Below are 144,179 nucleotides of genomic sequence, written 5' to 3' on the forward strand. Positions count from 1 at the left end.
GTGAAGTCTGCTTGAAGCAGGGGAATCTCCGACTGCTAAAGTAAGAGGTTAAAGATTTCAGAGAAAACTCCAGCCAGTTGTTCAGCACAGGTACTGGCCAGGTACCCCGTCTGGGCCCATTGCTTTCCATGGGTTCACGTTCCTGAAGGCTGCTTGCGCATCAGCCTCAGAGACTGAAATCACAGGATCTTCAAAGGCTGCGAGAGTTCATGATGTTACCTTCATATTTTGGTTATTAAAGTGAGCATAGATGGTACTGAGCTCATCTGGAAGCAAAATCCTGTTGTCGCTTACGTCACTTGATTTTACTTTATAAGAGGTCATAGCATTCAAGCCCTGGCACAACTGTGTTCATTCAAATTTAGTCCAGAATTGACATTTCAACCATGAGATAGCTTTCTGGAGAGCATACCTGAACCTCTCGTAACTTTCTTGGTCACCAGACTTGAATGCCTCTGAACTGGCCCTCAGCAAATTGTGGATCTCATGGATTATCCAGGGCTTCTGGTTGGGAAAGACTAATTGATTTTGTGAGGACATACTCAGCTACAACTGTTTTAGTGAGGTCTGTGACAACCATAGTGTATTAATTCAGATCCACAGATGTGAATGTCACTAGAACATACCAATGTTCCCTCTAATTTGTAATGACCAGTGTGCGCAAAAATTTTGTGCTGTGCAATTTTTTGCCCAGTGACAAGAACATGTATGCACTGAATTCTATATATAGAGGTATTCATTTTAACAGCTAGCAAAACACTGTAAATAAGAACTTCGATTGCCTCTGGGTTTGATAATTTCTGCTCTCATCCATTTGCACCCTTACAAAACATATGTAGTAGGCCTGTAGGGTAATGAAGGACTTCCTTGCCAGAGCTTTTGCACACCATCCATATGTGATTTGCTTGCTAAATGATGCTTTACAAAGTCACGTTTCTAAATATCACTCCACTTCTTCCAACTTGCAAATTCACCAGCAACTTTTGCATCACAACAATATAAGCAGGTAACACAAATTTCTGTATTGTACATAAATATTTCTCGTAGCTGCATATTCCTGACCTCATGAGCTTTCGGTGCAGCAGTTTCTACTATTTCATTAAGCCATTCTGCTTTAAATGAACTAGCTGTTCTTTTGTGCTTCACTCCCTTTGACATAATGACTCCATAACTTCTTCAATAAAAGTAGTATAAATAAGCCAGTTCTAAATTCTGCAGACAAATCATCACAAACTCCATGCTGTCAACACTGTCCACATCAGAAACTGGAAAAGGAAATATTGTGTACGATCACGAAATATACTTAACATGCCAGCTAGAAGGTGACAAGCTTTTGTGCGCAGTTTAAATTTCTTTTGCGCTGGTAGCAAAGGGTGTGTATGTTCACACAAGTGCACACTTTAGAGAGAACATTGGAACACACACCAGTCCTCATCAAAGGATCAGAAGTGGGAAAGGTGAGCAGTTTCAAGTTCCGGTTGTCAACGTTGCTGAAGATCTATCTTCATTTACAAAGGAGACATGACAGTGGCTATGTTTCATTAGGAGTTTGAGGAGAATTGGAATGTGACCAGACACTCCCAAATTTCTACAGATATACTGTGCAGAGCATTCTAACTGATTGCATCACTGTCTGGTATGGAAGGGCCACTGCACAGGATTAGGAAAAGCTGCAGAAAGTTGTCATAGGCAAAAGCTTCCCCACTATTGGGGAAATCCACCATCAGATTTCTGAATGGACAATAAATCCATGAAAACTTCCTCAGTACTTCTTCTCCCTCTCTTTTAGCAATACTTATTTATTTTTATATATACAGGTACCCCTTATTGTAATTTATAGTTTTCATTACTATGTATTGCAATGTACTACTGCCGCAACACAACAAATTTCAGAATATTTGCCAGAGATATTAAACCTAATTCTGATTCTGATCTCATCAGTTCCTTTTCCTTTTTTCCTCCTGAAAACTATTCTCACACAACTACTCGTTTAATTCTTTTTGTTTTCTAATCAAGACAGATGTTAGACTTCAACCAACTTGATTAATGCTGGATGATGTTATGAAATGGGTGAGTGCTTTCAATACAACAAAGACTCTGGAACCTGATAAATCCTGACCCTAGTAATGTAAATCTGCTCTCCAGAAGCAGCTGAACCTTTATCCATGCTTTCCAGTACAGTTATAACATGGACAGCTACATGAAATTGTGAAGAATTACAGGTGTGTCTCGTTCACAAAAACAGGACAAATCCAATCCAGCTAATTATGTCCATTCACTTTACTCACAGTGATCGACAGTGCTATCAAACACCAGTTATTTACTAATAACCTATTTACCAATACCCAGTTTGTTTGTTTTTTGCCAGGATCTTTTGGTTCCAGACCTCATAATGGACCAAAGAGCTGAACTTCAAAGATGAAATGAAAGGGACTACATTCAACATTAAGGCAGTACTTAACCAAATCTGACATCAATAAGCCCTGTTAAAACTGAAGTCAACAGGCATTGAGGTGAAAACCATTTTAATGATTGAAGTCACACCTTATAAAAGGTGGTTGAACTTGTAGATGCCAATCATTTCAGCTCCATGGCATTACCATAAGAGTTCCATAGAGCAGTGTCCTGAGACTATCCATCTTCTGCTACTTCATTATTGATCTTCCATCCATCAAAAGGTTAAAAGCAGAGGCATTTGTAGATTGTTCCATTCACAATTCCTCAGCAAATGAAGCAGCCTATGATAACATTCAGGTATAAGTTAATAAGTGGCAAGGAATATTCATGGCACCTTGAGTATTGTGAACAGTTCAGGGTTCCTCATCTAAGAGAAGATGTGCTAGCATTGGAGAGGGTTCAGAGGAGATTCAAAAGGATGATTCTGGGAATGAAAGGGTTATCATATGAGAAATGTTTAATAGCTCTGAGTCTGTACTCGCTGGAATTTAGAAGGATGAGGGGTGATCTCATTGAAACCTTTCAAATGTTGAAAGGCCTAGAATAGAGTCGATATGGAAAGGAGGCTTCCCATGGTGCGGAGTCTAGGACAAGAGGGAACAGCCTCAGAATAGACAAGCATCAATTTAAAACAGAGAGGCAGAGAAATTTCTTTAGCCAGAGGGTGGTGAATTGTGGAATTTATTACCACAGGCAGCTGTGGAGGTCAGGTCGTTGAGTGTATTTAAGACAGAGGTTCATAGGTTCTTGATTGGACACAGCATCAAAGATTATGGGGAGAAGGCTGGGGAGGGGGCTGAGGAGGGAAAACAAAAGTATCAGCCATGATTAAATGGCAGAGCAGACTGAATGGGCCAAATGGCCTAATTCTACTCCCATGTCTTATGGTCTTATAAAACTGTAAAAAAAATCCAACTACCATTGACATTCAATCTATTTGTAATTATCATGCTCCCCCAACATCAACATCCTGGGAAACACAATAGACCAGAAACTCAGCTGGATCAGCTACATAAATATTATGTCTACAAGAGCAGGTCAGAGGCAGGATATTCTACAGCAATTGACTTAACTATTGACACCTACCTACAGGCACAATTCAGGAGTGTAAATGGAATACTCTCCATTTGCCTGGTTGAGTTCAGATCTATTAACTCACACAAAAGTTGAAATCATCCTGAACGCAGCACACCGTCAATCCCCTAAGTATTTATTCTCTCTTACACAGTGGCTGCCAAGTGCTCAACTATAGTGTGCCCTGCAACTGACTTCCTCAAGAATTCTTCCAGCACCTTCTAAACACAAGATTTATATGACCAAAATGGACAAGAGTACTGTTCCCAATTTGGAAATAAATCACTAGTCCCTCATTATCAGTAGGTCTAAATCCACAGAACTCCTTCCCCAACATCATTTGTGATACCTTCACCTGCTGTTCCAGAAGGTACTGCTTCCTCAAGGGCAATTTGAGATGGACAGTAAATGCTGACCTTGCTAATAATTTCCAATTCCAAAAAAAGGACAGATAAAAATATTTCTTTCAAATTGTGCAAATAATTCTGATATTTCACAATTACACAAACATATTTCGAGTTACCATCTTAACTTCTCAAGTTAAATTGACAAGGTTTTAACATCTCCTGGCTGCCTCTCCCATATAGATTCTTGGTGGCCTTATTCCATTAAAACCTGACTATACATTTTTTTGTGTCCTCTCAAATCCAAACCAAAAGTAACATTCATAATTAGTGTGCAATTAGCCTAGTTCATACTAACTTGCTCATCTCCCCGTTAGTTTCAACATTACCCCAACCCATAAGAGAACTGAGTTACCAATATTCATGTTAAATGCTGAACTTATAAAAATCTCTCAGTTGCTGCCAAATTTGACAGATGGTAGTTTTGCCATTGTTCAGAAGTAATGAAAACACTTTTATACCAGGGATATTGAAAGCAACATATCTTTTAACACCAGCTCCATTTGATTGCAAGAGCAGCAACTGTTGATACCTAATGGATCTCCAAAACCCAATTCCAAACAAGCTGCTTCCCTAGTTCTCGTATCCTTGGCATACAGATACTACCTCAATAGCTAGGTAACACAAACCTCTTAACCTAATTACTAATGTACACCAACAGCTGGGCTGAACAACAGCAACCAAGACAGGAATTCTACAGCTGCTAAAACCATTGTAACTTTCACATTATATCCATTATCACATTATATCTATCACCACATTCTCCTCCTCAACTGAAGAGCATGTTTTCCTTAGCCTCTGTGCCCAGTCCTTACTGCTATGCACAGCAGGCCTTTCTTGAAACCTTTCTGCTTAAGTAATACCTCAGATCTAAGGATGGCTTGTTTCCCTTACGGTATGAGGTAACTAATGCAGGATCCACATAATTTGCTACTGGAAGGATAGGTAGGATTTTAAAGGTGAGTATACTTTCTAGATTTCTACATAATCCTTCATGTTTCATGCTCTGTCTCCTCACACTCCTGCTTAATTATTCTAAATGCTTGATACCTCTCCATCACTTTGAGCAGTATCAGACCACGGGTCTGTGAGAAAGTTACATTTAATCAATTTGTTCTAGAAAGGTTTTCTCTGTCCTCTGGAAATCAATTGATGCAATAGCGCTTTATTCAAGAGTCTGTCAAGTAACACGAACTGCCCATCAAATTTGGATTAGTGTGACCAAACATTGATGGACATGAAGCTGGCCAGGAGCCAGATGTGATTGTTGTGCTGTATTCAGAGAATCTTGCAGAGAAGCATGGATGATAATTCTGCAGTGCTTTCACCTTAGTTCTCTAAGTTACCCATTTCTCTGAAACACACAGGGTAGAGATCATTGTTATTACTCTGGTCCTACAATATTGCTGGAAGATCAGCACCCCTCTTCAATTGGAAATGAAGACTTGTTGAATCTAGTATGAAAGTAGATAGATCCAACAGTGTATAACTGAACAAAAAGTTTAGTATTAATCCTCTCAAAGTCTTTTTTCTAATCTTTGTCAAGAAAATAACAAAAAGAACAACTGTGAAGAAAAATTTGATCCTGTGTATTGGAGCCCACATATGGGACAGTGATGCAACCAGTCAGAATGCTCTCCAACGGAATATAAGTAGAAGTTTGCTAGAATCATTGGTGACATACCAAATTTTCTCAAACTCCTCTTGAAGCACAGCTGCTGGAATGCCTTATTCGTGACTCCATCAATGTCCTGGGCCTAGAATAGATCCTCTGAGATGTTGATACCCAGGACCTTGAAGCTGCTCACTCTTTCCACTGCTGACCCCTCAAAGAAGACTAGTATGTGCTCTCCAAACTTCACCTTTCTGAAGTCCACAATCAACTCCTTGGTCTTGCTGATGGTAAGTGCAAAGTTGCTGTAACATCACTCAACCAGCTGATCTATCTCGCTCATGTCTCCTCCTCACCATACAAGATTCTGCCAACAGAATGCTGCTCTTAAGAAGCAAATAACAAAACTAAATTGTCAAATGACATCTCCTACAGCAGATTTCTAGTCCATGCCTTGACATCAGAATTAAACCCATGCATTGATAGGCTTAGATTTAGGTTTACAAATTCCTAAACTGCCTATTGTTTCAGTAGATTTATTTCTCTCCCTGCCCTCGGGGTTAAAATACTTATTTTTCCAAAATTCATTTAGGTTTGTTTGTACTCAGACCAATCTTATATTATGTGTATAGAAATGTGTTTTCCATGTCTGATGTTAAACAGTTGTGGGGCTCTTCGCCGTATTTTATTTCCAAGCGTAGGTAATATTAAATTCAGTGGAATAATGCACGTGTCTAATGCTTGATATCTCAGTTTACTACGCTAAAATGCATTTTAATTACCTTTTTAACATAGTATAATGTCCCAAGGTATTTTACAATAGAGTTATCAATGTAAATTTAATACCAACCTACATAAAAAATGCATTAAAATGGGTGATTAAAAATGCTTGCTATTGGGGTTAAGTCTGTCTTACAGGGCAGAGATGTTTAGTGCCAAAATTCCAAAGCAAAAAGCAAAGCTATTTGAAAGCCTGTTCACCAATAGCATATCGGTGAAAGTCAGGTTTAAAGAAGAGACCGGGGTTATGGAATCAAAGAAATTTTGGAAGATTTTGATATGAACTATTACTAATTAACATGAGAGGGAGGAAATTCAAAGGAGATGTGCAGGCAGGGTTTTTTTTTATATACAGAGTGATGGGTGTGTGGAATATGCTGCCGGGGCGGTGGTAGAGCAAATAGAATTGAGACATTCAGAATCAGGTTTAATATCACTGGCATATGTCATGAAATTTGTTGTTTCACGACACCAGTACATTACAATACCTAAAAAAAATTATAAATTACAATAAGAAATATTTTTTAAAATTAAATTAAATAAGTAACGCAAAAATAGAGCAAAAATAGTGCGGTATTGTACATGGGTCCTTTGTCTATTCAGAAATCTTATGGTGGAGATGAAGAACATAGAACATAGAATAGTACAGCAGAGTACAGGCCCTTCGGCCCACAATGTTGAGCCGACCCTCAAACCCTGCCTCCCATATAAGCCCCCACCTTAAATTCCTCCATATACCTGTCTAGTAGTCGCTTAAACTTCACTAGTGTATCTGCCTCCACCACTGACTCAGGCAGTGCATTCCACGCACCAACCACTCTCTGAGTGAAAAACCTTCCTCTAATATCCCCCTTGAACTTCCCACCCCTTACCTTAAAGCCATGTCCTCTTGTATTGAACAGTGGTGCCCTGGGGAAGAGGTGCTGGCTATCCACTCTATCTATTCCTCTTATTATCTTGTACACCTCTATCATGTCTCTTCTCATCCTCCTTCTCTCCAAAGAGTAAAGCCCTAGCTCCCTTAATCTCTGATCATAATGCATACTCTCTAAACCAGGCAGCATCCTGGTAAATCTCCTCTGTACCCTTTCCAATGCTTCCACATCCTTCCTATAGTGAGGCGACCAGAACTGGACACAGTACTCCAAGTGTGGCCTAACCAGAGTTTTATAGAGCTGCATCATTACATCGCGACTCTTAAACTCTATCCTCGACTTATGAAAGCTAACACCCCATAAGCTTTCTTAACTACCCTATCCACCTGTGAGGCAACTTTCAGGGATCTGTGGACATGTACCCCCAGATCCCTCTGCTCCTCCACACTACCAAGTATCCTGCCATTTACTTTGTACTCTGCCTTGGAGTTTGTCCTTCCAAAGTGTACCACCTCACACTTTTCCGGGTTGAACTCCATCTGCCACTTCTCAGCCCACTTCTGCATCCTATCAATGTCTCTCTGCAATCTTTGACAATCCTCTACACTATCTACAACACCACCAACCTTTGTGTCATCTGCAAACTTGCCAACCCACCCTTCTACCCCCACATCCAGGTTATTAATAAAAATCACAAAAAGTAGAGGTCCCAGAACAGATCCTTGTGGGACACCACTAGTCACAATCCTCCAATCTGAATGTACTCCCTCCACCACCACCCTCTGCCTTCTGCAGGCAAGCCAATTCTGAATCCACCTGGCCAAACTTCCCTGGATCCCATGCCTTCTGACTTTCTGAATAAGCCTACCGTGTGGAACCTTGTCAAATGCCTTACTAAAATCCATATAGATCACATCCACTGCACTACCCTCATCTATATGCCTGGTCACCTCCTCAAAGAACTCTATCAGGCTTGTTAGACACGATCTGCCCTTCACAAAGCCATGCTGACTGTCCCTGATCAGACCATGATTCTCTAAATGCCCAGAGATCCTGTCTCTAAGGATCTTTTCCAACTAACAAGAAGTTCCTAAAATATTCAATGTATTTCTTCTGGTTCCTGTATCTCCTCTTGGATGATAGCAATGAAAAGGGGGCATGTCTTGGGTGATGGGGAACTGTAATGATGGATGCCACCTTCTTGAGGCATTGCCATTTGAAGATGACCTCGATGCTGGGGAGGCTAGTGTCCATGAAGGAACTGGCTGAGCTTGCACTTTGTGCAGCTCTTTCCAATCCGCTTTAAGATTTAAAAGACTCTTGATACGCACAGAAAATAAAGGGCTATGGACTTGTGAGGACAGAAGGGATTAGTTTAGTTAGGCTTCTGAGCACCGGTTCAATTAGTTTGGTACAACCTCTTGGACCAAACAGCATGTTCCTGTGCTGTACCGTTCTCTTCTAGTTGCTTATAGAATGAAAATGACCAATTTGGCTAAAAGGATTATACCATTATAACTCATCTAACCTAACCAACTTATCCTTCTATTTCTTTATCACCCATGATCTCATTGAGTTTCCACAAATACACTTATGTTATTCACTTCAGTTATTCCTCGTGAAAAAACATTTCAAATTCAAGTTTTTCTTTGGGTACAGAAATTGAATTTATCAGTGAATATTTTATACTTATGGCCCAAGCAAACCATTGCATAATCCTAAAGGCATCTGTCAGAACACCCATCAGTTGCTTTTCTGGTGGAGTGCTGCAGCTTACTCAATTTTTTCTCAAGGATATAAGCTCCTTTATCTGGTACTCTGCAGCGCTTCATATCCCATTCTACGGATATCAGAGTTGTTCATAGTACTCTAAGTCTTGTGTAGCCAAAACTTTACACAAGTTTTACATAAATTCTGTTTTCCAGTTGTGCCCTTGTAAATATGTTTTCTTTGTGATCTTATTTGCATATCTAAACCTCCAAATCTCTCTGTTCCTACGCGCTGTTTAGACACTTAATTCTAAGTGTTCCGTCGACCAAATTATATATTTTTTGCTTATGTTGAAGTTTTTGTCAGTTGTACACACAATCTACAAGATTTTTAATATTTTCATCTGTTTTGTCACAGCTCTTTGGATCCATAAATTTGAAATTGTACCTCCAAATGCAATTTATTTACTTATTGAACATCAGTACTGTGGAATACCACTTACTGCTATTTGCCTTTAATCTTTTATTGCTCTTTTGTATCCGCTTATGTTATTTATTAAAAGAACATTAATAAAGGTATGTTTGCATTTACTACCTTTTTAATTTCAATATGTTTACCTACTAAATCTTTAAAGCACTCATTCATACAACTGCTCTATAATTTCTATTGCTTGGATTACACTTACTTCTATGGCTGTAGTTCACTTCCCATTACTAAACTCAGCAGTGATCTCCTTAAGTGTGGACATTTACACATTGAATTAAGAAAAAAATATTAATGTTTGATATGCTCATTTTACTCCTGCTTGTCAGTGTATTTACGGCTTCTTATTCTATGTTACTTACTCATCTTACATTAGTCTATGGTGGTGACAAAGGTCATCGATATAGGGAGGCTAGACCATATTGAGTATTGACGACAAGGGTAGATTTCAAAATCTGAGGCATAACTGAATATAAGATCAATTTAATCAACAAACTTGGGGTTGCTGGTAAATTGAGCTTCTGTTAAAATAAACAGCAGATTTATGAATTAGCTCCAATATACTGGGATTGCAAGGTGGAGAGTTTTGGTATAAAATCCTGGGTGCAGGCTTTGACAGAAAATAAGTTCCCTTGTTGATAAACAATAAATGAAGTTGGAAGCTCAATGCAACAGTTAGAATGTCAAGATTGAAAACAGTTACAGTTTCACAATGGCCATTAAAAGAGATGATGAATCACAAGGGTATAGAGTTTATAGTGGCCACTGAAGATTTTGCACATCCCCATCATTTAACAAAATTACATTTCAACTCATCCACTACTTAATTAACAACATGACAAACCAGAACCTCAAATGACTGAGCCGACTGTCAAGTGTTCCTGCTTGCACATGGAAATTTACGTCCAGTTATGATGCTGTTGTCAGGGTCTACAAGCATAGAAACAGCTACTTTCCTACAGCCATCATGTTTTTGAACTGACCTGGACAACCACAACCCATACACAACAGTGGAACACTACAGACCACTTCAAACTCTCACTTTCAGCAGTTGGAAGTACCCAACTGCATCAAGCAGGCTTCAATCATGCCAGAGCCAAAGAAGAACAAGGTGACCTGCCTCAATGACTATTGTCCAGTAGCACTTACATCCACTGTGATGAAGTGCTTTCAGAGGTTGGTCTTGAAGCACATCAACTTCTGACTGAGGAGTGACCTGGATCCGCTCCAGTTTGCCTGTTGCAACAGGAAAACAGCAGATGCCATTCATTGGCCCTTCACTCAGTATTGGAATATCTAGACAATGAAGAAGCATACATCAGGTACTGGTGTATGCTCAGTATTCGACATTATCATCCCCTCAAAACTAATCACTAAGCTCCAAGACATAGGATACCTCCCTGTGCAACTGGATCCTTGATTTCCTCACTTAAAGACCCCAAACAGTTCAGATTGGCAACATCTCCTCCACAATCACCATCAGCACAGGTGTACCACAAAGCTATGTGCTTAGCCCCCTGTTCTAATTGCTTTATACCATGATTGTGTACCTAAGTACAGTTTCAATACCATATTTAAGTTTGTGGATGACATTACTGTTGTTGGCCAAATCAAAGATGGTGATGAATCAGCACATAGGAGGAAGATTGAAAATCTGGTTGAATGGAACCTTATTAACTTCTCACTCAAAATCATCAAACCCAGATAACTGATTATTGACTACAGGTGGAAGAAACCAGAGGTCAATGAGGGGATTGGAGGTGGAGAGGGTCAGTAACTTTAAATTCCTTTACATTATTTGAGAAAATTTGTTCTGGGACTACACGTGCCATCACAAAGAAGGCACAGCAGCACCTTTACTTTCTTAGAAGTTTGCATAGGTTCAACATGTCACCTAAAGCTTTGACAAACTTCTATAGATGCACAGTGGGGAGTATCATAACTGGTTGCATCACGGCCAGGTATGGAAACACCAATAACCAGGAACGGAGAAGTTAACAGAAGGTGGTGGATATAGCCCAATCCATCACAAATCCCTCCCCACCAGTGAATAAATTTATGTGAGGCACTGCCACAAGAAAGCAGCTTCCATCGTCAAAGAGCCCCACCATCCAGGCCAAAGGCACTGAAACCTTGGGGCAGCATGGTGGCATAGTAGTTACAACAATGCTTTACAGTACCAGCAACCCAGGTTCAATTCCTGCCACTTCTTTGTACGTTTTCCTCTTGACCATGTGAGTTTCCTCCAGGTGCTCCAGTTTCCTTCCACATTCCAAAGACATACTGGTTGGTAGGTTAATTGGTCACTGTAAGCTTTAGGACCTATACCACCAGTTCAGGAAGAGTTATTACCCTATGATCATCAGGCTCCTGACCCAGTGTGGATAACTTCACTCACCACAACTCTGAACTGATCCCACAACCCTGAACAGATCCCATAACCTACACTCACTTCCAAGGACTCTACAACTCACGAATCTACAATATATGTTCCCAGTATTATTCATTTTTGGTTTGCACATTTGTTGTCTTTTATACATAGGTTGTTTCAGTCTTAGTTTATATATAGTTTTTCATAAATTCTACTGAAATTCGTTTTTTTCTTGAAAATGTCTGCAAGAAAATAAATCTCAAGGTAGTATATGGTAACATACACATACTTTGACAAGAAATTTACTTTTACTTTGATTCTACAACTCAATTTTCAGTATTATTTATTTTAACTTTGCACAATTTGCATTGGTTGCTTATCAGTCTTTTTATCTGTAGACTTCTTTTCATAAATTCTATTGTATTTCTTTATTTTTCCTATAAATGCCTGTAAGAAAATGAAGTATGCGGTAGTTTGCGGTGACATATAGGTACTTTATAAATAAATTTACTTTGGCTTTTGACATCTTGCACTAACATAAACTTGTCTTGATAGGTCTTTTTGTGCATTAAGGTCTTGTTTTTGCAAAGTATTTTTCACGTATAATTTCGAATCTGTATGTACTTGTGTGCCAGTGATGCTGCTGCAGCAAGTTTTTCACAGTACCTTACTTGTGCACTTGACAATACCAACTGAGGGAGAAATAGATAGATAGTTCAGCGATGACTTTTCATTCAAATCTCAAATATCTGAAATACACAGAAGCAGAAAATAATATAAATAGCGTATGTGGAGAGAGTCGCTGTTTCTGGATGAAGACCCCACTGTCTGATACAAACCTCCACTTTTCTTCCCACAGAGCTGCTGAGTATATGCAGTATTTTCTGTTGCGCAAATAAAGTGCTGTAACTTTGGAAAGATATATTAATTTCGAATAGCTGTGACCCAGAAGGTGGCCGTTCAGCCCATTGAGTTGATGCCAGCGTGCGCTCGCGCCTAGTTGCTAAGAGCACCTCGGCACACCGCCTCCTTCCCTGCTTCGATTGGCTGCCGTTTTGCCGCGTGCGCCACAACTGCCATTTTGAATCGAGCAGCTGGTGGCGCGCTCTTTCGCTGCCTGCTACCCCGGAGGGAAAGCGTTTGGTTGGTGCGGGTCCGCTTCGGCCCTGCGGAGCGCAGGTAAGGCCCACTCCCTCTTGTGTGTGTTATATGGCTCCCGTTCTTCGCCATGCTGTGGAAGGTGGCGCGAAGGGGGCGGGGGGAAGTTCTACTGAGAGCGAGAAGGAGTATGAGCGCCGCGGCCTTCTGCAGCCGGAACAGGCCGTTGTGAGCAGATCTCCTCCCGCTCTGGCAACGGGACCGGGCCGGCCCCTTTCTGAGGACGGATTCGTAGTGTGGACGCCGAGGTCGGAAAAGGGGATGATTCGTACTCCCTCGCAGGGAGGCGGATCAAGTATGTTTTTTATAGTCGTGGCTTGCCGCGCCATTCGCCGGGTTGTGTTCACAGTTACTTCCTCCTGCATCACTTGAGTACAGGACATCTTTCAAGGCCGTCGTGAATTGTTATAACACTGATTAAAAACGCAGCGATTCAGCCCTCCGAGACTGTGTCTCCATGCGTCAGGATCACGGCTGATCTAGCTTTGCTCCAATTTCGTGCATTATCCTTCTCTTAATAGCCCATAGTGTGTTGCCTTTATTTTGAATGGACTCCGTGACTGGTCCTCCGCAGACTACCGGAGATGAGGATTCCAACGATCCTTCGTGGTTTAAGGACGGGTGATGCTACCGCCGAAGTCCAGTACGTCCCTTTTCCGTTCTGATACTGTCTTAAAACATCTTTGCTAGGCGAAGTGGCGACCGTGCGATTACCTTACTTTCCAAACTTTGGAATGCAGCCTCGTCAAAATCCAGTTTATTATCACTGACATATGTCGTGAAATTTGTTGTTTTGCAGTACAGTGCAATACATAATAAGTTGCTATCAGAAATAGAAAAATAACAGATGGTGAGGTGGTGGCCATGGGTTCATGCACAGTTCTGGGATCTGATTGAGGGGAAGAAACTGTTCCTGAAATGTTGAATGTGTGTCTCCAGGGTCATGTATCTCCTTCCTGATGGTAAGAAGGTGTGCCCTGGATGCTGAGGTTCATTAATGATGAATGCCACCTTCTTGGAGACGATGTATTTTGAAGATGTCTTTGGTGGGGAGGCTAATACACGTAATGGAACTGAGTGTTCCCTGTGCTGCTTTTGCTGTGCATTAGTGCCTCCGTACTAGATGGTGATACAACCTGTCAGAATGTTCTTCATGATACATTTGTAGAAATTTGCTCAGAGTTTTTGGTAACATACCAAATCTGCTCAAGCTCTTAATGAAATATAGCTACTGGCATGCCTTCAATATGTAGTTGCATCAATATGTTGAGCCCAAGATAGATCTTCAGAGATGTTAACATCCAGCAACGTAGTCCACAATCAATTCCTTGGTCTTACTGACATTAAGTGCAAGGTTGTTGTTGCAACACCACTCAACCATCTAATCATTCTCACTCTTGTATGTCTCCTTGTCACCAGCTGCAAGTTTGCCAACAGCAGTTGTGCATTGGCAAATTCATAGTTGTTGTTTGAATTGTGCCTAGCCACAAAGGCTTGAGTTTAGAGAGAGTAGGCTAAGCACATGTCCTTGAGGTTGGCCTATGTTCATTGTCAGTTTGGAGGAAATCTCTCTTTCAAGCTGCTGCTGTTTCTCTGTGCAAAGTAGTCCATTTTTTTCTTGCTGTTCTGTTTCCTGCCATTATAAGTTTCTTGTGGAATGATGTCTTTGAGTCTGGTACTGCATTACAAGAAGCACCAGATATAAGATTAAAGCTTATTCCTGAAGGAAGAGTGGAAATTTAAATATTTACAAAATGTAGTTCATCTTATCCTATCAATGTTCTGATTGTTGCTGATTTTTAAAATAGTAATTGGCATTCTGTGATCATGCCAGCATTTGAAAATAAAAATTCCAGAACTGTCATGATTGAACTATCGTATAGTATCTTAAGCTCCTTGATAGCACAGTAAGTGGGAGCATATTTATTTTCATTCAGAAAAAGAAACATGTAAATCTTGACAGTTAGAATGAATATTGAGATTTTTTCAGTCTCCTTTGGGCAAATGGTTGTTTTTTATGATCATTGTTCCATTCAGTAATGCTTGCTTCCACTTCATGTGAATTTTCATTTTATGAATGTTATTCAAGCAAAGAAACTTAATGCTGTGAGGAGTATGTGAGGAAAGTGTTATCTGACAAGGCCACAAAGATTTGTAAATTCAGTTTCAGAAGTTCTATAATTTTGCCACAATATCACATGCTAGTTTTAAATTGGTGAGTGGGGCTGTTGAAATATTTGGCAGTTTCTGGTCCATCTGAGATATTATTAATCATGTTCTTGGCAAGGTTGTTTTTAAATAGAGAGCTGATAATGTTAACATTTCTGGCTGAGTGTAGGTAATATGTGTGTTCTTTAGCTTAGCCTGTAAGATTAGGTGGAACACACTGCTGGTAACAGGAGTGCAAAGCAACAAAGGATCCATAGTGTGTTGTACAGCAGCACTAACCACTTGTTCCATTATGTCATTAATGTAGACTGATGATTTGAAGTAAATCATTATGATAGTATCTTCTGTAATGGAATATGTTCTGAAGAACTTGAATTCATTAAGTTTGAACTGTAGCTACTGCTATAGGACCTTGGCAGACAACGCGTGTAGGTGCAAAGTTCCACAAGCAGCAATGAAGCGTTTACTAATTTTTTCCTGGAGGCATAACTAGTGAGCAAAGTGCAGGAGAACTCTCCAGCTTTGCTGTTTTGTTTTTTGCATCCATGTGCAAAGCAGACTGAAATGTAGTTTTAATGGTCAAAGGCCACATTTCAGCATCATTCCTTCTGTTAATAATCTGGAGCCATTGCCTGTGGTTTGTCCTTAGTCCTTGAGTGGGCTTTAAACCCACAACTTTGAATGCTAAAGTGTTGCCACTGGTTATACTCAGCAGCCTTGCCTCCAATTTGGGTTTATTGATAAATACCAGGTGATTAGACTGGATGCTAACAAAGTAGCAACGCGAATCAGTAGGACAGTTGCCTGGCAAGCTTTGAAAATGTACATGATTAGAATAAATCTTTACTGAATGTATGTTCTGCCTGACTTTGGTAGTTAATTAGTAAATGTTCATTTCTCAAAGGCAAATGAAATAAACAGCATCTGATGAGAACAAAACTGGATTAACATGAGAACAAAACTTAAAATGTTTTATTTCTAAATTGTAGAAATGGCTGAGGGTAGAGAGAGGAAATAGAATATCAGTGGTAGCAATCAGGAGAGGCTGAATACAAGTTGTGGAGTGCAGGCTGAGAGTATATGGTGAATGTGAAATAATCCCATATTGATTTGCCTGGAAGAGATGTAAATAAGAAAATGTAAAATTTAAATAGTGCATTAATGAAAACAAAGGTGAGTGAAAACTACTGCAACTGAGATCCAAAACTTTTCTGTTCTGTTGTTTCTCTGGCTCTGTCATGTTTCCCTGATGACACCAGTTCTTCATAATTACCTCCTTTAACCGTATTTGCCTTCTAATGTATTTAATAGGGCTGTCACCACAACTACCATTTACTACATTGGAATGCTAATGGGACAGGAGAATCAGAATGTTTTAATATCACCGGCATATGTTGTGAAATAACATGTGCATTAATTTTAATAATTGTGCAAAAAGAGCAAAAGGGGGGAAACAATGATGGCTCATTGTCCATTCAGAAATCTGATGGTGGACAGGAACAAGCTGTACCTTAAAATGTTGAGTGTGTGTCTTTAGGCTCTGATAGCATTGAGAAGAGGGTATGTCCTGGGTGATGGATGCTGTCTCTTTTTGAAGATGTTCTCAATGTTGGGGAGGTTAGTGCCCATGATGGAGCTGGCTGAGTTTGAAACTTTCTGCAGCTTTTTTTTCGAACCAAAGCAGTGGCCCCTACATACCAGACAATAATGCAACCAGTTAGAATGTTCTGCACTGTACTGGTGTCATACAATTCTCCTCAAAATCCTAATGAAAAATGCTCGCATTCTTTGTAATTGCATATGTTGGGCCCAGGATAGACCTTAAGGGGTGTTAACACCCAAGAACTTGAAACTCCTTGTCCTTTTCACTACTGATCCCTTGATGATTGGTGTTCTGTTCCTTTGATTTTCCCCTTCCTGAATTCCTCTGTCAGTCCCTTGGTCTTACTATCTTTGAGTGCAGGGTTGTTGTTGCAATATCACTCAACGAGCTGATCTAACTCAAGCCTCCTCATCACTATCTGAAATTCTGCCGGCAATAGTTGTGTCATTAGCAAACTTGTACATTGTATTTGAGCTATGCCTATTTGTATAGCCGTGTGTAGACAGAGTAGATGAGTGGGTTAAGCACACATCCTTGAAGTGCACCAGTGAGGAGGAGATGTTATTTCCAATCTGCACTGACTGTGGTTTCCCAGTGAGGAAGTCAAGGATTCCATTGCAGAGAGACGTACAGAGCCCCAGGTTTTGCAGCTTGTTGATTAGTACTCGAGGGTATGATGGTATTGAATGCTGAGCTGTAATCAATAAACAGCAGCCTGGCATGAGTATTGCTATTGTCTAGGTGATCCAAGGCTGAGTGGAAAGCAAGTGAAATTGCATCTGCTGTAAACTTATTGTGGCATTTAGGCATGTTACAGTACGTCCAGGTTCTTGCTTAGTCAGGATTGACTTTGGCCATGACAACTTTTCAAAGCACTTCACAGATTGTGAGTGCAGCTGGGCAATAGTCATTGAGGCAACTCACCCTGTTCTTCTTGGGCACTGGTATAATTGTCACTCTTTTGAAACAGATGGAAACCTCTGATTACAGTAGTGAGTTAGTGAAGATGTCCTTGAACACTCCTGGCAGTTGGTTGGCACAGGTTTTCGGAGCAGTACCAGGTACCCCATCAGGGCTTGACACCTTGTGAGTGTTCGCCCTCTTGAAAGATGTTCTGACATCGGCCTCCAAGACAGCACAGTGTCACCAGATGCTGCAGGGATTTGCACAGGTGTAATTACACCCTATCCTCGTTATATGCGTCTTCAGACTGTGCAGATTCACAGTTATGCGAGGAGCACTGCCTTCCCGCCAATACAAGTCACGTGCGCACACCTCACAGTCTCACTGTTGGGATGAGAAGCACCACTTTCCCGCCAATACATGTCGGGTGCGCGCACCTCTCAATCTCTCTCCCCCCCACTCTAGCATTGGTTTTGGCAAGGTGTGGATGCACGAGGGTCTTGGCCTGAAACGTCGACTGCATCTCTTCCTACAGATGCTGCCTGGCCTGCTGCGTTCACCAGCAACTTTGATGTGTGTATCTTAAACTTCTGTTGGTTTTACCTATGGTGCAGTGATTTTGCGTTTGAAATATTTAACTATGCCTCCTAAGCGTCCGATGTCATGTCCTGGGCCGTCAGCCAAACGACAGAGAACCACTTTAACACTTGGAAATAAGTTGGAAATTATAAACAGCGCGGCATCAGCTGAAGGTAATACAGCTCTGGGACGCTACTGTCGGGAACAGAATCTTGCCTTTAAAGTTCTTTTGTTGCTTGACAATGCACCAGCCCATCCTAAACATTTGGACAGCATTCATCCTGACATAACAGTGCGTTTCCCGCCGCCTAACACAACATCACTGATTCAACCACTCGACCAAGGTGTAATCCACATTCAAGGCATACGTATTTTTTTACGGTGAACTATCTCTCAGATGTGCAAGCAACAGATGATTTTGAAAATCCCGGGAGTTTACCAACGGTGAGGGAATGGTGGAAGTCGGAACACTTGGCACAAATGGCAATGGACATGGACCCAAGTTTAGAACGGAGTCAGCATTTCAGTCGTTTCCTGCCGTCAACCCTTCCCTGCAAGCAAATTAAACAAAATGCTGCCAAGCAAACAATCCTCACCATTTTATGCAAATCGCTGTAATCTTCTGCTGGCAGTTCTAAGAGTTCTGTGAGTCTTCCTTCACCCCTTGCTGTGCTTGATATTATCCTGACGACCACAACCATCCACCTTATCCGTGTAAAGCTGCCCGACACCACAAGAACCACTCATCTCCCGGTGCGAACACACCTGTCACTGTTGGTGAGTACTGTACACTAGAGGATGTTAACTTTCTATGATTTATTACATTGAATATTACCTTAAATTGATTAAATATAATGTAAATGTTGTCTTGTAGTGCTGCTTTTGTGTTGTATTGGTATAAAAATGTGAATAATTTACAGATAAAACACATTTAGAAAGCCCTCTGGAATCAACGTTCCCTCTAATTTTTAGTAGTCGGTGTGCGCAAAAATCTTATGTTGTGCACATTTTTTTTTCTGTGACAAAAGTATGTGCGCACTGAATGCTCACATGGCACAGTTTATGTAGGTTTACCAAATATTTGACATGAAACTGCACAGAATAACAACAAAATACATACATATTTAAGTCACTCAGTTATTTTTTCTCTCTCCTGTCTTTGGCATTTACCCATTCTTTGTAAACTCTATCTAGACTAATGGAACTTCAATCCAATTGATAGCTTTTGATTCTTATTAACATATCCAAATGACGTTCACTTAAATGGTTTCTCAGCTTATTTTTGAGTTGATCCATTAGGCTAAAACCTCGCTCACAGTCCGCACTAGACGCAAGAAAGGTTCCCCCAATGTCCATCAACTGTGCAAGGTCACAAAACTGTTCATTTGAAGTACAAATGGCACCATTTGAGCAAAGTTTGAAATCAGTTTGGATTGAATTTTTTCTTGCACAGAGAATTTGAAATCATTAAACTAACTATTACAGTATTTTTGGCTAGAAAATCATGATATTTTAGACATAAGGCATTAACTTGTTCATTGCCATATGTGAAGTTGCAATCTTCAATTGCAGAGAAATCAAAAGCTGACTGTTCTTGTACCTCATCTTCAGGAAACCTTTCTTCTAAATGAACACAAAGACTACAGGTTTCCCCCGCCATCCGAAGATAGAGCGTTCCTATGAAACGGTTCATAAGCCGAAATGTCGTAAAGCGAAGAAGCAATTACCATTTATTTATATGGGAAAATTTTGTGAGCGTTCGCAGACCCAAAAATAACCTACCAAATCATGCCAAACAACACATAAAACCTAAAATAACAGTAACGTATAGTAAAAGCAGGAATGATATGATAAATACACAGCCTATATAAAGTAGAAATACTTTTCCGCAATCATTACTGCACTGCTCTCCGTAGCGAAAATCACACGCAAGCGCTCTCCAGTAACCTTTAAGCCATGAAGCTGCCAAATCATACCAAATAACACGTAAAAATACACAGCCTATATAAAGTAGAAATAATGTATGTACAGTGTAGTATCACTTACCGGAATCGGGAAGACAGCGCCGAGCACACTGATGGTGTGTTAGGCTGAGTGGTCGGAGTTTGGGTGGTGCAGTGGCCCCCCACCTTCCAGGCTGCTGAGCGAAAATCGGTATCTGTCTGTGGCCTGGGGGTTGGGGTGGTGGGACACTAGGTTGTCATCTCGTCACCTGTTTCCATTACAGCGGGCAACTCTTCTTCTATCTCTGCCCGCCTCGATGTCGAAGGTCGAGGTTCGTCGTCTGATGTGGAAGGCTTGCTTGACTGCTGAGCCTCGCGCATTTTCCTATCATACAGTTCTTTAATAAGGACTCAAACCACCCTGCAAATATCCCCTAAACCGACGTACCCTTTCAAAATTAAAGTCGTTCTTTATCATTACTCATTCAGTTTCGATTGTTATCCTTTTTTCTTCCTGTTGCATCAGCTCTTCATCTGTTAGTTCTTGGTGATGGGATGCCAAAACCTCTTCAACATCATCTTCGTCAGCTTCCACAAGCCAAACTCATGTTGTCCTTACTTCATTCACCACAATCAGAACGCTTAATTATGTCTAGTTTTACCGTAAGTGAACACCCTTACGAGCTCTTTCAGGCTTTTCTGATACCATAGAACTCATCTTGCAAACGGCTGCTCACAGGCACGTGTTAAAGCAAAGCAGTTCCGAATCCGGGGGAGAGCGGCTGCTCGGGGCACGCTGCCTTTTATCGCGCACTGATTTTTTTTTATTGCGCGCTGAATTTTTTTTTCATATCAGTGAAAACACCTTCTGAAAGCGAAAACGGTGTACTAATGTAGGTCTTTCATAACAGTGAGGTTTCATAAAGCGAACGTTGGGAAAGCGGGGGACACTTGTATTTATAGAAGTCAACAGCAAACTTGTACCTACTTTGACATTTTCTTCACGTTGTTGGCTCAGCAAAACTTTAACTTTGTCATTGCACAAAACATTGTCTTCCAGATACTGCTTTCTTGTTAATTTTGCCTCGCACAAAATGAAGTGAATCAATCGGTGTCGGGCCACTCTTTTGCAGAATCTTGCACAGTGCAGCTAGTTCATCAAAGGCATCACTTAAAACCTGTAAAGCTACTTTGTCTGTGATGTTTATCAATTTCTTGTGACAGTATTTAGCCACAAGGTCATTTGACTGATGATCTTTTTCAATAAAAACTTAGTAAGCTATCTACAGGATTTGAAACAGATCTTTGTAAACTTTACGATATGAACACTGTCCGCCAAAGATGTCTGCTGCCGTGATGCACCTGTACAAACCGGAACAGGGAAGGTGAGATGACGTAAATTAGTGACGTGCATTGTGGTATTTGAAAAACCGACTAACTAGTTAACAGAAACATTTAGCTAAAAGATTATGTTCAGTAAGTATAATTATTAATTACTACATTATTTTAGGTAACTAACCTTTTGTTACATTAATTTCCTTTGTGCGCTGGTTGAAAAACGTGTGTGCGCACGCACACAGTTTAGCGGAACAGTCTGGAATGCATCCATATTTTCTCCATTTAAATAATTATTCACATTATGCGTCAACTTTGAGGAATGTATCCCTCGCATATAACGAGGATAGGGTGTATATTCTCCCTTTCAAAGCGTACGTAAAAAGTGCTCACTCATCTGGGGATGAACCATAACAGCCATTCATGATATTAGGTTTTGCTTTGTAGGAAGAAATGACCTGCAAATCCTGCCAGAGCTGACATGCATCCGATTCTGTCTCTAGCTTCAATTGGAATTTTTTCTCACTCTTAAAATGTGTTCCATTAGTTGTATCTGGAATTCTTGTATAGTTGTGGTTCACTGTCTTGAATGCCACAGATGTATTCCTCAGCACACTACGAATCTCTTGGTTTATCCATGGCTTTTGGTTTGGGTGCGCCCAGTATGTTCTCAAAGGCACACACTCATCCACGCAGGTTTTGATGGAGTTGGTTACACCTGTTGCATTTTCATTTAGAGTCAAAGATTAATCTCTGAATATTCTGCAGCTTACCTACTCAAACCAGTCCTGTAAGAGTTCCTTTGCCTCCCTTGACCAAACCCTCTTGGTCCTCACCACTGATGCTGTAGTCCAGGGGTCTCCAACCTTTTTTTGCACCGCGGACCGGTTTAATATTGACAATATTCTTGCGGACCGGCCGACGGGGCAGGGGGGAGGTAATTACGACCGGAATATTGGTGATAAGTCAACTGTAAGTCACTTATAAGTGGCTAATAAACTCAATTTCTTTTCTAAAAGGGTTTATCTAACGAATTTAATTTTAAACACACCGCATATTTTCCTTGTAACACTTGCTTTGCCAAGTGGCATGATCTCGGGGTGATAACCCCCCCTGCCCGGCCAAACCTTAGCACTGTGGTTTGGGTGGATGCTGCATGTTGTGTCCCGTCTGTAACATCAGTACCCTGAAATAACATTCAGTCCACAATGTGCAGTTAAGCGATTAAGATTTTATATTTAAATATGGGTTTAGTAGAGAAATAAAAGAAAAGGAAAACAAATAAAAGGCACCAATAATCTCATTAAAAAAATGTCCAGTGCACAACGTTGGAGCTCACGGATTTCCTTTCACTGATCCTCTTTCTCTCATCATCGACCCCTGGGCTCCCGCCCCAAGCCCAGGCCCAGCAGGTCCAGCAACCGTCTCCTCAAGCCACCTCTTCTCTCTTCATCCTCTTCACGCCTTCTCCCTGAAGCCCAGACAACTAACAGCTTTCACACAGACAGAAAGAATAACATCTATCCCAATTGGTTAACAAATGAATACAAGTCCCGTTATCACTGACTGCTATAGAGAACCACTATCTCAGCAGTTAACAGTACAGAAAAGCCTTTTTATTCCCCTTAGCAGTAACCCTTACATCCTCATATTAGTATATAAAATCATTGCAACACACCAATATCGCTGAATCAGTGGAAGCTCTGGGCTTGTTTCCCTGCAACAAGACAGTCCCATTGAGGGGTGATGGGAGACAACGATACTCGAAGGGGGATCCTTATGTCCGGTCTATTCCGCTTCGCGGAGATATGACGTTGGAAATGGAAGCAACGTTTTCAGTGCTTTCGTGGCTATCTCAGGATATTCAGCCTTGACTTTGATGCAGAATGCGGGCAGAGATGTTATGTCAAACATACTTTTCGCCAGCCGTCATTTGCAAGCTCAAGGAGTTGGTTGTCTTCCTGTGCTGACATGGATGACACATGCGTAATGACCTCATGTGCGTTCAACTTCAACAGTGGGTGTGACCGTGAATGAGGAAAGGTGTAGCTGACTCATACAGGGTTACCAGATTGGCTTTCCAATTCCAGAAATTTGTTTTTTTTCCCCAATGTGGCCGGCGGCAGAAAATTCATTTGGCTTTTTCCTGGCTTTTTATGTGCTAAAATTATCTGCACGAAAATTACATACCATCCTTTTCGTAAAACATTTTCCTTTAAGAAAAATGTTTTCTCGTCAGTTACATTTGGCAATATTTCGCCGCCAAGAGTCTGGGCAAGAAGGTGCCAACTGGTAAGTCGACAACACGGTCATGTCGCCAAATCGTATCGTTTCCTCGCGGCCTGGTGGTTGGGGACCACTGCTGTAGTCCTTAGTTTCCGTTTGCTGGGAGTACAGCTAGGTGAAAGGACATAACAAATTGCAAGCATGAGATGGCACATTAGGTGTTCTTATGGTGGTGCAACAGTGGTCGAGTATGTTGGCTCCTGGGGTTCCAAAGGTGATAGATTTGTGGTAGTTGGACGGAGACTTCTTTAAGCTGGCCTGGTTGAAATCTCTTGCAATGATAGTGCATCAGGGTGCACTGTTTCGTGATTGCTGATCACTGTGCTCAGCTCCTCCAGTGCCTGCTTGACATTTGGCAGGGATGGAATGTACAGTGCCTTCAGGATGGTGGTGGTATACTGTTTCAGCAGATAAAATGGATGACACTTGATCGCTAGATGTTCCAGGTCAGATGAGCAGGATTGAGATAGGACTGCCATGTTTGTGCATCATGATGAGTTAATCATGTAGCATACTCTGCCTCCACTACCTTTCAGAAACTCAGCTGTCCTATCAATGTGGTGGATAGTGAAGCCCTCGGGCTGTAGCGCTGCATCCAAAATGGTGGGGATGAGCCATGTTTCTTTCCATGAAGCAGATTACACAGCAGTCCTGATGTCCCTCAGGTACTGCAATCTTGCTCTGAGGTCTTCAATTTTGTTTTCCAGAGACTACATTTGTCAGCAAGATAGAGATGGGGGGGGGGGTGGGGGAAGTATCTAAGGGCTTTGCATTTCAATCTTACTTTAAAGGAGAACTTCACTCACAACCTAAGTCTGCAGTCCAGGGTCTCCCAATTTTGAGAATTGATAGATTTTGTTTTAAACGCCTTTAAACATACTTGCTTGCTGAAGTACCCGTGGCTGTGGCTGGATTTCAGCTGTAGACTGTAATATCATAAGCAGGAATATTTGATGATTCCTTTTGGAACTACACATGGAGTTGCCACTGATCCACACCATCTTAAAAAAGTCAAAAGATTCTGCAGATATTGTAAATCTTTAGCTACACACACTGGAAGTGAAAAAATGTCCAGTGGAAGCAGTTTTGTGGGATAGTCAATTGAACGTGGAGATAGGAAGATGAAGGAAAGAGGAAGGCTTTCCTTTATCTGGATGAGAGATGAGAGAAGTTGAGACTGAAGTGTGGAAAATAGAACAGATGTCATTGATGTCCTTAACTGGTGAGGAAGAAACTCCACTGTTAAGAACAAAAGAAGACATTTTGAAGCTTTGGTAGAGAAGATGTTATCAGAATGGGTATAATAGAAGTAAACAGTAGAACAAAATCTTGTATCTTAGTGATCCAGCATTCTGCTTTTCAATGTAAGGAAAGTGTTTGCCATTTTCCATAGTCTCCATGTTCAACAGGTAGGTCATTTTGGAAATTCTACTGTCTTCAATGTATTGTCACCATGGTCATGTCTCTCCACTTTTCAGCTTCCAAAGGGGTCAGTCTTCTAACCATCTAATATTCTTCCATCTTCAATGACCACTCTTCTGGTGTCTTCACTAGGTTCAAATCCTTTGTTCACTGAAGTGTTAATGATTTTTTTAAATTTCTCTGTTCCCATGCTGTGTGACCTAAGTTTTCCAGCATTTGATTTCCAGGATTTTTGATTTTCTTTTGATGTTCAATTGCTTGAAATAAAGTGTTACGTACCCGGTAACTGGGTTGCCAAACCAGCAGAAATGGAACGCTCGTTGGAGTCTGCGATTACTAGGAACTAATAATGTTTTATTAAAGAAATAAGTAATACAGTACTCTAATCGTAAGGATATAAATGTAGCGGGTGAGCAATGATAATACACACATATACACAGAAATAGGGTAATAGGAATCAACCAAGCTCTGTCGCAGTCTAGGGATAAAATGATCAGTCTTAAGTGAAGCAGAGTTCAGTTCAGTTTAGTGTAGTTCGAAGTAATCGCTGCTGTTGTACCGTTGGGGGGAGAGAGAGATGCAATTTGGTTTCAGGCAGAACTTTTGGATGTCTTTGCAGTTGGTTTCGGGCAGACCCTTTGATGTCTTCTATCCTGCTGTGGTCACCGACTGTGACTCCTCCGTTCCGGATACGATGGTTCTTCCGCAGTGAACCCGGCACCCAGGCAAGGGCGGACACACACCCCAGGTTCCCACCGATCGTACCTTTACGCCCTGTGAGCCTCTGGTTGGTTCCCGCGAACCGGTCCTCCAAACTCCTACCAACTTGTGGGGGCACACTGCTCTTCCCAGGGTCTCGTGGTGTGTCTCATGTCTTAGCAAACCTGCTCTTTTATCCCCCTGCTGGGGTATCGCCTGTCCATCAAACTTCAAACGGTTCAAGTTCAAAGCAACCAGTCTGTCAATATCTGAATTGTGTTTCTTTCCCGTTAATCCCTCTCTTCTCTCTTATTAGCATTTTGAATGTTTCTTCATTGTCTTTCGTTATCTCTCTCATTAGCATCATCTGTCCGGGAGCTCTACTTGGCGTCACACATGACAAAAGTTGAACTGTGTACTAAACACTAAATATAAATAATGCAAATCAATGAGCACAAGAAGGAACAAGAAAGCACAAGTTTTCCCAAATGCTTATTGGTATTATGTAAGACTATTCTTGTGCTTGTGTGAATTCAACTATTTAAATCCTCCACTCCAAGGGTAACAGCAAAAGGCCTGCAAAAATCTCTCAAATTTACTAAAGTCTCTTCCTGTGTCTAGTACAGGTTTCCCCTGCTATCCGAAGGTAGAGCGTTCCTATGAAACTGTTCGTAAGCCGAAATGGCGTAAAGCAAAGAAGCAATTACCGTTAATTTATATAGGAAAATTTTTTGAGCATTCCCAGACCCAAAAAATAACCTACCAAATCATACCAAATAGCACATAAAACCTAAAATAAAACTTAACATATAGTAAAAGCAGAAATGATATGATAAATACACAGCCTGTATAAAGTGGAAATAATATATGTACAGTGTAGTTTCACTTAACAGAATCGGGAAGTTTGACCCAAAATCAATTTGTCGAAAAAAAATCGGCACGTACATGCATGTGCACATCACGCATTCGTGCGTCACGCATGCACGCATACATGCATTTGCACATCACGCATGCGCACACACCTGCCCGCGCAAGTCTTCATAGTCATGGTAGTTTTTCTCAGGGTAAACACAAGTTTAAAGTGAGCGTCTTTTTTCATAAAAGCGAAAAATCCTCTTTCGGTTAACGAAAACGGGTGCTAATGTTGGTCTTTCGTAAAAGTGAAATGTCATAAAGAGGATGTTCGGAAAGCTATGTTTAGAGAAAGGGGGGCACTGCACAGCAACACCAAAACCTCATCTCAACTGTGAAGCATGGCGGAAGGAGCATCATGGTTTGGGGCTGTTTTATTGCCTCAGGACCTGAGCAGCTTGCAATTGTTGGGAGAATAATGAATTCAAAATTGTATCCAGACATTTTAAAGGAGTGTGTCAGGGTAGCAGTTCACCTGAAGCTTAATAGAAATTGGATGATGCAGTAAGACAATAATCTGAAATGCGAATAAAAGAATGGTTTAAAAAGAAAGTTTGTGTTTTGAAATGGCCAAGTCAGAGTCCAGATCTTAACCCAATTGAGATGCTGTGGCATGCAAGGTAACCCAGAAATATTGATGAACTGAAACAGTTTTGTATGGAAGAATGGTCTAAAATCCTCCTTATTGTTGTGCAAGTCTGATCAGCAGCTACAGAAAACGTTTGATGGAGGTTATTGCTGCTAAAGTAGGTTCTACCAGTTATTAAATACAAGGGTTCACATACTATTTCCATGCTGGACTGTAAATAATTAAATAATCTGTTCAATAAAGACATGAGAAGTACAATTGTTTATGTATTACTAGTTTAGGCATATTGTGTTTGTCTATTATTGTGATTAAGATGAAAGTCAGACCACATTTTAAGTAATTAATGCAGAAAACCAGGTAAATGCAAAGGGTTCACAAACTTTTTCTTGCAATTGCTCAAAAGAATGGAATTATCCTGCACCACCTTATCACTTACATCACAGTTTAGGCCTCTTCAGCTTACAAACCCTTACAGAACGCTATGATCAAGCTTAGGTGGTGGAAAGCACAAAAGCATGTTGTGCAATTTCACACCAGCTTGATATAGACAATAGGTGCAGGGGTAGGACATTTGGCCCTTCAGGCCAGCACCGCCATTTACTGTGATCATGGCTGATCATCCACAATCAGTATCCAGTTCCTGCCTTATCCCCATAACCTTTGATTCCGCTATCTTTAAGAGCTCTATCCATCTCTTTCTTGAAAGCATCCAGAGACTTGGCCTCCACAGCCTTCTGGGGCAGAGCATTCCATATATCCACCACTCTCTGGGTGAAAAAGATTTTCCTCAACTCTGTTCTAAATGGCCTACCCCTTATTCTTAAACAATGGCCTCTGGTTCGGGACTCACCCATCAGCGGGAACATGCTTCCTGCCTCCAGGTTGTCCAATCCCTTAATAATCTTATATGTTCCAGTAAGATCCCCTCTCAGCCTTCTAAATTCCAGAGTATACAAGCCCAGTCGCTCCAATCTTTCGACATACGACAGTCCCGCCATCCCGGGAATTAACCTTGTGAACCTACGTTGCACTCCCTCAATAGCAAGAATGTCCTTCCTCAAATTTGGAGACCAAAACTGCACACAGTACTCCAGGTGTGGTCTCACCAGGGCCCTGTACAGCTGCAGAAGGACCTCTTTGCTCTTATACTCTTGTTATGAAGGCCAGCATGCCATTAGCTTTCTTCACTGCCTGCTGTACTTGCATGCTTGTTTTCAGTGACTGATGTACAAGAACACCTAGATCTCGTTGTGCTTCCCCTTTTCCTAATTTGACTCCATTTAGATAATAATCTGCCTTCCCGTTCTTACCACCAAAGTGGATAACTTCACATTTATCCACATTAAACTGTACCTGCCATGCATCCGCCCACTCACCCAGCCTGTCCAAGTCACCCTGCATTCTCATAACATCCTCCTCACATTTCACACTGCCACCCAGCTTTGTGTCATCGGCAAATTTGCTAATGTTACTTTTAATTCCCTCATCTAAATCATTAATATATATTGTAAACAGCTGCGGTCCCAGCACTGAACCCTGCGGTACCCCACTGGTCACCGCCTGCCATTCCGAAAGGGACCCGTTAATCGCTACTCTTTGTTTTCTGTCAGCCAGCCAATTTTCAATCCATGTCAGTACTCTGCCCCCAATACCATGTGCCCTAATTTTGCCCACTAATCTCCTATGTGGGACTTTATCAAAGGCTTTCTGAAAGTCCAGGTATACTACATCCACTGGCTCTCCCTTGTCCATTTTCATAGTTACATCCTCAAAAAATTCCAGAAGATTAGTCAAGCACGATTCCTCCTTCGTAAATGCATGCTGACTCGGACCAATCCTGTTACGATTCCTCCTTCGTAAATGCATGCTGACTCGGACCAATCCTGTTACTGCTATCCAGATGTGTGGTAATTTCATCTTTTATAATTGACTCCAGCATCTTTCCTGCCACTGACGTCATTGACCTAGTGCCAACAATTCTGGAATTCTGGAATGCAATAAATGCTGAGTCATGAATAACTGGGTATTGGGCAGGGCATTGAATTGGTCGTGTGGCCTACTATTGCTCTTGCTTACCTTTTTTAATTGTTCTTTTTAAATCAATACTTGATGGTGAGCTTGGGTTGCATCATTTTAAGTACCATGTTATAATGATGATATATTTTTAATAATGCTAATATCAACTATGTAATTGCTAATGTGCATTTTCTTTGTAATTGACAGATATTCTGTCACAGAAGTAGTTGTAAAGATGTCTACACCCGAGAAAGGAGGAAAGGCTGAAGGAGCAAAGAAGAAAAATAAGCCTGATAAATCTTCCACAAAAACAGAGGAAGAAAAAATGGAAAGTGAAGAGGAAGAAGAAGAAGAAAGAGGTAGAGTACAAATCAGTCCCTTTTTAATTTAAAGAGCTATAAGTCAAAAATCGTTTTAAAGGTACATGTTATGTCAGAGAAATGTATACAGTATACATCCTGAAATGCTAATTTAACCAATTTAATGTTGCAGTTGGATTACTGGAAAGATGTCCTATTGTAGAGGGGAAAAGGGAAAAGAAAAAAGTGGAAAGATTGACTTTACAAGTGACACCATCTGCAAAAGAGACGTTTAGTATTCCTGAAGGTAAACATTCCAGTTTTGTGGTCCTAATTCTAGGTTTTAATGTTATTGCTTTTTGTTTTGAGTGGGGGATGGGACCAGAAAGTGTTTGGATAGATCTTGGAGTTCGTGATGCTGTATGGTCTGTGAAAGGAATGGGGATGATTTGATTTTTTTAAGTTTTGTCTTGTGGCAGTCTATGTTCTTGGGTAAATTGTGTTCCTTGGAAGGAGAAGAGGACCATATTCCATTGTATGTGTAATGTAACAGTTGAATTTTAAGGGTAAAATAAGTTCGTACGCAATTAGTAACGAATTGAAATACCTAAAGATTGAATGTATCGTGAAAGCCATTGATTAGTTAGTCTTGGATGATTTGAAATTATTTTGATCAGGGTCTTAAATAAATGTCCATTTAAAAAATAGAAAATTAATTGTTGAATTTATAATTTTGTATTTGCACAGTTCAGCTGGATGTGTTCAAGATGTATTAAACGTGTAAGATTTCTGTTGCCTTAAAATTTTTGAATACATTAGATTCTTGTTAATTGGGGCAAGTACAGCAGCTCTCCTAATTAGCTGAAGTTTCATGGAAATAGTTTAAAAGGTACAGAAAAGACAAATTATGGTTTAACTGAGTAACAAACTAGGTATATAAATGAAATACAGAACAAATTAGAACACTACTGGTGTTATGACAGTGCTATGAAACACTATAGTTTCTAATCGTTATTGACAAAGAACTTCATCCAGAATACGCTTCCAAGTTCTTTTGATAGACTGTAAATGAACAAAATCAGCGCAGGCACCTAGTGCAGATAATGAACTACCTACATACAATGCTGGCAACAATTGCATCCTCCAAATCTTCATTTTCATTGTAACATTCAAGATAATTGTTGATGTTTTAATTCTTCATAGTTCCTAACTTGTTTCATCCTAGCCATTTCTGGCATCTCCAAGCCCGAATGTTCAAAATTGCAGTGAGCAAATCTGTTCTGGATTGTCTGACTGTTTACTTCTCGCCAACTATCAATGGCAAAAATCACTTTTTTTTAAACACATGCACAGCTGAAGCTATTTTAAAACTTCACTGTAAGTACAGTGTAGTGTCACTGATGGCCATACAAGTTCGTGCAACTGATGCTAGTTAGAAACTATTTGGCAGCAGTGTCCTGTCCCAATTAAACGTCATGGTGTTCAATATAAGTAGCTGCCCTGATTAACTGATTGGACTAATTAACTGGAATCCACTTTACTTTACTGGGGAACAGAACTGAAAGCAAATTGCCCACTCGTGTCTCTCATTCAGATGTCAGTTGTAGTCAAGCACAGATATACAGCATGGAACAAGATACTTTCGCCCACTGGTCTGCATTAGCTATCATCCGTCCATTTATGTTAATCTCACATTGATCCTGTTGTTTTTTAAATTCTCCCCTTATCAACTCCACCCAGATGTTACCACTCACTTGTGCACCTTGCACTGTCCAATTGATCGGTCAACCCACATGTCCATGGGATGTGGGAGAAATCCAGAGTGCCTGGAAGTGGTTCTTGTTAATTATGAAGATGAGTATGTTGGATAAGCACCTCATCCATTATTCACAGGATGTGTTCAGGTTTGGAAGTTTTAAGTTGTGGAAGATAAAGGTGTATTGGACTTGGATTCTCTTTAACTTAACTAGTTAAAGTATTTTTTTTTGAAAACCTGATGGAGCAACCGTGTGCATTGTTAAAATAATGTGCAAGATATTAATAATTTATGAGTTTGTTTTGACTAGGTAGAGGCACAAGGCTGGGAGAAATTGAGAGAATACAGTATTTCATGAGCAAAACAAAGGCTGAAGATCTCAAAATACTGCACAAAATCTTATACAATAGGCCAGGTTCGGTAAGATGACTGAAAACTTGTTTGTTATTGTTCATTTTAAGTAATTTGACAAACTGTTTTAAAGTTGTATGATTCCAGGACTTTCTAAATGAAATAACATTTTATAGCTTAATTTTATAAGGAGTCCCTTGCTGAGTGGCTTATCTTGAAAACTCAATTGCAATGCAGCCTTTGCACTAGACCAAAACTAGGATTTTTTTTTATTTTGCTTGAGAAATTTTCTGAACACCTTTAAGGAGGCAGTCCTTTACACAACAATTCGTGGGAGCTGGTGACATTTATGTATAACACTGAAGTAGCAATGGTCATAGCTGACAATGGCATTAGTCAACATTTTCTGTTCCTTACATAAACTGACACTTCCAACAGGGATTTTAAGTTAATCCTCTCCTGATTGCAATAGATCCTTTTTTATGCCATGGACCAACACTATTAAGCAAGGTTGGGAACCCCTGCAATAGAGTTAAGTTCAGTGTTAATGAAGTACAGACCAAGGATTTAAATCTGTATATTCTGTGGCATGGCTGTGCTACTCACTAAATGCAAATACCTAATCCCACTTCTGCCTGTAAGGTGTTTGTACATTTTCTCCATGACTCTGTGGATTCCCTTTGGTGTTTCAGTTTCATTCCACCGTCGAAAGACATACCATTTGGTAGGTTAATTGGTCATTGTAAATTGTCCCATGATTAGGCTAGGGTTAAATCGGGGGTTGCTGGGAAGTGTGGTTCGAAGGACCGGAAGGGCCTACTCTGCGATATAGCTCAATAATAAATAGAAATTCTACTTACAATGGGAAGGTATGATGCCTTTGTTTTTAATACTCTAATCCAGTCAGTATATGTGACATTTACTCTGAACACCCTTTATTAATGAGGTTTTTTTTTGTCTTTGATGCTTTTCAGCTTCCCACATTGAAGAAAAACATTCGTCTGTTCACTGGATTCTCCTTTGAAAGTGGCAGTGACCAGCACAAGAAAAAAGAAGAGATACTGAAAAAGTGAGTGACCAAATATTCAATTTTCGTATTGCATGCTATTAAGAGTAGATGTTCCAAAATGGAATATTATGGATAAGAACATTTAAAATGCTTTTACCTTGATGTCATTAATTGGGTTTAAAGTAACTGTACATGTATTTAGTGTGAATTAAATTTGTCATTTGAGTCCAAGTAGTATCGAAATATAATTCTGCTATAACACATGTATCCATAACACAGTTGGATACAATGCAATTAATAGTGATAGGAACACTATTTACATTACACGGTCTGAATTGGTGATAACATGATGTAGTTTGGGAACCAGAGAACCACTTAAGGGTCAATTCTGAAATAGACAACCAGGACAAAAAGCTGCCTGGTTGGAGGGAGGGTAGGAAGAGTCATAGCTGTTGCCATTGTCTCTCAAAAACACAGGCTGCTAGTTTCACCATGGGAGGACATTGGAAATTGAGAAGTAAATGTCACTATTAGAAATTGTGCAACCATACTTGTATGCAGTTTGTAATGTAACTTGTATAATTTAGTATTTTAGCTTGCACTAACAAACAAATTTAATAGTTATTTAAAACCTTTATTTTTGAAAATCCTCCTGGAAAATTTACTTATTATGAATCTGAAACTTTACCCCCAGTTCACTTTCCTATTGACACAATTTTTTAAATATGATTTTCTATAATGCAGAGTTTCTTTGGAACACAGCTTACTAGGATGGTTAATACATTATCAGGATCCTAATGAAGTGTCTTTGGCCCAAAGCATCAACTGTTCGCTCTTTTCCTTGGACGCTGCCTGACCCTGCTGAGTTCGTCCAGCATTTTGTGTGTGTGTTTCTTGGATTTCCAGCATCTGGATTTTCTCGAGTTTGCGATTGATACATTGGCTTCAATTTTCAAAAAATGGAGATTCAGGAATTATTTCATTGGATTAGAAAATAGCAAATCCATTACTCAGAAAAAGTCCTAGGAAAATTTGGTTATCATTAAAACTGTTGTAGCAGGGCACAATTAAAAAAGAAGTCACGGTAAACTAATAATCACCAAGTCTTGCTTTTCTGAAAGGGAAATCCTGTTTGATCAATTTATTGGAGTTCTTTACAGAATGATGTGGGTTGTGAAAAAAGGAGGAACTGGTGGTTGCACTAGAATTTCCAGTAGGCATTTGATTAGGTGTTACATCATTGGTCTTTTGCAAATCAAACCTCCGACTCCAGGAGATAACATATGGTGTTGATAGAAAGCTATTGATCAAGCAGAAAATGGAGCAGGCCTAAACAGTGTTAGGAAAGAAAGTTGTGAAGTGAACTTGAAGAGACAAATGTTAAATGAATGGGCAAAGGATTTGGCTAATGCAGTGTAATGGGGTAAATGTGAAGTTGATTATTTTGTCTAAAATTGAAACTACAATATAGTGAGAGACCTTTAAGATGCATAAAGGTATGAGTGCACTTTTGCATGATTTGCAAATGGCTAGTTGCAGGTAGCAGAAAGGTAGGAAAACAAGGAAGTAGTTTTGTTTATTGAACACAAAATTAGGGAGCCTATTCAATTTTATGGGCAATTATTGAGACTACATCGAGCTGTTGCACATAGTATTGATCTCTTTAAGGAAAGATGTTAAATTAGAAGCAGCGAGGAAAGTACTTGTATTCAGTTAAGTTTAGAAAAGAGAAAGGGAACTTGATTGAAATGTAAGGTTCTAAGGGGAATTTACATGATGAATGCTTCCTCCAGTGGGAGGCAGTTCATTGTTTGAAAATGAGACAAAGTAGAAAAGAGAAAGAATTAATAGTTCTCAGCTCTGGGGTCATGTTAATGCCCTATTTTGATAATGACAGAGAGAGCATGGAAATGGGTCTCAGCCTTGCAAGACCATGTTGACCAACAGCTGGCTGTTTGCACTAATGCTGTGTTAATCACATTTTTTTATTTTTACAGCTTTAGCTTCACTCCACCTCCCCCCCCCCCACTTCTTTCCTCCTTCCTCCCAATTTATATCACTTTATTTGAAGCCTATGTGAATAGTAAAATAATAATCCCTGTAAGGGGGTAAAGAATGCATTAGCTCAGTCATACTGATATTTGCATTTGAAATGTATATTAGATTAAAAATTGATTATCAGGCATCTGATTAGTTGGAAATTGTGTTTGTCTGGCATCTGGTTTACTCACTAGTCTGGAATGTGAATTGAAAGTCCACAGTGCAAATAGAGAGTGTAGCTACTGTCAGAGGTCAGGAGTGTTGCTGGGGCCTTGATTTGTGCAGCCAAGGCTATGGCTTTCAACACCAAGTATCAGAAATGTGCATAAAGTTTACAACTGAAACTGTGGTCTGGAGAGCTTGCATCTTTCCTGCTCCATTCAACTCATTGAATTCACCAGAAAAAGTATTATACCACTGTATGACATGAAAGAAAAACAAGTATGTTTCAGTATTAGTTTTTTTTTAAAAAACCTGATAATCCATAAAATGTGCTAATTGAGCATCAACTAAGTTCTAAATGGATTATGTTGGAGTTCTACTTTTCGAAAGAGCAAAATCAATTTTTTTTCTTGATTTACTATACTGTTTGTAGGGCTTTACACTTTTATTTCATATGCCTTGTCAACCTATTCCAAGAACAACTTTATAAAAATATGAACCCAGAATTAGTTAATATTAAATGTCTTCATCAGAGGCAGTTGCTGCTTGAAGCCAGCTTTGTCTTACAGGACCTTGTTGAACTTGGAAGGTCAGCTCAACTGGCCCTTCACATCCAGGTGAAGTTTGGGTAAGCAGCATGCAGGTTCCAAAGACCAATGATTGCCTTTGATAATTCACTGACAAAGACTTGGCCTTTGACAAATGGACAAAATGCTACAGGAAGGCACTTGAAGACACTTCATTTTTTTTAATGAAAATGAGTGTGCTTTCTATTGTTTGTACTGATCGATGGATTCATTTTTTTTTTGGTCTACCATCTTTCTCTCCCCCCCTCCCCCCCCCCCCTTTATAATTTTAGGAATCCAATATCAGTATTGAAGGTGATCTGTACTGTCCTGGATCTGGAAAGAAAGGGTACTAAAGATGAACTTGTATCAAAAATTTTGAACTTCTTGATGAGACCCAAAGCATCTGGGAAGGTAGATGTTCTGAAATCTGAGTTGCTTATTTGAAAAGAGGAAAAACTCTATGCAATTTACACTCATTTTAATATTTTAATTGCAGCAACTAAAGTATAAGGACAGCAGGGATTATCTGTGTAATACCACTCTAAAATGTGTAAAAGGCAGGTTATTAGGAAAAGGATAGGATTAATCTCCATTTGGAAAACGGGATTAATTAAAAATGGTCAGCATGATTTTGGCAGGACAATCCTATCTGACCAATTTGGATTTTTTTTGAAGAGAACTAAATGTATTAATGAGGGCATGATTCCATGGTGTACTTTTACTAAAGCCTTCAATGAAGTCACACGTGAAATGGGTCGGTGGTTAGAGCCCATGGAAGCCAACGCAAGTTGGCAAATTAGATCTAGGTTGGCTTGGTAATGGAAGCACAGGGTGACACTGGTTTTAATGATTGGAACCATGTGACCATTGGTGTTCTGCATGGACTGATGCTAGGCCCTTATTTTAGATGTTAATAGTTCAGATATAATGTAATAGGTAGGGTTAGTAAATTTGTAGATTACATTAAAATTGGTGTTCGTAGGATAGTTCAAGGCTTCAGGTTAATATTGATCAATTGTTAAGATGGGCAGAGTAATGGCACATGGAATTTAATCCTGATAGGTGATCAGTAAGACATTATAAATGATTAGGCTTTGGGGAGTATTTTGGGACTTTGGTGTAAAAAGTCCATGAGTCCTGTAAGGTAACTAAGGTGGTGAAGAAATATGAAATGGTTGGCTTCATTAACCAGGACAGAGAATACAAGAGCAGAGAAATTGTGATGCAACCTTATAAAATACAAGTTGGATGACAGCTTGAGTTCTATGTACATTCCTGCTTACTAGAGTATAAGAAGATGTGTTTGCACTGGAGGAGCTGCAGAGGAGATTCTTGGGATGTTGCCTAGAATGGAGTGTTTCATTTAGGAGAGGGTGGATAGCATGAAGTGAAGGAAGATATGATAGAATTGTGCAGAACTAAAAGGCATAGATGGTAGAAATATTTCCTCATAGAGGGGTCAAGAATTAGAGGGCTTGAGATTTGAGTAAGAAATTAGGAAGTAACCTGAGGAGGTTTCTTCTTGAAATCTGGAATGCACTGTAAGTAAGTGATGTGGCAGGTACATTTAGATTTTATGAAGGACCTAGACAAGCATTTGAATCATAGAGACATAGAAGGCTATGGACCAAGGGTTGGTAAATGGGATAAACGTAGATGGGTCCTTGATGGGCAGGTTGGACATGATGTGCCTTTCCTTACTATGTGACTCTGACCTTGGTAACGTGTGCTTGTTTTTTCTTATAACTATCATCAGAAAGAAGTTTATAATTAGGTTTGTTTCCATTATCTGCTAAAATTAATTTATAATCACAACCAAAATCTGTGAACCAGAATAAAATTATTACTTTTGATATTAGAATGTATTAATGTACAATAATTTTATTCATTCTCATGTACAAAAAAATGCAACATCGTCAAAAATACTGCAAAGAAAAATTTAGGACCATGCTTATTATCTTTAAATAAAAATATTACAGATCTTAACCATATAGTCTCATTACTTTGTAGGTTCTAGGTATGATACTTAAATAAATCTAACAAAATTATTTTGCTTTTAATTATATATGTAGTCACTACCAAAGCCCAAGAAAAAGCGTCAAAAGGGTGGAAAGAAGGAAAGTTCAGGGTCCAAGAAGAAATCAAAGGCTTTAGAAGAGATTCTTACAGATGAATCCAGCAGTGAGGAAGAAAAGAAAGAACAGGAAAAATCTTCACATGAAAGCGATGTGGAAGAAACAGTGGAGGTTTGTAATTATCATTCCTGAAAATGTAGAGTTTTTTGCCCCCTTTGCAGGGATTAACTAGTTATTTTTAACATTTGTACTGATCTATAATTATAAGAGTGAGCAAGGCCTCCCCAAAACATTTGACAGGTGCCAAAGGCAGTATAGGAGAGAGCAGAGGCCTCTGGGCATGCTGGAGTCCATGCTAGCTAGGTTGAGGGCTGGCTGCTCCTGTCGGTGCTGCACTGGTGCGTGATGAAGACTGCTGGTTGCAGAAACGTGATTCCAGGACGAAGTCCCATGTACCATCAATCTGACCACGATGCTCAGGCACTACATTTTTTTATGACTCTGTTTTTCTGCTGTTTTAACTGCATCTTGGCCCTGGAGGAATGCTGTTTCGTTTGGATGTATTCATGAGTATGGTTGAATGTCAATTGAGCTTGAGAGGGCATTTCCTTCACTAGAGAATCTAGAACTAGGGTTTACTATTTAAGAGTAAGAAGCTGCATAATAAAAACACATATGAACAAAGTTTCCTTCTGTCAGGGTCCTGAGCCTTTTTGTATTTTTGTCAAAGGATGGTGTTTGCTGATTCTAGCTACAGTTTCATGGGAATTTTGAACTATGAAGTCATGAACTGTCTTGGGTGCTTTTGCAAATTTGACTGAAGAATGCAAACAGAATTCAGATGAGATTTGAAGATGTATTACCTGCTGTTTCAATTTTTGTTTGATATGCACTACATAATTCTTGGATCTCTGTCCTGGTAATTGTGATGAGCTATATAATAACTGGTTAGGTTCTTGTTGCTACCTTTGTAGCATCAAAATTATTTTAAACTCCTTGGTATTTATATCTGACAGTTAATGATTCACCAACTGAAAAGGTATCTGGGTGTACTGTTCCTCATTCATTAACCAAGGGATTTCAAATATATAGATACAAGAGAAGAAATGCTGTAAGATTTTGATTCTACAATATGGGTTAATGTTATGGTATTAGTTATGCACAGAAATGAAAATGAAGTCCAAGTAATGACATATTGATGCGATTGCATTTAATACATTTCATTGGAAAAAAAACTAAATTCTCTGCAGTTTTTATTTTCCTTTGATTAAAAGTTGAGCTTTTTTTTTACTAAATGTTGGTAATTCTTCAGTCCTTAAAGTTTTTCAATTATTGAGAACAATGGGCCATGACTAGGTAATTGAAGCAGTTAGATAAATCTAGTGCTGTATGAAAGTCATCAAAAATTTGAAGTAGAGATTAAGGTGTATAAAATAATACTGACAAACAATGTACTGAACAGGTGATAATGATAAGCAATATGGAAAGCAAATCTGGAATATTAATAAATCAAGGTCTGGGAGTGCACTTACAGATGTAAATCTTAACAAATATTCAGTATTGCAACTTTACATAAAATGATTTTTGCACAAGTTAGCAAAAAGAAAACTCAAATTGTTAAGTATATATTTGGGAATAGATTTAGTTAAACTCCTTATTTTTTTGTTGTCTTAAGCAGTTGTTCAGAGCTAAGGATGACTTCCTAACACAATATAGAAGAACCTGAAGCATGAATTATTTTAATGAAATGGCTGCAGCTTGCTAACTACCACTCAGTCAGGTTTTGCATGCTCTTGTGTATATACACATGCATAAACTTTGTATTCTATCCTCATACTGTACAAATGTAGTCAATTCGACACAAATGCCTACAAAACATGTCGTTATTTAATTTTCCACATTTTTAACCGACACATCCTCCATCCCCTTCTGGAGACCCCAACCTGCTTTCCATCCATCTCCTTCCAATCCAACCTCATTCACATGCTATTACTTATTTTTCCTGTCATTTTGATGCTTACAAAACAGCTAGAACAATTGGTGAGTGACCTAGGTTCATAACTGTCACATGAGGAATATATTTGAATTGCATTGTATTCTGCAGTCTATTGTGTTTGAAGTGTACAGCTGGTTTATTGGAGGAATGAACTACTTTCTGCAATGTTGATTATATTTATATATTTTTGCAGGTTTCTGTAATTAAATTTACTTTGAACAATGGTTGCTTGTTCTTCATCAGGATAAGATTTCCATGGCATCATGCAGTTTTTGGAAATTATTTTATCAAAACCCTAAAGCATATTGCAGAATGGCACTCAATGCTTTAAGAGTGCATTGAAAAATCTCTTTTATTTTCCAGCCACCAAAGAAAGGAACTAAAAAAGAGAAGGCCACAACAAAAGCAGCGTCCAAAGGCAAGAAGGGACAAAATACTAAAATAACAAATGTGAAAAAAGCGGACAGTAGCACTGCAAAGAAAACTGCAGCTCCTGCCAAGAAGGGTTAGTACTTCAGTAACCATTTTGTGGAAGTATCAAATGACCAAATAACAGTTATAGGATGTTTGAAAGTAAATATTGGTTGGCTGTTTTTTTGGGGGGGGAAATACCCTTATTTTATTCACATCATCAAAATAAGTATAAATTACTTGGGTAAAATCTGTAGTTTTATAAAAGTGCATTATTGATTTTTCTTTTTAACTGTCCATTTTTCATTTCTCTAAATTTTTTTTTCTAAAAAGTGATAAGACTTAATACAGGAGCATTCTTTCTTAATACATTCTTTCTCATTTGTGTTCAGTGTTACAACCAGGCTAATGGCAGTTTAGATACAGAAAAGTTCATACCAATTGTGTAATTATACTTGGGAATTTGTTTACTTAATGATAAACAGTGCTTCCACTAAGAACTGAAATGAAACTGCCCAGTATGTTTGCAGGTGACTAGTTTTTCACCTCTGAGGATTACTTATAATTTCAAAAAACAACACTGTAATTTGCTGGATCACCTAATACCAATTTAATGTAATTTAAATTCGGGAAGTGGCACTGTAAAGGTAGCTTTGACTGAGAAGCCAGGCATGAGTAAGCGAATAGTTTTCTTAAGTTGCATTTTAATAAAAACTAACATGGTAGGGGAATGAAGATTTATTCCCCTGTTTGATGTTGGATGAATTACAGCATTATTGTGGGATTATCATTTTTAAGTAAGGATTTAAGGCATTATTGTGCTCTACCCAAAGATCTAGTTTACAAAGTCGAAAACAAAAGCTGTTGAAATTAACTGCTTTGCTGATCTCATTGGTTACTTTTTTAAAATTGCATAAATTTGTATAATATTGCATTTTAGAAGCCAATTATGGTGCAAATTTTCTGGAACACCCCTTTGGTAAGAATTAGTACTATCTGGCCAGTGTTGTAATGCATGGGATCATAAACCTCTCCAGTAATCCCACTGGGTCAAGAAATGAAACATTTAGTGCACTTAGTAGAAAATATCTTCCACTGATGTAAATCCTATAATTTGTGGAATTTATTGCATCAGGCAGCTGTGGAGGCCAAGTCACTGGGTATATTTAAAACAGATTGATAGATTTTTGATTAAGTAAGGGTGTCACATCTTTCGGTGAGAATGGGGTTGAGGGGGATAATAAATCAGTCATGATTGAATTGTGGAGCTAGCTCGATGGGCCAAATGGCCTAATTCTGCTCCTATGTCTTATGGTCTTAATAAAATTCATGATCTATATTCATTAACAAATGTTTCTGACATGGAATGGAGTTAACTTAGTCCATTCCTTTCCTTTAATCTGTTGTGGAGCAATCTTTTTGGTATTGTGCTATCTGAAGTACCTTTGCATGTAGAAATTGAACACCAGGTCTGTGTACTCAACAAACTATTGTGCTGTCATAACTTCATTACCATTGGAGTCATCCGCTTAAATATACTGTATATTAGAAATTCAACTCAGGCTGCATAGTTCTTGGCATAACATTTTTATTTAGAGGAGATGGCCTGCTGAAGAATCCTTTCAACTAATCAGAGCTTTTCAGTGGTCAGTTGTACAGTTAGAATGATAAATCTGTTTGCTATTGTAATTTTTTAAAAAAGGGAGAGTTAGTAAATCTCAGCTGGTAAGTGTTGCAAATGATCTTGGTATGAAGTAAGTGATTAGAGGAGCTGTTTTGATCATTTTCACTTTGTATTTAATGTCTTTTTTTCCATTGTCCTCAAATGAATTTTTGGTTGATGTGGTGTTTACTTTCTCTCCCTTTAAGTATATTTTCCATCTGCAGTATGGTTTGTACTTAAATACTAACATGGCCTGAAGCAACGCTTTTTGGATGGAAAAAGTTCTGCTAGTTCATCAGTCATAAACTCTCCTGCATCATGTGACCTGCCCATCCCACACCTTGCTCGAAATTTTATATTGTGTTAATTTTGCCCAATGCTGAAAGATGTGAAATAACAAATGCAGATATGTATTTTTTTTAATTTATCTAAAATTTATTACTGCTTAGAGACTTGTTTGAAATTTTATATTGCATCTTGTCACTGTTTCTCAGAAAGTGAATCAGAGGATGGTTCTGATGATGAACCATTGATTAAGAAACTGAAGAAACCACCTACAGATGAAGAAATAAAGAAAACTGTCATGAACTTGTTGGCTGATGCAAACTTGGAAGAAGTCACAATGAAACAAATTTGCAAAAAGGTGGAATTTGCTTTATTAGTATGCAATTTATTTGAAATATCTGAATTTGTCAGTTTGTTATTGCAAAAATGTTTATTTGAGGATTAAGGATTGAAGTGTTCTCTGCAATTATAACAAAACAGTAGGAATTTCAGGCTAGTATCATCGGAAATTGGAAGAGAGGTGGGAGGAAATCAGGAAAAATACAGTGACCAGGACATTGGTTCTGAGCAAATTGTTGGAGAAGTGGTGTTTTTAAAGTCCTGGTGGAGTTGATTCTAGGGTAGTAAAGTAAGTGGCTAGTGAGGAAGTTAACTCTTTGGTTTTAATCTTCCAAAATTCCCTTAAGAAGAAGTCAATTTAATTGGGCAAATTCAACATATTCTATATTTATTACAACATAAAATGACCATTTTGACCTATTGAGCTTATGACAGGTTGGAGAACAATCTTGCCCACGTTTTGTTGGGTTTCATTGAGAAAACAAAAATGTCATGAATGAAAGTATGGGATATGGAGTTACTGCTGAGTGTATTAAGAATTTCTAGAGGTGCTATATTGAATGTAATTGTGCAAAATAAAAATTCTTCTTAGATAAACATTGATAGAAGACTAGCTGACCAAGAAACAGTAGGCAGAAATGAGATTTTTGTCTAGTTGGAAAGATTTAACTCACAGTATACTATAGGGTTTAGTGCTGGAGCCTCTGCTTTTTGTATTTTCTATAAATGTTTGGACTAAAATATCAAAGACAGGGTTGCTAAATTTGCTCAAGATTAACAAACGAGTTGTAAAGTTTGAGAGATCAAACTTGAAGGTGTAGAAGGATAATGACAGGATTCTGGGTGGTGTGGAGGAACAGTGGGATCTTGGGGTCTATATTCATTGATCCCTCTAAGTTGCTGCGCAAGTTGATAGGGTGATTAAGGTGTATGGTGTGCTGGCCTTCATTAGGGAATTCAGTTCAGGAGCCATGAGGTAATGATGCAGCTCTATATAAATCTCTAAGTTAGACCACATTTAGGAATGTTGTGTTCAGTTCTGATCACCTCACTATAGGAAGGATATAGAAGCTTTAGAGAGAGTTCAAAGCTACTGAATTGGAGAATTTGTCCAATGAGGAAAGGTTGATAAGTTGGGGCTTTTCTCTTTGGGCTAAAGGAGGGTGAAAGGCAACCTGATAGAGGTGTATACGATTATGTAGAGTGAATGGCCAGAACCTTTCTTCCAGGTTGGCAGTGCCAGTGCCAGAGGATATTTTGGGGGAGATGTCAGAGGTAGTTTTTTTTTTTAAACAATGATAGATATATCTAACACTGTTAGATTGGCACATGGCTGTAAGAAAAACAGGGCTTTAAGCCATGTAGGAGGGAAGGATTAGATTGTGGAGTAGATTTCTAAGTCAATTCTGCAACTGTCTGTAAAAAGTTTGTACGTCCTTCCTGTGAGCACCTCCCACAGTCCAAAGGTGTACCTGTTAGAAGGTCCAGTGATTAGGCTAGTGCTAAATGGGTAAGTTGCTGGGCGGGAAGGCCCTGTTCTATGCTGTAAATAACAAATTAGGAAAATGACTATCATTCCTAAGATATTGCGTAGAGAAGTAGGGAGGTTGTGCTTCAGTTATAAAGTGCATTGGCACGAGGCTGCTTGTTGAATCTAGTTATTTAGATAATGTACAATGTTAGGTATGAGTGTGTGCATATATACAGTGGCATGCAAAAGTTTGAGTACCCCAGTCAAAATTTCTGTTACTGTAAATAGTTAAGTGAGTAGAAGATGAACTGATCTCCAAAAGTTATAAAGTTAATGGTGAAACATTCTTTTCAACATTTTAAGCAAGATTAATGTATTTTTGTTTTGTATAATTTTAGAGTGGGGGGAAAAAAGGAAAGGAGCACCATGCAAAAGTTTGGGCATCCCAAGAGATTTGAGGTCTCAGATAACTTTTACCAAGGTCTCAGACCTTAATTAGCTTGTTAGGGCTATGGCTTGTTCACAGTCATCGTTAAGAAAGGGCAGGTGATACAAATTTCAAAGCTTTATAAATACCCTGACTCCTCAAACCTTGTCCCAACCATTAGCAGCCATGGGCTCCTCTAAGCTGCTGCCCAGCACTCTGAAAATTAAAATAAATGATGCCCACAAAGGAGGAGAAGGCTATAAGAAGATAGCAAAGCATTTTCAGGTAGCTGTTTCTTCAGTTCGTAATGTAATTAAATAGCAGTTAACAGGAATGGTGGAGGTCAGGTTGAGGTCTAGAAGACCAAGAAAACTTTGAGAGAACTGCTTGTAGGATTGCTAGACTGCAAAAGACCTTCAGGAAGATTTAGCATACTCTGGAGTGGTGGTGCACTGTTCTACTGTGCAGTGACACTTGCACAAATATGACCTAAAGAAGTTTGCAAAGGAATATCTAAACAAGTCCTGTGGACTGATGAAGTTAAAATAGAACATTTTGGCTGCAATGAGCAAAGGTATGTTTGGAGAGAAAAAAGGGTGCAGAATTTCATGAATAGAACACCTCTCCAACTGTTAAGCACGGGGGTGGATTGATCATGCTTTGGGCTTGTGTTGCAGCCAGTGGCATGGGGAACATTTCACTAGTAGAGGGAAGAATGAATTCAATTAAATACCAGCAAATTCTGGAAGCAAACATCACAGTGTGTAAAAAAAAAACAAACAAACTGAAGATGAAAACAAGATGGCTTCTATAACAGGATAATAATCCTAAACACACCTCAAAATCCACAATGGACTATCTCAAGAGGCGCAAGCTGAAGATTTTGCCATGGCCCTCAGTCCCCCAACCTAAACATCATCGAAAATCTGTGGATAGACCTCAAAAGAGCAGTGCCTGCAATACAGCACAAGAATCTCACAGAAATAGAAGCCTTTTGCAAGGAAGAATGGGTGAAAATCTCCCAAACAAAAATTGAAAGACTCCTAGATGGCTACAGAAAGCGTTTACACGCTATGATACTTGCCAAAGGGGGTGTTACCAAGTACTGACAGTGTAAGGCGCCCAAATTTTTGATTTGGGGCCCTTTTCCTTTTTTGTTATTTTGAAACTGTAAAAGATGGAAATAAAAAAGTAGTCTTGCTTAAAATATTAAAGAAATGTGTCATCTTTAACTTTATGCCTTTTGGAAATCAGGTTATCTTTTACTCACTTAGCTATTCAAAGTAACAGAAATTTTGACCGGGGTGCCCAAATTTTTGCATGCCACTGTGTGTATGTGTTCATGTGAAAGAACCTTGTTTAAAATGGGCAAGGTAAATTTTGACCCTTAAAATATTTCACAGGTTTCTTCTGCTATCCCTTAAGGCACAGTTGAGTAATTGATAATGGGATGTATAAATCAGAATGCAGTAACTCAATCATAATTTGTTTTAAGTAGCAGAGAATGTTTGAGGGGAGAGTGTTCTTGTAATATCTAGATTTAACAAGGAACTCTTCCTTGTTATTCAACTGCATTCAACTTGGTTGTTCCTTGGGTAATATGAGATCAATCTGTGCAGTTTTTTCATTTGCTATATAGCATTATATTGATTTGATCTGGACAGGCACTATGATCATGCATAAGAGACTCAGTGTTTGTAAAATGAATATCTTATGATTCTAATATTGTTTTTTTAATCATTAAATGAATTTCCACTTTACTTTAGGTATTTGCTGTCTATCCAGAATATGACCTCTCAGACAAAAAAGATTTTGTCAAGAACACTGTGAAAGCGGTAGGTATTCATTGTTCTAAGTACTTAACAAAATGAGCAGGGATGATGTGGATTCAAAATATCATTAATACTGGAAATCAAATTTTAAAAATGTTTGAGAAAACATGTCAGGTTATGACTTGTATGATAAAATAATATGTCCAGAGTCACCAGCTGATTCAGATTTTCTGACTAGTATCATATGTAAGTGCTGGCATAAGAAATGCTTAATTAATTGGCTCATTTAACTACTATAAATTAGAGCCCTCCAAAGAGATGTAATTGAATGCTTTTAATGCAATTGGAGACTTTTTTTAAGGGTCAAATAATTTGAACATTCAAAGTTTGTGAATATAGCATGGGGGGTGGTTGAGGGAGGAGAGTGGATTAATCTTATTTTGCATATAACTAAGCATTTCCTATTTGCAGACATACACACCTTTACCACTATTCGGTGATGAAATTGATGCCTTAAGTAATATTCTAAATTTTACTTTTCAGTGTATTTCATGAAGTGGTCCTGGTTCAAAGAAATCAGCCAAGTGATGTTAAGACAGCGTTGATACCATATTCCTGATCAATTGTGAGAATGAATGAACACCAGCACAAATAAGGATGCTTGAGTGGGGAGTGATGTAGATTATCTTATGCCAATTATCAATTGACTATCTTTCAAACTAGATTTGGCTTCTTTAGCTATAGTTCTGCCTTTTAAGACTTGAACTTTTATCTGTTAAATTTTCTAGTAGTATACTAGTTTTTTTAAACCTGTTTATGACCTGTAAATTTGATGAGTTGTGAATAAATTACCCAATAACTTGATTATGGTTAAGCATTTTTTCTTAGTAGCTCAAGTTCAGCTGAATAATTGGAAAAGTTGCATGTACTGCTAAAACAATTTAATTTTTATCTTTGATTTGTTCTGTATTTAAACGTTCTCAAAGCAAAGCTGCAGTTTTAATTTTGTAAGAGGGGAGGTTTTATTAGTGATGCAGAATATGTACATTCGTAATTCAGTTCTTTGTAGAACGTGTTTTGACTATTAACATGCCCCAGCTTGAAGATGAAATAAAAGTGCAAGGAGACAGTTCAGACTTTTTAAAATTCTTTATAAATTGAGAGTATGACCAGCTTACAAAAAATCTTTCTGCAAACTCATTTGATCATTATACCTGTTCAAGTTTAACTGATAAAGTGAGAAAGTAATCTTACTATCTATTTTTGATATTCATCATTTCAAACAACTTCAGAACAAAGTTATGAATTTGCATTGGAAAACAAACTTTAGGCAAGCTGTTAGCATTATGCAATGCCTGAACTAAAATAATTCTAATTTGCATACAGTATTATAGTCATACCATATAGCATGCTAACTTAAATTTTAGATCAGGCTGCTGCTGAACAAATTTGCAAGGTAATGAGAAATTACAGCCAAGTTTTTAATAAAGTAACTAATTGTGGATTAAGGAAGGCTGAAAATGCAGTACCTGAGATTGTTTAGTTTAAATTACCCCAAAGGCAAACTGGCATTATAGCTCAGCTCAAATTAATTCTAGCAGTACTTTTTTTCTATTTGCAGAAAGCAGACACAGAGGTGGCAATTCTACCAAAATGAAACATTTACATCAATATATACAGGCTTTAAAAAAATTGAAAATCTTACTATAAATAAGATCAAAAGGATTTAGGTTACTCAGGTTGATGAGAATTAAAAGGCAGTGTTATTTGCACGTTTTCAAACCAGCATTTAGTTTAACAAACTGTCAATTTGGATTGTCAACTGAAGAAAATGCAAGTATACTTTGATTTTCCTGTTCCAAAACTTGGATATTAATGATTATCCATGAACATGAGATGCTGGAAATCCAGAGTAACACACACAAAATGCTGGAGGAAGGCGAAGGGTCTGGCAACAGCAATGGAAAGGAATAAACAGTCGGCATTTTGGGGCCAGACCCTTCATCAGGGTCTTAGCTGAAAACATCAACTGTTTATTCTTCTCCATAGATGTTGACTGACAGAAGTACCTCCAGAATTTTGTGCATTGCTAATAAAAATAAATCTCTGGCAGAAAAAAACTGTCTTGTACACTTGACTGAGGTAATTATAGCTCTGGCTATAAATGCAGTGTGTTTTCCAAACAACTAACAGGATTGCTTTCAAATAACTCATTGACACTAGAAGGATAGAAATAAATTTCTTTCAAAACAAATACAATCCTTGATACAGTTCCAAATTTCTTGGTCACTACTTGCAACAACTATCAATAGGTGGTTAGAATCCAATATTAAATTTACAAATTAAAGGAACTGAATGGTTCTGCAAAATCACAGGTGGCTTTTTTGTCATGCAACCTTAATATTGTGTTGTGAAAGCTGTTCAGTATTTAACTTTAAAAAAGAGGCTTTTTCTTGCACTCTTAGAACTTGTGCTTATGTTTCACAACTTTTAATTAAAAGATTGCAAGTTATGGGTTTATTGCCTTTATTTGTAACATGAATAGTTGCTGAAAGTTCAACCAATTTTTGTGCTCTGGTATATCAAGTTTTAATCAATTTTTAAATATTTGCAAATTTTCATTCTTGAATTTGAAGCAGAGAATTACCAGAATAGAATTCAGCAGCAATTTTTTTTTTGAAAAGAGCAGTACCTTCCATATATACAGCATTTTTCATTCAGTCATATACAAGACATCATTTACAATGCAGCAATTTTACTAGCTTCTCTGACTCCACTGAGGTACGCCCCTGTAACAGTTTGTGGAAAGTGCCGATTTGTTGCCTGTTTTAAAAGAAAATTAAATTAGGATTTCAATTAGTATTCTAGTTAACTTACACAGCAAAATGGTTAAAAAAAAAATGATCAGTAAAATCTTGCATTTAGGCCCTTCATATAGCCACTGGCATATTTCTGAACATCATTTGAAATAGTCAAAAACTAATAACTAGATAAAGCAGCATCTGAAGATTGTACAAACATTAAGGATTATTGAAACTAATTTTTCCATTAAATTCTTGGTTTTGATTTGAGAATTTTTAGTGATATACTGAATCTGTTGGTTGCATCTTTATACAGTTTAAAACGTGAATACACCTTGATCTATCTTAAGGGTTATACTTTGTTTCTGCATGGCTTTAAAACAATTATTCGCTGCTCTAAATGCTGGCATTTGAAGAATAATGGTTACACAGGAAGGGGACAATCCAAATATTTTGGTTAATTATTATATCAATACAATATGCAAGTTGAAATATTTTTAAAAGTTGTTAGGTGGAATTAAATCACAGCTCTGTTGCTTAATGATTCAGCTGACTGGTTATTTGTCAATTAGATCTGTATCTTTTAATATTATTACTGAAGGCCTGTAAGAATACTTTTTAAAAGGACAATTTTATGTTATGGAATACATTAACATGGCTGATTTATAGACTCAATACAAAGTCTAATTTTCAGCATCTTTGCCTGGTTAACATATTACATAGGTTTTGTGTATTAATTATTTGAATTTTATAGTTAAGTAGCAGTTAGTAATATAGAGGTTCCTTGGGAGACACATTTTGTTAGCTTAAAACTAGTGTCTGTTATACATTTTCAAAAAAATGTCCTTGATCAACTGAACTGATCATTTTTGATATTAAGCACATGGGGTTTATTTTGACAAATAAAGCACAAGGGTCCATAAAAATGAGTCAGCTGATTTATTTAACATCTTTCATGAATCAATTTGTAATGATCAATATGCCATTGCTTTCTCAGAGAAATCTTAGATTTTTAAAAAAAATCCACGTTGAATCTACTTACCTCACCAGCAAAAAAAACTTTTCCTTGTATATCTTCAGCAATTATATCATAAGCTTCACCACTTCCTCCTGCCTTTATAAAGCTGTAAGCCATTTGTGTCCAAGGGTCCTTATTCCACTGTGTAACAAAGTATCTGATTGGATCTGGAACTTCCTATCAGAGTTGTATCAATAAATAAAATTAATACTTGTATATTCTTGCAACATTACACCTATGTGACATCTAAGGGAACAACTGAATTCATCCCATTCCCCTTGCAACTCCTTTCTTACAGACATCAATTCACTCCTATTTCATTCATTTTGCCATTAACATGTCAAGAATACCTTAGATTAGCCAATTAACCTAAGAGTAAATCATTAGGTTGTGGGAACAAACAGTGATGATAAACCTGATTCTAATATATGTCACACACATAAAAGTTGCTGGTGAACGCAGCAGGCCAGGCAGCATCTCTAGGAAGAGGTGCAGTCGACGTTTCAGGCCAAGACGTTTGCGTTCTAATATATGTCTCTATTCCGGACTAAGTGTTGAAGAGAGGAATCATGGTTGGGGGGAAAAGGGGGAGGGAGTGGGAGGCACCAGAGAGATGTTCTAAGATGATTGGTAAGCCAATTGTTTGGAATCAAATAACCTTGCCTAGTGTCCCTACACCCATATCACCGCCCACCTCACCACTCCTCTGCTACCTGTCCCATACCCCCTGCATAGAGCTCCACCCTTGCCAATCCCAACATCATTTGCTCCCACCAGATTTACAAACTCACTCTCCTGCCCCTGTGAGAAATGCATTACTTTATATCAGTGTGGACAATTACAAATACCTGGGGATACAAATTGACAATAAACTGAACTGGTCAAAGAACACTGAGGCTGTCTACAAGGGTCAGAGCCGTCTCTATTTCCTGAGGAGACTGAGCTCCTTTAACATCTGTTGGATGATGCTGAGGATGTTCTACGAGTCTGTGGTGGCCAGTGCGATCATGTTTGTTGTTGTGTGCTAGGGCAGCAGGCTGAGGGTAGCAGACATCGATAGAATCAACAAACTCATTCGTAAGGCCAGTGATGTTGTGGGGATGGAACTGGACTCTGATGGTGGTGTCTGAAAAGAGGATGCTGTCCCAAGTTGCATGCCATCTGGGACAATATCTCCCATCCACTACATTATGTACTGGTTGGGCACAGGAGTACATTCAGCCAGAGACTCATTCCACCGAGATGCAACACAGAGCATCATAGGAAGACATTCCTGGCTGTGGCCATCAAACTTTACAACTCCTCCCTTGGAGGGTCAGACACCCTGAGCCAATAGGCTGGTCCTGGACATAATTTACATATTACTATTTAACTACGGTTTTATTACTATTTAATTATTTATGGTGCAACTGTAACAAAAAACAATTTCCCCCGGGATCAATAAAGTATGAATATGACTATATTTAAACACTCAGCTCTCTTCTGATCTTTCTGCAATCAAATGCAAAATTTGTTTGCATGCGAGTATGAAACACAGGAGTTAAGACCTTAGGTGGAGCAAGTTTGGATGGACCACTCATATTTTAGACAAACAGTATTGGTAGATACAGCAGCTATAATTTGGGTGTACCATCTGAGCTCAATAACACTTAATTTATATTACCATCCAAGATACTGCTGTCCAGAATAATTTTTTCCTTTTAACACAAGACATTATAATTAGATTCAACATGTGTTTCAATAATCTGATTCAATCACAGTTGTAATAGAACCAGACAATCAACAGCTCATTTGTGTATCTTTTCCATGTTTTATTTTTAAGTGCAATTCTCATGTCTTAGTTAATGACAAGTAATTTTATGTCACATATACAACCCTGAGATTCATTTTCTTGTGGGCATTCACAGTAAAGCAGCACAATTTTTTATGTATCTTATTGGCTCTGCAACATGCAAGCTCCATTCTTGGATAAAGGTGCAAAGTTGATTTATTCACAACCCCATACTAAACTGATTAAATACTAATTTGTGCAAAGTTCTCATCATCATCGCTTATGTTTGCTAATCTATACTAGCTGAGATCTACATTATAAAATTATCAAAAGTTTTAAAATCCCTCTATCTTACCCCATTGTTAACTGCTACAAGTACTCAGATATCTAACTTTCTCTATTCACAGTTCTGATGAACAGTTCTGCCTCCATTATCCTTTCAAAACTGACTCTCCATGATTAATCTGTGCCTTTCTAAATGAGAATTTACACTGTAAAAATAGACTTCAATAATTTAGTGAGAATTAATGTCAAATTAACTGACCTGTAATTAAATGGTTTATCTTCCATTTGAAAGCAAAATGCTAGCAGTTCCCCAATACTTGAGGTCCACTATGATTGAAAAATTGTCAGTGCCTCAGATTACTTTTTTAAAAAAATATATTTCATCTCTGCTTATTTATCCACTTTCTACTTCTCTGCCTCACTGATCATATTCAATACTTCAAAATCTTAATTACAGCATCACAAACACTATTTTAACAGACATTCACAAAATATTTAGTCAAAACCTCACCGTCTTCCACCTTCATTTTTTTTTCTTGTTTATCCCTAACCGATCATACTCATGCTTTAGTTATCCTCTGTGTACCTGTGAAACTTAGAGATTTTTTGATTTTATGTACCCCCCCCCACCCCCACCCCTGCATCTAAACACAAGTCTAGGTCTAAACAGTTGTCTGCTGGCCTCTACAAACAGCAAGTGCAGACTTGATAATGGATTTGCAGAACACCAATGCTCAGTCCACAATGGCCATCCAAAGCTTCCAGTTGCAGACCATTTCAACTCCCCATTACCACATTGACCATGATGAAGCCCAATGCAAACTGGAGGAGAAATACCTAATATTCTGCCTGGGTAGCCTACAACTCAATATGAATATCAAACAAGAAAATCTAGATATTGGAAATCAAAGTAATACACACAAAATGCTGGAGGAACTCAGCAGGCCAAGCAGCACATATGCTAAAGAGTAAACAATCCTGATGAAGGGTCTTTCCCCAAAACGTTGACTGTTTTACTCTTCTCCATAGATGTGGTCTGGTCAGCAGAGTTCCAGCATTTGATGTGTATGACACAAATATCAAATTTTCCAATTTTAGGTAACCACCCCTCCTATCCTCCCCCCCCCCCACTTTTCCCCATTTCTACCCTCTCCTTCTGATTGCTTGAGCTTCCTCTCCCGCACCCCACGGACCTCTTTTACTGATCTTTACCTCCTTTTTCCTCCTGGCTCCATCCACCCACTTCAACAAAGGTTCCCCACCCCCATCTGATTCCAATTTTCATTCACCTCTTATTGTTCCCATTCTCACCCCTTATCCAAATCCAGCTCCAGTAATACTTTATATTCCTGCTCTTTCATATTCACACTCCCCCCACATTGCACCATATTTTTCTCTTCCCTCTCCATCCATCATTCACCTGCCAGTTTTACAACTCCACCCCACTAACCTCCCTTTCTAGCTCTACCTGCCTGTCATCTTTCAGCTTTCCTCAGTCTACCAATTGCCTTGGAATCCTTTGTCACTCACCTCTTGATGCTGGCCATCTCACCTCTACACTCAGTCCTGATGCAAGGTTTCAACCCAAATGGTACCAATTTATTTTCTCCCACTAAAGCTGCTCAATGCACTGAGTTCCTCCAGCAGTTTTTTTTTAATCCAACTGTACTTTGTTAATCCTTCTTTTGCACTATAATAATTTTTGTCTGCACTGTACTGCTGCCACAATTTCACAGTATATAAGCCAGTGATTATAAATCAGATTTCTGATCCTTCCATTGATCTGTGTCCCACACTTCCAATACTTATTGCAAGTGTGTACCATTAATGAACCCGTAGTTTTAATTTAATTGTCCAACTTGCTTTTAATCTCCATTACTAATTTTTGACCTTTTTCCAGTTCTGCTTTTCTCTCTTCTGAATGTATGTGCACCTTCCCACCACATCTATGCTAAATTTACCCCCTCAACCCCATCCCCAAGATCACCAGCAAACCGATCTGCAACAATATTGAACCTAGCACCAGCAAAGATTGTACCTTCCCCAGAATTGATCTTAATGCCCCAGGTACCTGAAACCCTCCTGTCAACATCACCTCCCCAGCAATTTATTCACCTTTGCAACCCTATTTCAAAACTTACTAGCATGTCATTCCAGGAGTAATCTGAAATCGATTCTGCTTCTTAAACTCTCACAAATTCTTAAACCATACTTGCAGAACCTTACCCTTTTATCTCCTATGCTGATGGTCTTAATAAAAACACTTCTGACCTCCGACTCCAGGCTATTCTGCAGGTTTGCAGATATGCTTGACACAAGCATCAAAGATACTAAAGACTTCCTTAATAACTGTTCATTGCTTGCCCCCTCCCCCCCCAACATACTTGAGGCTCTCATGCTCTTTGCTCAGCTTGCATTCTCCAGGTGAACCACCATTTGCTTGTCTAGCATGGACTCACTCCCCTGATCACACTCCCAAGGTGCAAAGTAACCATCTCACGAAATGCACTAAGTACAAAACATCCAGTGAATCAGCTGTTGCTCAAGCTCCAAAACCCAGATGTCAGGCTCCTCCAGCTGATGACATTTCCTCTACCTTTGGTTGTTCAAGTCACAGGAAAAGCTCTGCAGTCACCACGGGGGAGAAAATGGGATTTTCATCCCTTGTCGTGGCTATCCCTCGAGGTCCAGGATGATGGTCTTCGTTCTGAAGAAGTGGCCCACAGAGCGAAGACACCTGTGCGTGTATTTGTTTAACGTGTAGAAACATAGAAACATAGAAAATAGGTGCAGGAGTAGGCCATTCGGCCCTTCGAGCCTGCACCGCCATTTATTATGATCATGGCTGATCATCCAACTCAGAACCCTGCACCAGCCTTCCCTCCATACCCCCTGATCCCCGTAGCCACAAGGGCCACATCTAACTCCCTCTTAAATATAGCCAATGAACTGGCCTCAACTGTTTCCTGTGGCAGAGAATTCCACAGATTCACCACTCTCTGTGTGAAGAAGTTTTTCCTAATCTCGGTCCTAAAAGGCTTCCCTTTATCCTCAAACTGTGTACTTGATGTTGCACTCCAAGAAGCCCACGATGCTTCACAAATGGCATGGAAACCACGACGATTGGAGCTGATGGATTTGTTGCAGCCTTCATCCGCCTTCACAGCCGTTGAGTTCTAAGTAACTTCGTCCGTCTGTTCCACCGTTGAGGTCTTGGTTGGATTGTCCTTTGTCAGGGATCTCACCCTCGACCTTACCGCCATGGGGGACCCTACTAGGAGCATAGCTCCAGAAAGCATTGCTCTCGGGATCTCAGGACCACAGAAGCTTCTCCACCACAAGGTGACAATCCATGGAGAAGCTTGTCGTGGTGGAGAAGCTTTCATTCCTACTATTCTAGTTATTAGATTAACTCTTTAACCAGAAACCTCAAAAGTACCTATTTTTTCTACCGAACCAAAATTCCAAGTTTCATACATTAGTACTCCATTAAAATGGGCTCCATAGTACTTAACTTGCATTAGCAAAACAATTTTGCATTGCAGAAAGGAAGGAACCAAAGCAAGATGAGGACAAAACTTTTACGTGATATTACTAAATTCCAATTGGAACAATATATTTAAAATCCAATAAAAACAGAAAACTGGAAGCACTCAGTAGGTTAAGCAATGGGAAGAGAATCTAAATCAACATTTACCCTCAAGGATCCTTCATCAGAACTACAAAGATGAGAAGGTGAAGAGAACAGAGAGAATATCTGAAAAGATACAGCAGACTAAAGCTGACCAGGTACAATTTCCTAGAGGTGAAATAAAATGATACAGAAACAATTTGAAACAGGAAGGTACAGTTATATCTGTGGGGGGGGAATAAAAAGGATTTATCTGAAAATATTAAACTGAATATCATATTATTAAATATCAACATCATGGGCTGAATGGTATTCTAAGATTAGAATACTTTTCATCAGACAATGATGGCAACCCTGAGCTTCCAGCCTTATAACATTTTACTTCTCCATCCCATTCCCATGCTGGTATTTCTGTCTTCAGCTCCTAGCTGAGAAACAATTTATCTGAAAGAAGAACATGCAAAACAAAGCAACTATCTAGAAAATACTGCTTGAAGATTGTGGGTAGGATTTGACATGGTAAAATACAAGTGAGAAAGTGTCAATTGATCACTCTGTTTGAAGTATGGAAAAGCAGAATTTCTTTTGAGAAACACTGGAAGACACTAGAAAGGAATTCAGCCCCTCAGTCTGCTCCTCCATTCAATATAACACGGCTGATTTTCTACCTCAGGAATATTTTGCTGCAGGATCTACCATCATTTTTTTAATTTCCAGAAATTTATCAAACATCATTTTAAATACAATCACTGTCAGCGCTTCCTCAGCCCTTTGGAGAAGACATTTCCAAAGTGAGGAAATGTTGTCTCATTTTAGTCTTCTCTCTCGTTTTCAGACTATGACAACTATAACTTTGCTATATCCTACCTTCTCTAAGGTTCTCTTAAATTCTCTAAAATTATTTCAACAAAGTCATAGCTCCTTCCAAACCCCAAAGAAAGAGTAAACCTACTCAGTCTCAAATAAAAAATTGTCATTCTAGGAAACGATCAGCAAATCATTGCTGCGCTCCCTCTGTAAGAAATATATCCTTTAGGAAAGAAGATATAAGTTATACATAAAAATCCAGGTGTGGTGACATAATTATACTTTACTATTATACTCAATTCCTCTAGTAATAAAGACAAACAAATGACTTGCTTTGCTAACTGCCTGCTGCATGTTAAGTTCAGTGACTCATGTGCAAGGACACCCTGGCTCCTTTGAGCATCATTTCACACTCCTTCACATATGAATGACCTCGGTTTTCTCCCACACTGAACTTCATCTACCATGTTGCTGCTGACTCCCTCAGCTTGAAGACTGCATCCTCATCACTACGTTCATTTGTATTTAGTTTTGCATCACTGACAAACTTAGAAATAATACATTTTGACCCTGCAGCCAAATCACTGACACAGATTGTGAATAGTTATAGCCCAAACATTGATCTCTACGTAATTGCATGTCACAGTCCACAGACTAAAGGACTCATTTTACCCATCTTGTTCTCTATCTGTTAGGCAACAATCAGTCTCTGCCTCAACTGTACATAAATTCAGTCTATACTAATAATAGAAGACCCAGCTGAGATTCTCACATGCTGATATCAATCAAGTCTTTCTAAGTGGTGATTAATCTACACCATTTCTAATCAGAGTGTTTTTAGCAGGAAGTTTCTTTGAGAACACAAAACACTACGAAGTCCCCATTTCAGAAAAAGTACACCATTCTCACCATGCAGGAAGCCGTTGGCCCATTCAAATTCCTGTTACATAAGTATGCAGAGGCTGAGTGCAAGCAGAAACAGACAACATTCCACACATCGTTTAGTACACCTACCCCACCTGTGCCAGAATATGTAGAGTAATTTACAGAGCTCACAGAAATGGAATGGAAGCGAGTTATCTTTGATTAAGGGGGCTGTCGATGAGATAAAGTTCAACAATGTAAATATCTAACCCACTGCATAGGGTAACAGTGATGTAATAATGCTTTTTCCCCCATTGTGGCAAACTGGGTCCAAATGTTATTATGACATTTTCTTTCTGAATACACTGAGCTTCAGGGGATAGGTGGGCATTCCGACAGGCTGCATCACTGTCTGGTATTGGGGGGGGGGGGGGGGGGGCTACTGCACAGGACCAAAAGAAGCAGCAGAGGGTTGTAAATTTACTTGGCTCTATCTTGGGTACTAGCCTACAAAGTACCCAGGACATCTTCAAGGAACAGTATCTCAGAATGGTAGAGTCCATTATTAAGGACCTCCAGCACCCAGGGCATGCCCTTTTTTTTGCTGCTACTATCAGGCAGGAGGTACAGAAGCCTGAAGGCACACACTCAGTGATTCAGGAACAGCTTCTTCCTCTCTGCCAACTGATGGATATTGAACCCTTGAACACTACCTCACTTTTTAATATATGTTCTTTCTGTTCTTGCACAATTTTTAATCTATTTAATAAATATATTGTAATTGCTTTACTTATTTATTATTATTAATTCTTATTTTTTCTTCTTCTATATTATGTATAGCATTGAACTGCTGCTGCTATGTAAACATATTTCATGACACATGCCAGTGATAATAAGCCTGATTCTGAGAAAGGCTGAGGTACAAATGCCTCTGTCAGAACACAAGTAGATCTTTGCCTCACACACTTTATGCAATATCTAGGTATTAACATTTTACCCTAACAAGAATTCCTCTTGTACCTAGGTATATTCTAAAGAAAGTTTGTGTGCTTGGATTTTTTTTTTGAAATTTGCATTCCTTACCTGTTCTTTAAAAAGTTCTTTGAGAACATTCATACATAGATCAATCACTTCTTCCTCTTGCATATCCCGTATTACAGCCACTGCATCTCCACTGATAACAGACATCAGGACACAATGTTTGCCCTAAAAACGTTTAATTGGTATAAATACAATTAGAGCTCACAATATGCTAATAAAATAAAGTAATTCCAAAAGAATAGATTCTTAAGGAACAGAAGAATTCAATGAGCACTTAGAATTTATTCCAATTTCATGGCATCAAGGATATCTTCAAAAGACAATGCCCAAAAAGGCAGCATCCATCATTAAGGAACTCCATCACCCTGGATATGCCCTCTTCTCATTAATACATCAGAGAGGAGGTACAGGAGCTTGAATACACATGTTTTAGGAACAGCTTCTTCCCCTCCAAAATCAGATTTCTGAACATCAATGAACCAACCCATGAACACTACCTCACTAATTTTGCACTATAAACACACACACAAATAAACTTATTGTTTTGTATATACCTTATTGTAATTTACAGTCTATGCATTTCACTGTGCTGCTGCCACAAAACAATAAGTTTCATGACATACTGTATGTCAGTGATATTAAACCTGATTTTGGCCTAATTTGTTCTCTTAAAAACCCTGTTTAACAAATGCATTCAGACATTATTTTTATTATTAATTTTTTATTGGGACATTTATTGAAGTATTTTCGGATCCAGAGAGTTGAAACCAAGTGAAATTACATCACTAAAAATCATACAGACCATTTTATTTTGGACTGATACTTAACATTGAATGGGTATTTCAACATGTTATTTGCATGTAGAATAAACATGAAACCCCTAAGACGAGAATAACTGGTGAGACTGATCTAATACTTTCCTAACACTTGGGTTATAACCCAAATGTCTAGAAATCAAGGTAGAAGTTCTCTGCCACGTTAACCAGACTGCAGTATCTCACTAGTAAAAAATACAAAAGGCTTTAAAGAAAAATAACCCTTGGTTAAAGCTGTCTGGAGAACTTGCAATATTTTTGCAAGCTTCCTTGATCTTGATTTCAAAAAAGTGGAGGAGGCTTAAGTGAAATGTAGCAGAGACCTCTCCATCAGTAGTCTTGTAGACAGGAAACAGCCACTTCAGCCCACAAGCCTGCACCAAGCATCATACACCAATCCTCATAAAAGTGGCTGGTGAACACAGCAGGCCAGGCAGCATCTCTGGGAAGAGGTACAGTTGACATTTCGGGCCAAGACCCTTCGTCCTGATGAAGAATGTGATTAGGCAGTATTCTGACCCAAGAGGCGTTCAGTCATGATCCTGTGGATGGTAGCTCTGTACCACTGGTTCCTCAGCCAAGCACTTACACTCAATATCGTGATCGAATTTCAGGATTGAACCTAGGTCACTGGAGCTGAGAATTCTTTGTTACAAATCTCAGTCAATCACTTGGTGGCAAGATACAGGGATAAATTTTGGAATCAATTGCAGAAAATATATCACAAAATAACGCATTAACAGATGTTATTATGACTCATGTAACAATGATTAATTCTTACACTTATTCTTATGAATTATATCCTTCCCTGTACCAAAATGAATGCAAATGAAAAATTCCTGTGTCCATCACCTATTTGACTGTTACCCCAGCTCCAAGTACATCAATAAGATAAACAGCATCAATTCACTTAGGACTTAGTTATATTACACCATCTATATTAACATTTCTACAATATTATTTTGCCCACTAATTATGTTTGGTGGGTAAATTACATCAGATTTAGTTATTGGAATGTTCTTTCAAAAGGTTAAAATTTATGTTTGGTTTTCTTTCTCTTATTATTCGTGTTATTAATGCCATGTTTTTTTAAATTTTCTTCTTATATACAGATGTAGTTGATGAGCTAAAACATGAAACACAATTAAGCACTGAAAATAACTAATTCACTTACTTGTGGATCCATATCATAAAATACACCAAAAAGTCCACGTTTGTCAGGACTGGGAGGAATGTGACCAAAGAAGTCTGCTCCCTGTATTTTGTTCTCCCAGAATTTATATGGAAACTGTAAGGCAATCTAAATGGTCAAAAATGCCCAATTAGAGGATTAGATATTTTCAAAATAATACTAACAAACTTTTAGGAAGAGAGATGATTTAACTTTCAACAAAATATTGAGCAATCAAATGTATTTAGAAACAAAATCTAAATTGAATATTGTGTAGAAGTACACAGTTCTGCATGCCTTCATTCAGTGACTGTATTGGAATGTGGGCTGATGAGAATTATTATAAAAACATCTCACTGCATTCTTTTCAAGATGGTGATTCTCCCTTTCTTTAATCCATCTGTTAGTCTGATTAGGCAACAGATACCTGCAAGCTTCTGCCAACATGCTTACTGTGCTACATGCACTTACTTCCATTGTCCAGGTCCATCACAAACTGACTCCAATATACCCATTTTATTCCTTTCCTATTTCCTCAACCATTCCTTCACTCCAAAGAGGTTTATTTCAATAGTTCTCTCTGCACGACATTTCCTCTAATACCCTATTCTGCTTCCCATGCCCTCACAACTACTTTCCCTCTTTAGTTCACTTTCTTATGGAAACATAATTAAAGCAAGACTGTGCTACACAAGCACTTGAACTCATTCTGTTAGTCAGTAAGATCATGACTACTTACTCACCTGATTCTTATTTCCTTCCACTCCCTTAGTATGCAAAAATGTTTGGATCTCAGGTTTGAATTACTTCTTGAAGTACAGCACCCTGCCTATGTTACACCAATTAGATCATGGACAAGAGGAACAAAGAGTCTTAAATCAGATTCCTCTGGGGAAGTTTATCATACTATTCTTTTACTCATTAACCTATGGCACAATGTAATCAAGATGTTACAGGATTGCTGTGGGAGAAGTAGGTTTGAATTCATGGGAAACTGGCACCAGTACCAGGGAAGCAGAGAGCTGTTCCACTGGGACAGGCTCTACCTGAACCGTGATGGGACCTGGATCTTGGCAAATCACATAACTAGGGTTGTGGATAGGGCTTTAACCTAAATAGCAGGGGAGTGGGTTCAATAGACTGAAGAAGGATGGATAAAGTAAAAGTGAACAGTGTGGATAGAGATAAAGTAAAAGCAAAAGTAAAATAAGAGAGAAGTAAGAATGGAGTGCCAAAAAGTCAAGTGCATAAGAGACGAAGAGAACTAGATTTTAAAGGCACAGAGAGTGTAAGGGCACTTAATTTGAATGCCTGTCAGTGAACTTGTGGCACAAATCAGTATAAAACTGTATCATTTAGTGGCCATTACAGAAATATGTTTGCAGGGTGGAGAGGATTGGGAATTAAATATCCAAGGATATCAGTTAATACGGAAGGATAGGCAGGAAGGTGGGGTGGCGCTCTTAATTAAGGATGAAATCAGGGCAATAATGAGAGACGATACAAGATCTAACGAGCAGAATGTGGAATCCATCTGGGTAGAGATTAGGAATAGTAAAGGGGGGAAAAAATCACTGGTGGAATTTGTCTATTGGCCACTAAATAGTAACATTACAGTGGCAAAGGCAATAAAACGAGAAATATCGGAGCAGAGGAATGAGTCTCTGGATAACTTCCATTACTATGTGCGAATAAGGGTAACAATACTGGAATAAAGGGTATAGCAAATGAACGTGTGTCTGAAAAATTAGGATAGAGGGCAGGGATTCAGATTTTTGGACCACTGCAATCTTCTGGGGCAGAAGTACAAGAAGGACAGGTTATATCTGAATTGGAGTGGGACCAATACCTGGCAGACAGATTTGCTAGTGCTACTAGTGTGAGTTTGAAGTAGATTGGCAGAGGGATGATTTCCCAATCATCATTGAAGCAAATAACAGGCTGGAAATTGATACAGAAGTCAGTGACAGCAAGTTGAATAGGCATGACAAGCAGGAGAGTGGCAGTGACTGAGGGAAGACTATTAGATTATTTTGTATTTATTTCACTGGAAGAGGTCTGGCAGGCAAAAGGGATGAAGCTGGAGCTTGGATAGCTACATGGGAGTGGGACATTATGGAAATGTGGTTAAGGGAGGGACAAGACCGGTAACTTAAATGTTGTGGGTTAGAGGTACTAGAGACAGGAAAGACAGGTGGGGAGGGAATCTATTTTTGACTGAAGGGAATGTTGCAGCAGTAGTAGTTAAGAGATGAAATTACTGAAGGATTATCCAGTGAGGCTTTATGGGTGGAGCTGAGAAATAAGAAGGGGATAGACACATTACTGGGATTGTACAACAAGTCCTCAAATAGTCAATGGAAATTAGAAGAACAAATATACAAGTAGATTATGGAGAGCTGAAAAAATAATAGGGTGATGATAGTTGAGACTGGGACTGCTATACAATTAAAGTCTTAAATGGGGTGGGATTTGTTAAGTACATTCAGGAAACACTTTTTGGGCCAAATATAAAGGACCCTACTTGGGAGAAGTCAAAGCTTGACCTACCCTTGGATAATAGAGCAAGTGACTGAGGTGACAATGGGAGACCACTGAGACCCTTATCTATAGCTTTTAGTTTTAAAGAACTTAAGGAAAGGGATAGAACCAGTCTACAAGTTTAAGTTCTAAATGGGGACTAAGCACATCAAAGTGCATTTATTATCCAAGTATGTATACCATATACGACGTTAAGATTTGTCTTCTTGCAGGCAGCCACAAAATAAAGAAACACTATGGAATTCACGAAAAGCCCCACATCACAAAAATAGTTATTGTTCCAATGTACTATAAAGAACAAATCATGCAAAAAAATAAATAAACAATCCACAGAACATTAACTGCAGAGTCTCTGAAAGCAAGTCCATAGCCATGGAGCCAGTTCAGTGCTGCATCCAGTCCAGGAGCCTGATGGCCACAGGCTGCAGCTACAGTGTTAGTTCAGCACTGAGGCGAGTAAAGCCTCAGGAAGTTGTGAGCTGAACTGGCTTACTTTCCACCCTCGCTATCAATACCTTAATCCTTTTAATCTGGTTTGGTGCTTAAATCGGTCGAATATTGGTTTGTTAACCTCTCTCCAGCCCAGGCCCTGCCACTTCAAACTGGCCCCGAAGATTCAATCCAGCCAACGTCCACTCCAGCAATGACCACTGCAGCCATACCTGCATTCTCAAAAGTCCAGCTCACTGAATAATAAAGGATACCACAAGAACACCAGATTGTACAGGCAGTTCAAAAGCACACCTCCCAGTGGGAAATTACAGGCTGCAGATTGCAGTGACTGTAGTCCCGAAAAAGTATATTGGGGGGGGGTGCGAGGGAGACAGAAAGAAAAATAGGGTCCATGAAGACCAAAGGAAACATCTTTGTGTAGAACTGCAGGAGATAGGCAAGGTCCTTAATAAAAAAAAAAATTCCTGTTTCTACTATGAAGTCTTCGGATCTAGAAAGTAAATGAAGTAGTCTTAGAACTTACTTTACTGTAAAGCAAATCAGCATTACAGAAGGTGATAGGTGTCTTAAAAAGGGTATGAAGGTAAACATAACAGAGTCTGACAATATATATCCAAGATCACAGTGGAGGCTACAGAAGAAATTGCAGGAGCCCGGGATGAAATATTTGTATCACTGTTAGCCACATGTGAAGTGCCATTAAACTGGAGGGTAGTGAATGCTATTTAGGGTCAGCCCAATCCCCAGCTCTCAGTCCATAATTCTTCAGGCTGCAATAACCACCCAGATTACATGTTTAGATGCAGAGCTATTATTCAACTATGGCTCAAACTCCATGGACTTTCTCCCACCATCAACATTGCAATATTCAATTTCATGTTATTTTTTCTGAGGAAGTTTCCCCACTTTCTCAGAAAAAAATAACATGAAATTGAAACAGCTCAATTGACAACTTAAAAGCACAAGCCAAGCCACTCAGAGCTTCAGTGTCAGCCATGCAAAGCAGCAAGACAAATGTTGCAAAAGAAACAGATTGATAATTTCAGAATATAAGGATGTGTTTTGTGATGTCACTAATTACCCTATTAACAGTAAAGCCATTCAAAAATCACACCTCCAATTTACAAAAACAAGGAAAGAGCTTGTAATTAGTTCCAAGTTCACACTTTCATCAGGCATTTCTTATTTGAACCAATTTTGATTAAACAGTAAATTGAGTTTTTAAGTGACTGAATGAAAACACTAAGCTTAATTAAATGTCAATATTTTTCCCATTAGTTTATCTTCACAAAAGGAATCTTGTTAACTTTCCAACAAGATTAATAAGATTTAATTACCTTTTCAATTACCCCTTGTCCTAAACTGTTGATCGCTTTAATTTTCCTTTCAGGCAGGTGTGGATAAAATTGAATAGTGTTTTTCTGAAGTAATGTTAAAGGTACAGTAACCAAAACCTGCAAAAGACCAACCAACAAATATCAATGAATTGTTTGGGACACAATATGCCACTTAAGCATTTAAAACATTCTGACTGACAAAGATTCACATTACAAATATTTACTATTCCTTTTTCAACAATGAACAAAATCAGAAACTGATCTGGCTGGGGTTATTTCCTTACACTCAGAGAGATCTTTACAGCTTTTGTCAAGGTGATGTTTTTCCACTTCTGAGGAAACCAAACGTAATGCAATACAATCACAAAACAATTTAATAGGGGAATTTAAGACACTTGCATCAGAGCCTGGCTAGATTCCTCAAGTAGCTCAGAAAGGTACTGACTGGAAGGGTGTCAAAACGCATCTTGGTCTTCTGGAAAGGCATCATTACACAATACTATACCACCTTAATTATTCATTTCCAAGAATACAAGTTAGGATGATTATTTACTTGACTCTAACTTGGTAAAATAACATAAATGGACTACTGTACTTCCATAACAGATGTATTTCCCTCCGATCATTCACTGTTCAAAGGTTCTCTACTACAGTGAATAAACATTTCTGTAGTTATATTAATGCCTGCATAGAATTTCATTATAGGAAGTTTACCTTCTGCGTTGTCCATAATGTTCCATTAGCTGTTCCAATACAAATATCATCACCTGAATAGTTAATGGACACTACCTGTGAAGATAACATTATTAACAAACTTTTATAATCGACATATATTTATTTGCTTCATTTGAACTGAAAGATATTCTGAATCAACCTTGATCTTAAAATTCCAAAGCAAAAATATGAATAAAAAGTAACAATCTAAATTTATCATGTACTTATTACTTGCCCCTAAACTAGTTAGCAGCTCAGTTCTTTCAATGCTGTTGCTTTTATTCCCTCAAATGCAATCAAATAAAAGGCCAGCATTAAAATCATGAAGCTGTTTAAATCCTCCTTCTCATTAAAAGGACAGGTGAATTGAAAAATTACACCCTTTTTTTAAAGTGGATAATTTTGGCTATTACAGCTGGTTGCATTATCTTTGATGGCCAAACTTTCTGGGAGAATACCAACCAACAATTTGACAACAAAAAAAGGGAAAAACAACAATTTTTATTCGTAGTAAAGATACCAATTCAATTGAACCATGCTAATTCAATTGAAGGAACTTACTATATTGAAATATTACAAAAACTTACAGAAATTTATTAATCATGACATAAAGAGGATCCAAAGTAAAATTTCAAAGGATGAAATTGGACATTTTACTCACTCAAGTTCCAGAGATCAGCCATTAGCATTTAAAAATTACCTGCTTTTATGAATATTAATAAAATTATTTTATTATGCTTTAATGCAGCAAGGTACAAATCCGATGAAACCTACTCCAGAGATGATTAAGCAATCATGCCTTTAGAATATAATGATGTGTTATTAGCATCACTGCAACATATTGCTCTAGATTTTTCTGGCTCAATTTATTAAACACTGCTATATATGATCCTAAACTTACTGGCGTATCAAGTCGTATATCCAGACCATCACCTAGTTTATTGATGACAGATGAGTAACCTGATGTGAAGAGTGTATGATCACCTGCAAATTGGGCAAAAAACTCATTGTGGTCCCAGGAACGAGCAGACACCTGCAGGACAAAATAAAAATAATTATAAGTAGAAAGGTATTAGTATGTTTAACTGCATCTTAAAGAGAGGAAGTGAGAATGTAGCTCTAGTATCAATGCCTTCTAACCTTTGACAGGTAAGCAAATAATCTTAACTCTCTCCCTGCTTAATCCTCAATGCAAGGAGTGTCATGATCAATTAAACTGCATTAAGGTCTTCAAAAATACATGTCATAGAAACCTTAAAAGATGGCCTGTAACTTAATAAAGTCTTTCTGCAAACAGATAATTGCTCCAAGCAACTAACCAAGCAGGATGAAAAGCCTGTTTGTATGAATCACATATCTTTTTCTATTATATTTATTCAGCCAAAGACATGAAGCTCTGCTCCAAATAATGAACAAACTATCTCCTGGCATAGTGCTGGTAACTGAAATTATAGAAAGGAGATGCAGCCTGCAGCTGAAGGTGGTATACAGTTCTGTAATTCCAAATGTTACCAGACTTAGTCTTGTCCAATACCAAAAAAAAACATTGACCTTTTCTGGACTTAATGCTTCTGTTCCTCTTTTCCAACTATTGTCAGTGGTCAAATATTTTATTTTCACTTTATCCATGTGTCACGTTCAATAGTCCAAATAAGATTTAAGCACACCAGCCACCATTACTGAAGTGGATCCAACTCTCCATAATTCCAACATTCTCAAGAATGATCCACTTGCTCTCATGGTTAACATTCCTTCCTCCTAAATATATCAATATTTTCAATGATCGCTGCAAATACTAAACCCACATGCATACAACTTGTTTGCTGGTCAATGTAACAATTCTTAGCATTAATTAATCTTCCAGTTTTAAAGGCAACATGATAATGATATTAGTTTTCATGTCACATAACAAAGCAATATTTTTCACCAAGATCAATATTATCTAATACAAATCATATTTTGACAATATTTTGAATATTTTTAATAGTTTCTTACCTGTTGCAAATTACTCCCACAGGCATATTCAAGATTACCAAGATGAAACTGTAGCACTTTGGCCTCTAAATCACTGAACTGAACACCAGATTCCTGACTGAAAGTTTTGTAGATCTCTTCGATCTTTTCTGCATGCAGAAAACTTGCCGTTAGTCACAACACATCTCTTAATCTTTGAAGAGGCTAATATGGCATACAGAAATAAGCCATTTCCAGTGACCAGAGCAGTCCACTGACAACCAAAGGAATACTTGTTTCTTTTTACCCCCAGAATCTGAAAACAAGGAAGCTCAAAACTTTCCATTCAGCTTGGAGCATATGGCTTAAAAACATCAACTACTTATGCTTGGCAACAACTGACCAGGAATTCTAAGCATTATCATTGGACCAATGACATGTCGAGTAAAAAAAGAAGCAAGTGCTCAGACCATGTTTCAGTCAAGTTTCCTGTTTTGACGTGAGAGAAGGGAAATTATGTTGGTACAAACATTCATTGTTGGGGTGGGTATCACGTGTGTTTCACGAAAAAGACACTGATGGAGATATTACCCATTGTTTAAGCCTCTAATTCAGAAGGCAATAATCATCCTCCCAATATGCAGACACCTTAACATAATTAAAATTATACAGCACCATTAGAGGCAGGAGATGCAGAATGTGGTTACCTTAACAAGGCCTGTCACAAGAATTTATATTCTGGAAGACAGAGGTCAAGAAATCTGCATAGATATAGGACTTCAATGGCAAATATTCAATAAATACAAGAGGAGGGTATGTTCCCTACCCTCCTAATCTGTTGTTCTGAAGAATGTACTTATTATGCACATGCAAAAGCTTGAATAATTTTATTTTCATTGCAAAAATCTTGAGAAAACAACTATTTCTGTGTTTCTGCAAAATAGAAGTGATCATAACCATGTCTGCAGAAAATGTTAGAAATAACTTGTTTTAAGTTTTTAGTATCTGCATGATTTTGCATTTGGATTATGAAGCCAGTGAGAAAGAATTCCATCTTTAATGAAAGAAGACAGGATGTAACAGCTGAATAAGCCAACTTCTCAGGTATGCAAGTGAAAAATGTTCAGCTTTCTATAAGTATGGAGAATAATTTTATGTAAATGTATGCAACTAAGGGCTGAGATACAAATGGGTGAGCAACAAAAGATGAAGGTAAATTATTTCACCATAAAATAGGAAAATTATTCTGTACATGGGTTCTTGTAGTTATTATTTTCTGGGCTTCTCCATTTTTTATCCTTTACAGTACAAGCTAAAATCTGTCAAACTTATTAAGTGATTATGTGAATTTAGTTTATAGATAACGTCAAAACAAACAGCATGGCATAAAGGCATTCCTACTTATCTTTTCGGTAGTCCATCCAAGACCCAATATCAATAAATTCTTTCCTCATAAAAGGAAATCCTACATGATGTAACCCACCTCCAAGCGGAACATCTTGAAATTGCTTCTTGTCCTTCCTCCACTCTGCCACAACATCCAGCATGGCATTGAAATGAAAGTCAATGGACTTGTCAATGGAAGGGTCAACCACATTTCCACCTTCTTCTATCAGGTCACATCTATCTCCCAGTTTGTGCATCTTGCTTCCAAGCTGCATAAAGATAATTTCAAAAGAACTGAACAATGCTTATGCAGAATAGCTTTATTTTGCAATCCAATAATTAACATTTCTGCTCATATGATAAATGACTTAACAGTCAACTACAAAAATATAATAGCATTAGATAACTTCTATATGGAATAATGCAATTCATCACAATTGCAAAGTGCTTTGCCAACATAGCCAATTGCAGACAGTTTCTTTGTCTGCTCATGGATCGATGACAAGATAACACAGATTGGTGGGGGAAGGAAGGGCAAGGTGGGGGAGAGGAGGAGGAGGTGGAAGGCAGGGGAGTACAGGAGAAGAGAAGGAAGAGAAGAAATGAAACTATATTGCCTCCTCAAAACAGCCAACATCAACTTTGGAGGGGAAAGGTAAAGGAGGGGAAGGGGCTAAAATAATGTCTCTTGTTTGACTGTTGACTTTTATACAAGTAGTAAAAAATACTAAACTAGCACATATTTGATTACTTTCTTTTGGAAAGGGCAGAATGAGGTACCATTCTCAGAATCAGAATCAGGTTTATTATCACTGGCATGTGACGTGAAATTTGTTAACTTGGCAGCAGCAGTTCAATGCAATACAGAATCTAGCAGAGACAGAGAAAAAAATAATAAATAAAACATAATAATAAATAAACAAGTAAATCAATTACATATATTGAATAGATTATTAAAAAATATGCAAAAACAGAAATACTGTATATTAAAAAAAAGTGAGGTAGTGTCCAAAGCTTCAAAGTCCATTTAGGAATCAGATGGCAGGGGGGAAGAAGCTGTTCCTGAATTGTTGAGTGTGCGCCTTCAGGCTTCTGTATCTCCTACCTGATGGTAACAGTGAGAAAAGGACATGCCCTGGGTAACAAAATTTCTGTAACAAAAATTGTTAAAGCTACATTTCAAAATAAACAAAGTACATTAAGAACTACTAAAAACCAATATAATGGTCGTCATCGTGGCTATCCCTCAAGGTCGAGGATGATGGTCTTCGTTCTGATCTATTTATGGGCTCTCAAGTGGCTTATGAGTCCAATCTTGAAATATAATGGTAGGGAAAGGTTAACAGTAAAGGAAATCAAGAATTGTATCCTATTACAATAAACTTTCACTTTATATTGACAAAGTGAAGGCTTGTTGTAATGATACAATTTTTTTGAAATTGTATACGTTCAGCACATAAATAAATGCAGTCTCAATATGCTGTAAGTTAGAAACCCACTTGCTCACACATTAGTGCTATGGGATTGTTAATGCAGCCATTAACAATTTGTGCTCCTTTTCCCACTGTCACACCAAGAGAATGGTCATCCCACACACGTCCACCAATCCGACCTCTGGCTTCAAGCACCATCACCTGAGTAAAGTGAAAAGAAAGGAAGAAAAAAACACATATCAAAGAAATGAAAGATCATTGACCACTTGATATTTTCAAATACCAAATACTAATGGTCATTTGTCAGAAGGCTGAAAATTTCACTCAAGATCTCTTAACTCTAATTATTAGCTGGCTAATCAACTCAACTTAGCAACTATAAAATGAATGCAGACTGAACAAAACTTGTTCAAAAGTAGATGACCATAAAAATGTCATGCATCTTATTCTCAGCGGTCTGCTATGATTTTAGTACCCAATCACTAAACAATATTTCAAGAAATAGAAAAACACCTTTATTGAAACAATTGTTAAAAGGAATTAACTCTTGTTAACTCTTATTTTCTCCCAGGTAGCTACCAAACTTGAGCATGAAATTTCTACATAACTGGCTTAATAATCGAGACTGACGCCTTTGCAACATTTCTAAGGCTAGGTGTTAAAAAGAAATTTGAAAGCAATGATAAGGCAAAGTGATATTAGTTTCAACACCCAGCCTCAGAAATACAGCAAAGTTAGCAGCATAACCATCACAACACATTTTTTTAAAAAAGTAGTGCAGAAATATACTTTTTTTTCCACCAGGAGAATAGCACTCTGAATATTTCACGAGGATAAAGTATGAGTCACAGACCTACATGCATCCCCAAAGTTCTGGGTTTAAAGCCTTTACCAGCAACTGTCTCTCAGTCTCAGTAATAAATGGTTAAGCTGCACTAATATTGCAGAAGAAAATTAGCTTGAGTTCCCATTCATTGTTTTAATCAGCTTTTGTTTATGACTCTTCAGCACAAAAATAATTGATGCAGATGTACTGTTACATAGACATCCCAAACTGAAAAAGGCTTCAATCAAATAATAACAATTGTCACCTTTTGTCCACCAAAGAACCGCATCTCAGTTCTTTAGGTACAGGGGTAAATAATTATTATTAATAATAGATCTGAAACATTCTCTTCTGTTTCTCTCTCCATAAATGCTGCCTGACCTGCTGATTATTTCAAATATCTTATGTTTCTATTTCAAATTATTAACATCTATTATTTTACCTTACAGGGAAGACTTCAGAAGTTTTTAGCAAGGAGCAAATATTTCCCTATTTTTCATGAAAATACACTACATAGAGCTACTATTGATGCCATAGATGGAAAGAGATAGATGCATCCTTCCCTTCTGTTCGTTTAGTTATGATTCTTCCTTAATAGGTGAGAAAGCAATATTTCAATTCCCAATACGCAGCCTGAACAAATGCACATTGACCATTTTAGAAACTTTTGCAAAATGCTGTCAAGTAACTGGTAAATCCTAATAATACAGTAATAGACATAGTTTTCTATCAGTTGCTAGTACCCCAGCTGTTTCAAGCCTGACATATAACCCTGATCGTTGCAGCCTGACCATGCTACAGTAGTTTGACGCAGTCTTTGCCAGGCTCAGGGTTCTATGAACTCTCTTGCAGGCATTATTCTCCACCCTTTCCCTATTTCATCTCAAGTCTACCTACTACCATCTACAGCCCTACCCTTCATCTCATATGTGTCCAGCCATCTAATGCACCCAGTCGTCTATGGTCCAATCACCCTTCCAATTTCCAAGCCTTGTGGCTAGTGCTGGAGCCCTAAGATCTCAAATTTAGCTGATGATCCTGGCTCAATCTGGTACTCAACCAATAGAATCAAATTGATCAATTAGACCCTGTTCTTAGATGAGCAGTACCTAATTCACGTTTAGTCGCTTGGCATTCAGGACAAGGTAGTAAAATGTATTTGACATCGGCTTATATGGAGAAGCCAAAGAGTGGTAGTAGATGATTGCCCCTCTGACTGGAGGCCTGTGACTAGTGGTGTGCCAGAGGAAATGACGCTGGGTCCATTGTTAATTGTCATCTATATCAATGATGTGGATGACAATTTGGTAAACTGGATCAGCAAATTTGCAAATGACACCAAGACTGGGGGTGTAGTGGACAGCATGGAGGCTATCAAAGCTTGCAGTGGGATCTGGATCAGTTGGAAAACTGAACTGAAAAATGGTCAATGGAATTTAATGCAGACAAGTGTGAGATGTTGCACTTTGGGAGGACAAATCAGAATAGGGCTTGCACAGTGAGCAAAAAGGCACAGAAGTGTGGTAGAACAAATGGATCTGGGAAAACAGATTCATATTTCCTTGAAAGAGGCAACACAAGTAGATAGGGTCATAAGCAGAATTTTTGGCATATTAGCCTTCATAAATCAAAGTACTGAGTTCAGGAGCTGGCAGGTTATGTTGAAGCTGTATAAGGTGTTGGTGAGGCCTAATTTGGTGTATCTTGTGCAGTCTTGGTAATCCACTTTCAGGGAAGACATCAATAAGATTGAAAATTTACAAGGATGTTCCTGGGACTTGAGGACCTGAGTTATAGAGAAAGGTTGAATAAGTTAGGACTTAATTCCCTGGAGTGTAGGAGAATGAGGGAAGATGACAACAAACTGATAAGTGATATAGACACAGTAAAATGCAAGCAGGCTTTTGCCATTGAGGTTGGGCAGGACTAAAATTAGTCGTAGGTTAAGGGTGAAAGGCAAAATATTTAAGGGAAACCTAGGGGGAACTTCTTCAGAGGATGATGCAAGTGTGGAAATGACTGTCAGCAAAAGTACTGGAGATGGGTTTAATTGCAACATTTAAGAGAAATTTGGATAAGGACATGGATGGAGAAGGATAGGGAGGGCCATGATCCAGGTGTGGATCAAGGGCATTAAGGTAATGGTTTGGCATGGACCCGATGGTCTGCTTTATGCTGTAGTACTCTAGGATTCTACTCAGACATGACAATCACTTTCAGCTTGGTAAATCTTACCAAGATATGGAAACTTGTATCTAGTTTGAAAGACTAGCTAATCATTATTCTGCCAACCACACTCATGGAGCCAGATCTTCCAGACAACATGACAGTCCCTGACTATATCCCACCCCAACAGAAATACCAGAGTGAGGCAATGTGGTATAAAGTCAGAACAAAGCATCACTGGGAATGAATCTCAATTAAGTCCAAAAACATCACATGAACCAGTTAATTACCACCCACTAATTTACCCTTAATTGCCAAATGAAAACAGAGATTAGAAGAGCATTTTAGATGGAGATGTGAAAATTAAGTGCTAAAGGTATCAACCAACCAGATGAAGTTGTAAAGCATGTAACAGCCAAACTGAGTCTGTGGCAGGTGGTTGTGAACCAACAAGGACAGTACCAAAAGGAACAGGCATCTCAGCCTTTGTGGATATAAAGTTATCTGCACAAGGCGAACATCCTACATTATGTTGCAAGTATTATCATCATGTTAAAAGGGAAAAACAGACAAATCTGGAAGTTCAGTACTGGGCATTCATGTTTTATTCAGCATATCCCTCACTATTATACAGTCAAACTACAGGACCAATTGAGATGCACTGAAGAGTTCAAAGTGGATGTCAGGAAAAGTGTTTGTGTAGAAATGAGGTTCCAACCTGACGAATCTGCAATATGGGACATGCTTGCTAATTATTGAAAGCAACCTGCTTGCTTTGAAGTGTCTATTTTCAAGATATAGTTCAGCAGATTTTGTATGGTCCCGTAGTTTTTTCTGTATCCATTGCTCTCACGTGATTTATAAACAAATTGAACTGGCTGAGGATTGGCTTCTGCAATGGTAGGTGGCTGCAGCAAATCATCAATGCAGTAATTCTAGGTGAAGACAATTGAAAATAGCCTGCTTTTTGAAACAACTTCAATTTTCATTGTGAGTGCTGTATCCAAAACCACTGGCGATCAAAACTGGCAGGACTGCAGAATTTTATTTAGTAACTGTGAGACTACTTAGTTATGCCTGCTCCATGTTGCTTTTGTTCTTTGTATGGATGAAGTCCTGTGTTGTCATTTCATGCTTAATTGGTGTTGCTCTCAGCATCAAACTTCATTCAACTATATTTCAGTGAGGATCAATGCTTTGAACAACTATTTGAAGGAGGAAGGGTGGACTGCGTTAAAGAATGCAATTTCAAAACTTAGGATGCTGTAAGATGAAAGCAGCACTAAAGATGCAGCAATTAAATTCAGAAATAGCAAACATGCAGGAACAAGAGAAACATATCACAGAATGCTACAGAACCAGTGAAGATTTCAGAGATAAAAAAGGGACTTAAGCCAGACCTCTGAGGCAGGCAACTACAAGATTTCATACGCACTGATTTTCTTTTCAACACTACCTGGTTTAATTACCACATATTAGGTCTATTTCATTAATATGATTATGCCAGTCAGTAGATTAAGGTGTTCGTGCTCAAAATCTAGGTGAAATTTTAAAAAGCCATCTTACTTTAATTCCAAAATTCTGCAGCTGCCGTGCAGCTGCTAAGCCTGCAGCACCAGCACCAACAACAATAACATTTTTCTGCAGAAAAGAAAAACATAAACATCTTAACTGACATTCAGCTGTTTATTCTTTGTTAACTTTGAATACCTAAACAGTCAAATTAAACATATTCTCTCAGTAAGATCGCATCCAGAGTAAACCCTAACCCTAAACAGCAAATAATCCTTTGAATGGTATTTGACCTTCGTTTTCATCAGTAATAAAAAAAAACAACTCAGAATAGAACTATTTTCCTACAAACTCTAAACTTAAGTTTTTAAAAAACCTATATGAAGACCAAACAAAAGAAATAAACAGTCTAACCTTATGATAACAGCTGGGCAGGAGAGGATAGTCAGGACTAATTGTCAGGACCCCAGTATTTACTAAGCCCTTTCTTGTAACAAAATGTAAAATCTTCTCCACTTCTATTACACAGCGAATACGAACAAGTCCTCGAACAACTATGTGGTTTGCACATTTTTGAGGGGTGAGAACCTCCTGCAAATGAAAGGCAAAAGGAAAGGATTATGATTAAACAGTAGATCGGAGTAAGCTACTTGATCTATTGCTCAAATTGTTTCATTAACAGCTCTTTTGAATTCCAGTTTCTAGCCATTCATCTAGATCCTTCAATATAGTGTTATTAATCCCGTAAAGCGCTCACTACCAAAGATAAATAAGCAATGTAGAAGTGGTGCAGCAAAGGTTAAACTAATATACAATTATTTCCACAATCATTGACTGGAAATCATAAAAGGTACAGTATCCCAAAATCATTTTACATACTTAGACAGGTAACACACAAAGAATAGATCTGACACCAAAGGGAACATGATAACACAACCATATTTAAGACAAATCTGTGACTTAGACATACAAGGAGCACTACTATTCAATTTGAAGGGACATACTTAACAACGAGATGTGTTCTGAAGAATAGAGTCTCAATAAAATCAAACCCACCCCACCACCTCAATGAATATCATTTGGTCAAGAAAATTGGGGAAAATAAAAACAAGTGGCAAAATGATGATCACCATTAGTCAATGAATACTGGATATTCTTGCTGAATAACTAAATGGAGTATAAACACAGAAAAGGCTAGGGGATGGGCAGGCAGGCGATGTCTGTAGAGAGAGAAACAGAGTTAAATGTTTCAGGTTAATGAGTATTCACCAGAACTGAAAAATTGGTGAGAAAGTGCATATAGAGAACAAAGCTTGCGATAGGATGGAGCCCAATGCTGTCTTGGTGCCACCTACAAGAGGAAAATGAATACATGTTCCTTATACCTGATCTGACTGAGGCTGAATGAATAGAGGAAGAATGAGAGCAGTTAGAGAACAAAAAAGTACATGTGGAACTGTGTGATGCAGAAATTTGAGATAAAGGAGAAAGCTAGAAATACTCAGGAAATACTTAGAGTATCAAGTAGCATCTGTGGACAGCGGAAAGGAAGAGTTAATGCTGCAGGTAGATTATCTAGCAAAATAAAAACACAAAAGTGCTGGAAAACATGCCTGAAGTTGACCGGTGTCCATGCAGAGAAAAAGAGTTAACACTTTCAGGTTAAAGACTCTGTTAGCAGTTTCTGTTTAATTTATTTCTAGCATCTGCATTTGCTTTTCAAGACAACGCGATACCAATTTTAAAAAGAATGAAAAAAAAGGTTCAACTTTGCTGTTTAGCCTAACCCCAAAAAAGAGCACAGCATCATTGTCTTCATTCCTTATTCATAAATCTGCACTAACAGGATTGCTGATTACTATCAACACAAGAAATCCTCAGTTACCGGTAGAGCAGCCCTCTCAGTTAACAAAGTATCAAGTGAGGACCAAGAGCAAACAGACCTATTCAATTCCATCTGCTTCCAAATATTAGCCACACTACATATCATTACTGTATTAACCATTTCTCACATTTCTGATATCAAGCTGAGAGAACAAAGGCAAACTGTGAAAACACACCAAAATGTTTGCAATTTATACAAACAGTATTTTAACACCAAATTGAAGATTGTTCCGCAGTGGTTCTGAGGCCTTCGAAGACACTCTTAAATATAAATCATATGTTGAGTGAATCTACCAGCTACAGAACTTATTTCCTCTGTTCTAATAACACAACTTAACATCAACCAAAGAACAAAAAAAAGAACGTCAGATGCTGTGTTCTTACAGGCTTGCATATTTACTTTGAAATACATGATGCAAATTGTACACAAATACACACTAATATTCTGAGAAAATACCAACCGGTCACACATGTGCATGTATGTATAGCATATACAACCTTGAGATTCTTTTCCTTAAAGGCAGCCACAAAACAAAGAAACCCAATAGAACACATTAAAAAAATTCTGTCAAACACCTAAAGTGCAGAAGAAGAAAACAAATGAGGCAAGCAAAGAAAAGTAAGAAAATAACATTCAGAACTGAAGTTCATGCAAGTGAGTCCACAGCCATGAAGCCAGTTATCACTGCAGCCAGACCAGGAGCCCATAGTTGCAAGCCTCAGTTCAGCGCAGAGACAAGTAAACTTTGCCGAGCAGCAAACTGAACATTTGCCCCTGTCTCTTCTCCACCCCCAACACCCTGACCTGGTGCTTAAATTGGCCAAACCTTGGGTTGTTCCTCACTCTTGGACCCAGGCCCTACAGCATTCTTATGCTCTTGACCCTGGCCCCCACCGCCTCAATTCAGCCTCACCTCGGCACTGCCGGTCTGAAACGCCTTCAAGTCCGCTCCAGCAATGGCCAAACATTGGCTCATTCCCAGTTCTCAGGCCCATGCCCCAACCCCACTGCCTCGATCAGGCCATACCCACCATGCCACAACCGTCCTGCATCTTCGAGACTTCAGTTCACACCGCAAAAATACCAAGTCGTGCAGGTGATTTAAAAGCTCATCTCTGAAGGGGAAGTTACAGGCTATCGATTGAAATAATTTCCAAAAAAGGTTTGATTAATAAAGTAGCTAATCGTTTTGTTTGCTACCAGCGAGTCAGCACTGTGCCTCACCAATGCCATCTTAAACCAGACAACATAACAAGTTCAGTTAATTTCAGTTTATTTGCCTTGTGCATTTATTAATGTCATCTGTTTTTATTCAATCTAGAAAGTCTTATATGCAAGCAGCCATCTCCATCGTTAGTCAGAATCAGAGGGTAGCAATTAGCCTTAAAATCCTCATATATCGAATGAAGTGGATGTGAAGTAAAATGTCAAGTGGCACAAAATAACATCTCCAAGTGTTACAAATGTGAACAATCCTTTTCTGTTGCAAATACAAATAACATACAATATGACCTGAAGATAATGTGCCTCATATTCAATGGTTCCAAGACTCGTATACAGAATAACCTTGTGTAAAATCAAACTTGTCTGTGGGAGCATACCTCAGAACAGATAGGTAACATCAAGAATAAGGGATTGAGTGAGAAAAGCAAAGTGAAAAGAATGAAATGACGAGGTCAGTTGGTACAAAATGAAATCTAACAATGTTATCCACACAAGGCTTACTTTGCAATTAATGCTCCAAAGAGCCAATATCAGATTTCGCAATGCTAAGTACATTGTAGGATCCCGGGAATATTCAGGAAATTCATACAGCTCATCGAGTTCCATCACATCTGGCCTCACACAAAGGGCCTTTCCACACTCATTGGGTTGATAGAAAGGTTGGAAGTAAGGACTCATTCCTGCAACTGACCACAACAAATTCAGTTAGTCCAATTTATTGATCAGGTACATGGGTAATTTAAGCAATTCTATTTCCCTAACTGCTACTATAAATAAATCAGACAACAGGCAACAGACACTTTAAAATTGAATACAGTTTGGAATAGGATTTAAAATTATGAAGTTTCATAATTAAATTCAAATTAGCATTTCCACTTTAACACTGTTCTCTATTATTTGATGAATGCAGTGCATTTTAATAAGATCATTTTATCAAAAATGTACATTAACATACATTCATGCAATCAGTGTTAATTTTCAATCACATCCCTGACACAAACTTAAGGAATAACTGACCCAGATAACCTTTTCCCAATCTTACATAATCTAGCTACGTTACAACACGTGCTCGTGCTTTGTCTTTTCCCCCGGTTTATTACTGCTGCAATTTAACATCCAATGTAGTGTATTCTCTCTACATCGTGTTTTCCTGTTTGTCTTCTTTCAATCGGCGTGAAAACCAACTGTCTTAAAAAGCTGCAAGATAAAAATTCAACCCCGCTTTCATCACCGTAAGAGGACATATAACACAACAATATGAATCACAATAGCAGCTCAAAAACATCCATCTAGAATATTAGTTTATCAGCTGCGTACTTTTGTAGGAGTTATGGGATTATGGTATAACCAGCCTAAGTAGTTCTTATTTTTATGAAAATGCCCAAACACTGCACCAGAAACTAACAGAATATGGTTCGCACAAAGTCAAGATCTGTGAATAAAGATTAAGCTTATATTATCAGATTTTAATTTAATTAACTTACCAGGTGATTGAACATTGCTTTTGCTATGATCTGATGAATTCATCTTCAGACTGGAGTACTCATTGTGGTAACGGTTAGTATTGGCACAGGAGGGACTCATACCCACACAGTCTGGATAGTAAGCACCGAGAAAGGGGGCAGCTGGGCTGTCCTTCAGTAGTGGAGGCACAATGAGCATTGAGTACCACTTGCTATCTTCAACTTCACCCACTCGCTGAAAAATTATATGATTTAAGAAAGTTATCTGAAAATTTGTTTTGTGTGTAGGGCTGAATCAGTATTTAGGAAAGAAGCAATGGAGCCACAAGCATCCATTATTTGAAGTTCAAGGACAATGATCATCAATTCAATTTAAAAATATTCATCACAACCTGGGCCCCTTCCTCCTTCCCTTTCTCCTATGGTCCAGTCTCCTCTCCTATCAGATTCCTTTTTCAGTCCTTGACCTTTTCCACCCACCTGGCTTCATCTATCACCTTCCTGCTAGCCTCCTTCCCCCTTCCTGCTAGCCTCCTTCCCCTACCCCCCATCCTTTTTTTATTCTGGCATCTTCCCACTTCCTTCCCAGTCCCGAAGAAGGGTCTCAGCCCGAAATGTTGACTATTAATTCAGTTCCATAAATGCTGCCTGACCTACTGAGTTCCTCCAGCATTTTTGTGTGAGTTGCTTTGGATTTCCAGCATCTGCAGACTTTCTCATGTTCCTTTTAACTTTTCCGATATTTATAATTAGAACTTATACTGTCAAGTCTGAGCAATTTCCTACAGAAAGTGACTGGAACTTCAAAAGAAGTCAAGAAATTTGCATTACTCATGCTTTACTGACATTCACAATAATCCTTTGTTTCAATGGAATTGTAACTTTTGTCATGAGCTCTCTGCCATGCAACTTGCCAGGCAATTCACTCACATTACATTGACTTTCATACACACTACTGAAAAAAGCAAAGTTTCCCAAAGTACAGAACTACAATTTTATTTTTCAGATCAGATCAGAGAGGCACGGAGGGAAATCGTCCGCTAACCGGAGAAACTCCGGATGCGACGTGCCTTTCCTTTCCTTTAAATGCACCATTTTGGAAATTAAATCACACCTTATGTTTCAAAGTTCAAAGTACAAAGTATGTATACAGAATACAACTGAGATTCACAGGCAGCCATCAAACAAAAAGAACACTATGGAACCCTTTCAAGAAAACATTAAGCAATCAACATTCAGAAAGAGAATAAATTGCACAAATGACAAAAAGGAGTGAACAACACAGAGGATGTCAAGCATCAAACCAGGAGTTCAGCAGTATTCAGTGTTGTTCAAATCTGCACTATGCCACTAATCCACTGCTGGCTGCAGGGTCATTCTTCACCAAAGTACCCCAGTCCGAATCAACTGCTCAAAAAAAGCGAAAAAAAAGTAACCAGAATCCAGGACACATGCAACAAGAACCTCAAAGTCCCCCAAAACAAGTCCACAGCCATGCTGATCAATCCTTACAGTATGCAACCCAAGGCTTCTGCACTTCCCTCCAACAGGGAGAGAAAGACCGGTCAAACACAAGCAGACGGCACCAAACACCTGACCATCCTCTGCTCTCATCCTCGCCAACTTCAAACTTGCTGGATACCTCAGAGAGAACCAGTGGAATCCATCATGGGCTCATGTGCTCTCTACAGGCTACTAGGCCTCCAGGTTACACACTCCAGTCCAAACTTCACCAAACTCCCTCGGAGACAACAAAGCGCAGGTTGCTCAATCAGCCCCCAAAAGACACCATCAGAATGTAAATCACAGTTTCCAATCACATGCAGCTTAGTAGTACAATCACATTTGAAAGAAATAAAAGTAGTTTCATGAATTGCCTGCAAGTTGTTGTTCGTCCATCGTAGTCGTCGATGAAGACCTTGACACCATTCGGTTACATTGTTTGCTGGTGCCTTCTTACTTGTGCAAAAATCAGTTTTCCACATCAGACATGCACATAGTGATGGTATTTCAAATGCAACGTTCACTTAGAATAATCCGACGAGAAATTAGGACATGTTGATACAAAGTGAGTCCTTTGTTGGGTGCTCTACATTATGCTTTTGTTTTTAAAAAGAATGAAGGCCTTCCCAGGAAATGAACTTCAGTAGGTTTGTTTGCGCTATTTATCCACTGGCTCTCCTTCATTCAAACAAAGAACATTCAACACATAACCTCTCAAACTTGCATCTCTTATCCAAATCTCTTTTACACATTTTGTGGAAAATGGGTCAGCAAAAGGGTTAATGAATAAGTAGCTAACCCGCATATTTCTATTTCAACTTTGTAACCCAATGTCCTAAGCTAAGACCTGCAGACATAGTCTTTCATAATCCGGATGCAGCACTGAGTGCAGATGGCCAAAAAGAGGAACATGTACTCATATGATTTAGTCACTTATCTGATCTATGATTATGAATATCTTGTGCTATGGATATACTTATTTGCTTCTGGTTACGTAATCTGCTTGTGTAACAGATTAACTTGCATCCTAGTATTTGCCTGTTCATCAGTATAAATATCTGCCGAAATTGCTCTGCAACTCACAGCCTTACACATTTCTACTGGCTCTTCATTATATCATGCTGAATAAAGATATCACTGCGTGGTCTGGTCTCCAGAGTCATTTTTTCTTCAACACATTTGCATTAACTGATCCTCACCTAACAATCACATTGGGTAGGACAGCATTCCTTTACCCGAAAACATTCATCCGTCTATTCCCCCGAACAACTGAAGATCAAATATGACCTCCTCACACAAGGATCATTCCATCCATGCACCAATCCTCCCATCCAATCCTCCCTAACTAGATGTCCACATGTTTTTGTGTCAGGCTCATCAGGAATGCCCAGGAAGTAGTTGTTCAGTAGTAGCCCAGAAAAGAAAAAAATAATACAGAGAGAAACAGGGGAGCAAAATGTAAAACTTTCTGTTTTGAGCCCCACCCAGAATTTTCCAATCATGAAAGGCTGCAAGTTTAAAAAGAAGTCATTAAGTTACAAAACTAATGTCTGCATTAGCGTACAGATTTACCATCAAAGTTTCTTGAACCTAACGCATCTCCCTCCCATGGTATACAATGTGATCATCACCAATAAAGTCTATATGTAATCACCATATTCTGTTCTTAATAATTAATTCTGCTCTATGCTAGTTCATTAGTATCTAAGCATTCATATTACCAAATGACTTTAAAGTAAAAAATAAATGTGGAAGCTGGAAATATGAAATAAAAATAACAGAAAATGCTAGAAAAGCTTAGATTAGGACAGCATCCATGGAACAAGATACAATTCCCATCTCAGAACATCTGAAACATTTGAACATCAGAACTAAGAATAAGGAAGGAAATTAGTTTTGGGACAGAACACAGAACAACAGGGGCATCTGTAATAAGGTAAGACCACTGAGGGTGAACACGGCGCAAGGGACAGATGAGAATCATGCTGGAGAGCGAAGAAGTTCAAGGCTGACATTCCTAGAAGGGAGGTGTCAGTTAATTTAACAGTAAATTAAATTTTAAAAAACAGTAGATGCTGGAAATCTAAAATAAAACCACAAAATTATGCGAAAAACTCAATGGCAGAACCTCTAACAGCAATCTTAGGGTCCAAGTCCATAGCTCCCTGCAATGTAACTAGATAGAACGGCAAAGAAAGCATACAGCTTACTAGCATCAGAGTCAGGATATTGAGTGTAAAAATCAGGAAGTCAGCTGTATAAAGCTCTGGCTAGGAGTACTGTGTGCAGTTCTAGTCACTGCATTTCAAGAGACAGTGCAGAAAAGTATCAGTGCTATTTTTTCACTGCATTTGGTACACATTGCCATAATAAATCAATTTTCAATATTGCCCAGATTAGAGAGCATTAATTACAAGGAGAGGCTGGACAACCCTGGTCTGTTTTCTCTTGTGCATCAAAGGCCAAGGGTATAATCTGACAGAAACATATAAAATTGGGAGACATAGGGTAGATCATCAGAATCTTTTTCCCAGGGAGGAAATTAAGATACCAGAGGACACAGCTTTAAGGCAAGAGGGAGAAAATTTAAAGATGATTTACAAGACAAGATTCCTTAAAAACATTGGTAGGTGCCTGCCAGAAACACGCTGCCGGGGGAGTGGTAGGGAGCAAATACAAAAGCAACATTTAAAAGACATTTACATGGGAACATGAACAGGCAGGGAATGGAAGGATACAGAAGTTAGCACAGCTATCACAGGCCAAAGGACCTGTGCTGTACTGTTCTATGTGGCATGCCTCTCTTTGCAAAGATGCTCAAGATTTCTATCTGTCCCTTTTGTCTTGTTATTCTCAGCGGTTTCACCCAATTACAGACATTCCCTTTGTTCAACTACCTTCTCGCCACTTCTCAAACATTAAATGATCTTTTTTCCACAGATATGTAACTTTGTTTCTCAGTATCTTTTGATTTTAGGGAATATGTATATGCTATGTGGAGAGTCTCACATTCCCTACCCTACATAAAGTTATCCAAAATTTTGTGACCATATTGTCTCACTGAATTCCAATAACACTTCAATTATCACCACTCACCACACTTCCACTATTACCACTCAGCTAAATAAGCAGTATGTCCTGAACTAATTTTCAAAATCCTCAGTGTCCTCACCCTCCATATCACTAGAGTTTTCTTTCTCTTCAAAGTCCTTTATAATCATGCTGCTTCCCAACTCTGGTGCACATTTCCAATTTTAATCCATTATTGGCAAACCTTGCTTTCATCTGAGATCTTGAACTTCCTCCCTAAACCATTCTCACTTTCATTCTTATAAGACTATTACTTTAACAAAATGTTTGGACATAGAGTCTTTTTGTGAATCAATGACTAATTCTGTTTGTTTATGCTCTTGCAAAGCAACTTTGGCAAATTTTTTGACGCACTACATAAATGCACATGTTACATTCACTTCTTGGTGATACAAAGCTCCTGGGTTCAGTCATTAATTCTTACCATATCTTCAGACAAAGAACAGGGGTCTGCATTTTCACCCTGGATAGAAGCAAAAGAAGACTTTTTTTAAAAAAAACACACAAGGATGCAACAAAAAAAACCTGAAGTAGTATAAGTGATTTCTTAGATATTCAGTAAAATCGCATCCACATTCCCATCTGATCAGCATAGTCTCAAACTATATTTCCTCAACCTACATATCAACCTTCACCTTTGCTCAGTTCATCGATGATACAAAGATTGGTGGTGCTGTATAGTGTAGAAGATTACGAAAGGATACAGCAAGATGTAGATAAATTGCAGTTATGGGTAGAGAAATAGCAGCTGGAAGTGTTACACTTTAGGAAATCAAATGCAAAGGGATACCACACTGCAATGGTAAACCTTTGGTGTTGATGTGTAGAGGAACCTTGGGGTCCAAATCCACAGCTCTCTGTAATAACTGCACAAGTTAATAGGATGGTAAAGAAGATGTATGGTATAGTTGCCTTTGCTAGTCAAACCACTGAGATCAAGAGTCTGGAAATTATATTATAGCTTAATAAAACTCTAGTTAGGATAAATTTAGAGTATTACATTCAATTCTGGTCCCATCATATTAAAGAAGTGGAGGCTTTGGAGAGGGTGCAGAAGAGATTTACTAGGACCCTGCCTGGATTAAAGGGTATGTGCTATAAGGAGAAGTCTGACAAGCTTGAGCTCTTTTCTCTGAAGCACCAAAGGCTGAGGGGAGAACTGATAAAGATTTATGTGAGACAGAGACAGTGGGTACTTTCCTCTCAAAATGTCTAATACAAGAGGACATGCATTTCAAGTGAGAAGAGGCAAGTTCAGAGGGCGGTGTATAGGACAAGCGTTATTTTCAACACTGAGTGTGGAAGATGTCTGGAATGCATTGCTGGTGTGGTGGAAGCAAAAAATGATAGAGACATTTTAGAGGCTGTTCCATTGGCACATGAACATGCAAGGAACAGTGAGACATGATCATTGTGTAGTTAGGGAGATTAGCTTAGTTAGGCATTTAATTATTATATTAATTAGTTTTGCACAACATGTGCTGTACTGTTCTATGTTCAGTTTCTCCCCAGTTTTGACCTTTAACATGGTTAAAGAATTTAATAAAATTTCATCCTTAATCCATGAACCTACAAGTAAAACCTAATTAAACAATTATCACAAGCTTTTTGTAATCCAAGAATTATACATCCATGTTATCTACCTAAAGTTCCAAGTAAAGTTTATTGTCAGAGTACATACATGTCACCATATACAATTCTGAGATGCTTTTTCTGAGGCCATACTTAGCAAATCTATTGAACAGTAACTGTAAAATGTAAACATCAGGAAATGTAAAATAAGCAAACTCTGCAAATGCAGATATAAATAAATAGCAATAAATAACAAGCATGAAATAAGTTCAAGAGTTCTTAAATGAGTGTAGTTATCCTCTTTTGTTCAAGATCCTGCAGTTGAGAGGTAGTAACTGTTCTGGAACCTGGTGGCAAGAGTCCTGAGGCACCTGTACCTTCTACCTGATGGCAGCAGCGAGAAAAATGCATGGCCTGGGTGCTGAGGATCTTTGATGATGGATCCTGCTTTTCTACGGCAACATTTCATGTAGATGCACTCAGTAATTGGGAGGGTTTTACCTGTGATGCACTGGGCCGAATTCACTACCTTTTGTAGGATTTTCTGCTCAAAAGGCATTAGTTACCTAATTTATAATATCCTTGAAAAGTATAAGACAACCCCTTCAAGACCATATAAACTAGAACGGAAATGCATTATCTTCTGCCGAAGTGCAGTTATCATGCCCTTAAAAATGGACTAAGGCATTCTGGTGGTAACATATCAGGCCAATGTGTCTATGGTTTCCCATGTTCTCTTTCTGTTAAACAGCAATGAAAAAATTCCAAGGCAATGCAGCTTAATAGCTGTACGCATCCACCTTCTGCCTTCCCCATTGTTTACCAATCCAAATAAAATCGTAGCACAATGTTATAATGAATGTCTTCTGTGGACAAGCATCGACCTACAATCAATCTCTTCTCACAAGGTTACTTCAATAAACTAAGGTAAACAAAGTACAGCTCAATATCCTATCTAAAGATAAACACACTCAATTGTCAATTTTAAACCAAGAGATGAAATTTATACAAAGCATAACATTCTGACAAATTCAAGTTGATTACAGTGTAGGAGCCATGTTCCTATTTTCTTTCTGTATTGTATTTGTTTTGCACATTCATAATGGGAAATTTCTCATGTGGGTTGGGGCATGGTAGAAGCAAATAAGTATAGTTATGTATTCATGCTTTGTCACCTCAGTTTATTTTAGTTGGAGAGCCAACCAGGGAATGATATTTTTTGTTGACTGCCAACTTAGCTTAGTCATGCTTATTTCTAACGTCGCTATAAAATTTATTGCTTTGGTTTGTTTTCAAGTAAATCGCTATACTTTGTCAACAAGAAAAAAAATGTTATACCAAATAAACACCAGTCTATGGCAAAGGAATGCCTCAAACCTGCTGTTGAAACTGGAGCAGCTTGCCATGGAATTATCTGCGACTTTTGGTGACTCATGATGTGTATTTATGGTTTGAACACAGTTTTGAATGGTCAGCTCTGCCTGACCACTGCTCAGTTGCATGGTGTATGCATGAAGGCTTATCGCTTTGTTTTACTGAAGTATCGACATTTGAATTAAATGCTGTTTGGTCTGGTTCATGCGCTGTGGATGCCTATGCATGTTGTCTGTTTGTTGCCTACATATCATCGGTGTATTTTGTAAATGTGCTGTGGGTGAACAAAGTTAATTGCAAGTTGTGCAATAAGGAGAAAGCAACATGAGTGAATCGAAGCAACTCTGTTGTCAGCAACCCTGCAGTTTGGGGATATCAAAACAGAAATTAAACTTACTACTAAAGCTAAGGCTAATCAAATTGAAGGTCGAAAGGAGTACCAGACAAATGTGGACAAAATTAAAGGTTTAATACTATCAATTAAGGATCTTATAAAAAATAAAGAAAATTCCTTTCAAGTGCAATCTTATCTTCAGGTCGACTAATCTGTGAAGCTGTTGCTATGCATATCACACGCTAATCTCGTTAGTACCCAAGGACAAACAAGGAAAACAAAATAGATGTTTTCCAAAAATCGATAGCAATGGTAGTGCTTTCACAGAGGTTATAAAACATGTTCTATTGAAGGTAATGTTGCTTCAACGAGTGAATGCGTCAACTTCCATCGGACAATGTTTCTCAAAGTCCAAAGCATGTTTTAACTACACGTATAGCAGATGACTCACAAGATGTCAAACAGCATATCAAATGTCAATGCTCCAACTTCTGTTGCAGGAAAAAAAACCTTCTGTTTCTTCTACCTCCTTTGCACACATTAAATCAGCGGCTGATTTAGCTGCATTAATGACACATTGACAATTATTGAAGGACAAACATGCATTGGAGGAGCAAGAGGAAGGAGAAAGAAGGAACGGCTTAAGTTGGCGGAAGAAATTGCTGCATGGTTGGCCAAAGTTAATGTGCTAAGGGCTTCAAGTGTGGCCAGTGCTAAAAATGCTCCAGCAGGACAGTCTTATGCTGTGAATTCTATACTGAAAAGCCACAGAGGAAAATAAAAACACTCTATGTCAATGTTGGTTCATTTGCTCCTCAAATGTTTGAGATGTACAAAACTCCTAAGAGTTAGCTCAGGGTGGTTACTCTCACCTGCACTAATGAGGCACTCTGTACCTATGTCATATCCAATAGCTCAAAGTGCTCATTGGGTCCTTCACTTACAGCATGGAAACACTCTAGTTTCAGATGACAGATTTCAGAACAGTATTATTGATATTATGAGCAAGCAAAATGAAAAAGCAACCTTATTGGCACAATACATTTCACTTTGGCCTAAAAGGGAGATTCAAATCTTCGATGTCCATCTATTGCAGTATCATGCATTCATGAAGGCTTTTGCAACTGCCTCTATATCCTTGAACAGTACACCAGGGTCGCCCTAGAGAACTTGTCAGCAGTTGCCAGGTTAGTTAAAGGCTAAGGCTTTATTACAGGAATATTTTTGGAAATTGCATGCACCTACATGTGAAGGCTTTTCCTTGGTATCTATCAAATCTGAAGACATGTAAGCTCTTCAAAACCACAGTCCTTTTCTTCGAGGCTGTTGCAATGACATGGAAGTGGTGCAGGAAATGCCTGCCAATATGTTGATTGTTGTAAAGAAATTGCCCTATATGCTTATGGATAAATGGAGAACAGTGGTCTGTAAACTTTAGAAAGGGCAACCCATAAGATCACTGATTTTATTGAAAGGCCAGTAAGGATGGCAACAGACCCAATAGTTGGGAATATACAGGATGATCCATCACCTCAAATGCATGGGATCATGGGAAGAGTCATTAAAGACTTTCCAGACAGAAGAGGATTTGTGCAGCAGGTAAAGACAAAGACTAAGACCAGCTGTCTGGACAGGCCTATAACCAAGATGTCTTCTACAGGAGGCTGAAATTTGAGGAGCTACAGCTCTAGAAGCTTCATCTTTGACTTGATAGAGACTCTGTACTGGTCTAAGTGCTGGCAACTTCCGGCCTAGATGACTGTTACGTGAATTGACTGGAAGAAGAAAGAGGGCATTTTCATAAATGTTAAGATGTTTATCATCTTTGAAGATATCACATTTTATTTTTGTAGTATGTAATTGTAATTATTTTAGTGTAACAATTCGGGGCTGGGATGTAGGAGCCATGTATCGATTTTCCTGTCTGTGTTGCATTTTGTGTTGTGCATTTACTATGGGTAATTTCCCATGTGGGTTTGGGTGTAGTAGAAGCAAATGAGTATAGTTATGTATTTATGCTTTGTTAGTTCATTTTAGTTTTGTTGGAAAGCCAACCAGGGAATGATATTATTATGTTGACTGCTAACTTCACTTAGTTATGCTTGTTTTGCTTATTTCTAATATTGCTATAAAATCATTCATCTTTGCTGGTTTTGTAATAAATGATAGAACGTACTTTTTTCAATGAGGAACCTAGTTATTCTGGAAATACATCATACAGTATCAACTCCCATACTCAAGACTCTCTGCGGTTTTGGTTTGTTTTCAAGTAACCACTACATACAGTTTTATACATTCAATGCATCTTATTGCTTCAATATTTTAGCTATAGAAAATGTGGAAGCCAGAATGAAACTCAATCTACAATTGTATTAATACTTACGGCAATTATTCATTCACAAGTCAAGACTTTTTGAAAAGCAAACCGTGCTAAAGTGATGATCAAGATGGAAATCTTATTTACAACAGCTACAAATGTTAAAAATGAGTGAAATACCAAAAGGTAAAAATTAAGAACTACAACAGAAACATTGGAAAAACACAGCCAGTCAAATAGCATCTGTGGACGAAGAAACTAATTGACATTTTGTCTCAATAGTCTTTCCTCAGAACAGACTACGGACAATTGACTGGGTAATGGAAAAACAGAATTAGATAGGAAAACATGCATTCATTTATAAGAATGAAAAATTAGCTCCAGACAAGCAAAAAAGTGACTTTTCCTTTAATAATAAATAAAATAATGGAATTAACTAGAAGTAATATTTTGAGCACAGATACAAGTATCATTTGGAGTAAGGGTCGGATTTTTGCTAATTCACTTCAACTTCTTATGGTGAACCCTATTACATTTTTGCTTAGATTTCAGTAAGGGCTTGACAAAGATTGTTGTGAATGATATACATTATATTTAAAACAGTGAAGATTTAGGCTGAAAACATGGTTTGTAAATGTAGTTGAGCTTTTGTCAGGATTACATAAAATTAAGAAATTTCTGAATGGAATGCTCAAGGAACTGTATTGGACCACCATTGTTTTCAACTGACATGATTGGATTGAGCTCAGAATTGCAATACAGATTTAATTTTCAAGTGGAACTAAAAGAGTCTTAGCAATTTTTTTTTGTGTGCCATACTCTGCCAGAGCCTTGGCGACCACTTTTTCAAGTGGTTGTCTTGGAGGAAAGATTCTGTGAGTGGTCCCCCACGTCCTTGTCACAGCGCAGTTTTTTTTTTACGAGACCGAGTTGCGAGCTTGACACTCAACCCGGCACGGATGGAAAGCGTGCCCGGGAGCAGCCCGACTGGATTTGAACTCGGGAATCTTCGCTCCAGAGTCCGGCGCTGATCTTGCTGCACCACCAGCCGGACAATTACAGCAATTGCAGTATCAATTACAGTATCCAAAATGCTTAAGCAATTTGCAGTAATGCCAAAGCAACTAAAATGTTAAATGACCTTCGTTCCCACGATATGAGAAACAAATTATATAGTGGTTAGATCAAACCACACCTGGAGTAAGATATTGGGATCTTCCCATCTTGGCACAAGCACATTCAAACACACGAAGCAGTGTGAAGAAAATACAAAAGATCAGCAGTTTTAAGAAAAATCTTAACCAAAAAGAAAATGCAGGAAAGTGAACACATTGGTTTACCCCTACAGTGTTGCCTAGTGTCTCTCCTACGTTAATATACTTGAGGCTCATCCCTCTGTTCGTTTTTGTCATCTGTCCTAATACTTGCGTTAAACTGTATGCCATATTGCTCTTTAAGTATTTTACTACACTTTATGTACCAAATGCCTGATGATGCTGAACAGAGACTCACAAGTAATCTTATAAGAAAAACATAGAATTAAAAAGGCCAATCTGAAAATATGCATAATATGCATAAATAGCATAAGCAGAACAGCATTTTGTATGTTTGTGTAATTGCAACTAACATGGAAATCAAAATGCTAAGTACTTCAGAGATCAATAGATTAAATACATTATTGAATAGGGCACAGATATCATTTTTAAAAATATCTAAATATTTCAGTGGAAAGATTTAAAAGTTCTGACCCAAAGTGAAGCTCTGAATAAAGCTCAATATCTTAGTAGATGGTAAGGCACTTCTGTTCAGCTACAAAATGGATGAGAAATACTGTGTATCAGTAAGCTGAATGACACATATTACTCTTCACCTTAACTGCATTATGAGTTTTCAAGCCACAATGGTATGTTTTTGCTGATGCTGCAGTCATCTGGATATCCCTCGTTAATTGCCGCCATTTTGCACAATCAGGCTTTGTACATTGAACCTGTAACAATTAATTACATTGGCATCAATTGGTACAGAAACATTAGAGTTTATTTAAGAATATTAATTTGCCCAATAACATTAGAACTACAGCTCAACTGAGCATTCCAAATGTATGAAATTTTCCATTTTAGGTGATAGCAGAAAAGTCAATAGAGTGGTCACAACAGCTGGTACAGTGACAGACTTCAATCTATTTAAAATATTAAATCCAGCAATAATCCAAAGTTCTAAACATTCTAAGGATGTCCTAGAAAACTATGCCTTTGGGTTTCTTTCTCCCAATTAAGTGATGCAAATATTACAAGTTTTTTCTGCAACTCAAATTCTTAACTCCAATTGGAAGTTCAAAGTAAATTTGCTATCAAAGCACATATAAGTCACCAGATACAACCCTGAAATTCATTTTCTTGCAGCACATCCAATAAATCCATTAACAGAATAAATGAAAGACTATTTGGGTGTTCAACCAGTGTGCAAAAGACAAACTATGCAAATACAAAACAAATAAATTATTAAAAAAATTAAAAAGTCATAAATACCAAGAACATAAATGAAGAGTTCTTGAAAATGAGTCCATAGGTGTGGGAATACTTCAAAGATGAGGCAAGTGATGTTATCTCCCTTGGATCAACGGCTGCTGAATGAGGGGTATAACTGTTCCTGAACCTGGTGTTATGAGTCGTGAGGCTCCTGTACCTGCTTCCTGATGGCAGTAGCAAGAAAGCAGGTCCTGGGTGGTGGGGGATCTTGATGACGGACGCTGCTTTCCTACAACAATGTTTCGTGTAGATGTACTCAATGCTGGGGAGAGATTTACTATGATGGACTAGCCTGTATCCACTACTTTTTGTAGGATTTTCCATTCAAGGGCACTGGTGTTTCCATACCAGGCTGTGATGCAGGCAGTCAATATACTCTCCACCAAGGACCTACAGAAGCTTGTCAAAGTTTTAGACGTCATGTCGAATTTTCACAAACTCCTAAGGAAGTAGAGGCATTGCCGTGCTTCCTTTGTAATTGCACTTACGTGCTGGGCCCAGGGCAGGTCCTCCGAAAGAGGAATTTAAGCTTGCTGGTCTGCTCCACCTCTGATCCTTCAATGAGGACTGGCTCATAGATCTCTAGTTTTCTTCTCCTGAAATGAATAATCAGTCACTTCCTCTTGCTGACAATGTGCAAGAGGTTGTTGTTATGGCACCGCTCAGCCAGCTTTTCAACCTCCCTTCTATATGCTGATTCATAACCACTTTTGACACAGCCTATGACAATGGTGTCATCAACAAAATTGATGGCATTGGAGCTGTGCTTAGCCACACAGTCATAAGTGGAAAGTAACTAGAGCACAGAGCTAAGCATACAATCTTTTGGTGCACCTATGCTGATAGAGATTGTGGAGGAGATGGTGCTGCCAATCCAAATTGTCTGGGGTCCGCATGTGAGGAAATTGAAGATTCAATGAATGCGGAGCTGTAATTGATAAAGAGCATCCTGTTAAATACATCTTTGCTGTCCAGATGTTCCAGGATTGAGTGAAGAACCAATGAGATGACATCTGTTGTAGACCTTCTGCTCCAGTAGACTAATTGGAGTGGATCCAAGTCTCTTCTCAGGCAGGAATTGGTTTCGTCACCAATCTCTCAAAATACTTCACTGTGGATGCAAGAACTACTGGACGACAGTCACTGACGCTGGTTACAACATTCTTCTTAGGTGCCGGCATAACCGAAGCCTGCTTGAAGCATTTGGGTACCTCACACTGCCGAAGCCAGAGGTTAAAGATCTCACTGAACACTCCAGCCTGTTGACCACAGTTTTTTAGTACTTGGCCAGGTACCGTGTCTGGACCGGATGCTTTTCATGGGTTCACCCTCCTGAAAGCTGTGCGCACAAAGTTCAAAGTAAAATTTGTTATCAGAGTACATACATGTCACCACATACAACCCTGAGATTCTTTTTCTGCGGTACTTAGCAAATCTACAGAACAGTAGCTACAAACATCTGGAACTTAACTGTAAATAAGCTGTACAAATGCAGATGTAAATAAACAGCAATAAGTAGAGTGCATGAAATTACAATATGACAGAGTTCTTATGAGTGTAGCTATCCCCTTTTGTTCAAGAGCCTAATAGCTGATGAGTAGTAACTGTTCTTGAACCTGGTAGTGTGAATCCTGAGGCCCCTGTACCTTCTACCAGATAGCAGCAGCAAGAAATGAGCATGGTCTGGGTGGGGAGGACCTTTGATGATGGATGCTGTTTTTTTCACAGCAACATGTGCTCAATAGTTGGGAGGCTTTTACCTGTGATGTACTGGGCGGTATCCATTATATTTTCTAGGATTTTCAACTCAAAGGCATTGGTGTTCCCATACTCAGGCTGTAATGCAGTCAATCAGCATACTTTCCACCACACATCTATAGAAGTTTGCCAAGGTTTTCCATGAAATGCCAAAGCTCCACAGACTCCGAGGGAAGCACAGGTGCTGTCGTGCTTTCTTCGCAATAATACTAATATGATGGGCTCAGGACAGGTCCTCTGAGATAGTGACACCAAGAAACTTAAAGTTACTGACCCTCTGTACGTCTGATCCTCCAATGAATACTGGCTCATGGACCTCTGGTTTCCTTCTCCTGAAGTCTACAATCAGTTCCTTGGTCTGATTGGCATTGAGTAAGAGGATATTGGTATTATACCACTTAATCAAATTTACAATCTCCCTCCTGTATACTGATTCATCACCCGTTTTGATACAGTCCACAACAGTGATGTCGTTAGCAAGCTTATATACAGTGTTAGAAACATAGAAAATAGGTGCAGGAGTAGGCCATTTGGCCCTTCGAGCCTGCACCACCATTCAGTGTGATCATGGCTGATCATCCAACTCAGAACCCTGTACCAGCCTTCCCTCCATACTCCCTGATCCCTTTAGCCACAAGGGCCATATCTAACTCCCTCTTAAATATAGCCAATGAACTAGCCTCAACTGTTTCCTGTGGCAGAAAATTCCACAGATTCACCACCCTCTATGTGAAGAAGGTTTTCCTAATCTCGGTCCTAAAAGGCTTCCCCTTTATCCTCAAACTGTGACCCCTCGTTCTGGACTTCCCCAACATTGGGAGCAATCGTCCTGCATCTAGCCTGTCCAATCCCTTTAGGATTTTATACGTTTCAATAAGATCCCCCCTCAATCTTCTAAATTCCAACGAGTATAAGCCTAGTCGATCCTGTCTTTCATCAAATGAAAGTCCTGCCATCCCAGGAAACAATCTGGTGAACCCTCTTTGTACTCCCTCTATGGCAAGGATGTCTTTCCTCAGATTAGGGGACCAAAACTGCACACAATACTCCAGGTGTGGTCTCACCAAGGCCTTGTACAACTGCAGTAGTACCTCCCTGCTCCTGTACTCGAATCCCCTTGCTATGAATGCCAGCATACCATTCACCTTTTTCACCGCCTGCTGTACCTGCATGCCCACTTTCAATCACTGGTGTCTTATGACACCCAGATCTCGTTGCACCTCCCCTTTTCCTAATTGGCCACCATTCAGATAATAATCTGTTTTCCTGTTTTTGCCACCAAAGTGGATAACCTCACATTAAATTGCATCTGCCATGAATTTGCCCACTCACCTAACCTATCCAAGTCACCCTGCATCCTCTCAGCATCCTCCTCACAGCTAACACTGCCGCCCAGCTTCGTGTCATCCGCAAACTTGGAGATGCTGCATTTAATTCCCTCATCTAAGTCATTAATATATATTGTAAACAACTGGGGTCCGAGCACTGAGTCTTGTGGTACCCCACTAGTCACTGCCTGCCATTCTGAAAAGGTCCCGTTTATTCCCACTCTTTGCTTCCTGTCTGCCAACCAATTCTCTATCCACATCAATACCTTATCCCCAATACCATGTGCTTTAAGTTTGCACACTAATCTCCTGTGTGGGACCTTGTCAAAAGCCTTTTGAAAATCCAAATATACCACATCCACTGGCTCTCCCCTATCCACTCTACTGTTGGATCTGTACTTGGCTCATAGGTGTAAAACGAGTAGAGCAGGGGGCTAAGTACACATCCCTGTCGTGCTCCTGTGCTGATGGAGATAGTGGAGGAGATGTTTTTGCCAAATTGAACTGACTGGAGTCTGCAAGTGAGGAAATCCAGAATCCAATTGCACAAGGGGGCATTGAGGCCCAGGTCTTCGAGTTTACTGATTAGTTTTGAGGAGTAACATTATTAAAAGCTGAGCTGTAACATTGACCTCAGAGATTGAAATCACAGGATCATCGGGGCTGTGCGAGTTGCGTGATGGTTCCTCTATGCTTTGATGGTCAAAGCCAGCAAAGAAGAAATTGAACTCATCTGGAAGGAAACCCTGTTGTCACCCACGTTGCTTGATTTTACTTTATAAGAGGTGATAGCATTCAATCCCTGCCACAACAGTCGAACGTCGCTCGTTGAATTAAATTTAGTCCGGAATTGCCACTTTGCCCATGAAATGGTGTTCTGGAGATTGTACCTGGATCTCTTGCAACTTTCTTGGTCACCAGACGTGAATGATCTGACCCTCAGCAGATTGCAGATCTCAATAGTTCATGCAGAGCTTTTTGAACCAAAGGGGATAATTTCACTCAACATCATAATTGTTCCCACACCTATGGACTCACTTACAAGGACTCTTCATCTTATGTTCTCTTTATTGCTTATTATTTACCTTTTCCTTTTTATATTTTCAGTTTGCTGTCTTTTGCACAAGGGTTGGGAAAGACTAAATTATTTTGTAGGGATACACTCATCTACAACAGTTTTAATAAAGTCCATGACAAGCATGATATATTCATTGAGATCCCCAGATGAGTGCTTGAGCACGGCCCAATCCACTGACTTGGAGCAATTCCATAGCCGCTCCTCTGCCTCCCGTGACCATCTCTTTATTCTAATCTTTGGAGCTTTGCTCTTTAGCCTCTCCCTGTATACGCAGGACAGCCAAGTGATCCAATTTACTGAAATGGCATTCCTCAATGGTAAACTAAGTAAAACATTTCTGTACCTTCTGGTGCAATTTGAAATCAGAATATGAATTTGAATATTAGCTTCTAGTCGTGGAACTTACCCAGAAAGGAACCAATTGATCAGCCATGAATGCTTTCAGGCTTGGCTCACTTTTGCCATTGCTGGTCCAAATTCTTTTCCAGGTAGCATATTTTTCATATCCATCTTTGTGGCTGAGGAAAATTTAACAATAAACATAACAATATGCATTAGGAAAATGTCTACATTATTGTAAATATGAATAAGATTGAGAAATTCTGATAACCAATTATCAGTCGGAAATCCAAAATATTAAGCAGCCAGTTCACTGGAGTCCCATTTCCCATGCTCCCTTTAAATTCACTAGAATCATTAGAAAATTTGTCAATTGCCATCTGACATCTAAAATATTTTAAACGACATTAAGCTGTTGTATGTCACAAGCCCCCAGATAAAAACATTGCAGATTTTTCTAACAATTCATGACTTATTAAAAATCTTAAACACCACTGTGAAACAAAGCAGCATCTCAGTGGATGTTTTTGTACGCCAGACTATCAAAACATTTCATCAATAAATTTCAGCACGTTTCAAATTTTGTTGTTGCCGTGTTACCAGAAAATGACAGTAATGTGTTAATTCACAATAATGTTTGTCACCAAAATATTGGAAAAAGTTCATGAACTGTTTATGGAATTTCATACATTACGTGCAATTCATTAAATATTTTTAAGAGTAGGAAATAGAGTTTTGCTTTGCAGTAATTGAAGCACATAAAATTCTGAAGATATGTCTACATTCCACATTTCTGTAAATTCCAAATCAAGTTCTATGGCAATGAGATCACCATCTTATTGCCAATAAAATCCAGCAAATTGCACCAAGTTACTTGCACAATTGCAAGTTGCCCAGGCAGATGTCCATTTTCAAATATTTCGATCCAAGTTCTGAGAGTGCTAAAATCAATTAGCACCTTACAAGGTAGCACAAAATAGGGTACCTGTGTACTCAGCACAGAGCAAATCCCTAAAGCTCATCATTTTGAAAAAACTGACGGCAAATAAGTACGAGCACATGGAAGAAGTCCAAATAAAATATTTTATCATATCCTTCAAGATAGGTTTAAAAAGAGGATTGCCTGAAAGTTCTCAAAGGTATGATAAGCATTTTAAAAAAGATATAATTTTTTAAAAATCTCTAGAAATTTACCTGCGGTAACAATGGTCAAAGCACTCATTACAGAAATGTTCTCCACAAGATAAATGGTACCAGCGTGATGTGTAACCATTTTTTGCACATCTAAAATGAAATATATATGAATTTACATTTCAAATTTCCAACCAAATAAATCTTCAAATTTGAGAACTACCATAGGTGCCTAACAAATTGAAGGAACAGGTAACTATGTGTGATAAAGGAAACTGGGAAGCAACACATCCAAAAGTGTAGAACAAAGTTCCTAGTTGTAGGGTGGAAATGCCTATAGAGACATGGAGAGTGGAGTCTTGGAGACAGATGAAGAGCCAGTGCAAAGCAACAGGAGTACAGATGGGTGAACAAAATTTGGTGAGGTGCTGGACATGACCAGTAGGGCATAAATGTATAAAGGTTGGAAAACTGGAGGTGATCAGGAGAACGTAATCAAAGTTGAATCCTGAAGTAAAGATATGGATAAAAATGGTGAAAGTTAAAAGATAAAATAATAATTTTTAGATCAACACTAAGCCAAGGAGTTTGCCGTTATTGTTAACATGCTGATTCAGTGGAAATGATCAAGAAAACTGACTGAAGTAGACATGAGAAAATTAAGATTGTAATAGGGCTTAGGGTATTTGCATTAAAGGATGGTCAACTCTTCAGCATACATTTGAAATAAATTTTAATTACGTATTTATTTGCAAATTAAGGCAATATATTGATCTAAAACATGAAGTAGAAGAATAACATTGTTGAATGACTGAAGAACCTTACGCATGGCGCATGGTGGTGTAGCGACAAAAGCTGCTTATCTGGGTTTTATCCTAAACTCCGACGTTTATTATTTCAGTAACGCCACAAGAAACATATGCTAATTGCACACTGTAAATTTCCCTACTGTGTAGGTTTGTGGAGCAATTCAGGAGAGGGGTGGGGAAGGATGTAAGCTATAATCTATTAATATGTCATTAAATGCATTTTTTTTCCATTCATTTGGACCTGGGTAATATTGATGTGGTGATAGATTCTTTTTTTTCCAAATGGCTTCAGCTGTTCTGGCAAAAGTACCCTTAGAATACTGCTGCTAGGAGTGAGGGATTCCAGGATCTATATCCATAAACAATGAGGGAGCTGCAAGATATTTTCGAATCAAGGTGCTGTGCAATTTCAAAGTGAACTTGCACATGGTAATGTTCACTTTATCCATCTTCATGTTTGAAGTCATGACTTAGGAAGTTTGAATAGCCTGGGCAAATAAATACAGTGCCTTTTATTAATGGTACATACTGAAACCACTATTGCGAGTGAAGAAAATATATTTATTGGATCATCAATACAGCAGCAAACAAATTGATTTGATCTGGATGGTCATGATATTCTCAATGCATCTAGGCAAGTGAAAAGTATTCCATTGCACTGTACAGGCTTGGTAGCAAAGGCTTGGCCAGTGATTCAGAAACTATATTGTTTAGAATAGGCTAATAGAAAATATTCCTTTCCCCTCAATCAACAAAACAACAAGTATTGCTTACTAGTTCTCAACTTAATATTTAAAACAAAATCACAGAGAATAGAAGTTCCACATGATGCAAACAAAAAAGATATTAAGTGTTTATTTGAAAGCCTTTTCAAAATGGTTACTATTTTTAAAATTCAATTTACATTTCAGATTTTCTAAAGCAAACAAGCAGTATATATTACTTAAATGATTTTCTAAAGCAAACAAGCAGTATATAGTACTTAAAAGAACCAAAGGTCCTACTTTAACATTCAACATGGTCAGAAAATGTAAAATACTTGTAATGCTGATTATAATTTTCTCCCATTTCTGGATTTATCATCATCTGGTATGGTCATCAGATGATAGCATTTGATCTATATTAGTTTAAAATTAAAAAAAAACAATTCCACTAAAATTAATAATAAATTGTCATTTTTATCAGTTCAAAATCTGTAAATTCCTTTTCCTCAAACTTTAACTTACAGTTGCCATGCATATTATTCAAGGAGCAGCAATAAAACAGATTTTTGTTGAAACCTGAGTGTGATGTTACGGTTTCATTATTCAAAGGACCCATTCATCATTTCTGTGTGGAATTTGCATACATGAGTTTCTATTGAGTATTCTGATTTCTGCTCACATCCCAAAGACTTGCTGGTAGATTGACTTCTACTGTAATTTATCCCTTAGTGTAATTAAATGGTAAGTTAATCAAAAGCCAGTGCATATGTGGTTTAGAGGGACGAAAGAAAATAACGAAAAGAACGCGAGTACTAGGTTGGGAGCTGATATGACTGCATGGGCTGTGTCTCCTCTTTCTATGTTATAAGTAATAAAGTGTTCTTGCAATAAACATAACATTAAATTGACTTGCCTTTCTGCAGCACTTGCAAAGCAAACAGGGTGTGTTGCAGTGCAGCCAGCTTTTTCACATTTTCTGTATTTCTTTTCACAACCTTCTTCCTCTTCTTCAGTTTCAAAAGTTTTCTTTTTGACCTTTATCAAATCCCAAATAAAGGCAATATGAATCTATATTACTGAATTGGAGGACTAACACAACAATTTCACATAATCACTCTCTATGTCATTATTTTAAAAGATAAGTTTAACTATTAAAATTTCAAGTACAATGCAAAATATATTAGGGTACGCCAAATGCTACGTCTTCCACAGCCATCTTTAAAATAATATGGAATGTAAACCATATGCACCATTAGTGGCATATCACTTACTACTGCTCACATTCATCTGCAAAGCTGCAATGACATCCATCTTGCATCTTCCTAAACTGGGGATTGCAAATAGAACAATGGGAAATTGTGTCTTCAGCAAAAAAACAAAGCAAAATTCTGTGCATGTATCACGAATTCTTAAGAGGATATTTGCAGTCTTGCAAGACCACAGTGATCATTTTGCACTACAAATCAAAATATCCCAATTTAAACTAAGTTTTGTTCCCTAATTTTGCCAGAAGTTGCTTTATTCTTGAAAAATTCTATAATTTAACATTAGTTTAAGGAATAAAAACTCCTAAAAATATATAGAATTCACAAACAAGAGAAAATTTGCAGATGCTGGAAATCCAAGCAACACACACAAAATGCTGGAGGAACTTAGCAGGCCAGGCAGCATCTTTGGAAAAAGAGTAGAGTCAACGTTTTGGGCCGAGATCCTTCATCAGGACTGGAGAAAAAATAAAAGATGAGGAGTCAGGGTTAAGAGGTGGGGGAGGAAGAAACACAAGGTTATAGGTGAAACCATGGGGGGGGGGTTGGGGGAGGAGAGCAGTAAAGTAAGAGCTGGGATGTTGATTGGTGAAAGAGACTGGTTGCTGACTTGAACCATGGTAAATATAACAAGCACATGCAACTGTCAATGTTGCTCCTCCAACCCGAGTGTGGCCTCATCACGACAGTAGAGAAGGCCATAGACTGACATGTCGAAATGGGAATGGGAACTGGAATTAAAATGCGTGGCCATTGGGAGATCCCACTTTTTCTGGCAGACGGAGCATAGGTGCTCGAAGTACTCTCCCAAAGTACATCAGGTCTCAGCGATATACAGGAGGCCACACCAGCATCACTGAACACAGTATATGACCCCAACAGACTCACAGGTGAAGTGTCGCCTCACCTGGAAGGACTGTTTGGGGCCCTGAATGGTAGTGAGGGAGAAGGTGTAGGGGCAGGTGTAGCACTTGTTCCACTTGCAAGGGTAAGTGCCAGGAGGGAGATCAGTGAGGAGGGACAAATGGACAAGGGAGTCGCGTAGGAAGTGATCCCTACGGAAAACAGAAAGTGGGAGGGGAGGGAGAGAGAAGTCCTTGGTGGTGGAATCCCATTGGAGATGGCAGAAGTTATGGAAACTTATGTGTGCTGGATGTGTAGGCTGGTGGGGTGGTAGGTGAGGACAAGAGGAACCATAGCCCTGGTGGAGTGGTGGGAGGATGGGATGAGGGAAGACCTGCACGAAATGGAAGAGATACAGTTGAGAGCAGAGTTGATGGTGGAGGAAGGGAAGGTCCTTTCTTTGAAGGAGGACAACATCTTCATTCTGGAATAAAAAGCCTCATCTTGAGAGCAGATGCGGTGGAGACAAAGGAATTGAGAGAAGGGGATAGTATTTTTACAAGTAACACGGTGGGAAGAGGTATACTCCAGGTAGCTGTGAGAGTCCGTGGGTTTATAATAGACATCAGTAGATAAGCTATCTACAGAGGAAGAGACAGAGAGATCGAGGTGCCTGAAATTCACCAGGTAAATTTGAGGGCAGCGTGGAACTAGGAAGCAAAGTTGATGAAGTGGACAAGATCCGCATGGGTACAGGAAGCAGCACCAATGCAGTCATTGATGTAGCATAGGAAAAGTTGGGGATTGACAAGTGTAGGCTTGGATCTTAGTCTGTTCCATGTAGCCCACAAAAAGGCAGACATAGCTAGGACCCATGTGAGTGCCCATGGCTGCACCTCTTGTTTGAGGGAAGTGGAAGGAGCCAAAGGAAAAATTATTGAGAGTGAGGATGAGTTCTGCCAGATGGAGAAGAGTGGTGGTGGAGGGGAACTGGGTGGGTCTGGCATTCAGTGATGGCTATATAGTTGTGTGCATCACCTTTTTAAACAAAGCTTTGTAGCAAGTTGTATTAACACAAAGGGCAAAATAGCATTCTCCTTAATTCAAATATGTTGAAATCTATCAGGTAAGAGGCTATACCCATTGGAATTACATTGAAATCTGCAATAGATATTGGCTTCAATAACTCTGTACAAAACCTGTCTTCCAGATGATCTCAAAGGGGGATTATTATCCAGTGAAGTTTCCAGAATAGCTGGCCGTTTCTTTGCTCTCATTCGCCCACTTATGCCACCTAAGGCATCTGCAAATAATTAACATACAAGACATGCGATTTGAAATATTCATCCTTGAATATTCAAATTTAGAACACTAAATAGAACAGCACTTCATTCACCAAATGTACAGTCATTGTTTACTAAATGTGTTTAATTTTGAATCTTGTTATAAAGCAAGCTGAAATGTAATAACCCTCAAATATTTTTGATGTGATTCAAAAGTGATTTTGAGCAACACCACTAGAGGAGAAATTAAGTAATAATTAAGCTAAAAAAAATTAAGTACTTAGCCAAAAAGTATTTTTTTTAAATTGCAGTCATAATGAAGGACAGAACTTATTCCTACCTCACAGAAAATGTTACAAAGGCATCTTCAAGACATTACATTAGAATTTGTTGCAAATTGTGTTTGCTGCATAAACAAATAGAAATATGTTGATATCTGATTCACTGCTTTCGCTTTGGCAACTCCTAATTAAGATTCTAATTCAAAAAAAATCAGGTACCCATTTAACACTACCATCTTGAGTAATATATATTTTTAAAAATGGCAGCAAAGGACTTTGTTCCATAGCCACCAAACCCACTTGGTCTAGCACAAATAAAACACAATATATCCTAAAGAACTTCACAGAAGCTGTTCAAAGACATGGCTACAAGCTAAAAGTGGATGTAGGACAGCTCACCAAAAGCTTGGTCAAATGTCAAAAATATGATAATTAAATATAGACAGGAAAGGAAATTACAAGATTATAAATTCTCCATTGGAAGGTACAATTATTATCAAAGAATGTATAAATTATACAATCTTGAGATTTGTTTGCTCACAGGTAGCCACAATGCAAGAAACCCAAAAGAACCCAATGAAAGAAAAAAAATGAAAGACCATCACTTGACGTGCAAGAGAAAGAGGTTAAAAAATACAAACCATGCAAACAATTGAAGTGAACAACAGCGTTCTGAACCAGATCTGAACTCCTGAGTGGCCTGGAGCAGGCCCAAAGCATCACTTATCAGTTCACCATATTAGCGGGCATGGAGCACAGCAGCCACGACAGTCTCCATATCCTCAATTCCACGGAGATGACCATTGCAGAGAACGACCGAAATCGGCTCTCCCCCCACAGACCAACACCTTGCCTTTTCAGTCTATCTGGGCCAGAGGTTAAATTAACTAAACAACAGAACAGCAAAAAGCTCTGGCACACTTGAGATGAGTGAAGATTGCAGAGAGCGAGTGAAATCAGCTCTCATCTCCAATCCGGGCCCGTGTTTAATTTGTACCTCGCAATCGGATCGATGCACCACTACCGCAGAAGGCTCTGGGCTGAGATCACATTGCCCAGTATCTCGCTCCAGGTGCAGATTTTGCTGCCCAGCACTCGCTCCAGGCCTAGACCATGCTGCCCAGCAACTCACTCTGGGCCAACTTCAGGTTAGAGTTTAAGAATATGAGCTTTCAGGCATCAATGTGCTGAAGAAGATTGATATGAGTGTGTGACAAGATTGTGGAGATTGATAGCATAAATTTGAAAGGTTATCAGGCAAAATACTAATATACAACACAGTAACAACGTACGAGATCAAGTGATGGGTGTGGTGGTCAGGTTCTAATCGGTGATGACCTCAGATGTATAAGCTAGAAAACCAGAGGGCAGGTAGTAATATATCAAGTATTCTAATAGAAGTACTAAAGACATAGTACATGTTTTGATTAAATATTTTGGGTAGAATTGAAACATTATAAAAATACAGATAGGTGGTCTTGAGTTAAAATGTATTATCAGAACCTGCAACTCTCCAGTTAACACCATTTTCTGTAAGGCTAGCCTACTCCATTCTCGGACATCAGCTTAGCAAATGTGTTTTATGCAAGCAGCATCAAAATATGCATTAAGTACTTTTTAATATTACTATGCTTGCCTGGTGGGTGCCGGGACTGTGCTTCAAACAGAGAAACTAGTACAATTTGGTGTAACCTTTGCTCAAGAGGCTTGATCGCTTCCAGAAATCTGATTTTTTAGATTAAACTCCATTAACTGGTGTACAAAAATTAAGTTTCACAGAAGAATTTCTGATCCACTGTCAAAGAATAAAATGAAATACAAAGAAATCTTAACAAATTATTTCAGAATTTGTGAATAAGAATGAAAGTAATTCAATTCCCTTCAGTATGAGCTTGCAAGTGAGTAAGCTTAAGAAAATGATCTAACTTTAAGAGGAATTGTCATTTTGTAGGCATTCAGTAATTTGCACCATATTCCAAGCTTAATACTTGTCATACGACAATAAAGAAAACAACCATTGTTTTACATCACTCAGCCACTTCTTCATCATGCTCACCAGTGAATCTGTATATTTGATCATAGAAACAAAGGTCAAAATTATGCAGTTCTTTTATATATAAAAGTGTCCCAATTAAAGTATAAGTGACCTTATACAATTGAAGATATGCTCAGCAATGTAGAATTAAATACTTAATAACCAAACAGCCAGAAAGACTGAGAACCTCTAAGGCTACTACTTAGGGCAATTCCAACTTAATTGAGATAAATCCCCAAATATCATTCAGAATAGTATGTACCCTCCACATCATGTGAGAAAGCATAAAAAAAGTCCCAATTATGTTAACAAAGCCAAGTAATGGGAATTTTGTGTCAATTTTGTTCCCGCCATAAGAACAAATGCTCATATAATATGGACTGAGATCAGGAAAGTCACCCTCAAGTTTGGAAATACAGTGGATTGCAAGAACATCTTATTGAGCTGTGCAGAGTGATATTACAGCTCAAGTCAAATTCAAACACAACAAGCAAAATATCAGGATTACTAGTGATAGCCAAAACAAGTTTGCACAGCTCAGGGAACAAAAAAGTGGTTTTCAATTGGATTTCCCAATTCTTATCCAGTTGAATGTGGGTTTAGTCAAGCTCTTCAACTGCTATCAAAAGCTCGGAACAGTTTTTATATGAAAAGAGGTGATCCTCGATTATCTTTGAACAAGTTGCAACCAGGTATCAATAACTCGCTAGTTAGCATCAGGCGCAATGATTTCACTAAATGCTCAAAGTAACAATATTAAACACTTTTTCATTACTGGTTGGAAGAATATTGTATATATTATAAATACAGTGGCATGTAATATCAATATCACAAATGACCTGACTTGGTCCAACCAAGCAGAGTTCACTGCCAAGAAGGCCCACCAGCGCCTTTACTTCCTGAGAAAACTAAAGAAATTTGGCCTATTCCCTAAAACCCTCACTAATTTTTATAGATGCACCGTAGAAAGCATTCTTCTAGGGTGCATCACAACCTGGTATGGAAGTTGTCCTGTCCAAGACCAAAAGAAGCTGCAAAAGATCGTGAACACGGCGCAGCACATCACACAAACCAATCTTCTGTCCGTGGACTCACTTTACACAGCACGCTGTTGGAGCAGTGCTGCCAGGATAATCAAGGACACGACCCACCCAGCCAACACACTTTTCACCCCTCTTCCCTCCGGGAGAAGGTTCAGGAGCTTGAAGATTCGAACGGCCAGATTTGGGAACAGCTTTGTTCCAACTTTGATAAGACTGCTGAATGGATCCTGACCCGGATCTGAGCCGTACCCTCCAAATACCCAGACCTGCCTCTTGTTTTTTTTTGCACTACCTTACTTCCCATTTTTCTATTTTCTATTTATGATTTATAATTTAAATTTTTAATATTTACTAATTTTAACTATTTTAATATTTTATATTTGTAATCCAGGGAGTGTGAAGCACAGAATCAAATATCGCTGTGATGATTGTACGTTCTAGTACCAATTGTTTGACGACAATAAAGTATAAAGTATGCAGAAGTTTGGGCATCCCTGGTCAAAATTTCTGTTGCTGTGAATAGTTGAGTAGAAGATGAACTGATCTCCAAAAGGCATAAAGTTAAAGATGAAACATTCTTTTCAACATTATAAGCAAGATTAGTGTATTATTTTTGTTTTGTACAATTTTAGAGTGAAAAAAAGGAAAGGCGCACCATGCAAAAGTTTGGGCACCCCAAGAGATTTGTGCCCTCAGATAACTTTTACCAAGGTCTCAGACCTTAAATAGCTTGTTAGGGCTATGGCTTCTTCACAATCATCGTTAGGAAAGGGCAGGTGATGCAAATTTCAAAGCTTTATAAATACCCTGACTCCTTAAACCTCATCCCAACAATCAGCAGCCATGGGCTCCTCTAAGCAGCTGCCTAGCACTCTGAAAATTAAAATAAATGATGCCCACAAAGGAGGAGATGGCTGTAAGAAGATAGCAAAGCATTTTCAGGTAACCGTTGCCTCAGTTGGTAATGTAATTAAGAAATGGCAGTTAACAGGAACAGTGGAGGTCAAGTTGAGGTCCGAAAGAACAAGAAAACTTTCTGAGAGAACTGCTCATAGGATTGCTAGAAGGGCAAATCAAACCCCCGTTTGACTGCAAAAGACCTTCAGGAAGATTTAGCAGACTCTGGAGTGGTGGTGCACTGTTCTACTGTGCAGTGACACCCGCACAAATATGACATTCATGGAAGAGTCATCAGAAGAGAAACCTTTCCTGCGTCCTCACCACACAATTCAACATCAGAAGTTTGTAAAGGAACATCTAAACTAGACTGATGCATTTTGGAAACAAGTTCTGTGGACTGATGAAGTTAAAGTAGAACTTTTTGGCTGCAATGAGCAAAGGCATGTTTGGAGAACAAAGGGTGCAGAATTTCATGAAAAAAAACACCTGTCCAACCATTAAGCACAGGGGTGGATCGATCATGCTTTGGGCTTGTGTTGCAGCCAGCGTCACGGGGGAACATTTCACTGGTAGAGGGAAAAATGAATCCAATTAAATACCAGCAAATTCTGGAAGCAAACATCACACTGTCTGTAAAAAAAAAAGCTGAAGATGAAAAGAGGATGGCTTCTACAACAGGATAATGATCCTAAACACACCTCAAAATCCACAATGGACTACCTCAAGAGGCGCAAGCTGAAGGTTTTGCCATGGCTCTCACAGTCCCCTGACCTAAACATCAACGAGAATCTGTGGATAGACCTCAAAAGAGCAGTGCATGAACGAGAAGCCTTTTGCAAGGAAGAATGGGCGAAAATCCCCCAAACAAGAATTGAAAGACTTTTAGCTGGCTACAGAAAGTGTTTACACACTATGATACTTGCCAAAGGGGGTGTTACTAAGTACTGACCGTGTAAGGTGCCCAAACTTCTGCTTCAGGCCCTTTTCTCATTTTTGTTATTTTGAAACTGTAAAAGATGGAAATAAAAAAAATCTTGCTTAAAATATTAAAGAAATGTGTCATCTTTATCTTTATGCCTTTTGGAAATCAGGTCATCTTTTACTCGCTTAGCTACTCACAGTAACAGAAATTTTGACCAGGGGTGCCAAACTTTTGCATGCCACTGTATATAATACATTTGAAATAGGTTTGTTTTTCATATACACTTGCAACATCATATTTAACACAACACCTATAATCTGTTAAAACAAATAGTATAATAGTACGAGTTAACTGTAATTAATACAGTTGACCAAAAAAATTTTAGCAACTAACAGAAACTATGGAGGACAGGGGAACAGAAGTAAATGGAAGTCACAAGCAGACAAAGGTTGAGACCCACTGAACTACAGTAAACAAAACTTTTAAAAAGTTACATTTTAGTGCAATGGGTTATTAACCCAATAAATATTACCCCTGTTTTTGCACAGACTGAACATTAAAAGGATTCAGGGATCTTTAATGGAGATTTATCAAACAAAATATTCAAAAGCAACACACATAAAAGTTGCTGGTGAACGCAGCAGGCCAGGCAGCATCTCTAGGAAGAGGTACAGTCAACGTTTTGAGCCGAGACCCTTCGTCAGGACTAACTGAAAGAAGAGCTAGTAAGAGATTTGGGAGGGGGAGGGGGAGGGGGAGGGGGAGGGGGAGGGGGAGGGGGAGGGGGAGGGGGAGGGGGAGGGGGAGGGGGAGATCCGAAATGATAGGAGAAGACAGGAGGGGGAGGGATGGAGCCAAGAGCTGGACAGTTGATTGGCAAAAGGGATATGATAGGATTATGGGACAGGAGGCCTAGGGAGAAAGAAAAGAGGGAGGGGGAAAAAACCCAGAGGATGGGCAAGGGGTATAGTGAGAGGGACAGAGGGAGGAAAAGGAGAGAGAGAAAAAGAATGTGTGTATATAAATAAATAACGGATGGGGTACAAGGGGGAGGTGGAGCATTAGCAGAAGTTTGAGAAGTCAATGTTCATGCCATCAGGTTGGAGACTACCCAGACAGAATATAAGGTGTTGTTCCTCCAACCTGAGTGTGGCTTCATCTTGACAGTAGAGAAGGCCGTGGATAGACATATCAGAATGGGAATGGGACGTGGAATTAAAATGTGTGGCCACTGGGAGATCCTTTCTCTGGCGGACGGAGTGTAGGTGTTCAGCGAAACGATCTCCCAGTCTGCGTCGGGTCTCGCCAATATATAGAAGGCCACATCGGGAGCACCGGACGCAGTATATCACCCCAGCCGACTCACAGGTGAAGTGTCACCTCACCTGGAAGGACTGTCTGGGGCCCTGAATGGCGGTAAGGGAGGAAGTGTAAGGGCATGTGTAGCACTTGTTCCGCTTACAAGGATAAGTGCCAGGAGGGAGCACAACAGTCCGATGGTTAAACGTAGGTCAAATTTTAAAGGAAGAGGTGGTGTCCTGCAGACTTTCATGAGGGAATTCCAGAGCTAGGGTCAGGACTGCTGATACAGCAACTGTCAACGAAGAAACAGAAAAAAATTGAGGATTTAAGAGAATAGATATGAAGTAGAGTGATATTAAAAGATGAAGAAAGCTCATAGACATTTATAAACAAGAATTTTATACATTAATCAGCATACTTAAACTATGATGCCACTTTACATCTTTGCTTCACAAAATATTCCTTCGCCAAGTACAAATATCACAAGTAGCACAAGTCAGACTTCACAAATTCTAAATTTCACAACATTGTTAGAACTTGTCAGTCCAACTTATCTCACTAGGATGCAGATTTCTTGTAATCCTAACAGGAAATTTATGCCTTTACAATAATTTGAATTCCATAATTTCTATACAGATCTCTTCATTCAGCTTCAATTCCTATTTGAAGATTACAGAAAAGCAACTCACCAGGAATGCCTAGAACAATGCATATTTTTTTTTACAAAAAATGACAGCCAAAATCATAATATTTAGATACATGGAAATACCTACAACAGAATACAGGCCCTTCGGCCCACAACCCTGTGCCGAACATGTATTTACTTTAGAAATGACCTCGGGTTACCCATAGCCCTCTACTTTTCTAAGCTCCATGAACCCATCCAGGAGTCTCTTAAAAGACCCTATTGTATCTGCCTCCACCACTGAATCCGGCAGTCCATTCCACGCACTCACCACTCTCTGCGCAAAAAACCTACCCTACTTCCAAGCACCCTAAAACTGTGTCCTCTCGTGTTAGTCATTTCAGCTCTGGGAAAAAGCCTCTGACTATCCACATGATCAATGCCTCTCATCATTTTATATACCTCTATCAGGTCACCTCTCATCCTCCGTCATTCCAAGGAGAAAAGGCCGTTCTCAACCTATTCTCATAAGGCATGCTCGCCAATCCAGGCAACATCCTTGTAAATCTCCTCTGCACCCTTTCCATAGTTTCCACATCCTTCCTGTGGTGAGGTGACCAGAACTGAGTACAGTACTCCAAGTGGGGTCAGACCAGGGTCCTATATAGCTGTAATATTACTTCTCGGCTCTTGAACTCAATCCCATGGTTGATCAGGGCTAATACACCAAATGCCTTCTTAAGCACACAATCAATTTGCGCAGCAGCTTTGAGTGTCCTATGGATTTGGACCCCCAAGATCCCTCTGATCCTCCACACTACCATTAAAACTATATTCTGCCATCATATTTGACCTACCAAAATGAACCACCTCACACTTATCTGGGTTGAACTCCATCTGCCACTTCTTAGCCCAGTTTTGCATCCTATCGATGTCCCACTGTAACCTCTGACAGCCCTCAAACAAAGTCACAATTGCCAAAACTGGGATAGAAGTTGATACAAGAAATGGTATAACTGCATTACACAAAACTTAAAAATTTACAGATTGAACGAAGTTAAATTGCTGCATTTGTTAGAAAGCTTAATGTATCTAGCATTTAAACAGAAGCACAGCATAATTCTTTTTAAAAGCTTCCACAATTTCTATCATTCTCTAAGTTTACAGAAAGAAAATTTAGCTGGACAATATCAGATATTAAATTTTCTAATGCTTAAAACGATTTTACATTTCTAAATTTTGGTGGTGTGAGTGAGAAAGAAAAGCTGCTGGATCGAATTATTTAGTCAAAAAAGAAATTCCACTAACAAGGATTACTTATAAGCTGTCCTCAGTTTCTTCATTTTTGCAGCTGTCACTACGAACATAGTATTGTTTTGTCGAAAACCTTCTTGCTGAAAAACCTTATACACAATGACTAAAGAACAGCGTGATGCAAATGATCAGATTACATTGCCGCCACATTAAAGTACTGACTGGCAAAAGAAAACACCTTAGCGTAATGCAATGGGTAAATCGCCAATAAATTATAGCAAATACCAATGCAAGACAATAGGACCCGCTGGTCAATGTCAAGAACAGCAATCGCCCACCTCGTTAACACTGATCTTGCCTTGTTGGTGATAACGTAGATTCAACCCTGATGTTTGAACCTTAAACCGGCGATTACAGGTCACCGTGATAGAGGGGAGAGTGAACAACAGCTGGAGAGGCCGGCCCCAACAATGGGCCCGGTGACTGGGGAGAGGCAAGGGGAGGCGACGTTGCTCTTTTTATGAATAACTCGACTCTCGCCCGCTGGAAGTGGAGGCGGGCTGAAGCCACGGCATCGGCTCGGCACCCACCTGTGTCTGAATAGTACATTATGGCGCGGCTCCGGACTGCCGTCGCTCCGTCCCTCCGGTTCCGGCGTCGATCACCACTCGGCCCCGCCCCCCTCTCCCCCGTTGCAGGTCGCCGCTGGCTCATCCGTGCACGTGCATCTCTCCGCCTGTCGTTCGCGCTCGTTTCCCCTGCCACCGCGAGCTCGAGATCGTCCGTTCGTTCGCTCACTCACAGCGCGCGCCCCCTACCTCCCTCTCAAACGCCATTTCGGATTCGCTGCCTCCCAGTTGGTACCGGGCCACATGCGCACACTCTCGGCAGCGTTCGGCCCGCAGGCGCGCGTGCGCACACTCCCAGGCTCTGTCCGCGAGCGCGCATGCACATTCCTCTTCCCGGGATCCCGGCCCAGCCCAGCCCCTCCCTCTCTCCTGAAGGTAGGCTGTCCGCGTGCATGCGCGCTTTTTTTTCGCCGTCCTCGCAACGCGCCGGAGGAACTCAGCTGGTCGGGCCGCATCCGTAGAAACGATCAGTCAACGTTTCGGGCCAGAACCCTTCGTCCGCACTGGAGAGGGAAGGGACAGAGGCCCTGTAAAGAAGGTGGGGGGAGGGTGGGAAGGAGAAGGCTGGTAGGTTCCAGGTGAAAAACCAGTAAGGGGAAAGATAAAGGGGTAGGGGAGGTGATAGGCAGCTGGGGGAGGGGGCAGAGTGAAATAGGGATAGGGAAAGGGAGGGGGAGGGAATTACCGGAAGTTGGAGAATTCTATGTTCATACCAAGGGGCTGGAGACTACCTAGACGGTATATGAGGTGTTGCTCCAACCTGGGTTTAGCCTCATCATGGCAGTAGAGGAGGCCATGTATGGACATATCTGAATGGGAATGGGAAGCAGAGTTGAAGTGGGTGGCTACCAGGAGATCCTGTCTGTTGTGGCGGACGGAGCGGAGGTGCTTGACAAAGTGGTCCCCCAATCTGCATCAGGTTTCACCGATGTAGAGGAGGCCGCACCGGGAGCACCGGATATAATAGGTGACCCCAACAGACTCACAAGCGAAGTGTTGCCTCACCTGGAAGGACTGTTTGGGGCCCTGAATGGTGGCAAGAGAGGAGGTGTAGGGACAGGTGTAGCACTTACATTTACAGGGATAAGTCCCGGGTGGGAGATCTGTGGAGAGGGACGTGTGGATCAGGGAGTTGCGGAGGGGCTGATCCCTGCGGAAGGTGGAGAGGGAAAGATGTGCTTAGTGGTGGGGTCCTGTTGAAGGTGGCGGAAGCTGCGGAGGATAATGTGCTGGATCTGGAGGCTGGTGGGGTGGAAGGTGAGGACAAGGGGAACTCTGTCCCTGTTGTGGTGTCGAGACGATGGGGTGAGGGCCGAAGTGCGGGAAATGGAGGAGATACGGGTGAGGGCATCATTGATGACGGCAGAAGGGAAACCACGATCCTTAAAGAAAGGGGACATTTGAGATGTCCTGGAACGGAAACCCTCATCCAGGTAGCAGATGTGGCAGAGAAGGAGGAACTGGGAATAGGGAATGGCATTTTTGCATGTGGCAGGGTGGGATCTACCACCCGGCACTTATCCCTGTAAGCGTAAGTGCTACACCTATCCCTACACCTCCTCTCTTGGGGAGGAGAAGACGGTGATGCGACGCAGCGTGCGCAGCCGCTCCGAAATGATATCATATTTGTAAGTAAGTACAATCCTGATTTGATGGAGACAGACGTGAGAAGCACGGAAGAACATCTGGAGAAACTTCTGAAATGCCCGCTTCACTGCCGCTGCTACTGTGCGATCGAGAATCTCCGGAGGGGAAGGCCCCAAATCCTCGGCTTTGCCTATTGCCTGTTGCCGGGGCCAGGGTCGAAGCGCTCAGCAGAGATGGTGCTTTGTGCTCGGTGTCGGAGGACCGGTCAGAGGCTCGAAGTTTTCGGACGGACTCAAGAGTCGGCTGTGGTTGGATGCTTCCAGGATGCTGCATCGGCAAGTTTGCAGCGCTGGAAGCTCATGGCAGGGAGAGTTTTTCTTCCTTCTACTATCTGCGTGAGATGATGGGACTTTCGAGAGACTTTGAGACTTTTTTTTAATGTGCCCATGGTCTGTTCTTTATCAAATTACAGTATTGCTTTGCACTGTTGTAACTATATTAAAATTATGTGGTTTTTGTCAGTTTTTCAGTCTTGGTTTGTCTTGTGTTTCTATGATACCATTCTGGAGGAACATTGTATCATTTCTTAATGCATGCATTACTAAATGACAATAAAAGAGGACTGCGTGGCCTCATAATCTAATCTAATCCCTATTTCACTCTGCCCCCTCCCACAGTTGCCTATCACCTCCCTCATGGTTCTGCCTCCTTCTACTATCCATTGTTTTCCCCTATTCCTTCACCTTTCCTGTCTATCCCCTCCCCCACCCCTTTATCTTTCCCCTTACTGGTTTTTCACCTGGAACCTACCAGCTTTCTCCTTCCTACCCTCCCCCCACCTTCTTTATAGGGCCTCTACCCCTTCTCTCTTCAGTCCTGACAAAGGGTTCCAGCCCGAAACGTTGACTGATCATTTCCACGGATGCTGCCTGATCTGCTGAGTTCCTCCAGCATGTTGTGAGTGTTGCTTTGACCCCAGCATCTGCAGAGTATTTTGTCTTTAGTGTTTTCCGTCCGCCACCCGTGACATGCTGAGTGGGAGACGCAGCCAAACACGTACCAATGCTAGTTCCATCGGGTTTTACCTGCCTACGTGGGATTTCACCCGTGACTTTCTGTAATCCTTGGTGGCGCACTCTTACAATGTTTTGCCAAAAGAAACTGACTCTATGTGAGTTTCTGAACTGAAAGTGCTTCAAACGCTCCTCCTGCTATCAGCATAGTCACTTTGAAACGGCCAGTGATAGATACCTGAGCAACACACACACAATGCTGGAGGAACTCAGCAGGCCAGGCAGCATCTATGGAAGAAAAGCACAGTCAATGTTTTGGACCGAGACCCTTCAGCAGGACCTGTCGACTGTGCTTTTTGCACAGTTAGTGAGAAAGGCCCTGGTAGTGATGATAGGCCTCCGCCTAAAATGTGGACGCCAATCATCATGAAGTATTGTATTTTGAACAGCTGATAATGGCACATGTAAAGAACTCCATTCCTGCCACATTGGACATTCATCAATATGCTAACTGACAGAACTACTGTCATTGTGTCAGTCAAAGATAGCATAAAAGGAAAAGAGGGGGCATATAATATTGTAAAAACCAGCAGGAAGCTGGCAGATTAGGAACTTTTAAAAATCGATAAAAGGCAACTTAAAAGCAATAAGAGGAGAAAATACAATGGTGCTTGAAAGTTTGTGAACCCTGTAGAATTTTCTCTATCTCAGCCAAAATATGACCAGATCTTCACGCAAGTCCTAAACTAGATAAAGCGAACCCAATTAAATAAGTAACACAAACACCATTCTACTTCTTCATTTATTTATTGAAAAAAATGATCCAATATTACATGTACTTGTTGGAAAAAGTATGCAAACCTGTGGGGTAATGCCTTTTACGAAATCTATTTGTAGTTTGTCAGATGTTCCAATCAATGAGATGAGTTTGGAGATGTGGGTTGTAGAGATGCTCTGCCCTATATAAAAAAAATACACTGTTAGATTACTGACAGAGTCTGCTCTTCTCAAGAAAGATCTGTTTATGTGCACCATGCCCCAATCAAAGTAACTTTCACAGGACCTTAGAAGAAGAATTGTAGAGTTGCATGAAGCTGGAAAAGGCGACAAAGGTATTTCTAAAGACCTGAGTGTTCATCAGTCCGCAGTAAGAGAAATTGTCTACAAATGGAGGAAACTGTTGCTACTCTTTCTAAAAGTGGGCATCCTCCAAAGCTCATACCAAGAGCACAGCGTGCAATGCTTTAGGAGATGAAAAAGAACCCAGGGGTAACAGCAAAGCAGCTGCAGAAATCTCTGGAACTTGCTAAAATCTCTGCTCATGTGTCCACCATAAGAAAACCACCGAACAAGAATGGTGTCCAGGGAAGGACACATGGAAGGAAACTACTGCTCTCCAAAAAAAAACCTCTTACTCAATGTCAGCAAGACCAAGGAGCTGATTATTAACTTCAGAATGAGGAAACCAGAGGTCCATGAGCCAGTGCTCTTTAGAGGATCAGAGGTGGACAGGGTCAGCAAGTTTAAAATCTGTGGTGATTTTGGAGTATCTGTCCTGGTCCCGGCACGTAAGTGCAATTACAAAGAAAACACGGCAGCACCTCTACTTCCTTAGGAGTCAGCAAAGACCCAGCATGCTATCTTAAACTTTGACAAACTTTAGACCTATGGATGTGTGGTGGAGAGTATATTGACTGACTGCATCACAGCCTGGTATGGAAACACCAACCTCCTTGAACAGAAAATCCTATAAAGAGTAGTGGGTATGGCCCAGTCCATCATGGGTAAAGCCCTCCCCACCACTGAGAACATTTATGCAGAGCGATGTCACAGGAAAGCAGTATCCATGATCAGGAATCCCCACCTCCCAGGTCATGCTTGCTTTTCACTGCTGCAATCAGGGAGCAGGTACAAGAGCCTCAGGACTCACACCACCAGGTTCAGGAACAGTTATTATCCCTCAGCCATCAGGATTTTGAACCCAAGGGGTAACTTCACTTGCCCCATCATTGAAAAGTTCCCACAACTGATGGCACATTTTCATGGACTCTTCACAGCATGTTCTCGATATTTATTGCTTATTTATTTATTATTATTTCTTTCTTTTTGTATTTGCACAGTTTGTTTTCTTTTGTACACCAATCGAATGCCCAAGTAGTGTGGTCTTTCATTGATTATATTATGACTATCACTCTATTATGGATTTATTGAGTATGCCCACAAGAAAATGAATCTCAGGATTGTATATGGTGACATATATGTACTTGGATAATAAATTTACTTTGAACTTTGACCTTTATTATTTGAGGATAGATTGAGGGAGGTTAAGACTGGAGAAGCTAAATATGAAGCTAAATTCCCTCCTCCTTCCCTTTATTCCATTGTCCACTGTCCCCTTTTACTAGATTCCTTATTCTTCAGCCCTTCACCTCTTCCATTTATCTCCTCCTAACTTCTTATTTCTCATCCTCCCCCCTCCCTTACCCATGTACCTACCTTCCCCTTCACTTGGGCTCACCTCTCATCTGCCAGCTTGTACTGCTTCCACTCCCCCAACTTTCTTATTCTGACTTCTGCCTCTTTCCCAAGTCCTGATGAAAGATCTCAGCCCAAAATGTCAACTGCTTGACGTGCTGAATGTTGTGTGTAAAACTAAATCTGTTCTCTTTAGAGTAGATGAGGTAAAGAGTGGACATTATTAAGGTTCATTAAATTGTAAGTAGTATAGAAAGACGAGGCACCAGGAAGTTTTTCCCCATATGTGAGTTTGATAAAGTTAGAGGGGATAGATGTAGGATAAAGGGTAATAAAACTAGAGGAGAAATGAGGGGTCCCTCTTCATCCAGAGACCAACTATCAGAATGAGGAAGAAATGTGATCTAAATGACTTTGACCATGGACGGATTGTTGGTGCTTGACAGGATGGTTTGAATATCTCAGAAAGTAGTAATCTCCTGGGATTTTCACACACAACAGTCTCTAGAATTTACAGAGAATGGTGCAATAAACAAAAACATCCAGTGAGCAGAAATTCTGAGGACAAAAGTGCGTTGTTATTGAGATAGGACAGAGGACTGGTCAGACTGGCTCAAGCTGACAGGAAGGCGACAGTAATGCAAACAACCACATGTTACAACAGCGGTATGCAGAAGAACATCTTTGGATGTACCACACTTCGAACCTTGAAGTGGATGGGGTACAGCTGCAGAAGACCACCTGAGTTCCACTTCTGTACCTAATACAGTGGCCACTAAGCGTCATTATAGTAATTAGTTTGCAGTACTAATTTTTGGGAAAGTAAAATCAAAACATATATTTAACACTCTGATATTTATAAACATTCAAAAGCTTTCAAACACTAGTAAAAATAAAGTACAACCTTGAATTTATGAGCATCAACTTCTCTAACTTAGGGGAATCACTCCCTTTTTTCCCTTATCCCACTGGTCCCCATATGATCCCATTTTCTCCCTGCTCTTTTAATCTGCCCAATGTCCACACATTCCTCCCACCATTCTCCTCTTCGCCTCCTCCTCTTTATTCCATGTTACACCATCACAATCAGATTCAGGCTCCTTCAGCTCTTTGTTACTTCTACCCATCAACTCCCAGCATGCTACATCATTCCAACACTCCTCCCTCCCTTGCCTGTCCCCTCACCTGGGTTTGCGTATCACCTACCTGCTCTTGTTCTATCCCTTGCCTACACCTTTTTATACTGGCTATCTCTTAACTTTCTTTCCAATCCTGATGAAGGTCTGGGCCTGATTGTTGACCATCCATTTTCCTCTATAGATGCTGCCTGACCCACTGAGTTCCTTTAGCTCTTTGTGTGTTGTCTTTGAATTTCAAGTATTTTTTGTGATTGAAGTAAGAAAGTAGCACAGGTGAGAACATACTTTCACTTCCAGACTACAGATTTTTGAACAACACACACACAAAATGCTGGAGGAACTCAGCAGACCAGGCAGCATCAATGGAAAAACGTACAGTCGATGTTTCAAGCCAAAACCCTTTGGCAGGACTGGAGAAAAAAAGCTGAAGAGTAGTTTTTAAAGGTGGGGGGAGGGGAGAGAGAAATGCCAGGTGATAGGTGAAACCTGGAGGGGGAGGGATGAAGTAAAGAGCTGGGAAGTTGAGTGGAAAAAGAGACAGAAATCCATGGAAGAAAGAAAAGCTGGGAGGAGCACCAGAGGGAGGCAATGGGCAGACAAGGAGATAAGGTGAGGGAGGGGAATGGGGATGGGAAATGATAAAGGGGGGGGCAGTGGGAGGCATTACTGGAAGTTTGAGAAATCAATGTTCATGCCATCAGGTTGGAGTCTACCCAAACGGAATATAAGGTGTTGTTCCTCCAACCTAAGTGTGGCATCATCGCAACAGTGGAGGAGGCCATGGATGGACATATCGGAATGGGAATGGAAAGTGGAATTAAAATGGGTGGCCACTGGGAAATCCTGCTTTTTCTGGCAGACAGAACGTAGATGCTCAGTGAAGTGGTCTCCCAATCTACGTTGGGTATCACCGATACACAGGAGGCCACACTGGGAGCACTGAACACAATGTATGACCCCAACAGACTCACAGGTGAAGTGTCGCCTCACCTGAAAGATCTGTTTACGGCCCTGAATGGTAGTGAGGGAGGGGGTGTAGGGGCAGGTGTAGTACTTGTTCCACTTGCAAGGATAAGTGCCATGAGGAAGATCAGTGGGAGGGATGAATGGACAAGGGAGTCACGTACGGAGTGATTACTGTGGAAATCGGAAAGTGGAGGGGAAGGAAAGATGTACTTGGTGATGGGATCCTGTTGGAGGTGGTGGAGGTTTCGCAGAGTTATGTGCTTGAGGGGTGGTAGGTGAGGACGGGAGGGACCCTATCCCTGGTAGAGTGGCGGGAGGATGGGGTAAGAGCAGACGTGCATGAAATGGAAGAGATGCAGTTGAGGGCAGCGTTGAGGAAGGGAAGCGCCTTTCTTTGAAAAAGGAAGACATCTCCTTTGTTCTAGAATGAAAACATTACATTTTTGAAATTAAAATTAAGGATTTCATCTTTTGTTTTTTCCACGTGATATGTATTAATTAGCAGATCAATACGTTCTTCTTCGAGGTCTAGCCAGTTGCTCCTTAAAGATATGGTTAGGTTGTTTACCTTAAAAGACATTCAGAAGGGTTGTGTCACAAGATGAACTGATATGCTCACAGCATAAAATTCTGGTAGAATTATCTAAATATCATCTGTTGGTTCTGCATGAACAGGCATTAGGTGTCATAGTGAGTTTATTTTATACTTATTATGTGTTTTAGTCCTTACACCTGTAGAAGGAAGAGTTACTATTTCATTCTTGACCTAATTTTTATCTTGAAGTATTAAAATAATTTCAATGCCAAGTGTATTTTCAGGAAATACTCTGGAATAATCCTGACACTGATGTCAAGTACATGTGCATTAAAAAATGGTAAGCATACGGATGTGTCTCTGGGTACTTATGAAAGCTATCATTTTGTTAAAAAGAACAGTTGTGCCTTCAGTCATAGTAACATCATCGGCTATTGGAGTCAACAAAATGGGAATGCACCCATTCCAGGATTTTCTGACACAGGCAAGTGGCCCTCATTTGCTGTCCTCTAATCCACTACACCCACAGTCATCTCAAGTGAATGTTTTAATGTCCTCGACAATTAAAATTTGTCACCTCGATGTTCACATAAACTTGCCACAACCAGGTAATTTTGGACCTATTTGTTACTTACTGAAAGGCTTCATGTGGAAACTGGGTGTTTCTCAGGAGCATCTGGCTATTGTACTGTGTATTGCTATACACAGGTCCAATTTGTTTCAGATGGGACTGTAATGTTTCAGGATTTTGACTCCTTGGATTGGAAATTATTTTTGTATCAGGTTGTTAAAATTTAATTTACTGCAAATTATTTTATGGTATATTTATGAAATATACACTCAGTGATCATTTTATTAGGTATAACTACTCGCTAATGCAAATACTAATCAGCCATTTGTGGCAGCAACTGAATGCACAAAAACATGTAGACATGGTCAAGAGGATCATCTGTTCAGACCAAACATCAGAATTGGGAAGAAATGTGATCGATGCGACTGACTGTGCAATAATTACTGGTGCCAGACATAACTCAGAAATTGCTGATTTCCTGGGATTTTCACACACAACAGTCTCTAGAATTCACAGAGAATGGTGCATAAAACAGAAAACACCCAATATTTGGCAGTTCTTCCTTCAGTTAGTCCTGACGAAGGGTCTCGGCCTGAAACGTCGACTGTGCCTCTTCCTATAGATGCTGCTTGGCCTGCTGCGTTCACCAGCAACTTTGATGTATGTTGCAATGTTTGGCAGTGTTGTAGGCAAAAATGCCTTGTTAATGAGAGTGGTCAGAGTAGAATGGCCAGACCGGTTCAAGCTGACAGGAAGGCAACAGTAACTCAAATAACCATGCTCTACAATAGTGATGTGCAGAAGGGCATCTTTGAATGAACAACACACAAACCCTTGAAGTAAATGGACTACGGCAGCAGAAGACCACACTCATGTACCTAATGGTGGCCACTGTGTGTATATTCATATATGAATATGAAATTTATATTAATATGTATTTAAAGTAATGATGGAGTTTAAGATATTGCTGTTATAACTCACAAAAAGAAGAACCAACTTTATTCATGAAATGCCAGTGGAGAATGAAAAGTTGAGTCATTTGATAGGTGCTCAAATATAAATAGTAAATTTTAATAGCAGTTTAGCGAGTGAAAGATCACAAGTCATTGGCTTCAAATATAGTTTGGCCTGAAGAGAATCTAAATAGTTTGTTGTTTTCTCACTGAGAAAATGAGATTACAAGGATAATGTGACATAATTGATCTGAGTGTATGAAATAACACATATGAGGGTCTGCATCTGAGTCTTTAAATAAAACCATGATTGACCCTGCATATTTCAACTGATCCTCATATCCACTCATTCCCTCAGTTTAAAAAAATATTTCATCCAGACCTTGACTTGTTCTGTTGTACCAGCATTATAGCCTTTGAGTTGAGAATACTTAAGACTCACACCCCTCATATGTCCTGAATAATTCTTCCATTAGCCTGAGACTGCCTCCCTGTTCTGGGCTCCAAACTAGAGGAAACAACTTTCTGCAACTGCCCTTTCAGTCCTGCTCCGAATCCTGAATGCTTCAAGAAGATCACTCCTTGTTATTCTAAAGTCTGATGAACTTAGGCTACCCTTTTACATTCTTTTCAGACTAGTTCATGTTCTATGACTACGAATGTACAATGTGCCAACTCTTAGGTGAGTATGTTTTCGCATGGGCTTGGAAACCCCTATGAACAGCTTCATGTAGTTAAAAAAACATACTCATTAATCTGCTCTCACAACACGCTGGAGGAACTCAGCAGGTCGGGCAGCATCCGTGGAAAAGATCGGTCGACGTTTCGGGCCGGAACCCTTCGTCATTAATCTGCTATTGGATTTTCAGTATTTGACCAAAATGTTCAATGATCTGATTCTCAAGATATGAGCAATGCATAGCTATATGATAAAAATGAAGCAAATTCTTCTGACTTAATGGTCACATTTTGATACAGTGACATATTGTACATTATCATTTCTGGAAAAATGGAGCAAAGATACAGAAACAAAGAAACATTGTTGGCTCACCTCACTTGAATGCACAGGGATAAAATGGGTGCTGTAGTAGAGAGTGAAATGCTGAGGCACCATTGTACTCAATGTTTTATTAGTCTGTAGGAAAGTATAATCCAGTGTACCTGTTCTCACCATAACAGCCTTGAGATAGGTGCACCAGCTATTGATTTTGACATATTGTGAGCTGTGACTTTGATGACTTGTGCAACGGCAATACACTACTGTTTGTTTTGTTTGAAACTGTGCCAAAATGAATGGATATCGAGAGAGTGTTTCCTATGATGAGGGAGTCTAGGACCAGGCATCATCCCTGAAGAAGATAGCACAGCTTGTCTTTTAAACATCAGTTATAATCGATACCTGTACCCAGCTGGAAGCCTGAAGAATTTTTTCATCTAATGTTGATCTTTGTCAGAAACTGGAAAATGTTGTAATTACAACCAATATTAAGCAAATCTAAATTTGTAACAGAGGCTAAATTGGGAATCTCAATAAAGTGTGTAAATGAGAACTGCAAATAACAGATCAAGCATGAGAACCAGCAACTGAAAATTTATATATAGTGATAAGTCTGAGTGCAAGTTAAATGTAGAACACTGAGGAAGAAATTTAAAAGTGGTGATGCCACCCCCAAGAGTTCAGTTTCCTATTCATTATATGGCTTAATACCTTGCTATCTTCAACAATGAAGTTCTAAGATATGGCTGGAAAACAGCTTCTTGCAGTTACTGAACAGAGTCTATCCCAGATTCCTTTGTTTTGCAAATATTTCTGCCACAGTTTACTCCGATTTAAGAGCTACAATGTAAACCAGGGATATTGTGAAAGACCAGAGAAAGACCAACTTAGAACACAATGAGGTTGATAGATTCTTGATTGGTCAGGGAATGAAGGAATATGGGGGGAAGGCAGGAGTCTGGGGCTGAGAGGAAAAATGTATTAGCCACGATGAAATGGTGGAACAGACTCAATGAGCCAAGTGACCTAATTCTGCTCCTGTATCTTATAATGCTGTCCCAGAAGAAATCATTGGTTGAGAAAAGGGAGAATTTTTAACTGTCAAGGATATAATTGCAAGACTGGCGAAAGGATGTGAAAGAGATTCTTCTTCTGAGGTCCTGCAAAAATTCAGCTTGATGAGCAAGTATTTTCTATTTGCTACACTACCTGCAAGAACAAGAAAACAGATGTAGAGAGTAAATTACTGTAGTTGTGAATGTTGTAGAGTGGGTGCAAAAGAGCCTATTAGAAAGTGATATTAATAGTAAGTTCCATAATGAAGGGATTAGAGTCTTCTCAGAGATGAGAGAAATTAGAGCCTTTAACGGTGTGTTTTCCATCCCGTGACAAGGTAAGAGATTTCCACCAGCAATTGTAGAGGAATTTGGAAAGGAAGGGAAAACATCTGGTTAACAAAATTGATGTCAGAGCAACAAATATAATTAAAAATGTTGGATAAGAATTGGGAGCTGGGCAATAACATTTTAAGGCAGGAGCTTTACAATTTCAGCGTTACTTGCCTGTGCTTTATGCAGGTTGCTATAGAAACACACCAACATGCAAGTTATAATGTCACTGATGGTAAAGAGCTAGTGTAAGAAAGAGGGAGATAGATGAAGATATTTATGTGAAAAATATGAAATATTAATAAAAAGTTACTGCTCATGGAGATTTCAAATGCTGAAACATTAATTAGTAAAGGTTAGAGCGAGGAGGATAACAAAATAACCCAGTATATCAGAAGCCTGATGAATATGTGTAAGGAATAAAGCACACCATAGAAGGAAAGTAAAAGTGGAGAGATAACATAGAAAACTATTTGATGCAGTACACTTGGAAACTCATTCCCATCTCTACTTTTATTTTTTATTTTAATGGCCATGGTATGAACTAAATTAAGGTAATAATGGAGAAGGGGCTATCTACGAAGACCAGGATAATATTCTGAGAATAACTATTGGAAAAATGGAATGAGCAACTTCATTGCCAAACCATGAATGGATAACATTTTAAATGGAGTTCAGAGTTGGAGGGGTGGAGCAGGATGGGAGACTAGAAATGTTGCCTTTGCATGGTCTTAAAATTGGTTTTCTATGGGATCTGTTTTAATACCCTAAATAATGGTTTCTAGTATTTTGCCAAAAGCAGATATTATCTAAACTAGTCTGTAATTCTCTATTTCTTTTTGCTTTATTGAAAAGTTTACAGCTAACCATAGATTAGTAATGTTTCTCTTCAAGTTTTTAATTCTCAGTAGACTGTATATTTTGTTTTTGAATTATGGAATTGCTTTTAAATTGCCATTGTTAATATAGTGACAATATTTTAAAAGAATCCAAAATCACCAAAGCCTTCTCATTTTGGCTTTGTTCAAATTTGGTACTCTAGTTTCTGATGGAATGAATCCCTTTGCAAGCTGAAAATTCTTACATACTGCGATCACTTTTTCCCTACAGGATCACTTACCATGAGATGATTAATCAAGCTCAGTTCATTCCATAAGGCAAAGTCTAAAATAACAAGTTTATTAATGGGTTCCACAACACCTTTTCCAGAAAACTGCTGCATTGTGTTCTATACAATATGGAATAGTCCTACAAAATGTTTATTTATGCTGATTGGATTTTGCTGAGTTTACATGAAGATGAAATTCTTCCTGAGTTATTCTCTTTATAACAAGGCAGCTGAATTTTCATCTTAGTGGAACCTTTACCCTGGAGTGTTTTCATGTTTTTCTTAGGGAAGTATATTAAAGTTTGCAGACATTGAACATATTTTATTGCCCAACTGCGATATCAAATAAAAAGTGCACTTGAGGAAAATTGTTCCAGAGACACTCTCCCAGACCCTTACAACATATTTTTTCAAGTAGCCTTAATGACAATGCATTTAAGATAAATTAATTCCGAGGCAGTTCACAGGAGTGTTACAATAACAGAATAAATTGATGTGAATAAAAACAGAAAATATTGTAAACGCTCAGGAAATCAGGAAACATCTGTGGAAAAGAAGAGTTAATGTTCCAGCTGCTATATTAAATTATTTGAACTTGCCTATCAAAAATATTCCTTTTGTTCCACAGAACTTTCCATTATATTCTCCGTGAATAAAAACTAACTTACTTTCTCTCATTTACAATTCTGCAAAAGGGGTCTCAGACTAAACATATTAACTGTCTTTCTTTCCAGCTGTTGCCCGATTTGCTAACTGCTTCCAGCATTTTCTGTTTTTATTTCCGATGTCCAACATTGTGATTTTCACAAATTGATAGGTGTCTGAGCCAAATCTGCATGCAAATGGATATAAGGATACTTAAATGATAGAGCCCCACTGGGAAACAAAAGTAAGCATTTGTAATAACTTTTTATTAGACTAAATGGAAAATTTTAAAATCTTTGTTTTATCAGTGAAACAGGTGAATTAATCATTTATTTCACTACTGTTTGTAGATCTTTGCTTATTGTAAATTAGCTGCTATTTTACCCTACAAATCAGTGATTTCACTTCAAAAGTATTTTTGATGGATGTCCTGGGGAAGTTTTGAACTGTCGAGTATATACAGTAAATAAAATTCCTGTCCCAGAAATACTAGATGCAGAGGTATTGAAGGTAGGCGAATTCCTATTATATATATTTATTTTACCAAGACTGAAGTAAGGTTAGTTATTTTATCTCTGGGAGGTAATTACACGGAGAGAGTCACAGAACAATACAGCAAAGAAGCAGGCTCTTCGGCCCATCCAGTCCATGCCAAATTATTAATCTACTGTGTCCCATCAACCTACACCTGGACCATAACCCGCTACACCCTTCCCATTCATGTACCCATCCAAATTACTCTTAAATGTTGAAATTGAACCTGCGTCCAGCACTTCCACAGATAGTTCATTCCACATTTTCACCACCTTCAACATTTCACCTTTTACACTTAACCCATGACTTCTAGTTCTATTCTCAGTTAATTTTAGTGGGAAAAGCATGCTTGGATTTACCCTATCTACTCCCCTCATAATTTAGTGTACTGCGATCAAATCTCCCCTCAATCTCCTACACCCCAGGGAGTAAAGTCCTCACCTATTCAACCCTTAACTGTAACTCTGGCCCTCAAGTCCTGAGAGCATTCTTTAAATTTTCTCTGCACTCTTTCAATCTTATTGATATCTTTCCTGTTGGTAGGTGATCAGAACCATGCAATACTCCAAATTAGGCCTCACCAACATTTTCTACAACTTTGACATAGCATGTTGACGGCTGTGCTCAATTACGAAGGCCTATGTGCCAAAAGCTTTCTTTATGGCCCTATCTGCCTGTGACACCACTTTCAAGGAATTATGGATCTGTATTCCCAGATCCCTCTAATCTACCACACTTCTCAGTGCCCTACCATTCACTGGGTAAATCCTAACCTGGTTTGTCCTCCCAAAGTGCAATCTAACAACGGAGCTGAAACTTGCTGAGATTTGTCAGAATTGACAGTGGATCTGAGATCACAATCAGCTGCAAAAAAGGGAAGTTGGAGTCACTTTTGCCCAAGGTTTGTAAGGTGGTCTCATGAATCTCTGGTGGCAAAACAAAATAGGTGACAAAGACATGGTTAGTACCACTGTTTGTTTTTTTTTTAATCCAATATCAGATCATGTCTGTGGCTACCAGATATTAATTATATATTCAATATAGGCTGAACTTGCAGTATTTCTAAGGCTATCAGGCAATACATGATTTTTTTCCCCAATTTTCTTCACGTTTTCCCTCCTAAAGCAGTTGACTTATTGCTCCTTCACTGTTTCTTCTGGATATAAAATTATTAAATATGGGAGGGAGTGATTTTGATTGAATCCAAAACTGAAATGATTGAACTTAATTCCTGTAACATGTTGCATGTTCCAATTGCTCAAGGGGAATAGGGAGCTGAACATCCAGTGTTCTTTAGTTTACAAAAACAGCATTGCTTTATTAACTTTATTGTATTTCTGTGCTATTTTATTCCTACTTTAGTTTATGACCTGTTTGGCAGTAGATTTCAGGGTTTTATGACTAACAATGTTTGTAGCAATAATGTATGGACTTTGTAATAACTGTATGTGATATTGCTTGATTACAGTTCGTAACCCTTTAGCAAAAATTTGCCACTGATTCTGTTTCTGTGATTTAAAACAATGCATTTTTTAAGTCTGAGAGTCGGAGCAGGAGTGCGGAGGAAGACATTTTTGAATTTTTCAGTTTTTTTCCCATCGGCGTTCAGAGAGGCGGGACTGCGCAGGCGTGTGACGTCGGGCAGTGAAGCGCAGAAGATTTAAAAGGACAGAGCTTCATACAGCGGGCAGCGTAGTTTGCGGGCAGCGGAGTGAGCTGGGAGCAGAGTGAAGGCTTAAGGGCTTCGGCCCCACGGGCTTAGGCGGAAACGGGCGAGGCGAGGAAGGTTTGGTATTCATTTTTTGTTGTTATTTGAGGAGGGGGCAGTATGAGTGTGAGGGCAGTTTGTTGTTCTCGGTGCCGGATGTGGGAGGCCCTGGAGTCTCCAAGCCTCCCGGACATCCACATCTGCGCCAGGTGCGCCGAGATACAGCTCCTAAGGGACCACATTAGGGAACTGGAGCTGCAGCTCGATGACCTTCGTCTGGTCAGGGAGAGTGAAGAGTTGATAGAGAGGAGTTACAGGCAGGTGGTCACACCAGGGCCACGGGAGGCAGACCAGTGGGTCACGGTTAGGAGGGGGAAGGGGAAGAGTCAGGTAATAGAGAGTACCCCAGTGGCTGTGCCCCTCGACAATAGGTACTCCTGTTTGAGTACTGTTGGGGGGGACAGCTTACCTGGAGGAAGCGACAGTGGCCGTGCCTCCGGCACAGAGTCCGGCCCTGTAGCTCAGAAGGGTCGGGAAAGGAAGAGGAGGGCAGTTGTAATAGGGGACTCGATAGTAAGGGGGTCAGATAGGCGATTCTGTGGACGCAGTCCAGAGACCCGGACGGTAGTTTGCCTCCCTGGTGCCAGGGTCAGGGATATTTCTGATCATGTCCAAGATAGCCTGAAGTGGGAGGGTGAGGAGCCAGAGGTCATGGTACATCTAGGTACCAATGACATAGGTAGGAAAAGGGAAGAGGTCCTGAAAGGAGAATATAGGGAGTTGAGAAAAAGGACCGCAAAGGTAATAACCTCGAGATTACTGCCTGTGCCACGCGACAGTGAGAGTAGGAATGCAATGAGGTGGAGGATAAATGCGTGGCTGAGGGATTGGAGCAGGGGGCAGGGATTCAAGTTTTTGGATCATTGGGACCTCTTTTGGCGCAAGCGTGACCTGTACAAAAAGGACGGGTTACACTTGAATCCTAGGGGGACCAATATCCTGGCAGGGAGATTAGCGAGGGCTACTGAGGTGACTTTAAACTAGAATGGTTGGGAGGTGGGAATCAAATTAAAGAGGCTAGGCGAGAGGAGGTTAGTTCACAACAGGGGGATGGGAACCAGTGCAGAGAGACAGAGGGGTGTAAAGTGAGGGTAGAAGCAAAAAGTAGTAAAGAGAAAAGTAAAAGTGGCAGGCCGACAAATCCAGGGCAAGCATCAAAAAGGGCCACTTTTCAACATAATTGTATAAGGGCTAAGAGAGTTGTAAAAGCTCGCCTGAAAGCTTTCTGTGTCAATGCAAGGAGCATTCCTAACAAAGTGGATGAATTAAAAGTGCAGATTGTTATTAATGAATATGATATAGTTGGGATCAGAGAGACATGGCTCCAGGGTGACCAAGGATGGGAGCTCAACGTTCAGGGATATTCAATATTCAGGAGGGATAGACATGAAAGAAAAGGAGGTGGGGTGGCGTTGCCGGTTAGAGAGGAGATTAACGCAATAGAAAGGAAGGACATAAGCCGGGAAGATGTGGAATCGATATGGGTAGAGCTGCATAACACTAAGGGGCAGAAAACGCTGGTGGGAGTTGTGTACAGGCCACCTAACAGTAGTAGTGAGGTTGGGGATGGTATTAAACAGGAAATTAGAAAAGTGTGCAATAAAGGAACAACAGTTATAATGGGTGACTTCAATCTACATGTAGATTGGGTGAACCAAATTGGTAAGGGTGCTGAGGAAGAGGATTTCTTGGAATGTATGCGGGATGGTTTTTTGAACCAACATGTCGAGGAACCAACTAGAGAGCAGGCTATTCTAGACTGAGTATTGAGCAATGAGGAAGGGTTAATTAGCAATCTTGTCATGAGAGACCCCTTGGGTAAGAGTGACCATAATATGGTGGAATTCTTCATTAAGATGGAGAGTGACATAGTTAATTCAGAAACAAAGGTTCTAAACTTAAAGAAGGGTAGCTTTGAAGGTATGAGACGTGAATTAGCTAAGATAGACTGGCAAATGACACTTAAAGGGTTGACGGTGGATATGCAATGGTAAGCATTTAAAGATCACATGGATGAACTACAACAATTGTTCATCCCAGTTTGGCAAAAGAATAAATCAAGGAAGGTAGTGCACCCGTGGCTGACAAGGGAAATTAGGGATAGTATCAATTCCAAAGAAGAAGCATACAAATTAGCCAGAAAAAGTGGCCTACCTGAGGACTGGGAGAAATTCAGAGTTCAGTAGAGGAGGACAAAGGGCTTAATTAGGAAGGGGAAAAAAAGATTATGAGAGAAAACTGGCAGGGAACATAAAAACTGACTGTAGAAGTTTTTATAGATATGTGAAAAGAAAAAGATTGGTTAAGACAAATGTAGGTCCCCTACAGACAGAAACAGGTGAATTGATTATGGGGAGCAAGGACATGGCAGACCAATTGAATAATTACTTTGGTTCTGTCTTCACTAAGGAGGACATAAATAATCTTCCGGAAATAGTAGGGGACAGAGGGTCCAGTGAGATGGAGGAACTGAGGGAAATACATGTTAGTAGGGAAGTGGTGTTAGGTAAATTGAAGGGATTAAAGGCAGATAAATCCCCAGGGCCAGATGGTCTGCATCCCAGAGTGCTTAAGGAAGTAGCCCAAGAAATAGTGGATGCATTAGTGATAATTTTTCAAAACTCGTTAGATTCTGGACTAGTTCCTGAGGATTGGAGGGTGGCTAATGTAACCCCACTTTTTAAAAAAGGAGGGAGAGAGATACCGGGGAATTATAGACCGGTTAGCCTAACATTGGTGGTGGGGAAACTGCTAGAGTCAGTTATCAAAGATGTGATAACAGCACATTTGGAAAGCGGTGAAATCATCGGACAAAGTCAGCATGGATTTGTGAAAGGAAAATCACGTCTGACGAATCTCATAGAATTTTTTGAGGATGTAACTAGTAGAGTGGGTAGGGGAGAACCAGTGAATGTGATATATTTGGATTTTCAAAAGGCTTTTGACAAGGTCCCACACAGGAGATTAGTGTGCAAACTTAAAGCACACGGTATTAGGGGTAAGGTATTGATGTGGATAGAGAATTGGTTGGCAGACAGGAAGCAAAGAGTGGGAATAAACGGGACCTTTTCAGAATGGCAGTGCTGGGACCCCAGTTGTTTACAATATATATTAATGACTTGGATGAGGGAATTAAATGCAGCATTTCCAAGTTTGCGGATGACACGAAGCTGGGCGGCAGTGTTAGCTGTGAGGAGGATGCTAAGAGGATGCAGGGTGACTTGGATAGGTTGGGTGAGTGGGCAAATTCATGGCAGATGCAATTTAATGTGGATAAATGTGAAGTTATCCACTTTGGTGGCAAAGACAGGAAAACAGATCATTATCTAAATGGTGGCCGATTAGGAAAAGGGGAGGTGCAACGAGACCTGGGTGTCATTATACACCAGTCATTGAAAGTGGGCATGCAGGTACAGCAGGCGGTGAAAAAGGCAAATGGTATGCTGGCATTTATAGCAAGAGGATTCGAGTACAGGAGCAGGGAGGTACTACTGCAGTTGTACAAGGCCTTGGTGAGACCACACCTGGAGTATTGTGTGCAGTTTTGGTCCCCTAATCTGAGGAAAGACATCCTTGCCATAGAGGGAGTACAAAGAAGGTTCACCAGATTGATTCCTGGGATGGCAGGACTTTCATATGATGAAAGACTGGATGAACTAGGCTTACACTCATTGGAATTTAGAGGATTGAGGGGGGATCTGATTGAAACGTATAAAATCCTAAAGGGATTGGACAGGCTAGATGCAGGAAGATTGTTCCCAATGTTGGGGAAGTCCAGAACGAGGGGTCACAGTTTGAGGATAAAGGGGAAGCCTTTTAGGACCGAGATTAGGAAAAACTTCTTCACACAGAGAGTGATGAATCTGTGGAATTCTCTGCCACAGGAAACAGTTGAGGCCAGTTCACTGGCTATATTTAAGAGGGAGTTAGATATGGCCCTTGTGGCTAAAGGGATCGGGGTTATGGAGGGAAGGCTGGTGCAAGGTTCTGAGTTGGATGATCAGCCATGATCATACTGAATGGTGGTGCAGGCTCGACGGGCCGAATGGCCTACTCCTGCACCTATTTTCTATGTTTCTAAACACCTGCTGCTAAAAGTGGGAACTCCATTAGTTAAGTAGCAAAAAGTTACGAACATATTATCATCACTTTTTAAAAATTTCAGTCTTCATAAAGGCAGGTGCATTGTGTGTTAATTTCATGCTGGGAACTCTGGTTATATTACAACATTTAACATTAAAATTTATAACTTTGCTCATTCTATCCACTAAGATAAAAAAGTTAAAAAGGGATGTATTAACTTTCATATTTTTAACACTGATAATGAGTAAGATACTAAAATTATGTTTTTGTGTTTTTCATTCATGGTATGTTTATATTGTTCTGTTTTTTTAATATGCGCTACGGTTGAAGGAAACCTGCCTTTTAAACACATTCTGCCAATTTTAAATGATCCAATATTTTGGGTAGGAGACAGGGGAAGGAATTAGAGAGAAGGAAACAATTGACTCCATGCCTTGTAATTAATTCTTTTTCAAATTCAAGTTCAAGTTTAGTTGCCATACAACCATACACATGAATGCAGCCAAACGAAACAGCACTCCTCTGGGGCCAAATTGCAAAACACAGAGCATAGCACTTGTCGTTACACTATCAGAAAAATATACAGTCACTAGTAAACAATATAGCCCGAGTGCCTGAGTGGGATGGCCTGCAGATTGATGGTGCATGGGACATTGTCCTGATCCAGCTAGCCTTTCACTGACTGAACACTGGAGGGCAGCATCGACAGAGGGGGCCAAGCCAGTATGGATTCCAGCTTCTGCTCTCTCCCAAACTGCCCCTGGTTCTCCTCTCCTGGGCGGCTGAAATAGGTGACACCACAGCCGCACAACTGAGGCAATGCGGTCCGCCTGCTGTCAGTCTCGCCAGCAAACCAGGTGCAGTATTCTATATTACCAGTCCAACAGGGTCTTCCAATCACAGTAAGAATGTACAAAGCAAACATTTGCACCATTTGTTGGACCGCGCACAGCTTCCACACAACAATGGTTTGCAACAATTCCATGTAACAACACTGTATGCAATAAGTCCAGTTCCATCCCTGATGGGTAGAGCTGGAGCAATTGATGTTCTTAATATCACAATGTCTTGTGATCAAGAAAAAGAGGGAAAGGACGGACAATTTGGTTGGACCCAGAGGGGCCGCTATCTTACTGGAATACTCCATTGTGAAAATGGAGATCAGTATTTTCACCCAAAGAAAGGTATATGCTTCCTACTAAGGTTCCTCTTCTGATCACGAGAGAAATAGGATTCTGTTGGAAATACAACTGGGGTGAGAAGAAAGAATGTTAGCTGCCCCAGAAGCAACAATTTTTTTGTCTTTTTTTTAATTTCAGAGTTCTGCTGGGTATATTTCCTTGTCTAATTATGATCTATTTAATTTATCAGTGTGAGGACTAAATTAATTTGTAGAGTTGTACAGAATGGAAATGTGTCATCTGTGACCCATCACTCTGTGCCAACTTCTTTGCTGTACTAGACTAATCCCATTTACCTAATTTAGGTCCTTATTTTTCCATGCCTTGCCTATTCAAGCGACTGTCTAATTGTCTCTTACCATAGTGATTATATTTGATTCCAGCACCACCTCTGACAGAATCAGGCAGTCTCTGTGTAAAAACCAAACTTTCCCCTTGAAACTTCCTTCTCTCACTTTTAAGTTATACCCTCTTGTTACCCCTACTATGGGGAAAAGATTCTGACTAGTCAATCCATGTATTTTATAATTTTTTATACTTCTGTCAGGTAATCCTTCAGCCTTCTTTATTCCAAAGTAAACTAATCCAGGTAATCTAATCTCTTCTCCATTACTAAAGTTCTCTGCATGCTGTCTTAATGCAGTGACATCTTTTTTATTGTGTGGCACCTTGAACTGCACACAATACTCAAAGAATGGCCTCACCAGCATTTTATAAAGTTGCAATGTAACATCCCAAATCTTATATTCTGTTCCCCAGCTTATGAGAGTAATACGGCATATGCCACGTTCACCACTATATCAGCCTGCATTACAACTTTCAGGGAACTATGGACTTCAACCCCTTGGTCTCTCTGGTAGTGCCCTCCATTTACTGTTGTGCACTTACTGCTGTATTGCATAGTCAGAAATTTTATTTTATCGCTGCCACATTTTGTCCAATGATTCTATTACAAAATTATCAAAAACTTGTGTATTTTTGTTTCTGATGTATAGTTTGATTGCTGGAAATTTTAATGGGATCTGGGACAGTAATTCCTTGGTAGCTATCAACCCACCCGACCTACAACAGTGAGTAATTAGGCCATAAGATATAGGAGCAGAATTAGGCCATTTAGCCCATCGAGTCTGCTCTGTCATTTCATCATGGATGATCCATTTTTCCTCTCCGCTCCCCATTCTTTTAACTCTTTACCATAAGAGATTCTGCAGATGCTGGAACTCCACAGCAACACACACAAAATGCTGGAGGAACTCAGCAGGTCAGAGAACATCTATGGAGATGAATAAGCAGTCAACAGCTCAGGTTGAGTTACCTCATCAGGACTGGGAAGGAAAGGGGAAGATGCCTGAATAAAAAGATGGGAAGAGGAGAAGGAGGACAAGTGAGAAAATGATAGGTGAAGCCAAGTGGGGGAGGGAGAGATGAAGTAAGAGACTGTGAGGTTATAAATGGTGGAGAAAAAGGAATTTGATAGGAAAGAAAAGTGGACCCTGAGAGAAAGGGAAGGATTAAACATTTAAAATTACCAGAAGGAGAAATGAATATTCATGCCAACAGGTTGGAGGCTACCTAAACAGAATATGAGATGTTGCTCCTCCACCGTGAAGTGACCTATCATTGTTAGAAGATGATCAACATGTCAGAACAGGAATGGAGATGGGAATTAAAATGGTTGGCCATCAGGAAATTCTGCTTATTGTGGATAGAGTGGAGGTACTATACAAAGCAGTCCCCCAATTTATGTCAGGTCTTGCCAGTGTAGTGGAGGCCGCATTGGGAACACCAGATACAGTAGACAATCCCAACAGATTCACAGGCGAATTTGCAGGCATGAACATTGATTTCTTCCAGTATTTGTTTCCCTCCCCTTCCCTTTTCTTCTATTTCCCACTCTTGCCTCTTACTCTTCTCTCTTGCCTATCACCACCCCCTGCTGCCCCTCCTCCTTCCCTCTCTTCCATGATCCACTCTCCTCTCCTATCAGATTATTTCTTCTCCAAACCTTTACCCTTTTCCACCTATTACCTCCCAACCTTTTACTTCACCACCACCACCACCCCCCCGCCCATCCCACCCACCTGGCTTCACATATTACCTTTTCGCTTGTCCTTCTCCCCCCCCCCCCCACCTCACCTTTTTATCAGAAATCTTCCCCCTTTCTTCCCAGTCCTGGTGAAGGATCTCAGCCCAAAACGTCGACTGTTTATTTATTTCCATTGATACTGCTGAGTACCTCCAGCATTTTGTATGAGTAATTCTTTCCTGTCTTAGGAAGAATTAGCATTTTGTATTTCAGCTGAAACATCAAAGCACAAACAAAAGACTTGATTTTATATTTTTTGGGAAAAAATGTAATTTTTTGACCATGATTTGTGTTTATAGTTGCACAATGTGTCTCCCACACTTATGTGAACCTGGGAGTATGTGATTAGCTTCTCCCCTTCAATTATAAACTATTAACCCCATGATTTACATTTGGTTTAGAATGCAAATATGCAGCACCTCTAAAGGCTATATTCTGAAGGAATGCGTTTGACATCTCCAGGCATAGCTAAGATCTGAAACTATATTTGCTGGATGAGCAAACTTGTAACCTTTTTATATCATGGTTTGCATATTGACATTAAGTAGCCCACAGAAATCCCATGGAGTTTTAAATTTGACAGTATATTTTTAAGATGCTTCAACTGGTTATTTTAAATAATATATATCAATTAATATAATGGTCAAGCAAAATATTGTTGATGTGGGCAATCTGTAATAAGATTGGAAAATGCTGGCAAAACTTAGCAATTCAGGATCAGTGGAAAACACTCAAACTTGAGGTTTTACGCCAGTTCTTGTCCAAAAGATGACAACTTTCACAGTACAACAGTCTATGTTTAAACACGTCTAATGTTCCCTTTCTTGCCCAGCACCGCAAGTGATCGAGGTAATAAAGTTAGATGTTCAGCGTGTTAAAAATTCTATGATTAAATTTTTTTAAATCATCAAACAATTAAAGAAAATACCAAAGCAAATCTGAAAGTGAATAAATCTGTAAGGTATGTAAACTTATTGTGAAAATTATCCTAGTTTTAGTTATATCAATCTTATGATCACACTTGTAGCTGAAGGATGTTGCTACCTTCTTGATTCTTATACATTCAACCAAAGCTAATGTATTGTTTAGTTATGTATTGCTCTACTCTTACTGTTCTAGATAACTGTTAAGATATGAAAAATAATTATGTTTGCATGGTTTTCAAAAAAATAATAAAAGCTTTTTGTAGTTAAGTCCACTGGAGAAAGTCAGTGAAGTACAGTAAAACTAATTATCTAGCACACTTGAAACTTCAATGTTACTGCTGCAATACATAAATGTACTCTTAATTTACTTCTTTTAAGATGTTATATGGTAATATAATAAAATGTTATATGAACCAGGAGAATATAAAGGGCGCACAGGAAATGGAACATGAGTGAGCTTAAAAGGGACTGTGGGAAATGAGACCATGTGAGTTTAAAGGGAAAATGAGAACTTGGCCCACTGTGTTTAAAATAACCTTAGGAATGGACCCCAGTGAGTTTAAAATGAGTGTGTGAATGGAGCCCTGGTGAGTTTAAGTCGATCTTGGGAGCAAAGTTTTAGTGAATTTCAAAGAACACAGGAAATGGAGCACATTGAGTTTAAAGAGCACGTGGGAATGGCACCATAGGAGCATAGAACTGGGATCCAGTGGGCTGAAAAAGAGTATGAAGGTGTGTCCGAGGGAGCGAAGAAGGTAGGGGCCATGATAAGTTTAAACCAAGGAGGCTCCAGTAGTTTAAAAGAATGTGAGAAATGAGTTTAAAGGGAACTTGGGAAACAAAACCAAGCAGACCAAAGGTTGACCCATCAATGTCCTCCATTAATAACTAAGATCCATGGAATTTGCTGAATAAATTTCATAATGTTCCAGCTAAACTGCAGATATGATGACAAATTTCTTGCAATAATTTGCAAAAGTCAGGTCTGATTTGCAGCATCTGAAACACTCTAATTTAGCCAGGGCCTTGATGGTAGCTCTCAGGCAACTGAAGGTGGTGTGGTGATGCAGCTTCACAGCTCCAGTGACTCGGGGTCAATCCTGACTTCATGTGGAGTTGGCTTGCTGTCCTTGTGATTGTGCACATTTCCTCCAGAATCTCCTATTTTCAAAGTACATTTATTTTATCAAAGTACGTATACAGTATGCAACCCTGAGATTCATCTTCCCCACAAACAGCCACAAAACAAGGAAGAACCACGGAACCTGTACAGAGAAAAGAAACATCAAACCACCCTCCCCCACAAACAAGTACAAACGGCAGCAAAAAAAAAGAGCCAAAAACATAGAATATAAGACTCAGAATCTAAAGGCACATTTCAGTTCAGCTCAATGTTCCATATCTGCAGACTGCCCCAATTCAAAAATTGCCCAAACTAGCAGCAAAAAAAAAGGAGGGACCAGGAAAACTAGAAACACATCATAATGTGAATTAGAGCCCAATCTAGATTAAACCTTGCTCCGACAGCATCAAGGGAGAGAGAGAGAGCAGGATGCAGTTGAACAAGCCCAAGTACAGCTGTGCCATAGGGTGCTGGTGGGCTCAGTGGCATTGAGACAGGCGGGTTTGGGTTGCTTCCTTTCAGTCCGCTATGACAAGGTGCAAGGAAGAGCAAGGCGCCAGTTGGTCCAGCAGGAGGTGTGAGCTGCTGTGGAGGAGCTACGTGCCAGCAAGATTGCTGGCTTGCGGCCACAAGATGCAAGGACAAGATGGGACCAGGTTACGGAGAGCAACATCTCGAAGCAGGAAATTTAGCAAGCTCTACCCCACTGCATCAAGTTCTTGATCCAGTCGGTCTATGATGTCTTGCCAAGCCCAGCGAAAGTCTACTGCTGGGGCAAGGCCGAAACACCAGCACACTCCCTGTGACAAGGGAAGGGGACATTAGAGCACATCCTCGGCTGCTGCCCAAAAGCCCTGGGGCAGGGGCATTATCATTGGCACCATGACCAGGTGCTGATGACCGTGGCTGACACCTTGTGCACAGCCATCGCCCAGCAAAACAAGCAATTGTTTTTATCAAGGAAGGGGAGAAGGCTCAAACCCAAACCAAGGAGCATGCTGGCCTCCTAGGAAGAGCAAAGGGCTGGCTATTGAGAATCGATGCAGGGAAACAGCCCAGATTCCCTGAGCACATCTCCTCGACCATGCTTAGGCCAGACACAGTTCTGCCGATAGACATCTAGGTAAGTGCTCATATTGGAGCTGACTGTTCCCTGGGAAGATTGGATGGTGGAGGCCCATGAAAGGAAAAAGACAAAGTACCAAGACTTGCTAGGGGAGGTCTGCAGCAATGTGGGTCAGGCACACTGAATGCCCGTAGAGGTGGGCTGGTCAATCCCTCTGCCAAGCCTACAGCCAGATGGGCATCTCAGGAGCCCAGAAGAGAAAAGCCATCAGGAGCACCACAGAGGCTGCAGAGTGAGCCTGAAGATGGCTGTGGATCAGGAAGAGTGATCCACGGCAGAATGCTACTCAGACATGTCGGGGCCTGATCAACGCCAGCTGGGTCACCCGGATGAGGGTGCCTGATGTTGAAACACCCTGTGACTCCAGGTTACATCACTGATGATGTGTCTGAGTGCATCGCAAGATGGATCATTCTATCAGGAGGATTAAGTGGGCTAGTGTAGATTTAATGTAACTATGGATGCTCGGTGATTGGCATGGGCTTAGTCGGTTGGGGGGCTTGTTTCCAAGCTGTACCTCTCTATGATTTTATGAGTATGACAATAGCATATTCCCACCTGTCTATTTGCGCCTTCAGGTTATCTGGAATAAACTCTGCAATGAATTATGTCACATAGTTAGTTTTCTGCTTTCCAGTTCTTATCCTCTACCTCTTTTGAATTTGCCCTTGAGGTTCCTTCCACATTCCAACAACAATAGAACTCTGTAGTTTGAACCCAGCTGAGACCTGCACAGGCCCACTTCCATTATAGTGGATCCCAAGCCCCAGGAATCTAAACTCTTCAGTCTGTCCACTCATGGATTCATCTGTACTCTTCCAGCTTACACTTTGCTCCAGCAAAGTCCAATGTAAGTTCATGCAGCAACGTCACATCTCCTGAGTAGGTGTCACAAATACGAGGAAGTCTGCAGATGCTGGAAATCCAAAGCAACACGCACAAAACACTGGAGGAACTCAGCAGGCCAGGCAGCCTCTATGGAAAAGAGTAAACAGTCAATGTTTTGGGCCAAGATCCTCCTTCAGGACTGAGAAGGAGGGGGGAAGATGCCAGAATAAAAAAGTTGGGGAGGGGGAAAGAGGCTATCTGGAAGGTGATGGGTGAAGCTAGGTTAGTGGGAAAGGACAAGGGCTGGAGCAGAAAGAATCCGATAGGAGAGGAGAGTGGACAGTAGGAGAAAGGAAAGGAGGAGGGGACCCAGGGGGAAGTAATAGGCAGATGGGAAGAAGTGAAAGGTCAGAGTGAGGCATGGCGGGGGGAAGGTGCTGCCTTGGCCCTTGAGACTCAACACTGAGCTTTCGATAAAGAAAGCTTTCCTCGAGCTTACATCAGAACTAGCATCTCTGTGGGAACTGGCAGGTTCTGGTGTACGATCGAGGTACACTGAGAGTGCACAGCAGTTCAGGTAACAGAGGTAATTCTCATTCTGATTGCATGATCTCTCATTGCGGGTAATTGTCAGTCTGGGGTTTGTAAGATCACTTGCTTCAACAGGATATCTGTGGACTTTGTAAGCGATACTGCAGTGCTTTGCAATATTACACTACTCTTGTCTAGTACATACAGTAAGTGTTAGCACATTTGGTATTCACACATGAATGCACAAGTTCTGATGTTTCTGACGGCTGTTCACTTTCTGAGTGTCCTATACATCTAGGATCTAATGAAGGAGCTGAATGAAAGAATTGTTTCTATTTCCTCATCCAGCCTTGCAAAAAGACAGCTCACCAGATGGCAGTTTTATTTTTCTCAATTTTTATGGGTGTGGCTTATATTTGTAGATGGAAAGCCAGTGTGTAAAGCAGGGCCTCACACTGCGACTAAAGCTGACTTCATCTAGAATGTTGTTGCTGTGAGATCTGTGAAAGTTAAGTGGGTGGATTGGCAGCAAATACAACTGTCTCTTCGGTAAAGGAAATTCTGGGACATAATTTTCCCTTACTAAATAGAAAAGTTTCATGCATCTTCAGTCTGTATTACATGAAGTAACAAACTGCACCTGGGATAGTTGTTAGGCGTAGGCTCTAGGCTTTTACAAGAAATAGGTAAGGTATTTCAAATTGGAAAGGATACGGTCTACAACTTCTGAGCCTTTGAGAAAGAAAACTAATAAAAATTGAAACTATAACAACCAACATATAAGAAGGTCAATGCAAGTCAATTCTTGATTAAAGAATTAACAATGTCTCTGAAAGTCGTTTTACACACAATATTTACATTTTATTTCACACTGTTCTCCAATGAATTAAAATTAATAAAACTTCATTACAATAAAATCCTTAAAACTCTTCCTTTCCAGAGGTTATTAGCTTTTCTATGCTACTCGGAGAATTTACTCGGATCCACATCTTTCACTCCAAGAAAATTGTCTATTTATTTGTGTATAGGTCCATAATTGTCTATACAGTATATTAATACTTTTGTCACCAACTATAAATGAAAAAGGAAGAGTTATTTGTTGGTTTGCTTTTAGCAGGACCACCATTTTCTGTCCCTTAACACGCAATTGTGGACCTCTATGGTGAGTTTTTAATCTACTTTATTTAAAAATGTCTTAACTTCTTAACTTGCAAATTGCATACAGACAACTATGTAGCTTCAGACACTATTTATGTAAAATTGTGATTATTGCTGTGGAAATCATTCTGGATGAAAGCTTTTAAAATAATCCCAAGAAAATACTTCTAGAATCCAAAAATTCAGGTAGATTTTCCTTGATTGCAATTACTGTTTATTCCATTATTATACATTGTTTCAGAAATGAAACATAATGGTAGAAAGAAATTGTTTCTATTCTATCATAAATTGATAAAAGACGAGGACACGGAGAAAAAACTGGTAAAGATCATTTTAATAGATGCATGATGATTGTGTTTATGTTACTTAAAACCTATTGCAGATTTCACATCCTCAGTCCTCACTATCTTCAATTTTTTTTTTATGTTGACAAATTTGACTCCATAATCTTTCTTTATCCTTCATTACTCCAAGATTGCTTCACTCCTTTAATTCTAGCAGCTTCATTGTGTCTGATTTTAATACTTTTGTGTTAGTGGCTGCAGTGTCAGCTTCTAGAGCCCAAGAAATTTCCTCTATTAACAACTGTATCCTCCTTCCTCTTTCTTCCTGTTATGACTCTGCGTAAAGCCTGACCCTCTGAATAATACTTTGTTCATCTGTCCCTGTATCTCTATTCAAGTGTTTTGTTGAATTGTTCATCTATAGATTGTTTTCTAGTACTTAATGTAAATAACTTCACTGATACTTTTGATCATGCTCAACTGGACTACCAAATTTGATATCTGCTCAAATACTTGCTTTTGAAGATACACGTAACATTTGTTTTTCAATGCCAACATTTTGTATTTTGATACATTTAGCCTCGTTAAAAAATCTGCCACTTTATGTTTAGCTCTGTGCACTTATTTTTGTATTCTTTACAGGTCAATCATGCAACTTTCAGTTGATAGAATCAGTGGATGTATTCACTGAGTATATCTGAGTTCATGTGGACTGAATTTCTTCATTCAAGAAATCTGTCTAATTACACTAAAGATGAATGCACAGCCCTGTAGGGTTTGGAAACCACAGATGATGGAAATTTGAAATAAAAACAGAAAATGTTGGGAGACCTCAGCAGGTCAGATAACATATGGTGAAAGGGAAAAATGGTTAATGTTTCAGGTCAAACACCTATCATTTGAACTCAACTCGTGATGAAATATTGACTGTTCATTTTGCCATGCATGCTCTCCGACCTGTTTTCCAGCATTTTCTTCATAAAAAGACACAAGATGCATTAACTTTATCATTAATTTTGCAAAGCACTTAAATTAATCCAATTAAGTCAATTCAAGCATCAGACTTTGAATCATGTTGTAGCAAGACTTGAATGAATATTCTGTGATTTTTTTGTTGTTGTGACTGACTAAAACTGAGTCACATGAAAGCTGTAACTGGGAAATATAGAAGATTTTATTCATACTGCAAACCTCCAGGAGACAGAGCAAGCCCAGGAGAATTGAAGAAAACCCTTCTCTCCTGACATGATGGTTTGTATTTCTTCAAAACAAAGATAGCAATAAATTATTAACTACAGTTTTAATTGCTATAATCACTTATTAACTTTAAAATTTGGAATATAGTCAGGTAAATTTACAGAACTACAACGCAGCACATCCCAACTAGCAGAACCCCTTTGTATATTTAATACTGGTGTGTGCTCCAAAAGCCAGACACCCAAAATATACCCCTTTTGTTGAGGAATGGCTCCATGAATATACAACTAGCCAGAAAGTTGTGACAAAACAAATCTGTCCTGCACTGTGCCTAAAGTGGCAGGGATACATTGTTAACAATGTGCTAATAGCAGAAGCATTCATTTATCGTCTCCCCCTATGTACTTTCAATGGGACAGAAAATGTCCTATACCCATGATTGGTTTCAATAGTCACCAAGTATCAGTTGAAAGTTAAATAGTGTACAGGTTTTATTTCTTGATGACAGTTCTCATTCTAGTTAATCCATAATTATGGTATTCATAATTTCATAACCCCACAATGATGCCTAGCATTTTTAAGGAACTACGCATATCAAATATTGATTTGACAGTACCACAATAATTACTGCGAATTCCTCACTCTACTTCTCAAGCACTTTTTGCTCATGTTTTCTTAACCCAATCTTGACCTTCTATGACCTTGCAAACCCTTACCCCAATTCCAACAAAGCTTTCTTTTGCTGTCCTTCAACTTCCCAAATTTGTGCTCATTATTTCTATTATTCCATATAAGAAACATGACAAATGGGGATCTCAACTTCTGCATCAGGTAACAGACCAGTCCAAATCAGAATTGATTAAAGTATCAGTTTTGACTTTTTATGGAATATTACATTCCATATATATAATTTGCAGCACAGAAAAAAGTCATTGTATCTTGATCAACACACATAAAAGTTGCTGGTGAATGCAGCAGGCCAGGCAGCATCTCTAGGAAGAGGTACAGTCGACATTTCGGGTTGGTTTTAGGACTCATTCAATCTTGATGTTCTGTTCCATTTGAGCTTCAATCACTCTTTTCTATTTTCATCAAAACCCATCAACGTAACCAACCACATGTACTTCAATAGCTTCCCATACTTGCATTCCATTTTTCTACAGCATTGGTAAGATTGACAGCAACATTTTCATCTAAGGGTTCGCCTCGATTTCCTCCTCAATGGGATTCTGATGCACACCATTTTGTTGGATTAGAGTGCAGAATTGTTATTTCTCTTGTTTAACTTTCCAATACTTGTTTATAATTTTTATATAATCATCCGTATGTGTGTAATTATTCAGTGACTTTTCAGTAATTGTAATATGGCTGATTATGTATTTTCTAGAAGCTTCTCTGCAACCTGTATCATGTCACTGAACCTGATTATATTTTAGGTTCTACCTTATCACTGGAATGTCTTGTAACCTCTTGAGTTTGAGCTAGTTTTTAGTATAAGACACATGACTTCTTTGTTCTATTTTTTTCTTTTTAAAATTATTTTTACTTGTAACACCTAATAAACAGTCATAATCAGCGAGGGCTTTACTTCATTCTTAACTTTCGAAGAACCTTTGGATTACAATATCACCAAATCTAACATTTTATTGAGCTAGTTCCAGAACATTTCTGTCATTGGCATCTCCTCTGCACTGCACACTTTCACTGGAGATGTAAATGACAGAAATGTTCTGGAACTAGCTCAATAAAATGTTAGATGCTGTTTCAACCACTTTGTTCCTTTAGGAACCATGACAAGGCAAAATACCTCGCCTTGTTGCGTTGCTTTGGAACTACTCTGATGGCTCTTTATGTATATAAAAATATGTTCAATATTCAGATGAGTCACAGTTATCTTGAGAATAGAAGACCAAAATCATGGTCTTCAGTCTTGACACAAATCCTGACTTATATCAATTTCACCCTCCTTCCCTGTCTCAAATCATCTCATTGGTGACCTTGACATTCGTTGTCTTTCACTTTTTAGATTATGAAGTCACGCAGTCCTCTTTTATTGTCATTTAGTAACGCATGTATTAAGAAATGATACAATATTTCCTCCGGTGTGATATCACAAAACACAGGACAGACCAAGACGGAAAAAACTAACAAAACCACATAATTATAACATATAGTTACAACAGTGCAACAATACCATAACTTGATGAAGAACAGTCCATGAGCACAGTAAAAAGTTCAAAGTCTCTCAAATATCCCACATCTCACGCAGACGGGAGAAGGAAGAAAACACTCCCTGCCATGCCCGACCACAGTCCGACTCTGAGTGGTCCAAAAACTTCGCCCTTACACCTTGCACCTTCTTCATCCTGACCACCTATGTTTATGTTTCAGCTATGTATTACCTAAACTCACCTGCTGCTTAAATCCTTCTCCATGCATGACTATTCTAAACACATCTCCTTATTAATCAAACTCATTTAAAGCTGATGGCAATATTCTATCCTGTTGCTTGTCATGTATTCTATCGTGTATCTTGTTATTCTATTCTATCCTAGTCATCTATAACCTTATTTTCCTTTACTTGATTTGGCCTCCACTTCCCCAACATTCATATATAATATTACTATC

The 144,179-nt window shown here is 39.4% G+C and overlaps 2 protein-coding genes across 5 annotated transcripts; one reads left to right on the forward strand and one right to left on the reverse strand.

Moving 5' to 3' along the window:
* Positions 1–12,821: 12,821 nt before the first annotated feature.
* LOC134358025 (protein DEK-like) lies at positions 12,822–48,675 on the forward strand. Its single transcript, XM_063069890.1, has 11 exons — positions 12,822–12,945; positions 29,588–29,739; positions 29,873–29,986; positions 31,746–31,855; positions 32,761–32,855; positions 35,857–35,977; positions 37,639–37,812; positions 40,001–40,142; positions 42,206–42,354; positions 46,000–46,068; positions 46,549–48,675. The coding sequence occupies exons 2-11, from the start codon at positions 29,616–29,618 to the stop codon at positions 46,558–46,560; spliced, it is 1,110 nt and encodes a 369-aa protein (XP_062925960.1). The 5' UTR covers positions 12,822–12,945; positions 29,588–29,615; the 3' UTR covers positions 46,561–48,675.
* An 18-nt stretch (positions 48,676–48,693) lies between these two features.
* Positions 48,694–111,607, reverse strand: LOC134358023 (lysine-specific histone demethylase 2). Of its 4 annotated transcripts, none has more exons than XM_063069886.1 (21): positions 111,311–111,607; positions 102,275–102,378; positions 99,881–100,002; positions 97,518–97,607; positions 96,391–96,502; positions 91,163–91,279; positions 84,120–84,158; positions 79,124–79,337; positions 78,141–78,325; positions 74,945–75,121; positions 74,585–74,659; positions 70,093–70,227; positions 68,691–68,862; positions 67,250–67,377; positions 66,156–66,287; positions 65,255–65,329; positions 64,541–64,657; positions 60,213–60,338; positions 58,266–58,388; positions 49,849–50,001; positions 48,694–48,828 (listed from the first exon to the last, which is right to left on the reverse strand). In XM_063069886.1, exons 1-21 carry the CDS (start codon positions 111,432–111,434, stop codon positions 48,745–48,747), a joined length of 2,604 nt encoding a protein of 867 aa, XP_062925956.1. In that variant the 5' UTR covers positions 111,435–111,607; the 3' UTR covers positions 48,694–48,744. The 4 variants fall into 4 exon arrangements, with proteins under 4 accessions (XP_062925956.1, XP_062925958.1, XP_062925957.1 ...); XM_063069888.1 differs by lacking the exon at positions 111,311–111,607 and adding an exon at positions 111,059–111,293; XM_063069887.1 differs by lacking the exon at positions 111,311–111,607 and adding an exon at positions 107,567–107,594.
* Positions 111,608–144,179: the final 32,572 nt, after the last annotated feature.

The sequence above is a fragment of the Mobula hypostoma genome, chromosome 17, assembly GCF_963921235.1.
Source record: "Mobula hypostoma chromosome 17, sMobHyp1.1, whole genome shotgun sequence".
Classification (NCBI taxonomy): domain Eukaryota; kingdom Metazoa; phylum Chordata; class Chondrichthyes; order Myliobatiformes; family Myliobatidae; genus Mobula; species Mobula hypostoma.

Coding starts and splice junctions, on each gene's coding strand:
- LOC134358025 (XM_063069890.1), top strand. CDS start 29,616: ATGTCTACACCCGAGAAAGGAGGAAAGGCTGAAGGAGCAAAGAAGAAA. Junction 37,813..40,000: donor ATGTGGAAGAAACAGTGGAG/GTTTGTAATTAT, acceptor TTTATTTTCCAG/CCACCAAAGAAAGGAACTAA. Junction 40,143..42,205: donor TGCAGCTCCTGCCAAGAAGG/GTTAGTACTTCA, acceptor ACTGTTTCTCAG/AAAGTGAATCAGAGGATGGT.
- LOC134358023 (XM_063069886.1), bottom strand. CDS start 111,434: ATGAGCCAGCGGCGACCTGCAACGGGGGAGAGGGGGGCGGGGCCGAGT. Junction 78,326..79,123: donor AAGCAATGTTCAATCACCTG/GTAAGTTAATTA, acceptor TGTTGTGGTCAG/TTGCAGGAATGAGTCCTTAC. Junction 67,378..68,690: donor TCAAGATGTTCCGCTTGGAG/GTGGGTTACATC, acceptor TTCTGCATGCAG/AAAAGATCGAAGAGATCTAC.